General features: G+C 44.0%; 8 protein-coding genes and 3 non-coding genes across 13 annotated transcripts; 4 read left to right on the top strand and 7 right to left on the bottom strand.

Annotated features, from left to right (window-relative positions):
- Positions 1–46,562: 46,562 nt before the first annotated feature.
- Positions 46,563–50,414, bottom strand: LOC129833462 (60S ribosomal protein L3). The gene is made up of 8 exons (XM_055898088.1): positions 50,309–50,414; positions 49,450–49,642; positions 48,997–49,165; positions 48,434–48,569; positions 47,973–48,159; positions 47,421–47,779; positions 47,037–47,156; positions 46,563–46,686 (listed from the first exon to the last, which is right to left on the bottom strand). The coding sequence occupies exons 1-8, from the start codon at positions 50,309–50,311 to the stop codon at positions 46,642–46,644; spliced, it is 1,212 nt and encodes a 403-aa protein (XP_055754063.1). The 5' UTR covers positions 50,312–50,414; the 3' UTR covers positions 46,563–46,641.
- Positions 46,772–46,902, bottom strand: LOC129834066 (small nucleolar RNA SNORA54). Its single transcript, XR_008756194.1, has one exon. It is a non-coding gene; the product is annotated as a small nucleolar RNA SNORA54 (small nucleolar RNA).
- LOC129834068 (small nucleolar RNA U83B) lies at positions 47,864–47,953 on the bottom strand. The gene has a single exon (XR_008756196.1). It is a non-coding gene; the product is annotated as a small nucleolar RNA U83B (small nucleolar RNA).
- On the bottom strand, positions 48,275–48,368 carry LOC129834067 (small nucleolar RNA U83B). Its single transcript, XR_008756195.1, has one exon. It is a non-coding gene; the product is annotated as a small nucleolar RNA U83B (small nucleolar RNA).
- Positions 50,415–50,498: 84 nt separating the features above from the next.
- LOC129833464 (probable mitochondrial glutathione transporter SLC25A39) lies at positions 50,499–79,887 on the bottom strand. Of its 2 annotated transcripts, XM_055898089.1 has the most exons (12): positions 79,366–79,886; positions 61,756–61,861; positions 55,968–56,027; positions 55,360–55,410; positions 54,137–54,246; positions 53,892–53,959; positions 53,571–53,695; positions 53,199–53,372; positions 52,910–53,019; positions 52,153–52,234; positions 51,951–52,031; positions 50,499–51,836 (listed from the first exon to the last, which is right to left on the bottom strand). In XM_055898089.1, exons 2-12 carry the CDS (start codon positions 61,850–61,852, stop codon positions 51,718–51,720), a joined length of 1,077 nt encoding a protein of 358 aa, XP_055754064.1. In that variant the 5' UTR covers positions 61,853–61,861; positions 79,366–79,886; the 3' UTR covers positions 50,499–51,717. The 2 variants fall into 2 exon arrangements, with proteins under 2 accessions (XP_055754064.1, XP_055754065.1); XM_055898090.1 differs by lacking the exon at positions 55,360–55,410 and having other exon boundaries at positions 79,366–79,887.
- A 151-nt stretch (positions 79,888–80,038) lies between these two features.
- LOC129833461 (progranulin-like) lies at positions 80,039–88,586 on the top strand. The gene is made up of 17 exons (XM_055898086.1): positions 80,039–80,145; positions 80,443–80,583; positions 80,853–80,990; positions 81,453–81,581; positions 81,751–81,835; positions 81,940–82,046; positions 82,265–82,415; positions 82,521–82,625; positions 82,728–82,819; positions 82,959–83,201; positions 83,626–83,836; positions 83,957–84,048; positions 84,188–84,430; positions 84,840–85,169; positions 86,407–86,649; positions 86,925–87,170; positions 87,384–88,586. The coding sequence occupies exons 2-17, from the start codon at positions 80,443–80,445 to the stop codon at positions 87,525–87,527; spliced, it is 2,700 nt and encodes an 899-aa protein (XP_055754061.1). The 5' UTR covers positions 80,039–80,145; the 3' UTR covers positions 87,528–88,586.
- Positions 88,587–90,442: 1,856 nt separating this feature from the next.
- LOC129833458 (RUN domain-containing protein 1-like) lies at positions 90,443–95,524 on the top strand. 2 transcript variants are annotated; one of them, XM_055898083.1, is made up of 6 exons: positions 90,443–90,502; positions 90,626–91,008; positions 92,008–92,166; positions 92,284–92,482; positions 92,616–92,711; positions 92,800–95,524. In XM_055898083.1, exons 2-6 carry the CDS (start codon positions 90,781–90,783, stop codon positions 93,660–93,662), a joined length of 1,545 nt encoding a protein of 514 aa, XP_055754058.1. In that variant the 5' UTR covers positions 90,443–90,502; positions 90,626–90,780; the 3' UTR covers positions 93,663–95,524. The 2 variants fall into 2 exon arrangements, with proteins under 2 accessions (XP_055754058.1, XP_055754057.1); XM_055898082.1 differs by having other exon boundaries at positions 90,448–91,008.
- A 526-nt stretch (positions 95,525–96,050) lies between these two features.
- LOC129833460 (60S ribosomal protein L27) lies at positions 96,051–98,199 on the top strand. The gene is made up of 5 exons (XM_055898085.1): positions 96,051–96,140; positions 96,874–96,956; positions 97,103–97,272; positions 97,833–97,943; positions 98,110–98,199. The coding sequence occupies exons 2-5, from the start codon at positions 96,876–96,878 to the stop codon at positions 98,156–98,158; spliced, it is 411 nt and encodes a 136-aa protein (XP_055754060.1). The 5' UTR covers positions 96,051–96,140; positions 96,874–96,875; the 3' UTR covers positions 98,159–98,199.
- A 3,378-nt stretch (positions 98,200–101,577) lies between these two features.
- On the top strand, positions 101,578–107,517 carry LOC129833459 (interferon-induced 35 kDa protein homolog). Its single transcript, XM_055898084.1, has 10 exons — positions 101,578–101,649; positions 101,992–102,028; positions 102,110–102,196; positions 104,771–104,929; positions 105,110–105,226; positions 105,342–105,489; positions 105,563–105,672; positions 105,896–106,082; positions 106,253–106,362; positions 106,738–107,517. Exons 2-10 carry the CDS (start codon positions 102,017–102,019, stop codon positions 106,945–106,947), a joined length of 1,140 nt encoding a protein of 379 aa, XP_055754059.1. The 5' UTR covers positions 101,578–101,649; positions 101,992–102,016; the 3' UTR covers positions 106,948–107,517.
- A 139-nt stretch (positions 107,518–107,656) lies between these two features.
- LOC129833457 (branched-chain-amino-acid aminotransferase, cytosolic-like) lies at positions 107,657–117,473 on the bottom strand. The gene is made up of 12 exons (XM_055898081.1): positions 117,333–117,473; positions 117,075–117,177; positions 114,417–114,488; positions 113,729–113,929; positions 113,374–113,484; positions 113,149–113,268; positions 112,612–112,775; positions 111,955–112,097; positions 110,168–110,253; positions 109,848–109,988; positions 109,675–109,749; positions 107,657–109,511 (listed from the first exon to the last, which is right to left on the bottom strand). Exons 2-12 carry the CDS (start codon positions 117,090–117,092, stop codon positions 109,470–109,472), a joined length of 1,173 nt encoding a protein of 390 aa, XP_055754056.1. The 5' UTR covers positions 117,093–117,177; positions 117,333–117,473; the 3' UTR covers positions 107,657–109,469.
- A 12,927-nt stretch (positions 117,474–130,400) lies between these two features.
- LOC129833456 (17-beta-hydroxysteroid dehydrogenase 14-like) lies at positions 130,401–139,788 on the bottom strand. Its single transcript, XM_055898080.1, has 9 exons — positions 139,431–139,788; positions 139,294–139,332; positions 137,055–137,152; positions 133,062–133,128; positions 131,621–131,712; positions 131,357–131,461; positions 131,183–131,250; positions 130,918–131,014; positions 130,401–130,754 (listed from the first exon to the last, which is right to left on the bottom strand). Exons 1-9 carry the CDS (start codon positions 139,519–139,521, stop codon positions 130,611–130,613), a joined length of 801 nt encoding a protein of 266 aa, XP_055754055.1. The 5' UTR covers positions 139,522–139,788; the 3' UTR covers positions 130,401–130,610.
- Between the last annotated feature and the right edge of the window lie 2,615 nt (positions 139,789–142,403).

Genomic DNA, 142,403 nt, shown 5'->3' with positions numbered 1-142,403 from the left:
AGGGAGTAATATAGTGGTCTCTCTTTCCATCATGGCTCAGGAAGAGGGAGTAATATAGTGGTCTCTCTATCCAGCATTGCTCATGAAGAGGGAGTAATATAGTGGTCTCTCTATCCAGCATGGATCATGAAGAGGGAGTAATATGGTGGTCTCTGTCTAGCATGGCTCATGAAGAGGGAGTAATATAGTGGTCTCTGTCCAGCATTGCTCATGAGGAGGGATTGTTATAGTGGTCTCTCTATCCAGCATGGCTCATGAAGAGAGACTAATATAGTGGTCTCTCTATCCAGCACGGCTCATGAAGAGGGAGTAATATAGTGGTCTCTCTATCCAGCATGGCTCATGAAGAAGGAGAAATATAGTGTTCTCTCTATCCAGCATGGCTCATGAAGATGGAGTAATATAGTGATCTCTCTATAAAGCATGGCTCATGAAGAGGGAGTAATATAGTAGTCTCTGTCCAGCATGGCTCATGAAGAGGGAGTAATATAGTGGTCTCTCTATCCAGCATGGCTCATGAAGAGGGAGTAATATAGTGGTCTCTATCCAGCATGGCTCATGAAGAGGGAGTAATATAGTGGTCTCTCTATCCAGCATTGCTCATGAAGAGGGAGTAATATAGTGGTCTCCATCCAGCATTGCTCATGAAGAGGGAGTAATATAGTGGTCTCTCTATCCAGCATGGCTCAAGAAGAGGGAGTAATATGGTGGTCTCTGTCCAGCATGGCTCATGACGAGAGAGTAATATAGTGGTCTCTCTGTCCAGCATGGCTCATGAAGAGGGAGCAATATAGTGGTCTCTCTCTTCAGCATGGCTCATGAAGAGAGAGTAATATAGTGGTCTCTCTGTCCAGCATGGATCATGAAGAGGGAGTAATATAGTGGTCTCTCTATCCAGCATGGCTCATGAAGAGGGAGTAATATGGTGGACTCTCTATCCAGCATGGCTCATGAAGAGAGAGTAATATAGTGGTCTCTCTGTCCAGCATGGTTCATGAAGAAGGAGAAATATAGTGTTCTCTCTATCCAGCATGGCTCATGAAGAGGGAGTAATATAGTGGTCTCTCTATCTGGCATGGCTCATAAAGAGGAAGTATTATAGTGGTCTCTGTCCAGCATGGCTCATGAAGAGGGAGTAATATAGTGGTCTCTATCCAGGATGGCTCATGAAGAGGGAGTAATATAGTGGTCTCTGTCCAGCATGGCTCATGAAGAGGGAGTAATATAGTGGTCTCTATCCAGCATGGCTCATGAAGAGGGAGTAATATAGTTGTCTCTGTCCAGCATGGATCATGAAGAGGGAGTAATAAAGTGGTCTCTCTATCCAGCATGGCTCATGAAGAGGGAGTAATATAGTGGTCTCTATCCAGCATGGATCATGAAGAGGGAGTAATATGGCTGTCTCTGTCTAGCATGGCTCATGACGAGGGAGTAATATAGTGGTCTCTGTCCAGCATTGCTCATGAGGAGGGATTATTATAGTGATCTCTATCCAGCATGGCTCATGAAGAGAGACTAATATAGTGGTCTCTCTATCCAGCATGGCTGATGAAGAGGGAGTAATATAGTGGTCTCTCTATCCAGCATGGCTCATGAAGAAGGAGAAATATAGTGTTCTCTCTATCCAGCATGGCTCATGAAGATGGAGTAATATAGTGGTCTCTCTATCCAGCATGGCTCATGAAGAGGTAGTAATATAGTGGTCTCTGTCCAGCATGGCTCATGAAGAGGGAGTAATATAGTGGTCTCTCTATCCAGCATGGCTCATGAAGAGGGAGTAATATAGTGGTCTCTGTCCAGCATGGCTCATGAAGAGGGAGTAATATAGTGGTCTCTACCCAGCATGGATCATGAAGAGGGAGTAATATAGTGGTCTCTCTATCCAGCATGGCTCATGAAGAGGGAGTAATATAGTGGTCTCTATCCAGCATGGATCATGAAGAGGGAGTAATATGGTGGTCTCTGTCCAGCATGGCTCATGAAGAGGGAGTAATATAGTGGTCTCTGTCCAGCATGGCTCATGAAGAGGGATTAATATAGTGGTCTCTCTATCCAGCATTGCTCATGAAGAGGGAGTAATATAGTGGTCTCTCTATCCAGCATTGCTCATGAAGAGGGAGTAATATAGTGGTCTCTATCCAGCATAGCTCATGAAGAGTGAGAAATATAGTGGTCTCTCTATCCAGCATGGCTCAAGAAGAGGGAGTAATATGGTGGTCTCTGTCCAGCATGGCTCATGAAGAGAGAGTAATATAGTGGTCTCTCTGTCCAGCATGGCTCATGAAGAGGGAGCAATATAGTGGTCTCTCTATTCAGCATGGCTCATGAAGAGAGAGTAATATAGTGGCATCTCTGTCCAGCATGGATCATGAAGAGGGAGTAATATAGTGGTCTCTCTATCCAGCATGGCTCATGAAGAGGGAGTAATATAGTGGTCTCTCTATCCAGCATGGCTCATGAAGAGGGAGTAATATAGTGGTCTCTATCCAGCATGGCACATGAAGAGGGAGTAATATAGTAGTCTCTATCCAGCATGGCTCATGAATAGGGAGTAATATAGTGGTCTCTATCCAGGATGGCTCATGAAGAGGGAGTAATATAGTGGTCTCTGTCCAGCATGGCTCATGAAGAGGGAGTAATATAGTGGTCTCTATCCAGCATGGCTCATGAAGAGGGAGTAATATAGTTGTCTCTGTCCAGCATGGATCATGAAGAGGGAGTAATATAGTGGTCTCTCTATCCAGCATGGCTCATGAAGAGGGAGTAATATAGTGGTCTCTATCCAGCATGGCTCATGAAGAGGGAGTATTATTGTTGTCTCTGTCCAGCATGGCTCATGAAGAGGGAGTAATATAGTGGTCTCTCTATCCAGCATGGCTCATGAAGAGGGAGTAATATAGTGGTCTCTCTGTTCAGCATGGCTCATGAAGAGGGAGTAATAGAGTGGTCTCTCTATCCAGCATGGCTCATGAAGGGGGAGTAATATAGTGGTCTCTCTGTTCAGCCAGGCTCATGAAGAGGGAGTAATATAGTGGTCTCTCTGTCCAGCATGGCTCATGAAGAGGGAGTAATATAGTGGTCACTATCCAGCATGGCTCATGAAGAGGGAGTAATATAGTGGTCTCTCTATCCAGCATGGCTCATGAAGAGGGGAGTAATATGGTGGTCTCTGTCCAGCATGGATCATGAAGAGGGAGTAATATGGTGGTCTCTGTCCAGCATGGCTCATGAAGAGGGAGTAATATAGTGGTCTCTGTCCAGCATGGCTCATGAAGAGGGATTAATATAGTGGTCTCTATATCCAGCATTGCTCATGAAGAGGGAGTAATATAGTGGTCTCTCTATCCAGCATTGCTCATGAAGAGGGAGTAATATAGTGGTCTCCATCCAGCATTGCTCATGAAGAGGGAGTAATATAGTGGTCTCTCTATTCAGCTTGGCTCAAGAAGAGGGAGTAATATGGTGGTCTCTGTCCAGCATGGCTCATGAAGAGAGAGTAATATAGTGGTCTCTCTGTCCAGCATGGCTCATGAAGAGGGAGTAATATAGTGGTCTCTCTCTTCAGCATGGCTCATGAAGAGAGAGTAATATAGTGGTCTCTCTGTCCAGCATGGATCATGAAGAGGGAGTAATATAGTGGCCTCTCTATCCAGCATGGCTCATGAAGAGGGAGTAATATGGTGGACTCTCTATCCAGCATGGTTCATGAAGAAGGAGAAATATAGTGTTCTCTCTATCCAGCATGGCTCATGAAGAGGGAGTAATATAGTGGTCTCTATCCAGCATGGCTCATGAAGAGAGAGTAATATAGTGGTCTCTATCCAGCATGGCTCATGAAGAGGGAGTAATATAGTGGTCTCTATCCAGCATGGCTCATGAATAGGGAGTAATATAGTTGTCTCTATCCAGGATGGCTCATGAAGAGGGAGTAATATAGTGGTCTCTGTCCAGCATGGCTCATGAAGAGGGAGTAATATAGTGGTCTCTATCCAGCATGGCTCATGAAGAGGGAGAAATATAGTTGTCTCTGTCCAGCATGGCTCATGAAGAGGGATTAATATAGTGGTCTCTCTATCCAGCATTGCTCATGAAGAGGGAGTAATATAGTGGTCTCTCTATCCAGCATTGCTCATGAAGAGGGTGTAATATAGTGGTCTCCATCCAGCATTGCTCATGAAGAGGGAGTAATATAGTGGTCTCTCTATCCAGCATGGCTCAAGAAGAGGGAGTAATATGGTGGTCTCTGTCCAGCATGGCTCATGAAGAGAGAGTAATATAGTGGTCTCTCTGTCCAGCATGGCTCATGAAGAGGGAGTAATATAGTGGTCTCTCTCTTCAGCATGGCTCATGAAGAGAGAGTAATATAGTGGTCTCTCTGTCCAGCATGGATCATGAAGAGGGAGTAATATAGTGGTCTCTCTATCCAGCATGGCTCATGAAGAGGGAGTAATATGGTGGACTCTCTATCCAGCATGGTTCATGAAGAAGGAGAAATATAGTGTTCTCTCTATCCAGCATGGCTCATGAAGAGGGAGTAATATAGTGGTCTCTCTATCTGGCATGGCTCATGAAGAGGAAGTATTATAGTGGTCTCTGTCCAGCATGGCTCATGAAGAGGGAGTAATATAGTGGTCTCTATCCAGCATGGCTCATGAAGAGGGATTAATATAGTGGTCTCTATATCCAGCATTGCTCATGAAGAGGGAGTAATATAGTGGTCTCTCTATCCAGCATTGCTCATGAAGAGGGAGTAATATAGTGGTCTCCATCCAGCATTGCTCATGAAGAGGGAGTAATATAGTGGTCTCTCTATTCAGCTTGGCTCAAGAAGAGGGAGTAATATGGTGGTCTCTGTCCAGCATGGCTCATGAAGAGAGAGTAATATAGTGGTCTCTCTGTCCAGCATGGCTCATGAAGAGGGAGTAATATAGTGGTCTCTCTCTTCAGCATGGCTCATGAAGAGAGAGTAATATAGTGGTCTCTCTGTCCAGCATGGATCATGAAGAGGGAGTAATATAGTGGCCTCTCTATCCAGCATGGCTCATGAAGAGGGAGTAATATGGTGGACTCTCTATCCAGCATGGTTCATGAAGAAGGAGAAATATAGTGTTCTCTCTATCCAGCATGGCTCATGAAGAGGGAGTAATATAGTGGTCTCTATCCAGCATGGCTCATGAAGAGAGAGTAATATAGTGGTCTCTATCCAGCATGGCTCATGAAGAGGGAGTAATATAGTGGTCTCTATCCAGCATGGCTCATGAATAGGGAGTAATATAGTGGTCTCTATCCAGGATGGCTCATGAAGAGGGAGTAATATAGTGGTCTCTGTCCAGCATGGCTCATGAAGAGGGAGTAATATAGTGGTCTCTATCCAGCATGGCTCATGAAGAGGGAGAAATATAGTTGTCTCTGTCCAGCATGGCTCATGAAGAGGGATTAATATAGTGGTCTCTCTATCCAGCATGGCTCATGAATAGGGAGTAATATAGTGGTCTCTATCCAGGATGGCTCATGAAGAGGGAGTAATAAAGTGGTCTCTGTCCAGCATGGCTCATGAAGAGGGAGTAATATAGTGGTCTCTATCCAGCATGGCTCATGAAGAGGGAGAAATATAGTTGTCTCTGTCCAGCATGGCTCATGAAGAGGGATTAATATAGTGGTCTCTCTATCCAGCATTGCTCATGAAGAGGGAGTAATATAGTGTTCTCTCTGTCCAGCATGGCTCATGAAGAGAGAGTAATATAGTGGTCTCTCTGTCCAGCATGGCTCATGAAGAGGGAGTAATATAGTGGTCTCTCTCTTCAGCATGGCTCATGAAGAGAGAGTAATATAGTGGTCTCTCTGTCCAGCATGGCTCATGAAGAGGGAGTAATATAGTGGTCTCTATCCAGCATGGCTCATGAAGAGGGAGTAATATAGTGGTCTCTATCCAGCATGGATCATGAAGAGGGAGTAATATAGTGGTCTCTCTATTCAGCATTGCTCATGAAGAGGGAGTAATATAGTGGTCTCTATCCAGCATGGATCATGAAGAGGGAGTAATATTGTGGTCTCTGTCCAGCATGGCTCATGAAGAGGGAGTAATATAGTGGTCTCTGTCCAGCATGGCTCATGAAGAGGGATTAATATAGTGGTCTCTATATCCAGCATTGCTCATGAAGAGGGAGTAATATAGTGGTCTCTCTATCCAGCATTGCTCATGAAGAGGGAGTAATATAGTGGTCTCCATCCAGCATTGCTCATGAAGAGGGAGTAATATAGTGGTCTCTCTATTCAGCTTGGCTCAAGAAGAGGGAGTAATATGGTGGTCTCTGTCCAGCATGGCTCATGAAGAGAGAGTAATATAGTTGTCTCTCTGTCCAGCATGGCTCATGAAGAGGGAGTAATATAGTGGTCTCTCTCTTCAGCATGGCTCATGAAGAGAGAGTAATATAGTGGTCTCTCTGTCCAGCATGGATCATGAAGAGGGAGTAATATAGTGGTCTCTCTATCCAGCATGGCTCATGAAGAGGGAGTAATATGGTGGACTCTCTATCCAGCATGGTTCATGAAGAAGGAGAAATATAGTGTTCTCTCTATCCAGCATGGCTCATGAAGAGGGAGTAATATAGTGGTCTCTCTATCCAGCATGGCTCATGAAGAGGAAGTATTATAGTGGTCTCTGTCCAGCATGGCTCATGAAGAGGGAGTAATATAGTGGTCTCTATCCAGCATGGCTCATGAAGAGAGAGTAATATAGTGGTCTCTATCCAGGATGGCTCATGAAGAGGGAGTAATATAGTGGTCTCTGTCCAGCATGGCTCATGAAGAGGGAGTAATATAGTGGTCTCTCTTTCCATCATGGCTCAGGAAGAGGGAGTAATATAGTGGTCTCTCTATCCAGCATTGCTCATGAAGAGGGAGTAATATAGTGGTCTCTCTATCCAGCATGGATCATGAAGAGGGAGTAATATGGTGGTCTCTGTCTAGCATGGCTCATGAAGAGGGAGTAATATAGTGGTCTCTGTCCAGCATTGCTCATGAGGAGGGATTGTTATAGTGGTCTCTCTATCCAGCATGGCTCATGAAGAGAGACTAATATAGTGGTCTCTCTATCCAGCACGGCTCATGAAGAGGGAGTAATATAGTGGTCTCTCTATCCAGCATGGCTCATGAAGAAGGAGAAATATAGTGTTCTCTCTATCCAGCATGGCTCATGAAGATGGAGTAATATAGTTATCTCTCTATAAAGCATGGCTCATGAAGAGGGAGTAATATAGTAGTCTCTGTCCAGCATGGCTCATGAAGAGGGAGTAATATAGTGGTCTCTCTATCCAGCATGGCTCATGAAGAGGGAGTAATATAGTGGTCTCTATCCAGCATGGCTCATGAAGAGGGAGTAATATAGTGGTCTCTCTATCCAGCATTGCTCATGAAGAGGGAGTAATATAGTGGTCTCCATCCAGCATTGCTCATGAAGAGGGAGTAATATAGTGGTCTCTCTATCCAGCATGGCTCAAGAAGAGGGAGTAATATGGTGGTCTCTGTCCAGCATGGCTCATGACGAGAGAGTAATATAGTGGTCTCTCTGTCCAGCATGGCTCATGAAGAGGGAGCAATATAGTGGTCTCTCTCTTCAGCATGGCTCATGAAGAGAGAGTAATATAGTGGTCTCTCTGTCCAGCATGGATCATGAAGAGGGAGTAATATAGTGGTCTCTCTATCCAGCATGGCTCATGAAGAGGGAGTAATATGGTGGACTCTCTATCCAGCATGGCTCATGAAGAGAGAGTAATATAGTGGTCTCTCTGTCCAGCATGGTTCATGAAGAAGGAGAAATATAGTGTTCTCTCTATCCAGCATGGCTCATGAAGAGGGAGTAATATAGTGGTCTCTCTATCTGGCATGGCTCATAAAGAGGAAGTATTATAGTGGTCTCTGTCCAGCATGGCTCATGAAGAGGGAGTAATATAGTGGTCTCTATCCAGGATGGCTCATGAAGAGGGAGTAATATAGTGGTCTCTGTCCAGCATGGCTCATGAAGAGGGAGTAATATAGTGGTCTCTATCCAGCATGGCTCATGAAGAGGGAGTAATATAGTTGTCTCTGTCCAGCATGGATCATGAAGAGGGAGTAATATAGTGGTCTCTCTATCCAGCATGGCTCATGAAGAGGGAGTAATATAGTGGTCTCTATCCAGCATGGATCATGAAGAGGGAGTAATATGGCTGTCTCTGTCTAGCATGGCTCATGACGAGGGAGTAATATAGTGGTCTCTGTCCAGCATTGCTCATGAGGAGGGATTATTATAGTGATCTCTATCCAGCATGGCTCATGAAGAGAGACTAATATAGTGGTCTCTCTATCCAGCATGGCTGATGAAGAGGGAGTAATATAGTGGTCTCTCTATCCAGCATGGCTCATGAAGAAGGAGAAATATAGTGTTCTCTCTATCCAGCATGGCTCATGAAGATGGAGTAATATAGTGGTCTCTCTATCCAGCATGGCTCATGAAGAGGTAGTAATATAGTGGTCTCTGTCCAGCATGGCTCATGAAGAGGGAGTAATATAGTGGTCTCTCTATCCAGCATGGCTCATGAAGAGGGAGTAATATAGTGGTCTCTGTCCAGCATGGCTCATGAAGAGGGAGTAATATAGTGGTCTCTACCCAGCATGGATCATGAAGAGGGAGTAATATAGTGGTCTCTCTATCCAGCATGGCTCATGAAGAGGGAGTAATATAGTGGTCTCTATCCAGCATGGATCATGAAGAGGGAGTAATATGGTGGTCTCTGTCCAGCATGGCTCATGAAGAGGGAGTAATATAGTGGTCTCTGTCCAGCATGGCTCATGAAGAGGGATTAATATAGTGGTCTCTCTATCCAGCATTGCTCATGAAGAGGGAGTAATATAGTGGTCTCTCTATCCAGCATTGCTCATGAAGAGGGAGTAATATAGTGGTCTCTATCCAGCATAGCTCATGAAGAGTGAGAAATATAGTGGTCTCTCTATCCAGCATGGCTCAAGAAGAGGGAGTAATATGGTGGTCTCTGTCCAGCATGGCTCATGAAGAGAGAGTAATATAGTGGTCTCTCTGTCCAGCATGGCTCATGAAGAGGGAGCAATATAGTGGTCTCTCTATTCAGCATGGCTCATGAAGAGAGAGTAATATAGTGGCATCTCTGTCCAGCATGGATCATGAAGAGGGAGTAATATAGTGGTCTCTCTATCCAGCATGGCTCATGAAGAGGGAGTAATATAGTGGTCTCTCTATCCAGCATGGCTCATGAAGAGGGAGTAATATAGTGGTCTCTATCCAGCATGGCACATGAAGAGGGAGTAATATAGTAGTCTCTATCCAGCATGGCTCATGAATAGGGAGTAATATAGTGGTCTCTATCCAGGATGGCTCATGAAGAGGGAGTAATATAGTGGTCTCTGTCCAGCATGGCTCATGAAGAGGGAGTAATATAGTGGTCTCTATCCAGCATGGCTCATGAAGAGGGAGTAATATAGTTGTCTCTGTCCAGCATGGATCATGAAGAGGGAGTAATATAGTGGTCTCTCTATCCAGCATGGCTCATGAAGAGGGAGTAATATAGTGGTCTCTATCCAGCATGGCTCATGAAGAGGGAGTATTATTGTTGTCTCTGTCCAGCATGGCTCATGAAGAGGGAGTAATATAGTGGTCTCTCTATCCAGCATGGCTCATGAAGAGGGAGTAATATAGTGGTCTCTCTGTTCAGCATGGCTCATGAAGAGGGAGTAATAGAGTGGTCTCTCTATCCAGCATGGCTCATGAAGGGGGAGTAATATAGTGGTCTCTCTGTTCAGCCAGGCTCATGAAGAGGGAGTAATATAGTGGTCTCTCTGTCCAGCATGGCTCATGAAGAGGGAGTAATATAGTGGTCTCTATCCAGCATGGCTCATGAAGAGGGAGTAATATAGTGGTCTCTCTATCCAGCATGGCTCATGAAGAGGGGAGTAATATGGTGGTCTCTGTCCAGCATGGATCATGAAGAGGGAGTAATATGGTGGTCTCTGTCCAGCATGGCTCATGAAGAGGGAGTAATATAGTGGTCTCTGTCCAGCATGGCTCATGAAGAGGGATTAATATAGTGGTCTCTATATCCAGCATTGCTCATGAAGAGGGAGTAATATAGTGGTCTCTCTATCCAGCATTGCTCATGAAGAGGGAGTAATATAGTGGTCTCCATCCAGCATTGCTCATGAAGAGGGAGTAATATAGTGGTCTCTCTATTCAGCTTGGCTCAAGAAGAGGGAGTAATATGGTGGTCTCTGTCCAGCATGGCTCATGAAGAGAGAGTAATATAGTGGTCTCTCTGTCCAGCATGGCTCATGAAGAGGGAGTAATATAGTGGTCTCTCTCTTCAGCATGGCTCATGAAGAGAGAGTAATATAGTGGTCTCTCTGTCCAGCATGGATCATGAAGAGGGAGTAATATAGTGGCCTCTCTATCCAGCATGGCTCATGAAGAGGGAGTAATATGGTGGACTCTCTATCCAGCATGGTTCATGAAGAAGGAGAAATATAGTGTTCTCTCTATCCAGCATGGCTCATGAAGAGGGAGTAATATAGTGGTCTCTATCCAGCATGGCTCATGAAGAGAGAGTAATATAGTGGTCTCTATCCAGCATGGCTCATGAAGAGGGAGTAATATAGTGGTCTCTATCCAGCATGGCTCATGAATAGGGAGTAATATAGTTGTCTCTATCCAGGATGGCTCATGAAGAGGGAGTAATATAGTGGTCTCTGTCCAGCATGGCTCATGAAGAGGGAGTAATATAGTGGTCTCTATCCAGCATGGCTCATGAAGAGGGAGAAATATAGTTGTCTCTGTCCAGCATGGCTCATGAAGAGGGATTAATATAGTGGTCTCTCTATCCAGCATTGCTCATGAAGAGGGAGTAATATAGTGGTCTCTCTATCCAGCATTGCTCATGAAGAGGGTGTAATATAGTGGTCTCCATCCAGCATTGCTCATGAAGAGGGAGTAATATAGTGGTCTCTCTATCCAGCATGGCTCAAGAAGAGGGAGTAATATGGTGGTCTCTGTCCAGCATGGCTCATGAAGAGAGAGTAATATAGTGGTCTCTCTGTCCAGCATGGCTCATGAAGAGGGAGTAATATAGTGGTCTCTCTCTTCAGCATGGCTCATGAAGAGAGAGTAATATAGTGGTCTCTCTGTCCAGCATGGATCATGAAGAGGGAGTAATATAGTGGTCTCTCTATCCAGCATGGCTCATGAAGAGGGAGTAATATGGTGGACTCTCTATCCAGCATGGTTCATGAAGAAGGAGAAATATAGTGTTCTCTCTATCCAGCATGGCTCATGAAGAGGGAGTAATATAGTGGTCTCTCTATCTGGCATGGCTCATGAAGAGGAAGTATTATAGTGGTCTCTGTCCAGCATGGCTCATGAAGAGGGAGTAATATAGTGGTCTCTATCCAGCATGGCTCATGAAGAGGGATTAATATAGTGGTCTCTATATCCAGCATTGCTCATGAAGAGGGAGTAATATAGTGGTCTCTCTATCCAGCATTGCTCATGAAGAGGGAGTAATATAGTGGTCTCCATCCAGCATTGCTCATGAAGAGGGAGTAATATAGTGGTCTCTCTATTCAGCTTGGCTCAAGAAGAGGGAGTAATATGGTGGTCTCTGTCCAGCATGGCTCATGAAGAGAGAGTAATATAGTGGTCTCTCTGTCCAGCATGGCTCATGAAGAGGGAGTAATATAGTGGTCTCTCTCTTCAGCATGGCTCATGAAGAGAGAGTAATATAGTGGTCTCTCTGTCCAGCATGGATCATGAAGAGGGAGTAATATAGTGGCCTCTCTATCCAGCATGGCTCATGAAGAGGGAGTAATATGGTGGACTCTCTATCCAGCATGGTTCATGAAGAAGGAGAAATATAGTGTTCTCTCTATCCAGCATGGCTCATGAAGAGGGAGTAATATAGTGGTCTCTATCCAGCATGGCTCATGAAGAGAGAGTAATATAGTGGTCTCTATCCAGCATGGCTCATGAAGAGGGAGTAATATAGTGGTCTCTATCCAGCATGGCTCATGAATAGGGAGTAATATAGTGGTCTCTATCCAGGATGGCTCATGAAGAGGGAGTAATAAAGTGGTCTCTGTCCAGCATGGCTCATGAAGAGGGAGTAATATAGTGGTCTCTATCCAGCATGGCTCATGAAGAGGGAGAAATATAGTTGTCTCTGTCCAGCATGGCTCATGAAGAGGGATTAATATAGTGGTCTCTCTATCCAGCATTGCTCATGAAGAGGGAGTAATATAGTGTTCTCTCTGTCCAGCATGGCTCATGAAGAGAGAGTAATATAGTGGTCTCTCTGTCCAGCATGGCTCATGAAGAGGGAGTAATATAGTGGTCTCTCTCTTCAGCATGGCTCATGAAGAGAGAGTAATATAGTGGTCTCTCTGTCCAGCATGGATCATGAAGAGGGAGTAATATAGTGGTCTCTCTATCCAGCATGGCTCATGAAGAGGGAGTAATATGGTGGACTCTCTATCCAGAATGGTTCATGAAGAAGGAGAAATATAGTGTTCTCTCTATCCAGCATGGCTCATGAAGAGGAAGTATTATAGTGGTCTCTGTCCAGCATGGCTCATGAAGAGGGAGTAATATAGTGGTCTCTATCCAGCATGTGTCAGGATCGTGTGGTGGATTGACGGACCAAGGCGCAGCTGGATATGAATACATCTTCTCTTGTTTTATTTAAAAGACGAAGATGAACACGACACGAAACACTTTAACAAAACTATACAAAACAACAAAACGACCGTGAAGCTACAAACGTTGTGCACATACAAACAGGCTACAAACGTTCTTACATAGACAATTACCCACAACCAATGAGAGTCTATGGCTACCCTAAATAAGGCTCCCAATCAGAGACAACCGAAATCAGCTGTCTCTAATTGGGAACTCATTCAGGTAACCATAGACTCTCCTAGAATACTAACCACCATAGACAATGCTAAACATCTACACTCAACACAAAACCATACACTACACCCATTAACCCCTTTACCAAATAAACACCCAAAACAACAAAACATAAACATTCCCCATGTCACACCCTGACCTAACTAAAATAATAAAGAAAACAAAGAATAATAAGGCCAGGGCGTGACATAACCCCCCCCTTGAGGCGCGAACTCCGGGCGCACCATACACAGTCTAGGGGAGGGTCTGGGTGGGCTCCCCTCCACGGTGGCGGCTCCGGCTCTGGTCGTAGTCCCCTCGTCACCACAGTACCTAACCACCTCCTAGGCTTTCTCCAAACGACCCCCCTCCACATTAACCCCATTGCATTCAGGGGCAGTTCCGGACTAAGGGGCAGTACCAGGGTAAGAGGCAGTACCAGGGTCAGGGGCAGTACTAGGGTCAGGGACAGTACCAGGGTCAGGGGCAGTACCAGGGTAAGGGGCAGCACCAGGGTAAGGGGCAGCTCCGGACTGAGTAATGGCAGCTCCGGACTGAGTAATGGCAGCTCCGGACTGAGGGACTGCAGCTCCGGACTGAGGGACTGCAGCTCCGGACTGAGGGACTGCAGCTCCGGACTGAGGGACGGCCCATGGCTGGCTGACAGATCTGGCTGCTCATGGCTGGCTAACGGATCTGGCTGCTCATGGCTGGCTAACTGATCTGGCTGCTCATGGCTGGCTGACGGATCTGGCTGCTCATGGCTGGCTGACGGATCTGGCTGCTCATGGCTGGCTGACGGATCTGGCTGCTCATGGCTGGCTGACGGATCTGGCTGCTCATGGCTAGCTGACGGATCTGGCTGCTCATGGCTAGCTGACGGATCTGGCTGCTCATGGCTAGCTGACGGATCTGGCTGCTCATGGCTAGCTGACGGATCTGGCTGCTCATGGCTAGCTGACGGATCTGGCTGCTCATGGCTAGCTGACGGATCTGGCTGCTCATGGCTAGCTGACGGATCTGGCTGCTCATGGCTGGCTGACGGATCTGGCTGCTCATGGCTGGCTGACGGATCTGGCTGCTCATGGCTAGCTGACGGATCTGGCTGCTCATGGCTGGCTGACGGATCTGGCTGCTCATGGCTGGCTGACTGATCTGGCTGCTCCTGTCTGGTTGGCGGCTCTGGCAGATCCTGTCTGGTTGGCGGCTCTGGCAGATCCTGTCTGGTTGGCGGCTCTGGCAGATCCTGTCTGACGGACGGCTCTAGCGGCTCCTGTCTGGCTGGCGGCTCTAGCGGCTCCTGTCTGGCGGACGGCTCAGTGGGCTCATGGCAGACGGGCGGCTTTGCAGGCTCATGGCAGACGGGCGGCTTTGCAGGCTCATTGCAGACGGATGGCTCAGATGGCGCTGGGGAGACGGATGGCTCAGATGGCGCTGGGGAGACGGATGGCTCAGATGGCGCTTGGCAAACAGGCAGTTCAGTCATTGCAGTGCAGACGGCAGACTCCTGCCGGCTGAGGCGCACTGTAGGCCTGGTGCGTGGTGCCGGGACTGGTGGCACCGGGCTGGGGACACGCATCTCAGGGCTAGTGCGGGGAGCAGCAACAGGACGCACAGGACTCTGGGGACACACAGGAGGCTTGGTGCGTGGTTTAGACACTGGTGGTAAAGGGCTGGAGACACGCACCATATAGCTAGTGCGTGGAGGAGGCACTGGTGGTACTGGGTTGGGGCGGGGAGGTGGCGCCGGAAATACCGGACCGTGCAGGCGTACTGGCTCCCTTGAACGCCGAGCCTGCCCAACCTTACCTGGTTCTATGCTCCCCGTCGCCTGACCAGTACGGGGAGGTGGAATAACCCGCACCGGCCTATGTAGGCGAACCGGGGACACCATGCGTAAGGCTGGTGCCATGTACGCCGGCCCGAGGAGACGCACTGGTGACCAGATGCGTTGGGCCGGCTTCATGACATATGGCTCAACGCTCAGTCTAGCCCGGCCGATACGTGGAGCTGCAATGTACCGAACCGGGCTATGCACGCGTACAGGAGACACCGTGCGCTCTACTGCGTAACACGGTGTCTGCCCGTACTCTCGCTCTCCACGGTAAGTACAGGGAGTAGGCGCAGGTTTCCTACCTGACTTCGCCACACTCCCTTTAAGGCCCCCCCCAAGAAATTTTTGGGTTGTACTCACGGGCTTCCAGCCTTGTCTCCGTGCTGCCTCCTCATATCGCCTCCTCTCGGCTTTCGCTGCCTCCAGCTCTTCACGAGGGAGGCGATATTCTCCAGGTTGATCCCACGGCCCCTTACCATCCAGTATCTCCTCCCATGTCCAGAAATCCTTTATGGGTAGGTCCTGTTGCCTTGTTTTCCGCTGCTTGGTCCGATGGTGGGTAATTCTGTCAGGATCGTGTGGTGGATTGACGGACCAAGGCGCAGCTGGATATGAATACATCTTCTCTTGTTTTATTTAAAAGACGAAGATGAACACGACACGAAACACTTTAACAAAACTATACAAAACAACAAAACGACCGTGAAGCTACAAACGTTGTGCACATACAAACAGGCTACAAACGTTCTTACATAGACAATTACCCACAACCAATGAGAGTCTATGGCTACCCTAAATAAGGCTCCCAATCAGAGACAACCGAAATCAGCTGTCTCTAATTGGGAACTCATTCAGGTAACCATAGACTCTCCTAGAATACTAACCACCATAGACAATGCTAAACATCTACACTCAACACAAAACCATACACTACACCCATTAACCCCTTTACCAAATAAACACCCAAAACAACAAAACATAAACATTCCCCATGTCACACCCTGACCTAACTAAAATAATAAAGAAAACAAAGAATAATAAGGCCAGGGCGTGACAGCATGGCTCATGAAGAGAGAGTAATATAGTGGTCTCTATCCAGCATGGCTCATGAAGAGGGAGTAATATAGTGGTCTCTATCCAGCATGGCTCATGAATAGGGAGTAATATAGTGGTCTCTATCCAGGATGGCTCATGAAGAGGGAGTAATATAGTGGTCTCTGTCCAGCATGGCTCATGAAGAGGGAGTAATATAGTGGTTTCTATCCAGCATGGCTCATGAAGAGGGAGAAATATAGTTGTCTCTGTCCAGCATGGATCATGAAGAGGGAGTAATATAGTGGTCTCTCTATCCAGCATGGCTCATGAAGAGGGAGTAATATAGTGGTCTCTCTATCCAGCATGGCTCATTAAGAGGGAGTAATAAAGTGGTCTCTCTATCCAGCATGGCTCATGAAGAGGGGAGTAATATGGTGGTCTCTGTCCAGCATGGCTCATGAAGATGAAGTAATATAGTGGTCTCTCTATCCATCATGGCTCATGAAGAGGGAGTAATATAGTGGTCTCTATCCAGCATGGCTCATGAAGACGGAGTAATGTGGTGGTCTCTATCCAGCATGGCTCATGAAGAAGGAGTAAATAGTGGTCTCTCTACCCAGCATGGCTCATGAAGAGCGGAGTAATATGGTGGTCTCTGTCCAGCATGGCTCATGAAGAGGGAGTAATATAGTGGTCTCTCTATCCATCATGGCTCAGGAAGAGGGAGTAATATAGTGGTCTCTCTATCCAGCATTGCTCATGAAGAGGGAGTAATATAGTGGTCTCTCTATCCAGCATGGATCATGAAGAGGGAGTAATATGGTGGTCTCTGTCTAGCATGGCTCATGAAGAGGGAGTAATATGGTGGACTCTCTATCCAGCATGGTTCATGAAGAAGGAGAAATATAGTGGTCTCTCTGTCTAGCATGGCTCATGAAGAGGGAGTAATATAGTGGTCTCTGTCCAGCATTGCTCATGAGTCGGGATTATTATATTGGTCTCTCTGTCCAGCATGGCTCATGAAGAGGGAGTAATATAGTGGTCTCTCTATCCAGCATGGCTCATGAAGAAGGAGAAATATAGTGTTCTCTTTATCCAGCATGGCTCATGAAGATGGAGTAATATAGTGATCTCTCTATCCAGCATGGCTCATGAAGAGGGAGTAATATAGTGGTCTCTCTATCCATCATGGCTCATGAAGAGGGAGTAATATAGTAGTCTCTGTCCAGCATGGCTCATGAAGAGGGAGTAATATAGTAGTCTCTCTATCCAGCATGGCTCACGAAGAGGGAGTAATATAGTGGTCTCTATCCAGCATGGCTCATGAAGAGGGAGTAATATAGTGGTCTCTATCCAGCATCGATCATGAAGAGGGAGTAATATAGTGGTCTCTCTATCCAGCATTGCTCATGAAGAGGGAGTAATATGGTGGACTCTCTATCCAGCATGGTTCATGAAGAAGGAGAAATATAGTGTTCTCTCTATCCAGCATGGCTCATGAAGAGGGAGTAATATAGTGGTCTCTCTATCTGGCATGGCTCATGAAGAGGAAGTATTATAGTGGTCTCTCTGTCCAGCATGGCTCATGAAGAGGGAGTAATATAGTGGTCTCTCTGTCCAGCATGGATCATGAAGAGGGAGTAATATAGTGGTCTCTCTATCCAGCATGGATCATGAAGAGAGAGTAATATAGTGGTCTCTCTATCCATCATGGCTCATGAAGAGGGAGTAATATAGTGGTCTCTCTATCCAGCATGGCTCATGAAGAGGAAGTATTATAGTGGTCTCTGTCCAGCATGGCTCATGAAGAGGGAGTAATATAGTGGTCTCTATCCAGCATGGCTCATGAAGAGAGAGTAATATAGTGGTCTCTATCCAGCATGGCTCATGAAGAGGGAGTAATATAGTGGTCTCTATCCAGCATGGCTCATGAATAGGGAGTAATATAGTGGTCTCTATCCAGGATGGCTCATGAAGAGGGAGTAATATAGTGGTCTCTGTCCAGCATGGCTCATGAAGAGGGAGTAATATAGTGGTCTCTATCCAGCATGGCTCATGAAGAGGGAGAAATATAGTTGTCTCTGTCCAGCATGGATCATGAAGAGGGAGTAATATAGTGGTCTCTCTATCCATCATGGCTCATGAAGAGGGAGTAATATAGTGGTCTCTATCCAGCATGGCTCATGAAGACGGAGTAATGTGGTGGTCTCTATCCAGCATGGCTCATGAAGAGGGAGTAAATAGTGGTCTCTCTATCCAGCATGGCTCATGAAGAGCGGAGTAATATGGTGGTCTCTGTCCAGCATGGCTCATGAAGAGGGAGTAATATAGTGGTCTCTCTATCCATCATGGCTCAGGAAGAGGGAGTAATATAGTGGTCTCTCTATCCAGCATGGATCATGAAGAGGGAGTAATATGGTGGTCTCTGTCTAGCATGGCTCATGAAGAGGGAGTAATATAGTGGTCTCTGTCCAGCATTGCTCATGAGGAGGGATTATTATAGTGGTCTCTCTATCCAGCATGGCTCATGAAGAGAGACTAATATAGTGGTCTCTCTATCCAGCATGGCTCATGAAGAGGGAGTAATATAGTGTTCTCTCTGTCCAGCATGGCTCATGAAGAGGGAGTAATATAGTGGTCTCTCTATCCAGCATGGCTCATGAAGAGGGAGTAATATAGTGGTCTCTATCCAGCATGGATCATGAAGAGGGAGTAATATGGTGGTCTCTGTCCAGCATGGCTCATGAAGAGGGAGTAATATAGTGGTCTCTGTCCAGCATGGCTCATGAAGAGGGATTAATATAGTGGTCTCTCTATCCAGCATTGCTCATGAAGAGGGAGTAATATAGTGGTCTCTATCCAGCATTGCTCATGAAGAGGGAGTAATATAGTGGTCTCCATCCAGCATTGCTCATGAAGAGGGAGTAATATAGTGGTCTCTCTATCCAGCATGGCTCAAGAAGAGGGAGTAATATGGTGGTCTCTGTCCAGCATGGCTCATGAAGAGAGAGTAATATAGTGGTCTCTCTGTCCAGCATGGCTCATGAAGAGGGAGTAATATAGTGGTCTCTCTCTTCAGCATGGCTCATGAAGAGAGAGTAATATAGTGGTCTCTCTGTCCAGCATGGATCATGAAGAGGGAGTAATATAGTGGTCTCTCTATCCAGCATGGCTCATGAAGAGGGAGTAATATGGTGGACTCTCTATCCAGCATGGTTCATGAAGAAGGAGAAATATAGTGTTCTCTCTATCCAGCATGGCTCATGAAGAGGGAGTAATATAGTGGTCTCTCTATCTGGCATGGCTCATGAAGAGGAAGTATTATAGTGGTCTCTGTCCAGCATGGCTCATGAAGAGGGAGTAATATAGTGGTCTCTATCCAGCATGGCTCATGAATAGGGAGTAATATAGTGGTCTCTATCCAGGATGGCTCATGAAGAGGGAGTAATATAGTGGTCTCTGTCCAGCATGGCTCATGAAGAGGGAGTAATATAGTGGTCTCTATCCAGCATGGATCATGAAGAGGGAGTAATATGGTGGTCTCTGTCCAGCATGGCTCATGAAGAGGGAGTAATATAGTGGTCTCTGTCCAGCATGGCTCATGAAGAGGGATTTATATAGTGGTCTCTCTATCCAGCATTGCTCATGAAGAGGGAGTAATATAGTGGTCTCTATCCAGCATTGCTCATGAAGAGGGAGTAATATAGTGGTCTCCATCCAGCATTGCTCATGAAGAGGGAGTAATATAGTGGTCTCTCTATCCAGCATGGCTCAAGAAGAGGGAGTAATATGGTGGTCTCTGTCCAGCATGGCTCATGAAGAGAGAGTAATATAGTGGTCTCTCTGTCCAGCATGGCTCATGAAGAGGGAGTAATATAGTGGTCTCTCTCTTCAGCATGGCTCATGAAGAGAGAGTAATATAGTGGTCTCTCTGTCCAGCATGGATCATGAAGAGGGAGTAATATAGTGGTCTCTCTATCCAGCATGGCTCATGAAGAGGGAGTAATATGGTGGACTCTCTATCCAGCATGGTTCATGAAGAAGGAGAAATATAGTGTTCTCTCTATCCAGCATGGCTCATGAAGAGGGAGTAATATAGTGGTCTCTCTATCTGGCATGGCTCATGAAGAGGAAGTATTATAGTGGTCTCTGTCCAGCATGGCTCATGAAGAGGGAGTAATATAGTGGTCTCTGTCCAGCATGGCTCATGAATAGGGAGTAATATAGTGGTCTCTATCCAGGATGGCTCATGAAGAGGGAGTAATATAGTGGTCTCTGTCCAGCATGGCTCATGAAGAGGGAGTAATATAGTGGTCTCTATCCAGCATGGCTCATGAAGAGGGAGAAATATAGTTGTCTCTGTCCAGCATGGATCATGAAGAGGGAGTAATATAGTGGTCTCTCTATCCAGCATGGCTCATGAAGAGGGAGTAATATAGTGGTCTCTCTATCCAGCATGGCTCATTAAGAGGGAGTAATAAAGTGGTCTCTCTATCCAGCATGGCTCATGAAGAGGGAGTAATATAGTGGTCTCTCTATTCAGCATGGCTCATGAAGAGAGAGTAATATAGTGGTCTCTATATCCAGCATGGATCATGAAGAGGGAGTAATATAGTGGTCTCTCTGTCCAGCATGGCTCATGAAGAGGAAGTAATATAGTGGTCTCTATCCAGCATGGCTCATGAAGAGGGAGTAATATGGTGGTCTCTCTATCCAGCATGGCTCATGAAGAGGGAGTAATATAGTGGTCTCTCTATCCAGCATGGCTCATGAAGAGGGAGTAATATAGTGTTCTCTCTATCCAGCATGGCTCATGAAGAGGGAGTAATATGGTGGTCTCTCTATCCAGCATGGTTCATGAAGAAGGAGTAATATAGTGGTCTCTCTATCCAGCATTGCTCACGAAGAGGTAGTAATATAGTGGTCTCTCTATCCAGCATGGCTCACGAAGAGGGAGTAATATAGTGGTCTCTATCCAGCATGGCTCATGAAGAGGGAGTAATATAGTGGTCTCTATCCAGCATGGATCATGAAGAGGGAGTAATATAGTGGTCTCTCTATCCAGCATTGCTCATGAAGAGGGAGTAATATAGTGTTCTCTCTATCCAGCATTGCTCATGAAGAGGGAGTAATATAGTGGTCTCTCTATTCAGCTTGGCTCAAGAAGAGGGAGTAATATGGTGGTCTCTGTCCAGCATGGCTCATGAAGAGAGAGTAATATAGTGGTCTCTCTGTCCAGCATGGCTCATGAAGAGGGAGTAATATAGTGGTCTCTCTCTTCAGCATGGCTCATGAAGAGAGAGTAATATAGTGGTCTCTCTGTCCAGCATGGATCATGAAGAGGGAGTAATATAGTGGCCTCTCTATCCAGCATGGCTCATGAAGAGGGAGTAATATGGTGGACTCTCTATCCAGCATGGTTCATGAAGAAGGAGAAATATAGTGTTCTCTCTATCCAGCATGGCTCATGAAGAGGGAGTAATATAGTGGTCTCTATCCAGCATGGCTCATGAAGAGAGAGTAATATAGTGGTCTCTATCCAGCATGGCTCATGAAGAGGGAGTAATATAGTGGTCTCTATCCAGCATGGCTCATGAATAGGGAGTAATATAGTGGTCTCTATCCAGGATGGCTCATGAAGAGGGAGTAATATAGTGGTCTCTCTATCCAGCATTGCTCATGAAGAGGGAGTAATATAGTGGTCTCCATCCAGCATTGCTCATGAAGAGGGAGTAATATAGTGGTCTCTCTATTCAGCTTGGCTCAAGAAGAGGGAGTAATATGGTGGTCTCTGTCCAGCATGGCTCATGAAGAGAGAGTAATATAGTGGTCTCTCTGTCCAGCATGGCTCATGAAGAGGGAGTAATATAGTGGTCTCTCTCTTCAGCATGGCTCATGAAGAGAGAGTAATATAGTGGTCTCTCTGTCCAGCATGGATCATGAAGAGGGAGTAATATAGTGGCCTCTCTATCCAGCATGGCTCATGAAGAGGGAGTAATATGGTGGACTCTCTATCCAGCATGGTTCATGAAGAAGGAGAAATATAGTGTTCTCTCTATCCAGCATGGCTCATGAAGAGGGAGTAATATAGTGGTCTCTATCCAGCATGGCTCATGAAGAGAGAGTAATATAGTGGTCTCTATCCAGCATGGCTCATGAAGAGGGAGTAATATAGTGGTCTCTATCCAGCATGGCTCATGAATAGGGAGTAATATAGTGGTCTCTATCCAGGATGGCTCATGAAGAGGGAGTAATATAGTGGTCTCTGTCCAGCATGGCTCATGAAGAGGGAGTAATATAGTGGTCTCTATCCAGCATGGCTCATGAAGAGGGAGAAATATAGTTGTCTCTGTCCAGCATGGCTCATGAAGAGGGATTAATATAGTGGTCTCTCTATCCAGCATGGCTCATGAATAGGGAGTAATATAGTGGTCTCTATCCAGGATGGCTCATGAAGAGGGAGTAATAAAGTGGTCTCTGTCCAGCATGGCTCATGAAGAGGGAGTAATATAGTGGTCTCTATCCAGCATGGCTCATGAAGAGGGAGAAATATAGTTGTCTCTGTCCAGCATGGCTCATGAAGAGGGATTAATATAGTGGTCTCTCTATCCAGCATTGCTCATGAAGAGGGAGTAATATAGTGTTCTCTCTGTCCAGCATGGCTCATGAAGAGAGAGTAATATAGTGGTCTCTCTGTCCAGCATGGCTCATGAAGAGGGAGTAATATAGTGGTCTCTCTCTTCAGCATGGCTCATGAAGAGAGAGTAATATAGTGGTCTCTCTGTCCAGCATGGCTCATGAAGAGGGAGTAATATAGTGGTCTCTATCCAGCATGGCTCATGAAGAGGGAGTAATATAGTGGTCTCTATCCAGCATGGATCATGAAGAGGGAGTAATATAGTGGTCTCTCTATTCAGCATTGCTCATGAAGAGGGAGTAATATAGTGGTCTCTATCCAGCATGGATCATGAAGAGGGAGTAATATTGTGGTCTCTGTCCAGCATGGCTCATGAAGAGGGAGTAATATAGTGGTCTCTGTCCAGCATGGCTCATGAAGAGGGATTAATATAGTGGTCTCTATATCCAGCATTGCTCATGAAGAGGGAGTAATATAGTGGTCTCTCTATCCAGCATTGCTCATGAAGAGGGAGTAATATAGTGGTCTCCATCCAGCATTGCTCATGAAGAGGGAGTAATATAGTGGTCTCTCTATTCAGCTTGGCTCAAGAAGAGGGAGTAATATGGTGGTCTCTGTCCAGCATGGCTCATGAAGAGAGAGTAATATAGTTGTCTCTCTGTCCAGCATGGCTCATGAAGAGGGAGTAATATAGTGGTCTCTCTCTTCAGCATGGCTCATGAAGAGAGAGTAATATAGTGGTCTCTCTGTCCAGCATGGATCATGAAGAGGGAGTAATATAGTGGTCTCTCTATCCAGCATGGCTCATGAAGAGGGAGTAATATGGTGGACTCTCTATCCAGCATGGTTCATGAAGAAGGAGAAATATAGTGTTCTCTCTATCCAGCATGGCTCATGAAGAGGGAGTAATATAGTGGTCTCTCTATCCAGCATGGCTCATGAAGAGGAAGTATTATAGTGGTCTCTGTCCAGCATGGCTCATGAAGAGGGAGTAATATAGTGGTCTCTATCCAGCATGGCTCATGAAGAGAGAGTAATATAGTGGTCTCTATCCAGGATGGCTCATGAAGAGGGAGTAATATAGTGGTCTCTGTCCAGCATGGCTCATGAAGAGGGAGTAATATAGTGGTCTCTCTTTCCATCATGGCTCAGGAAGAGGGAGTAATATAGTGGTCTCTCTATCCAGCATTGCTCATGAAGAGGGAGTAATATAGTGGTCTCTCTATCCAGCATGGATCATGAAGAGGGAGTAATATGGTGGTCTCTGTCTAGCATGGCTCATGAAGAGGGAGTAATATAGTGGTCTCTGTCCAGCATTGCTCATGAGGAGGGATTGTTATAGTGGTCTCTCTATCCAGCATGGCTCATGAAGAGAGACTAATATAGTGGTCTCTCTATCCAGCACGGCTCATGAAGAGGGAGTAATATAGTGGTCTCTCTATCCAGCATGGCTCATGAAGAAGGAGAAATATAGTGTTCTCTCTATCCAGCATGGCTCATGAAGATGGAGTAATATAGTGATCTCTCTATAAAGCATGGCTCATGAAGAGGGAGTAATATAGTAGTCTCTGTCCAGCATGGCTCATGAAGAGGGAGTAATATAGTGGTCTCTCTATCCAGCATGGCTCATGAAGAGGGAGTAATATAGTGGTCTCTATCCAGCATGGCTCATGAAGAGGGAGTAATATAGTGGTCTCTCTATCCAGCATTGCTCATGAAGAGGGAGTAATATAGTGGTCTCCATCCAGCATTGCTCATGAAGAGGGAGTAATATAGTGGTCTCTCTATCCAGCATGGCTCAAGAAGAGGGAGTAATATGGTGGTCTCTGTCCAGCATGGCTCATGACGAGAGAGTAATATAGTGGTCTCTCTGTCCAGCATGGCTCATGAAGAGGGAGCAATATAGTGGTCTCTCTCTTCAGCATGGCTCATGAAGAGAGAGTAATATAGTGGTCTCTCTGTCCAGCATGGATCATGAAGAGGGAGTAATATAGTGGTCTCTCTATCCAGCATGGCTCATGAAGAGGGAGTAATATGGTGGACTCTCTATCCAGCATGGCTCATGAAGAGAGAGTAATATAGTGGTCTCTCTGTCCAGCATGGTTCATGAAGAAGGAGAAATATAGTGTTCTCTCTATCCAGCATGGCTCATGAAGAGGGAGTAATATAGTGGTCTCTCTATCTGGCATGGCTCATAAAGAGGAAGTATTATAGTGGTCTCTGTCCAGCATGGCTCATGAAGAGGGAGTAATATAGTGGTCTCTATCCAGGATGGCTCATGAAGAGGGAGTAATATAGTGGTCTCTGTCCAGCATGGCTCATGAAGAGGGAGTAATATAGTGGTCTCTATCCAGCATGGCTCATGAAGAGGGAGTAATATAGTTGTCTCTGTCCAGCATGGATCATGAAGAGGGAGTAATATAGTGGTCTCTCTATCCAGCATGGCTCATGAAGAGGGAGTAATATAGTGGTCTCTATCCAGCATGGATCATGAAGAGGGAGTAATATGGCTGTCTCTGTCTAGCATGGCTCATGACGAGGGAGTAATATAGTGGTCTCTGTCCAGCATTGCTCATGAGGAGGGATTATTATAGTGATCTCTATCCAGCATGGCTCATGAAGAGAGACTAATATAGTGGTCTCTCTATCCAGCATGGCTGATGAAGAGGGAGTAATATAGTGGTCTCTCTATCCAGCATGGCTCATGAAGAAGGAGAAATATAGTGTTCTCTCTATCCAGCATGGCTCATGAAGATGGAGTAATATAGTGGTCTCTCTATCCAGCATGGCTCATGAAGAGGTAGTAATATAGTGGTCTCTGTCCAGCATGGCTCATGAAGAGGGAGTAATATAGTGGTCTCTCTATCCAGCATGGCTCATGAAGAGGGAGTAATATAGTGGTCTCTGTCCAGCATGGCTCATGAAGAGGGAGTAATATAGTGGTCTCTACCCAGCATGGATCATGAAGAGGGAGTAATATAGTGGTCTCTCTATCCAGCATGGCTCATGAAGAGGGAGTAATATAGTGGTCTCTATCCAGCATGGATCATGAAGAGGGAGTAATATGGTGGTCTCTGTCCAGCATGGCTCATGAAGAGGGAGTAATATAGTGGTCTCTGTCCAGCATGGCTCATGAAGAGGGATTAATATAGTGGTCTCTCTATCCAGCATTGCTCATGAAGAGGGAGTAATATAGTGGTCTCTCTATCCAGCATTGCTCATGAAGAGGGAGTAATATAGTGGTCTCTATCCAGCATAGCTCATGAAGAGTGAGAAATATAGTGGTCTCTCTATCCAGCATGGCTCAAGAAGAGGGAGTAATATGGTGGTCTCTGTCCAGCATGGCTCATGAAGAGAGAGTAATATAGTGGTCTCTCTGTCCAGCATGGCTCATGAAGAGGGAGCAATATAGTGGTCTCTCTATTCAGCATGGCTCATGAAGAGAGAGTAATATAGTGGCATCTCTGTCCAGCATGGATCATGAAGAGGGAGTAATATAGTGGTCTCTCTATCCAGCATGGCTCATGAAGAGGGAGTAATATAGTGGTCTCTCTATCCAGCATGGCTCATGAAGAGGGAGTAATATAGTGGTCTCTATCCAGCATGGCACATGAAGAGGGAGTAATATAGTAGTCTCTATCCAGCATGGCTCATGAATAGGGAGTAATATAGTGGTCTCTATCCAGGATGGCTCATGAAGAGGGAGTAATATAGTGGTCTCTGTCCAGCATGGCTCATGAAGAGGGAGTAATATAGTGGTCTCTATCCAGCATGGCTCATGAAGAGGGAGTAATATAGTTGTCTCTGTCCAGCATGGATCATGAAGAGGGAGTAATATAGTGGTCTCTCTATCCAGCATGGCTCATGAAGAGGGAGTAATATAGTGGTCTCTATCCAGCATGGCTCATGAAGAGGGAGTATTATTGTTGTCTCTGTCCAGCATGGCTCATGAAGAGGGAGTAATATAGTGGTCTCTCTATCCAGCATGGCTCATGAAGAGGGAGTAATATAGTGGTCTCTCTGTTCAGCATGGCTCATGAAGAGGGAGTAATAGAGTGGTCTCTCTATCCAGCATGGCTCATGAAGGGGGAGTAATATAGTGGTCTCTCTGTTCAGCCAGGCTCATGAAGAGGGAGTAATATAGTGGTCTCTCTGTCCAGCATGGCTCATGAAGAGGGAGTAATATAGTGGTCTCTATCCAGCATGGCTCATGAAGAGGGAGTAATATAGTGGTCTCTCTATCCAGCATGGCTCATGAAGAGGGGAGTAATATGGTGGTCTCTGTCCAGCATGGATCATGAAGAGGGAGTAATATGGTGGTCTCTGTCCAGCATGGCTCATGAAGAGGGAGTAATATAGTGGTCTCTGTCCAGCATGGCTCATGAAGAGGGATTAATATAGTGGTCTCTATATCCAGCATTGCTCATGAAGAGGGAGTAATATAGTGGTCTCTCTATCCAGCATTGCTCATGAAGAGGGAGTAATATAGTGGTCTCCATCCAGCATTGCTCATGAAGAGGGAGTAATATAGTGGTCTCTCTATTCAGCTTGGCTCAAGAAGAGGGAGTAATATGGTGGTCTCTGTCCAGCATGGCTCATGAAGAGAGAGTAATATAGTGGTCTCTCTGTCCAGCATGGCTCATGAAGAGGGAGTAATATAGTGGTCTCTCTCTTCAGCATGGCTCATGAAGAGAGAGTAATATAGTGGTCTCTCTGTCCAGCATGGATCATGAAGAGGGAGTAATATAGTGGCCTCTCTATCCAGCATGGCTCATGAAGAGGGAGTAATATGGTGGACTCTCTATCCAGCATGGTTCATGAAGAAGGAGAAATATAGTGTTCTCTCTATCCAGCATGGCTCATGAAGAGGGAGTAATATAGTGGTCTCTATCCAGCATGGCTCATGAAGAGAGAGTAATATAGTGGTCTCTATCCAGCATGGCTCATGAAGAGGGAGTAATATAGTGGTCTCTATCCAGCATGGCTCATGAATAGGGAGTAATATAGTTGTCTCTATCCAGGATGGCTCATGAAGAGGGAGTAATATAGTGGTCTCTGTCCAGCATGGCTCATGAAGAGGGAGTAATATAGTGGTCTCTATCCAGCATGGCTCATGAAGAGGGAGAAATATAGTTGTCTCTGTCCAGCATGGCTCATGAAGAGGGATTAATATAGTGGTCTCTCTATCCAGCATTGCTCATGAAGAGGGAGTAATATAGTGGTCTCTCTATCCAGCATTGCTCATGAAGAGGGTGTAATATAGTGGTCTCCATCCAGCATTGCTCATGAAGAGGGAGTAATATAGTGGTCTCTCTATCCAGCATGGCTCAAGAAGAGGGAGTAATATGGTGGTCTCTGTCCAGCATGGCTCATGAAGAGAGAGTAATATAGTGGTCTCTCTGTCCAGCATGGCTCATGAAGAGGGAGTAATATAGTGGTCTCTCTCTTCAGCATGGCTCATGAAGAGAGAGTAATATAGTGGTCTCTCTGTCCAGCATGGATCATGAAGAGGGAGTAATATAGTGGTCTCTCTATCCAGCATGGCTCATGAAGAGGGAGTAATATGGTGGACTCTCTATCCAGCATGGTTCATGAAGAAGGAGAAATATAGTGTTCTCTCTATCCAGCATGGCTCATGAAGAGGGAGTAATATAGTGGTCTCTCTATCTGGCATGGCTCATGAAGAGGAAGTATTATAGTGGTCTCTGTCCAGCATGGCTCATGAAGAGGGAGTAATATAGTGGTCTCTATATCCAGCATTGCTCATGAAGAGGGAGTAATATAGTGGTCTCTCTATCCAGCATTGCTCATGAAGAGGGAGTAATATAGTGGTCTCCATCCAGCATTGCTCATGAAGAGGGAGTAATATAGTGGTCTCTCTATTCAGCTTGGCTCAAGAAGAGGGAGTAATATGGTGGTCTCTGTCCAGCATGGCTCATGAAGAGAGAGTAATATAGTGGTCTCTCTGTCCAGCATGGCTCATGAAGAGGGAGTAATATAGTGGTCTCTCTCTTCAGCATGGCTCATGAAGAGAGAGTAATATAGTGGTCTCTCTGTCCAGCATGGATCATGAAGAGGGAGTAATATAGTGGCCTCTCTATCCAGCATGGCTCATGAAGAGGGAGTAATATGGTGGACTCTCTATCCAGCATGGTTCATGAAGAAGGAGAAATATAGTGTTCTCTCTATCCAGCATGGCTCATGAAGAGGGAGTAATATAGTGGTCTCTATCCAGCATGGCTCATGAAGAGAGAGTAATATAGTGGTCTCTATCCAGCATGGCTCATGAAGAGGGAGTAATATAGTGGTCTCTATCCAGCATGGCTCATGAATAGGGAGTAATATAGTGGTCTCTATCCAGGATGGCTCATGAAGAGGGAGTAATATAGTGGTCTCTGTCCAGCATGGCTCATGAAGAGGGAGTAATATAGTGGTCTCTATCCAGCATGGCTCATGAAGAGGGAGAAATATAGTTGTCTCTGTCCAGCATGGCTCATGAAGAGGGATTAATATAGTGGTCTCTCTATCCAGCATGGCTCATGAATAGGGAGTAATATAGTGGTCTCTATCCAGGATGGCTCATGAAGAGGGAGTAATAAAGTGGTCTCTGTCCAGCATGGCTCATGAAGAGGGAGTAATATAGTGGTCTCTATCCAGCATGGCTCATGAAGAGGGAGAAATATAGTTGTCTCTGTCCAGCATGGCTCATGAAGAGGGATTAATATAGTGGTCTCTCTATCCAGCATTGCTCATGAAGAGGGAGTAATATAGTGTTCTCTCTGTCCAGCATGGCTCATGAAGAGAGAGTAATATAGTGGTCTCTCTGTCCAGCATGGATCATGAAGAGGGAGTAATATAGTGGTCTCTCTCTTCAGCATGGCTCATGAAGAGAGAGTAATATAGTGGTCTCTCTGTCCAGCATGGATCATGAAGAGGGAGTAATATAGTGGTCTCTCTATCCAGCATGGCTCATGAAGAGGGAGTAATATGGTGGACTCTCTATCCAGAATGGTTCATGAAGAAGGAGAAATATAGTGTTCTCTCTATCCAGCATGGCTCATGAAGAGGAAGTATTATAGTGGTCTCTGTCCAGCATGGCTCATGAAGAGGGAGTAATATAGTGGTCTCTATCCAGCATGGCTCATGAAGAGAGAGTAATATAGTGGTCTCTATCCAGCATGGCTCATGAAGAGGGAGTAATATAGTGGTCTCTATCCAGCATGGCTCATGAATAGGGAGTAATATAGTGGTCTCTATCCAGGATGGCTCATGAAGAGGGAGTAATATAGTGGTCTCTGTCCAGCATGGCTCATGAAGAGGGAGTAATATAGTGGTTTCTATCCAGCATGGCTCATGAAGAGGGAGAAATATAGTTGTCTCTGTCCAGCATGGATCATGAAGAGGGAGTAATATAGTGGTCTCTCTATCCAGCATGGCTCATGAAGAGGGAGTAATATAGTGGTCTCTCTATCCAGCATGGCTCATTAAGAGGGAGTAATAAAGTGGTCTCTCTATCCAGCATGGCTCATGAAGAGGGGAGTAATATGGTGGTCTCTGTCCAGCATGGCTCATGAAGATGAAGTAATATAGTGGTCTCTCTATCCATCATGGCTCATGAAGAGGGAGTAATATAGTGGTCTCTATCCAGCATGGCTCATGAAGACGGAGTAATGTGGTGGTCTCTATCCAGCATGGCTCATGAAGAAGGAGTAAATAGTGGTCTCTCTACCCAGCATGGCTCATGAAGAGCGGAGTAATATGGTGGTATCTGTCCAGCATGGCTCATGAAGAGGGAGTAATATAGTGGTCTCTCTATCCATCATGGCTCAGGAAGAGGGAGTAATATAGTGGTCTCTCTATCCAGCATTGCTCATGAAGAGGGAGTAATATAGTGGTCTCTCTATCCAGCATGGATCATGAAGAGGGAGTAATATGGTGGTCTCTGTCTAGCATGGCTCATGAAGAGGGAGTAATATGGTGGACTCTCTATCCAGCATGGTTCATGAAGAAGGAGAAATATAGTGGTCTCTCTGTCTAGCATGGCTCATGAAGAGGGAGTAATATAGTGGTCTCTGTCCAGCATGGATCATGAGTCGGGATTATTATATTGGTCTCTCTGTCCAGCATGGCTCATGAAGAGGGAGTAATATAGTGGTCTCTCTATCCAGCATGGCTCATGAAGAAGGAGAAATATAGTGTTCTCTTTATCCAGCATGGCTCATGAAGATGGAGTAATATAGTGATCTCTCTATCCAGCATGGCTCATGAAGAGGGAGTAATATAGTGGTCTCTCTATCCATCATGGCTCATGAAGAGGGAGTAATATAGTAGTCTCTGTCCAGCATGGCTCATGAAGAGGGAGTAATATAGTAGTCTCTCTATCCAGCATGGCTCACGAAGAGGGAGTAATATAGTGGTCTCTATCCAGCATGGCTCATGAAGAGGGAGTAATATAGTGGTCTCTATCCAGCATCGATCATGAAGAGGGAGTAATATAGTGGTCTCTCTATCCAGCATTGCTCATGAAGAGGGAGTAATATGGTGGACTCTCTATCCAGCATGGTTCATGAAGAAGGAGAAATATAGTGTTCTCTCTATCCAGCATGGCTCATGAAGAGGGAGTAATATAGTGGTCTCTCTATCTGGCATGGCTCATGAAGAGGAAGTATTATAGTGGTCTCTCTGTCCAGCATGGCTCATGAAGAGGGAGTAATATAGTGGTCTCTCTGTCCAGCATGGATCATGAAGAGGGAGTAATATAGTGGTCTCTCTATCCAGCATGGATCATGAAGAGAGAGTAATATAGTGGTCTCTCTATCCATCATGGCTCATGAAGAGGGAGTAATATAGTGGTCTCTCTATCCAGCATGGCTCATGAAGAGGAAGTATTATAGTGGTCTCTGTCCAGCATGGCTCATGAAGAGGGAGTAATATAGTGGTCTCTATCCAGCATGGCTCATGAAGAGAGAGTAATATAGTGGTCTCTATCCAGCATGGCTCATGAAGAGGGAGTAATATAGTGGTCTCTATCCAGCATGGCTCATGAATAGGGAGTAATATAGTGGTCTCTATCCAGGATGGCTCATGAAGAGGGAGTAATATAGTGGTCTCTGTCCAGCATGGCTCATGAAGAGGGAGTAATATAGTGGTCTCTATCCAGCATGGCTCATGAAGAGGGAGAAATATAGTTGTCTCTGTCCAGCATGGATCATGAAGAGGGAGTAATATAGTGGTCTCTCTATCCAGCATGGCTCATGAAGAGGGAGTAATATAGTGGTCTCTCTATCCAGCATGGCTCATTAAGAGGGAGTAATAAAGTGGTCTCTCTATCCAGCATGGCTCATGAAGAGGGGAGTAATATGGTGGTCTCTGTCCAGCATGGCTCATGAAGATGAAGTAATATAGTGGTCTCTCTATCCATCATGGCTCATGAAGAGGGAGTAATATAGTGGTCTCTATCCAGCATGGCTCATGAAGACGGAGTAATGTGGTGGTCTCTATCCAGCATGGCTCATGAAGAGGGAGTAAATAGTGGTCTCTCTATCCAGCATGGCTCATGAAGAGCGGAGTAATATGGTGGTCTCTGTCCAGCATGGCTCATGAAGAGGGAGTAATATAGTGGTCTCTCTATCCATCATGGCTCAGGAAGAGGGAGTAATATAGTGGTCTCTCTATCCAGCATGGATCATGAAGAGGCAGTAATATGGTGGTCTCTGTCTAGCATGGCTCATGAAGAGGGAGTAATATAGTGGTCTCTGTCCAGCATTGCTCATGAGGAGGGATTATTATAGTGGTCTCTCTATCCAGCATGGCTCATGAAGAGAGACTAATATAGTGGTCTCTCTATCCAGCATGGCTCATGAAGAGGGAGTAATATAGTGTTCTCTCTGTCCAGCATGGCTCATGAAGAGGGAGTAATATAGTGGTCTCTCTATCCAGCATGGCTCATGAAGAGGGAGTAATATAGTGGTCTCTATCCAGCATGGATCATGAAGAGGGAGTAATATGGTGGTCTCTGTCCAGCATGGCTCATGAAGATGGAGTAATATAGTGGTCTCTGTCCAGCATGGCTCATGAAGAGGGATTAATATAGTGGTCTCTCTATCCAGCATTGCTCATGAAGAGGGAGTAATATAGTGGTCTCTATCCAGCATTGCTCATGAAGAGGGAGTAATATAGTGGTCTCCATCCAGCATTGCTCATGAAGAGGGAGTAATATAGTGGTCTCTCTATCCAGCATGGCTCAAGAAGAGGGAGTAATATGGTGGTCTCTGTCCAGCATGGCTCATGAAGAGAGAGTAATATAGTGGTCTCTCTATCCAGCATGGCTCATTAAGAGGGAGTAATAAAGTGGTCTCTCTATCCAGCATGGCTCATGAAGAGGGAGTAATATAGTGGTCTCTCTATTCAGCATGGCTCATGAAGAGAGAGTAATATAGTGGTCTCTATATCCAGCATGGATCATGAAGAGGGAGTAATATAGTGGTCTCTATATCCAGCATGGATCATGAAGAGGGAGTAATATAGTGGTCTCTCTGTCCAGCATGGCTCATGAAGAGGAAGTAATATAGTGGTCTCTATCCAGCATGGCTCATGAAGAGGGAGTAATATGGTGGTCTCTCTATCCAGCATGGCTCATGAAGAGGGAGTAATATAGTGGTCTCTCTATCCAGCATGGCTCATGAAGAGGGAGTAATATAGTGTTCTCTCTATCCAGCATGGCTCATGAAGAGGGAGTAATATGGTGGTCTCTCTATCCAGCATGGTTCATGAAGAAGGAGTAATATAGTGGTCTCTCTATCCAGCATTGCTCACGAAGAGGTAGTAATATAGTGGTCTCTCTATCCAGCATGGCTCACGAAGAGGGAGTAATATAGTGGTCTCTATCCAGCATGGCTCATGAAGAGGGAGTAATATAGTGGTCTCTATCCAGCATGGATCATGAAGAGGGAGTAATATAGTGGTCTCTCTATCCAGCATTGCTCATGAAGAGGGAGTAATATAGTGTTCTCTCTATCCAGCATTGCTCATGAAGAGGGAGTAATATAGTGGTCTCTCTATCCAGCATGGCTCATGAAGAGGGAGTAATATGTTGGTCTCTGTTCAGCATGGCTCATGAAGAGGGAGTAATATAGTGGTCTCTCTATCCAGCATGGATCATGAAGAGGGAGTAATATAGTGGTCTCTGTCCAGCATGGCTCATGAAGAGGGAGTAATATAGTTGTCTCTATCCAGCATGGCTCACAAAGAGGGAGTATATTAGTGGTCTCTGTCCAGCATGGCTCATGAAGAGGGAGTAATATAGTGGTCTCTCTATCCAGCATGGCTCATGAAGAGGGAGTAATATAGTGGTCTCTCTATCCATCATGGCTCATGAAGAGGGAGTAATATAGTGGCCTCTATCCAGCATGGCTCATGAAGAGGGGGTAATATAGTGGTCTCTCTATCCAGCATGGCTCATGAAGAGGGAGTAATATAGTCGCCTCTATCCAGCATGGCTCATGAAGAGGGGGTAATATAGTGGTCTCTCTATCCAGCATGGCTCATGAAGAAGGAGTAATATAGTGGTCTCTGTCCAGCATGGCTCATGAAGAGGGAGTAATATAGTGGTCTCTGTTCAGCATGGCTCATGAAGAGAGAGTAATATAGTGGTCTCTCTATCCAGCATGGCTCATGAAGAAGGAGTAATATAGTGGTCTCTGTCCAGCATGGCTCATGAAGAGGGAGTAATATAGTGGTCTCTGTCCAGCATGGCTCATGAAGAGGGAGTAATATAGTGGTCTCTCTATCCAGCATGGCTCATGAAGAGGGAGTAATATAGTGGTCTCTATCCAGCATGGCTCATGAAGAGGGAGTAATATAGTGGTCTCTATCCAGCATGGCTCATGAAGAGGGAGTAATATAAAGTTCTCTCTATCCAGCATGGCTCATGAAGAGGGAGTAATATAGTGGTCTCTGTCCAGCATGGCTCATGAAGAGGGATTAATATAGAGGTCTCTCTATCCAGCATGGCTCATGAAGAGGGAGAAAAATAGTGGTCTCTCTATCCAGCATGGCTCATGAAGAGGGAGTAATATAGTGGTCTCTCTATCCAGCATGGCTCATGAAGACAGAGTAATATAGTGGTCTCTGTCAAGCATGGCTCATGAAGAGAGAGTAAAATAGTGGTCTCTCTATCCATTATGCTCATGAAGAGGGAGTAATATAGTGGTCTCTCTATCCATTATGCTCATGAAGAGGGAGTAATATAGTGGTCTCTCTATCCAGCATGGCTCATGAAGATGGAGTAATATAGTGGTCTCTCTATCCAGCATGGCTCATGAAGAGGGATTAATATAGTGGTCTCTCTATCCAGCATGGCTCATGAAGAGGGATTAATATAGTGGTCTCGCTATCCAGCATGGCTCATGAAGAGAGAGTAATATAGCCGTCTCTCTATCCAGCATGGCTCATGAAGAGGGAGTAATATAGTTGTCTCTCTATCCAGCTTGGCTCATGAAGAGAGAGTAATATAGTGGTCTCTCTATCCAGCATGGCTCATGAAGAAGGAGTAATATAGTGGTCTCTGTCCAGCATGGCTCATGAAGAGGGAGTAATATAGTGGTCTCTGTCCAGCATGGCTCATGAAGAGGGAGTAATATAGTGGTCTCTCTATCCAGCATGGCTCATGAAGAGGGAGTAATATAGTGGTCTCTATCCAGCATGGCTCATGAAGAGGGAGTAATATAGTGGTCTCTATCCAGCATGGCTCATGAAGAGGGAGTAATATAAAGTTCTCTCTATCCAGCATGGCTCATGAAGAGGGAGTAATATAGTGGTCTCTGTCCAGCATGGCTCATGAAGAGGGATTAATATAGAGGTCTCTCTATCCAGCATGGCTCATGAAGAGGGAGAAAAATAGTGGTCTCTCTATCCAGCATGGCTCATGAAGAGGGAGTAATATAGTGGTCTCTCTATCCAGCATGGCTCATGAAGACAGAGTAATATAGTGGTCTCTGTCAAGCATGGCTCATGAAGAGAGAGTAAAATAGTGGTCTCTCTATCCATTATGCTCATGAAGAGGGAGTAATATAGTGGTCTCTCTATCCATTATGCTCATGAAGAGGGAGTAATATAGTGGTCTCTCTATCCAGCATGGCTCATGAAGATGGAGTAATATAGTGGTCTCTCTATCCAGCATGGCTCATGAAGAGGGATTAATATAGTGGTCTCTCTATCCAGCATGGCTCATGAAGAGGGATTAATATAGTGGTCTCGCTATCCAGCATGGCTCATGAAGAGAGAGTAATATAGCCGTCTCTCTATCCAGCATGGCTCATGAAGAGGGAGTAATATAGTTGTCTCTCTATCCAGCTTGGCTCATGAAGAGGGATTAATATAGTGGTCTCTGTCCAGCATGGCTCATGAAGAGGGAGTAACATAGTGGTCTCTCTATCCAGCATGGCTCATGAAGAGGGAGTAATATAGTGGTCTCTGTCCAGCATGGCTCATGAAGAGGGATTAATATAGTGGTCTCTCTATCCAGCATGGCTCATGAATAGGTTGTAATATAGTGGTCTCTCTATCCAGCATGGCTCATGAAGAGGGAGTAATATAGTGGTCTCTCTGACCAGCATGGCTCATGAAGAGGGAGTAATATGATGGTGGTCTCTGTCCAGCATGGCTCATGAAGAGAGAGTAATATAGTGGTCTCTCTATCCAGCATGGCTCATGAAGAGGGAGTAATATAGTTGTCTCTGTCCAGCACGGCTCATGAAGAGGGAGTAATATAGTGGTCTCTGTCCAGCATGGCTCATGAAGAGGGATTAATATAGTGGTCTCTCTATCCAGCATGGCTCATGAATAGGTTGTAATATAGTGGTCTCTCTATCCAGCATGGCTCATGAAGAGGGAGTAATATAGTGGTCTCTCTGACCAGCATGGCTCATGAAGAGGGAGTAATATGATGGTGGTCTCTGTCCAGCATGGCTCATGAAGAGAGAGTAATATAGTGGTCTCTCTATCCAGCATGGCTCATGAAGAGGGAGTAATATAGTGGTCTCTGTCCAGCACGGCTCATGAAGAGGGAGTAATATAGTGGTCTCTGTCCAGCGTGGCTCATGAAGAGGGAGTAATATAGTGGTCTCTCGATCCAGCATGGCTCATGAAGAGGGAGTAATATAGTTGTCTCTCTATCCAGCATGGCTCATGAAGAGAGAGTAATATAGTTGTCTCTCTATCCAGCATGGCTCATGAAGAGGGAGAAAAATAGTGGTCTCTATCCAGCATGGCTCATGAAGAGGGAGTAATATACTGGTCTCTCTATCCAGCATGGCTCATGAAGAGGGAGTAATATAGTGGTCTCTCTATCCAGCATGGCTCATGAAGAGGGAGTCATTTATTGGTCTCTCTATTCAGCATGGCTCATGAAGAGGGAGTAATATAGTGGTCTCTCTATCCAGCATGGCTCATGAATAGGGAGTAATGTGGTGGTCTATTTCCAGCATGGCTCATGAAGAGGGAGTAATATAGTGGTCTTTCTATCCAGCATTGCTCATGAAATGGGTCTCCAGGAGAGCCAATGAAAGGTATGGGATCAGCTCCTGCACAGGCCAGTCAAAGCCCTTCTCTGTCCCATTACTCCAATGGTAGAACCAGTTTCCCCCTGATGCTAGGACAGCAGAGTCCCTTTTTTATTTTTATTGTATTTTACTACTAGCACTAACTTTGCTGATAACTTCAAGGGATCCTATTATGGTCTCTGTGCAGTGTGGGAGCAATGAGCCATCTGCAATCTATTTGGGCTCCAACTCCATTCAAATTAAACGGCCAGCAGCTTCATGGGGAAAAGAAAAAGACCCCAAACTGTTTCTATTAGACAAAGTGCTGAGATCTTGATTCACTGTATTATCTGAGTTCACTGACAAAAGCTTCTCTCCATAAATTTGTCTAAGAATGTGTCCACGAAGCACTCTGAATGAATAGGGCTTTTTTATGTACAGTATAGGCATTTTTATTCAGAATTCATAAGGAACAGCCATTTTACAAGGCTGGATTACATTAAATCCTAAGTGGAGGAGAGGAGATACTGACATTACCATGAAGCCACATCGAGTCCTACTAGCCGTACACATACACACACGTCAGTTCTTTATGTTTTGGGAATGCACGTTCTCCCTCTCTCTTTCATCTCTGTCCCTGTCCCTCCCTCTCTCACTTCCTCCATCTTGTCTGGCTAACATGCTTGTCCTTAATTTGCCTCTCCTGCACAATCTCTCATTCTCTATCCCTCTGTGACTTACACACTCACATACTATCTCCTCCCTTCTCCCACCCGTCTTCCCCCATTGACTTACGCTTTCTTTTGTTCTTGCTATCACCATGCCTCTTCCCGCTTATATGCCCCCTCTCCTCTACTTTCTCATCTCTTACCTCTTCTCTCTCTGTCTGTCTCTCTACGTTCTCTCCCTCTTCTGTTGTTTTTGCTTGCTCTCATGAATGCATACCATCTCTCTCTATCTCTCCTTCTCTTTTCATCCCTCCTTCTCTATTTATCTCTCTCTCTCTCTGTCTTAGAATGCAGGATTTGTGATGAAAGGAGGGAAGTGCTGTTGACATCACTGAAATCTAATTGACAGTGTGGCTGTGGTGTCCGTCCATACGAGTCCCAGCTCACTGCGGAGGAAGAGGCATTTGTAGGCCACACTCCTAATGAGCTCCTTACCACTGTATTCTCTGTGGCTTCAACAGCCATCCTCTCTTCATCCCTCTATCCCCGTCTCCCCATCCTGACAGTGGAGAGTTCAAGTCTGGAGTGGCTAGACGTGCCCTTGAAGAGTCAAGTCCTTTCTTGGCAGCCTAACAGAGTTGGACATTCCATGGTGACGTCATGGAGGGTTATCTCTCCGCGCCCACCGCAGTGAGAGGAGAGCAAGTCTCCGGCAACACGGCTCGCATCATAGGCTGGGTTTCCCATGCTCTGTCGCTGAAGGTTACATTGTGTCATATCTGAAATGAAGCCAGAGGAGGGAGAGATTTCTCACACTCTAATTGTGTGTGTGATTCTCTCTCTCTACCCTCCCTTTCGCTGTTTCTCCCCTCTCCTACTGTGTGTCAATATCTGCATTTTAGCATGCAAGAAATTAGCCTCTCACTCTGAGTGTCTCCCTCTCTCTGTTCCCTCTCCCTCTATCCCTCCATTCCCTTATCTCTCTCCCGCCCTCTCTCGGGGGGCGGAGGAACATACTGTCCCCTTCTGGCTGGGAATACTAAGAGACCATCCTCTTCTCTGGGCTGTCTTTGTGTCTAAGTACAGCAGTCTCCAAGGTTACATAACCTCGCATCAAATCAACAATGACCTTTATCTGACTTTAGCAGCCAGTGTTCTGGGACAGAGCACCCCATGGGACCGTCAGGCACGTCATCTGAAAACTCGCCTCGTATCCCCAACGAAAAGGCCACCTGTGTGTGTGTGTGTGTGTGTGTGTGTGTGTGTGTGTGTGTGTGTGTGTGTGTGTGTGTGTGTGTGTGTGTGTGTGTGTGTGTGTGTGTGTGTGTGTGTGTGTGAGAGAGAGAGAGATGGCCTCTTGTTTATGCTGACCAGAGAGTTGCTGACTGTGCTCACCTAGGTTATTTTTGGGTCAGGGTGAGGTGAGAGGTTACAGATAGCTAGGCATGGCTCCTCTACAAAACATGTCACAAGGACAAATGAACACTGAGTTCAAAATGACAAATTCAAAAATCACTACATTGTCACAACAACCGCCATACTCAAAACAGAGGGAGGAAACAATAGTTAAGTGCGCAATCTGTACTTTCACAAAAGCATTTGAAACAGTAGTAGAAAAGAAACAGGTTCCTCATGAAGAAACAGTAGCGGAAAAGAAACAGGTTCCTCATGAAGAAACAGTAGTAGAAAAGAAACAGGTTCCTCGTGAAGAAACAGTAGCAGAAAAGAAACAGGTTCCTCATGAAGAAACAGTAGTAGAAAAGAAACAGGTTCCTCGTGAAGAAACAGTAGTAGAAAAGAAACAGGTTCCTCGTGAAGAAACAGTAGTAGAAAAGAAACAGGTTCCTCATGAAGAAACAGTAGAAGAAAAGAAACAGGTTCCTCATAAAGAAACAGTAGTAGAAAAGAAACAGGTTCCTTATAAAGAAACAGTAGTAAAAAGGAAACAGGTTCCTCATGAAGAAACAGTAGTAGAAAAGAAACAGGTTCCTCATAAAGAAACAGTAGAACCACTAGACAGCATGACAGGGATTTTTAAAAAGGCAATGGAGGAAATGGGCCATGATATCCTACCCATCCTGCACTCTGGTGGTGAGAGGCAGTACTTAATGCAGGGAGGAAGGGCACTCCTGCTCCTATAAGCTTGGGGAAGAAAGGAAAGCTGTGTCCATGGGAACAGGCTTGGAATACTGATGCCACAGTGCAGGGGTGCATTGGAGCTGCAGTCTATTCTGGCAAGCTCAGGCTAAGGCCTTAGGTATTCTCATTACAGCTGTCCTCTAAATGTCTGAAGGCTATCATCAAATCTTGCCTTTTTGTCAAAACTATTTGTCACTATTATTCGATTGTGAATATCTTAAAGATAATAATACAACATTGATCAAATAGCAGCAGTGAAAAAGTCTCTCATCATGTCCACATTACGTTTGTCACTAAGCTTGTCCAAGTCCCCAGTCAGTCCTTCTGGTCCCCATAAGGGATTGTATGATTTGTGACCCACTGTCTCTAAATGTTGAAAGTAAAGAGACATTAGACTAAAATGCACCATGAACTCGTTCTTTTCCTCCACTGGTAATGGCCGTGGCCAAACTTGGAGGTGGTGTCGATGAACTTGAGGTCGATCTTCTCCAGGGCAAGATGGCTCGACTGCACCAACAGAGACTGAAAACAGAAGTTAATCAATATGACATTTTGCAACCACACATGCCTATCACATATATAGGTGTATGATTTGTGATCTGCCATCTACTAATGAGCTTCCATGTTTTTATTCTTCAACTGTCTTCAACAGTTCATGTTTCAACATGTTGAAATATAGTACTGTATCGTCCCTCTATTACCTGCTGGATGAGGGACGGGGGAGTCAGGGCCTCCTTCAGACAGACAGACTCCTGACCCCATCTTCTCCATGGGACCTGATCCTGAGTGTGAGGTCCTCCATGATGGTCTGTCTCCCTGGCTGTCAGACTCCCTGCCATAGTGCCGCAGTCAGTTCCCTCATCCTGCAGGACAACACTGACTCTCTGCCAGCCTATCTGCCAGGCCCAGGCCAGGACACCCCTGACACACCTACAGGCATATGTATTCACCCCCTTTGCCTATGTATTAACCCCCTTTGCACATGTATTCACCCCCTTTGCTATGAAGCCCCTAAATAAGATCTGGTGCAACCAATTACCTTCAGAAGTCACATAATTAGTTAAATAAAGTCCACCTGTGTGCAATCTAAGTGTCACATTATCTCAGTATATATACAACTGTTCTGAAAGGCCCCAGAGTCTGCAACACCACTAAGCGAGGGGCACCACCAAGGAAGCGGCACCATGAAGACCAAGGAGCTCTCAAAACAGGTCAGGGACAAAGTTCTGGAGAAGTACAGATCAGGGTTGGGTTATAGAAAAATATCAGAAACTTTGAACATCCCACGGAGCGCCACTAAATCCATTATTAAAAAATGGAAATAATATGGCACCACAATAAACCTGCCAAGGCAAGGAGGGTATTAATCAGAGAGGCAAAAAAGAGACCAAAGATAACCCTGAAGGAGCTGCAAAGCTCCACAGCGGAGAGTGGAGTATCTGTCCATAGGACCACTTTAAGCCGTACACTCCACAGAGTTGGGCTTTACGGAAGAGTGGCCAGAAAAAATCCATTGTTTAAAGAAAAAAATAAGCAAACACGTTTGGTGTTCGCCAAAAGACATGTGGAGACTCCCCAGACATATGGAAGAAGGTACTCTGGTCAGATTAAAATATAGCTTTTTGGCCATCAAGGAAAATGCTATGTCTGGCGCAAACTCAACACCTCTCATTACCCCAAGAATACCATCCCCACAGTGAAGCCTGGTGACAGCAGCATCATGCTGTGGGGATGTTTTTCATCGACAGGGGCTGGGAAACTGGTCCGAATTTAAGGAATGATGGATGGTGCTAAATACAGGGACATTCTTGGCATTCTGGTTTCAGTCTTCCAGAGAATTGAGATTGAGACGGAGGTCCACCTTCCAGCAGGACAATGACCCTAAGCATACTGCTAATGCAACACTTGAGTGGTTTAAGGGGAAACATGTAAATGCCTAGGAATGGCCTAGTCAAAGCCCAGACCTCAATCCAATTGAGACTTAAAGATTGCAGTACACCAGCAGAACCCATCCAACTTGAAGGAGCTGGAGCAGTTTTGCCTTGAAGAATGGGCAAAAATCCCAGTGGCTAGATGTGCCAAGCTGGTATAGACATACCCCAAGAGACTTGCAGCTGTAATTGCTGCAAAAGTTGGCTCTACAGAGTATTGACTTTGGGGGGGGGGGGGGGGGGGGTGAATTGTTATGCACGCTCAAGTTTTCTGTTTTTTTTGTCTTATTTCTTGTTTGTTTCACAATAAAAAATATGTTGCATCTTCAAAGTGGTAGGCATGTTGTGTAAATCAAATGATATAACCCCACAAAAAAATATATTTTAATTTCATGTTGTAAGGCAACAAAATAGGAAAAATGCTAAGGGGGTGAATACTTTCTCAAGCCACTTTACCACTTTACTTTTTTGGATACCACGAAATTGGATAGAAAAAGGGGTAAAAAAAATAAGAATAGAGGCAGAGGCAGAAATGTGCTGTTTCATATTTGATAAAGCGCGGAGAAGGTACTTCGGAGCAGATGTAGAGATTCTTCCAGAAAGAGGCCATTACCTGAACAGTTGACCTCACCTCCATTAGAAAGGCAGGAAGTAATGAGTTCTGTATTTTACAGTGTTACTGGCTGATTTGGAGAAAGAAGTGATATTATGTATATGAGCGCTGTAGGTGTTGGGACTGGACGTATCTGTGCTTGCACTGCAGTGAGGGTCAGTGCCTCTGGAGGTTATTATTACATAACACAGGCCGTCTCCATGACTCCTCCAGATACAATGACATACTGCTCTGCCTCTCTGTCTTTCTCACTAACAGTCATCCCAGACACTGTATCACTTCTTTCAGTGGATGCATAATGTTCATTTCACATTCTTTGGGATTTGTTTCCCCTCCTTGGACCTCAATGACGAGAAATGCTTCCGTTGGGGAAAGTTTTGAAAAACTGAAATGTGCTATTATGTGAACAATGCTCCAAAGACTTAAAGTAGCACTCCAGTCTCATCTCACCTCATTGAACACCTGATTTATTTAACAAAAGGCACATCTCAATAGGTGGTCCAGGTATGTCTGACATGGCACAAGGGGGGTGTTCTCTATTGCTCTTCTATTGTTCCTCGAGCAAGGGGAAGGCCAATGGACTTCCCATCAAACCAACTCCTTGAATGCCCTCCTCCATGTAGTTTGCAGTTGTGTCTAAAAAACACTATTTTAATCAAAACATATTTGTTTACCCTTTAGTGTGCGTACTTTACTGTCTTTATACTTGGGATATCACTTTAACAGGAAAAGTTTTAAAAAATCACTGGAGGACATCTTTAAGTTAATAGGAAATAAGGACCTTGAAAATCCTTCTGAAAATCCTATTTTTTGCAAAGGGTGCAGAATATTATGCAGAGATGTGTCTAGCGGGAGATGATAGCGACGTCTAAATGGAGTGCGAGGCCCTCGGGGTCCTCCTCATTACCTGCTGAAGTGGAGGTGAAAGCACCTTTGAGATGAGTCAGAGTGGAAGGCTTAATTGCTGTACAGAGCTAGGTGAGCCCTGACTGAAGCCAAATATGGGTAGAACACATGGACATACACAGAGTGTACAAAATATTAGGAACACCTGCTCTTACCATGACAGACTAACCAGGTGAAAGCTATGCTCCCTTATTGATGTAACTTGTGAAATCCACTTCAATCAGTGTAGATGAAGGGGAGGAGACGGGTTAAATAATTATTTTTTAAGCCTTGAGACAATTCACACATGGATTGTGTATGTGTGCCACTCGGATAGTGAACGGGCACGACAAAATATTTAAGTGCCTTTGAACAGGGTATGGTAGTATGTGCCAGGCACACCAATTTGTGTCAAAAACTGCAATGCTGCTGGGTTTTTACATGTTCAACAGTTTCCTGTGTGTATCAGGAACGGTCCACCACCCAATGGACTTCCAGCCAACTGTTGGATAAACCTGTCAATAATCAACTGACTGGCTTTCTTGATGTTTATAGTATTCTCTCTGGTATGCAATCTGGTTTCCGCTCAGGTTATGGATGTGTCACTGCAACCTTAAAGGTCCTAAATAATGTCACCATTGCCCTTGATTCTAAGCAACGTTGTGCTGCTATTTTTATTGACTTGGCCAAAGCTTTTGATACGGTAGACCATTCCATTCTTGTGGGCCGGCTAAGGACTATTGGTGTCTCTGAGGGGTCTGTGGCCTGGTTTGCTAACTACCTCTCTCAAACAGTGCAGTGTATAAAGTCAGAACATCTACTCTCTCAGCCACTGCCTGTCACCAAGGGAGTACCCCAAGGCTTGATCCTAGGCCCCACTCTCTTCTAAATTTACATCAACAACATAGCTCAGCCAATAGGAAGCTCTCTCATCCATTTATATACAGATGATACAGTGGCCCCTCTCCAGATGTTGTGTTAAACGCTGTACAACAAAGCTTTCTTAGTGTCCAACAAGTTTCTCTGCCCTTTACTTTGTTCTGAACATCTCCAAAACAAAGGTCATCTAGTTTGGTAAGAATGCCCCTCTCCTCACCTGTGTGATTACTACCTCTGAGGGTTTAGAGCTTGAAGTAGTCACCTCATACAAGTACTTGGGAGTATGGCTAGACGGTGCCTCTATTCCTCTATCGTAATCGCTCCTCTTTCACCTCAGCTGCCAAACGAACCCTGATTCAGATGACCATCCTACCCATGCTAGATTACGGAGACGTAATTTATAGATCGGCAGGTAAGGGTGCTCTCGAGCGGCTAGATGTTCTTTACCATTCGGCCATCAGAATTGCCACCAATGCTCCTTATAGGACACTCTATTCTCTGTAAACGGGTCATCTCTGTACACCCGTCGCAAGACCCACTGGTTGATGCTTATTTACAAAACCCTCTTAGGCCTCACGGCCCCCTATCCGAGGTATCTACTGCAGCCCTCATCCTCCACATACAACACCCATTCCGCCAGTGACATTGTGCTACAGTTGCCACAAGCAGAAACATTCCTGGGTTGGTTGTCTTTTCAGTTGGCTGCAGCTAGCAACTGGAACGAGCTGCAACACTCAAACTGGACCGTTTAATCTCCATCTCTTCATTCAAAGACTCAATCATGGACACTATTTCTGACAGTTGTGGCTGCTTCGCGTGATGTATTGTTATCTCTACCTTCTTGCCCTTTGTGCTGTTGTCTGTGCCCAATAATATTTGTACTATGTTGTGTTGCTGCCATGTTGTCTTGGGTCTTTCTTGATGTAGTGTCTCTCTTGTCGTGATGTGTTCTGTCCTATATTTCTCTTTTATATTTTTAATCCCAGCCCGTCCACACAGGCCTTTTGGTATGCCGCCATTGTAAATAAGAATTGGCTATTAACGGACTTTCCTAGTTAAATAAAAAAAAATTGACATGTGTGGGAAGCACAGGAGTCAACATGGACCATGACCCAACAAATTGAGGCTGTTGAGGGCAACTCATTAGAAAGGTGTTCTTAATGTTTTGTACACTTAGTGTATAGCCACTGTTGGCTGAATGGAAAATGACTTGATGACTTGCATTTAAAAAGACATGCGGCTGTATACTTTCACATTCATGTAAATCAATAATGGTCTAAAAGTGACACGTACTTTATCATCTACAGACATACCATCATCCTGATCAGTGCTCTGGACTGCTGTGTTCTTTCCCTTGAAGATCTGGGCAGCCTGCAGCTGTGGGCCATATCACATCAGCCCTGGCACTTTCTCAGTGTTGATGGAATAAGCGCCAGGATCTGTTACCCTGACCAAATCCCCATTATACACTCAAAGCACAAAAATGGTTTTAGCAGAGCATTTATACAATACGTACATCTTGCCGTGTAACTATGCAGGTAGTCATGAGATTCACAACCCATCTATTAGCCTTGAATTGCACTAATTACCCACATCTGCTGTTTTCATTATTCACTGAGCTGTCATCTGCAGCTTTCCAATATGCTGACAGGCAGCGGTACAAGGGCACCAGTACTGCACAATGCATCAGCCTTCAGCTACCCCAAGGTAGGCAACCGCTACACTGAACTACAGGCAAGCAGTGCATTTGAAGTCTGCTTATTTCATGAGCCATGTTGACCGTTACAAGTTTACTGCCAACAGGTGCAACCGCATATAGAGCCCATGAATAGCTTGTGCATTAAAGCACAGATTACCCCCTCTGTGACAAGGTACTAACTCCAGGGGACAAACACTGAAAAGGTCTTCAAATTGGTGGCAAGATGTGGAACCATTCTTGCCCATTAGGGCTGGTCATCAACAGGCAGTATGCACAGCCAAAATTGGCTGTATAAAAATCATGAACATTTGACTTCATTTTAAACTGCATTATTTAACTTCTTGGGCAACGTGACCAAATTCACACAAAAGCAAGTCTAACTCACATTTGAGTGCCTCTAAGGGGTAGCTCTGTTCTGTGCCCCATTTCTATGCATCCATTCAGTTTGAGTCTTTGTACACCAGTGTCAGACAATATCACAGCGATTTAGGTGGTACAAACAGTATCTACACAACGTTGTCACAAAATAATAAGCAGGTCGAATTTCCGCCCGAAAGCTGCTGGGTGGTCAACTGTCCTACTTATCAGGTCACTCAACTTAATTTGATCAAGCCACATGCAGCAAATAAGCATTCCATTTTTTGGTTGAACAAATTCACGCATTGACCGATACAAAAACTCAATTTGCTGGGCCCTTTTAGGCCTTGCATCGCCTCAGATTAAAGTTTGAGATGCATATCATAAGAAACGAGAAAGGAGTTTTCGCTTGTTTTATTATTAAACAACTCCGCAGTGCAGTACTCATACCACCAGACAGAGCTAGAGGACATGGCATTTAGGCGGTCTCTTCCTTGGCAATGCGGTCCTTCTTGAGTGGTCCCTGTAGACAGAAAGGACAAGTGGTCAGTGACAATGCATATAGAGAGTTTAATAAGCAACCTCTACGCCATCTGTGGCTCCAGGGGTGATGTTCCCAGAGAGTGAACAGGGAACAGCAAAAAAATGATGCCGCTCCCCTGCCTCACTGAAGTTTGATCTAGCACCTGAATGGAACCCAAATTCATACCAAGAGTGAACCAGGTTACGATAAGTGCACTATGGGCATAGGGGACTGTGCTGCAATGCCAGTTGTATGTGAACTAGGGTGGGTCCACTACATTGATCCAGGGGACTTGTGAAACAGTGAAAACAAGGGAAGAGACAAGTAAATGTCATGGAAACTGAACACACCATGAACGCCTTCTTTTCCTCCAATGTCTGGAAGCGGCCGTGGCCAAACTTGGAGGTGGTGTCGATGAACTTGAGGTCGATCTTCTCCGTGGCACGACGGCTCGACTGCACCAACAGAGACTGAAAACAGAAGAATATATATATTTTTGAAAATCCGTGATGCATTCCTTTAACTGGCCATACAGGACAACAATATTTAGCGCATTGTCCATCTGGTATGAAACTAATGCCCTAGCGTCAGTACACGTCAGAACTCTACATGCAACAGGGACAGCACACCGCCATTCGTTCAGCCCAGGGAGGGAACTACCCATATTTAATATGTACCTAAATGCCAATGCATTGGAATAAGCATGTATAAGATGGAATTGCCCCTTTCCTCACCTTACGCAGGGTTAGCACCCTCTTCTTGACTCCAATAGTGCAGCCCTTCAGCATGACAAAGTCATTGGTCACCTCTCCGTAGTGGACGAAGCCACCCAAAGGGGTGATGCTCTTGTTGGACAGATCGTACTCAGTGGCAGCGTTGTTCTTCACCAGCTTGCCGTCCTTGGTGTGGTAGCCCTGGCCGATCTTGTAGATCTTTTTGTTGATCTCTGTGCGGTGGTGGTAACCCTTCTGACCAGCGCGGGCCACAGAGAAGGCCACACGGGAGGGATGCCAGGCACCGATACAGGCCACCTTACGCAGACCACGATGGGTCTTACGGGGGAGCTTCTTTGTGTGCCAACGGCTGGTGACACCTAAAGGGGACATTTCAATGTTTAGTACCTGAGGACTTGGCATGAATAACTGAAGCTTGGTTAACTACATGGTCATTAGTGGGTTGTGGTCTCAGAAGGAAGGCAGCATGGAATATATCCTCATGCGTGTCGGACGCAATGCCTGACGCAGTGTTCTGTGGTCTCACAGACACAAAGCCCTTAAGACACATACCCTTGTATCCGTGACCCTTTGTGACACCGATGACGTCGATCATCTCATCCTGGGTGAAGACGTTGGTGATGGGGATAGACTGCTCCAGCTTCTCACGGGCCCAGTCCACCTTGTCAGAGATGGAGCCTCCATTGAGCTGCACCTCCATCAAGTGGGACTTCTTCTGCTTCAGGGGCAGCAGCCTCATCTGGAGGGGGAGGAGAGAGGCAGGTGAGCCTGCTAGTCCTGGGACAAGGACCAGTATAGCTAGTACAAACACTATGTATTCATCCCAAAATTGGGTTAAAATGTGATACAAGGGACATTGTCTCAGAAGGAAGGCAGCATGGAATGTTTCCTCATGCGTGTCGGACGTCATGCCTGACGCAGTGTTCCGTGGTCTCATCACAGACAAAGGGAGATCTGATTCATTAAAACTATGGGGCATTGCAGGGAGCGTATTCCATCCTGCTCAGACTCACCTGAGTGTGGGCGATGATGCGGACGACCTGGCAGTACTTCTTCATGGAGGCGAAGTCCTTCTCCAGCTGCTTCTTGCCCTCGTCATCCTGCCACTTCTTGCAGTACTTTGTGAAGGCCTTCTTCTTGGACTTGTACCTGAGATCATGCAGCGTGACCGGAGGGTAGGGAAGAAGAGGCAAACGGGTTGGCACAGGTCCTTCATAACCCCAGGGGGCCAGCGGAAGAACACTGCACTCAGCTGCTCACCCAGCCTTCACAGGGGCGAAGGGGGCAGTTACAGCTTCAGAAGGGGTTTCGGCTCATGGCGCGGTTTCTAAGAAGCACTTTCCACCGGCCAGAGGAGCCTGGAGCTCATCAGGCCACGAGGCACCCGAGCGGAGCTGCCACCGGGGGGGGGGGGGGCACCGGATGTTTAGACTCACTCACAAAAACACGACATGTTTTATACGTCGAGCAACATGCCTCAAAGCTCATATTTAAACGTAATTATACACTATATTCAACCAATAGTCAAAATGTTTGTGTAAATGTCTATTACTTTTTCATGTGTATATTGACTCACCAGTTCCTGTAGAAACGACGCTTGCACTCATCACTGATGTGCTCAGCGAAGATAGTCTTGAAGGAACGCAGGCCACGGGGGGTCTCGACATATCCCACAACACCCACCACAACCATGGGAGGCGTCTCCACAATAGTCACAGCCTCAACCACTTCCTTCTTGTTCACCTCTGTAGGAAAATAGTAGTCAGGTATAAACGTTGGGAATACAGGAGTTCCACAGTAGACTTAAATTGCAAAATGTCAATGCTCATTGGCTGCGCTCAGTGCTCGACATTCATCAAGGGTTTGACCCAATATGTCCGCCCGTCGAGGGGATCATCATAGGCAGAAAAAATGACAAACAGTAATGCAAGACGAAAACTAATATGGTTCGTTTATGTATTCACAAATCCCTGAGCAATATTCACAAGGTCAATTAAACTAACAAAACAGAATGAAGCCAAATACTCACTTGAGCCAGGTCTGTCGACTTCACGCACGATGTGAGTCATGCCAGCCTTGTAGCCAAGGAAGGCAGTCAAGTGGACTGGCTTGCTGGGGTCATCCTTGGGGAAACTCTTCACCTTACCACGGTGACGTCTGCTCCTCTTACGGGGCAGGAAGCCCAGGGATCCGTGGCGTGGAGCCGAAAATTTACGGTGGGACTGTGAAGACAACGCAATTCAGCACATTGTCCATGAGGTATACAAAACGATATGAACGCACGCGAGTCAGTTCGTCAGAACTCGACATTGAACAGGAACAGCACGAGGCCAACCATTCTGTCAGCCCGTCGAGGGAATCGTCACCCATATTCAATGATTTGTACCTATAAGTAGGTTAATCAATAACCGGAGTAGCAACCTCAATAAATCCCAACTGACGATGTAAACATCGTCTTGGAATAAACATGTGTAACGTTAGTCGTTAGAGGTTCGGAGGAACTCGACTAACTACTGTTGGGCGGGCTAATGGGTGTCAGGCCTCATAAGGTAAAGCCCGTTAACCGTAGAAACTTAACTAGTACGTTGTCAGTTTTAAACACGTTTGATTGTGAACTAACGTTACAAAATGTTTATTTAAATTGTATTTGAGTAACGAAGCATGCTAGGCCTCAGTGTATCAGCCATTTTAAACTACCAGTATGCCAACGATTACTGCATACATTCGTTCTGTAATAATCTAAGACCATGTTAAGGTCTAACATCATACAACTGTATTAATTACATATAGACACATCTTACCTATTGACTTAGAGGGGTAAACATAAGGATTGCGAAGATGCAAAACGGATTGAAACCGCAAGTCTCAAATAAGAAAGACGAACTCACCATTTTGTCTCAGAGCCGATTGAAAAAGAGGCCTTTGTAAGGGGGATGTTTGGTATTTATACAAGGCCGTGACTCGTCACGTGATTAACGTCGCCAACCAGCTTCGTCTTCCGGCTGTATAAACGCTTACTCAAAATCTAGAATTCTAGTGTAACAGAAATGCATCAGGTAATAGATAAGGCAAAAGCTATTGTGATTGGTGCAACACCTTTTTTATTTTACAACTGTCCATCTCAATGTTTTACAACTGTCCATCTCAACTTGTTCTCAACTAGTCTACCTGGTTAAATAAAGTTGATTATTATTATTTAATTTTTTTAAATGTCTTTGAATCCAATTAGGCATTCTGTTAGATGATCTGTATCCCTCTGACTGAATAAAAAAAACTTGTAAAACCAGTCACAGCATATAAAACATTCTATACATCCATGTAAGGTACACAAGAAATAATAAACACACAAATTTAAGATCAAGGCAACAACTCAGTTCAGTAGCCTAGTTAGAACTCCAGATCTTTCTGAAATGCTGAAAAAAATTCAAATGAACCTTCTTCAAAAAACTATATTGACTTCTGAAATGGATCAACAGAACACCTGCATACATTCAATCATGTAAAAAAAAAAAAAATATGTCAACCCCTTTTAGATAGCATAAACAATTTGTCAGCTGTTTTGTCTGAATTATTTAATTTGATTGAATAACATGTACCAAATTAACTCATAAAACCCAGTTCTCATCCTAGGGGAATGAGCCATGGTAACTCACATAAGTATTGTATTTATTCCCATCACAAAAATGGACATTGAATAGTAGGCTACCATTGGTCAGATGACAAATCAATATGAGAATGCTACATTAAGAATATCCACTCATCCCAGCTCAGCCATGCATTTGGTCTGGGCTAGTAGTTGAAGGGAAGGTCTTGATTGAATGGATTACTTTGCATGCAGTTTTTTTTATGGTTGTTGTTAGAAGTGTTCTCCCAGGTATGAACAGCAGGGGGCTGTACTAGCAAAGATGAACACCTTTTAGCGTGCAAGGAAAGCATGCTAAAGTCTGAATAAGCCTTAGGTCACAGGGCCATTCCCCCACAGTTCTGAATTTAACTAATGGACACATTCATGGATACACGTATGACAGTGTTCACAGTTGTAGAAGTAGCCTCCCTGTGGGCCAATAGAAAGGGATAGAAAACAGACAAAAAAAGCCCATTCCTCATGTCTTTGCTTTTGTCTGAATTGAGAGAGAGAGACTCCTCCAGGGTGATTTGAAGCTCAGGTTTCTAGGTGCAAAGTCTTAACCAGGAGCAGTCTTGCACAGCTTGCAGTGCATTGGCAGCTGCTAATAGTCTCTTCCCATTCTGCCCCAGAAGAAGGCAGCCAACCCTGCTTCTCCACACACACAGCCCCTCAGCAGGCCTGTTGCTCCCGGTCAAGGTTCATCTTCTGGAAGAAGATCTTCCCAAACTCATAGGTGCTGATCATGACAGCACAGGCTGGGGCCACTTTGATCACCCTGGGTAGGAAACCTGAGGGGGATAAAGAGACAATTTACCTGATTTAGTCCTCCATTCAGGCTGCTTACTATACCAGCGCTGCAGGCATTGCAAATATATAATTTTTATATATCGTTTTGGACTTACCTGCAAAGAGCCCCCTGTATCCCGATTCAGCCCAAATTCCCCTCATAATATGCCATGTGGATGTGGGATTCTTCATAGTGACTAGGAGGAAGGGGAGAAAGACAGAGATTTAGTGGGCAATCCTACGTTCTATCAGAGAGGATAAAATACAATTTCAGACGTGAATGGCCATATGGGTACATAAGACCCTGTAAATACACACCTCCCAGTGTCTCCATCTCTCCCAGTTGGATCTGTCTTCGCGTCTTCACCACGTCAAAAGGTAGGGTCATGATGGCAGCCACCTGGGACAGAAGACAAGACACACTCTCTAAGCAATACCCAGTGAAATCAACATAATTTACCCCCTGATCTATTGATCAGCAGTACGTTATGTAACTAGACAGGTGAAACACTAAAAACAGGTTATCAATTATCAATTATCAACAGTCTAATGGTTGTCACAATGACACAGCAATTCTCTATTTTTTTTCTGGTGTCAACTCAACCCTTATAATAACTCATGAGAGGACTGTAGAACTGTCAAGATTTGACAGGGAACTTCCTGTTTTACTACAGATCTAGGCTAAGTAAGTGTGTCCACTTCTCTCACATACGAGAGAATCTCTCCAAAAAAAACATAGGCCTGTTTTCAGCAGGGAGAGGCCTTTGGTTTTATTTATCATGGCCTCTTTCTGTCATAAATACAAATAACATCTGTGTTACAACTGGCTTTCCTTTCCTGGTGAGAGATAGCACACTGAAATCTTATCCATATTTGTCAATGATCTACCTATAATAAAACACACCTCTGCCTCACAGTAAACTGAAAAGAATAGGAGCGGAAAAAAAGAGTTTGACTATTTAACTGTATACACCTTGCAATGTACAAACCATCCATCATCTTCTTCATGAAATCTAATAGAAGACATCTGCTTTACATTGTAAATTCCCAGTAGATGTATTAATGAGATACTCACAGCTCCAGAGAAGGCCCCTGCTGTGAAGCTGATGGAGAAGGTGGCCTGAGACACATCGTATTGATCACACAGTTGGGCCTTCACCAGCTCATAGTTGAACCAGTACAGGGCTGCACACACAGAAAAACAGTCAGGTTGAAAAGTCACTGAGAAACATTAATCACACCGAAGATAGTATTTATTATTCACCCACACAGGCGGTCTTCATTATGTAACCCCCAACTTCTATCAACCAGTCCAACTAAGCCCTAGCAGTGACAGATAGATGATTAGTGACATAACGTCTCACCTGAGAAGGGGACGTCTCGTAGGACGGTGGGTCCCCAACCCCTCCACAGGGACAGCCAGCCATCCTGGGCAACACTAGAGCGGATACACACCCTCAGCTCGCTGTAGGTCAGCTTCTGGGACTGCATCTTGGTACGCACCAGCTCTAATGGGCTGATCACACTCACTGCTCCCACTGGAGAACACAGACACGGGGGAGTCAACGGAAGAGGGGCAGCAACAAACACAATATGTTACAGAAGGGAACAATGTAATAATGGCATTATTATACATCTACATTCTTAGTGTGGTGTGTGACAACTGAACTGTATCATAATCAAGACTTAATCAACTTCAAGACATTGTGAACCACCGTCCCATTTAGTCCACTTACGTCTAGCGAGACCCCCTGCCACCAGGGGGATGTAGTTGCCTTGGAACCCCATGCCATAGCGCAATAAGTCTCTGAGCTGGTCATAGCAGGTGAAGTAGATGACCGTGGCAGGCACCGCCATCACCCTGTACACAAACAGCAAGAGACTGTCAATCTCAAAGCTCTGCAAGCTGTTACATGATTAGGTGCAAAACAACACACTGAAATTGAAACCATGAAGTCACAGTTCTGAGTTTTCGATTTTATACAATCAAGGACTGATCGCTCTTGTTACCGTTCTTTATTACAAATACATGTACTTGAAATACTCCAGTGACTCACAGTGTGGGAGGCAGCCCGCTCCACAGAGACCTGACCCCCTCGTTGCGCGTGATCTTCACAAAAGCGTCCTGAGAAAAAAAACACCACACCGTGTTTGTCCTTGGGAACTGTGGAGTTCCAAAAAAATACAAACATTTGGGACTTCAAAAGACAAGCCGTTCCCCATCCAGTGCTTTAACTATGTCAAGCCAGGTGATGTTGTGCTGTGTTGGTGGGAGCGAATAAGAGGGTTCTGAGTCTCTTACCAGGGTGCCACTGAAGTGGGTTGGTGTTTTGTACCAGCTGGTGCAGCTGGCCCCATACTGACACACATAGATGTGATCCATCAGGCCATTACAATACAGGAAGCACTTCCCTGAGACAAAACACAAGAACAGGGTCACCAAAACATAACCATACTGGTTAATACGTTACTGTATGAGACATGAAGCTCTACTTCTACCTAGACTATAAAATAGGTAAATGTGAACATACTGGGAGTAATGCCAAACGTTGGCATCTCTGTAGGGCACACATTCATGTGTAATTACAGTATGTCCATTTGATCTATAGCTTCTAGTTCTATGTCAAATGAATGGATATTCAATAGTTCTATAAAATAATGACATTGGTAAAAAAAAAAATACTTTAACAGTTTGTTTTTCAGTCAATAGTTTAACTTATATTGATGTGAGGGTGTCCATGACAGAGGTTAGATAAGCTATTAATAACAGAGGTAATGGCAATGACCGGTCAGACACACTGGGGAAGATAACACCAAGGCTGCTCTAGCTAAGGCCTGCTCTGGACTACTAGTGTTTGCCTTATTTTAGGTATTGGCAAATGGTCAAGCCAAGGCAAAGGATTTGAGGAGAAATCTATAAACAAACAAACGAGCTCCTCTAGTAATAGAAAATGCCCTAGTAAAATGGGTGTTATACAGTATAACCTATGAACTACTTGTTTGTTTCTTTGAGATTCATAAACACAAGTACCGCAAGGCACAATTTGCTACCCGGTAGCTATGAATCATGTTGAATTCTTTCACGTACCAGAAAGCACTCATTGTTACTACATAATTTCGTTGTGAAGTTTAATATGCTAATACTAACTAGCTGGTTACACTATCTGGGCAAATTTTCCTTAGTTTTCTTTATAAAATGTTCAGAGTGAGTCATGGTGTATCTGAGTGGAGAGATAGAGAGAGAGCGCCAAGGCTGTAGCCATATAATCATTCAGCTGAGAGTATGAGGGTGCACTGAGGAAGAGTATGAGGGCGCACTGAGGAAGAGTATGAAGTTACATATAATTGCCAAAGATTTCAAAATCAATTTGCTCAGACTATGATTAAAGTGCATTCGTTTTGTTTTCCCAGGAAACCCAGTTTGTTAGGTCATATTGGCAGAGCAGTGCCAGATAGGCACATGTAGTCAGTCAGACTGGGCAAAGTCTGGGCATGCAGCGAGCGGCGCCGGCGGGCTATACTCACATTTGGAGGGGCGGATTACACCACTCCATGAAGCAGAGTCAGCAGCTAAAGCTATGAACCAAGCAAAGAGAGAGAGAGAGACAATGAAAGAGGACAAGACACACAAAATAAGCATTTGAGCAGAGAAAAGCTAAAGCATGATTCCACTAAATGTAGCCTGTAGGACTTCTAAACCCCCTTAACCTCAACCCCTATTCTATTATTTAGGCTTAGGGAGCAGATGGGCAAGAGGCTGAATGTAGTCTCTCACAGGGAAAGTGATGACAGTGCAGTTGAGGGTTTTTTAAAATAAAATTTATATATATTTTTATTTAACTAGGCAAGTCAGTTAAGAATAAATTCTTATTTACAATGACAGCCTAGGAACAGTGGGTTAACTGCCTTGTTCAGGGGCAGAACAACAGATTTGTACCACGTCAGCTCGGTGATTCGATCTAGCAACCTTTCGGTTACTGGCCCAATGCGCTAACCACTAGGCTACCTGCCTCCCCAGTTCAGGGGTGGGGAGTGGGGACATAAACATCTAATACTTACGCTATCCCGCAATGGTAAGAAGCAATAAGCAGGCTCATCGTATAAGCAGTGAATGTTATCTGTTTGTGTTCTACCTTGATAGAATGGTGTTTGCTGGGCCTGCAGCCTTATCTTCACCACGTCCAGTGGTGTGACTGTGAAAGAGAGACAGATTCAATTATACTGATCTATTTACACCCATCATGGGTCTCGTCAATGAGGAACATGTGCATACACGAGTGTGAGCGTGTGTTTATCTGGGAAAATGGAATAGTGTTCTACAAAAACGGTGTCTTCTCTGAAAAAAATCTGTGGTGGGGGGGGTTCCTACACACAAGGCTTGGACACTTGTTCCGCAGGCTTTAGAGTCTGGTCAGACTAGCCAGACCTCAACAACCAGACTGGAGCTCAGATGGACACAGACTGACACACAAACTGAACCAGTGACAGCCTCTGATGCAGTTGTGGCAGACTCCTGTGTTGTCGTGGAGGCCTTGGTCACCCATGATGGAACATTTCATCCTAGTTCTACAGTTGCCATGGCACCTAGTGGCAGGCTAGGCAGAGATCTCATGTAAATTCTGTACATATTTAATAACATTTAATCATTTTTATACAAATACTTTTTACAAACGTTTTATTTTTCAACAGCTAAAAGAGTGCAGATCAAGTCTTGATATCATGAATTGTAATCCTGCCCGTAACCTGATGAAAATCAGTGTGGTCAACAAGCTAGCTAATTCGGTAGAGACAGTATCTAATATTGCTTTGTTACAATTGACAGTTACAGCTGATTTCAGTACTGTATATCGATTCACTCTCCCTAAATATTTGTCATCTGATTTATTTGTTTCAGTCTCTGAATTGTTTAATCTCACTTTTCGCCACCAGCTCCTGATATCAGGGCATAAAATCTATAATCTGTCTCCTGAATTTGCCTGGTGCACATGCACACTAGGTCCAAGCTTATTTTCCCTGGCTAAACTAGCTGGCTACTGAACTATGCTAGTTTTTGTCCTCATTGCCAAACTTCAGAAATACTGCACCCTCAACTTCAAAACTCCTTTGCTACAATAGTTATAATTTGCTGGAAAGAAACATACATTTTTTGTTGTTGAACAGTCATGACTGGTTTGTGAAATCTGTCGTAAGACTGTGGAAAAGGATATCATTGCTACTTAAAACGGACCCAACATCAATTTTCAGATTCACCGGCGTCATTGGCGTAGGGTTAGCTGGACGTTTCTGACTGGCCTTGGAACTGTGACAACAGGCAGCCTCTCCTCGCTAGGTGCGATATGTAGTGATTTTGCCAACACAGCCAGATATGTACACAGTCTTGTAACCTTTACCCTTTTTTTACACTGACTATCGTTGATTAAATCAGACTTCTCTGGTATTATTTAGTGTTGTTTACACTGTTCAAAATTGTCCGATTATTTTTATTTATAATAATAACCCTCCTATTTCTGGATCCCCTTATTGTTATCATTACTATTATTATGATCATCATTATAATAATTAGTAATGACATAATTAGTAGGCTTAGAATAGCAGCCTTGTATAACCACCATCGAGCTGTAGGCCTAAGACCACATCCTGTGTACTGTAACTTTCTTAGGCCTATATTTCAATAGTTATATAGGCTACTGCATCAATCAATCATTAATTTGTTCGTGCCATCACACAGCATACGAGACATTCATGAAGGCCAGCATTCTGGAGTCGCCTCATCACTGTTGACATTGAGACGGGTGTTTTACAGGCACTATTTAATGAAGCTGCCAGTTGAGGACTTGTGAGGCTTCTGTTCCTCAAACTAGACACTAATGTACTTGTCCTCTTGCTCAGTTGTGCATCGGGGCCTCCTACTCATCTTTCTGTTCTGGTTAGAGACAGTTTGTTCTGTTCTGTGAACGGAGCAGAACACAGCATTGTATGAGAACTTCAGTTTCTTGGCAATTTCTCGCATGGAATAGTCTATTCTTGTTCTGAGAAATGAAGGCTGACGAGTTTTAGAAGAATGGTCTTTGTTTCTGGACATTCTAGCCTGTAATCGAACCCACAAATGCTGCTGCTCCAGATACTAAACTAGTCGAAAGGCCAGTTTTATTGCTTCTTTAAATCAGAACAACAGTTATCATAATTGCAAAAGGGTTTTCTAATGATCAATTAGCCTTTTAAAATGAAAAACTTGGATTAGCTAACAGAACGTGCCATAGGAACACAGAAGTGATGGTTGCTGACAATGGGCCTCTGTGTTCCTATGGAGATATTCTATAAATAAATCTGCCGTTTCCAGCTACAATAGTCATTGACAACATTAATGTCTACACTGTATTTCTGATCAATTTGATGTTATTTTAAATGGACAAAAAAATGTGCTTTTCTTTCAAAAACAAGAACATTTCTAAGTGACCCCAAACTTTTGAACGGTAGTGTGTGTGTATGTGTATATATAAACTCAGCAAAAAAAGAACCGTCCTCTCACTGTCAACTGCGTTTATTTTCAGCAAACTTAACATATGTAAATATGTGTATGAACAAAAGATTCAACAACTGAGACAAACTGAACAAGTTCCACAGACATGTAACTAACAGAAATGAAATAATGTGTCCCTGGACAAAGGGGGGTCAAAATCAAAAATAAGTCATTATCTGGTGTGGCCACCAGCTGCATTAAGAACTGCAGTGTATCTCCTCCTCGTGGACTGTACCAGATTTGCCACTTCTTGCTGTGAGATGCTACCCCACTCTTCCTCCAAGGCACCTGCAAGTTCCCGGACATTTCTAGGGGGGGGAATGGCCCTAGCCCTCACCCTCCAATCCAACAGGTCCCAGACGTGCTCAATGGGATTGAGATCTGGGCTCTTCGCAGAACACTGACATTCCTGTCTTGCAGGAAATCACACACAGAACGAGCAGTATGGCTGGTGGCATTGTCATGCTGGAGGGTCATGTCAGGATGAGCCTGCAGGAAGGGTACCACATGAGGGAGGATGTCTTCCCTGTAATGCACAGCGTTGAGATTGCCTGCGATGACAACAAGCTCAGTCCGATGATGCTGTGACACACCGCCCCAGACCATGACGGACCCTCCAACTCCAAAATCGATCCCGCTCCAGAGTACAGGCCTCGGTGTAACGCTCATTCCTTCGGCAACAAACACGAATCCGACCATCACCCCTGGTGAGACAAAACCACTTTTTGCCAGTTCTGTCTGGTCCAGCGACGGTGAGTTTGTGCCCATAGGCGACGTTGTTGCCAGTGATGTCTGGTGAGGACCTGCCTTACAACAGGCCTACAAGCCCTCAGTCCAGCCTCTCTCAGCCTATTGCAGACAGTCTGAGCACTGATGGAGGGATTGTGGGTTCCTGGTGTAACTCAGGCAGTTGTTGTTGCCATCCTGTACCAGTCCCACAGGTGTGATGTTCGGATGTACTGATCCTGTGCAGGTGTTGTTATACGTGGTCTGCCACTGCGAGGACAATCAGCTGTCCCTCCTGTCTCCCTGTAGCACTGTCTTACGCGTCTCACAGTACAGACATTGCAATTTATTGCCCTGGCCACATCTGCAGCCCTCATGCCTCCTTGCAGCATTTTATTTTATTTTATTTATTTTACCGTTATTTTACCAGGTAAGTTGACTGAGAACACGTTCTCATTTGCAGCAACGACCTGGGGAATAGTTACAGGGGAGAGGAGGGGGATGAATGAGCCAATTGTAAACTGGGGATTATTAGGTGACCATGATGGTTTGAGGGCCAGATTGGGAATTTAGCCAGGACACCGGGGTTAACACCCCTACTCTTACGATAAGTGCCATGGGATCTTTAATGACCTCAGAGAGTCAGGACACCCGTTTAACGTCCCATCCGAAAGACGGCAACCTACACAGGGCAGTGCCTCCTACTGGCCCTCCAACACCACTTCCAGCAGCATCTGGTCTCCCATCCAGGGCCTGACCAGGACCAACCCTGCTTAGCTTCAGAAGCAAGCCAGTAGTGGTATGCAGGGTGGTATGCTGCTGGCAAGCATGCCTAAAGCACGTTCACGCAGATGAGCAGGGACCCTGGGCATCGTTCTTTTGGTGTTTTTCAGAGTCAGTAGAAAGGCCTCTTTAGTGTCTTAAGTTTACATAACTGTGACCTTAATTTCCTTCCGTCTGTAAGCTGTTAGTATCTTAACGACCGTTCCACAGGTGCATGTTCATTAATTGTTTATGGTTCATTAAACAAGCATGGAAAACAGTGTTTAAACCTTTTAGAATGAAGATCAGTGAAGTTATTTGGATTTTTAAGAATGATCTTTGAAAGACAGGGTCCTGAAAAAGGGACGTTTATTTTTTTGCTGAGATACATATATATTTAAACTCAGTTCCACAATTGCTGACATTTAATCCTAGTAAAAATTCCGTCTTAGGATCACCACTTTATTTTAAGAATGTGAAATGTCAGAATAATAGTAGAGAGAATGATATATTTCAGCTTTTATTTCTTTCATCACATTCCCAGTGGGTCAGAAGTTTACATACACTCAATTAGTATTTGGTAGCATTGCCTTTAAATTGTTTAACTTGGGTCAAATGTTTCAGGTAGCCTTCCCACAATACGTTGGGTGAATTTTGGCCAATTCCTCCTGACAGAGCTGGTGTAACTGAGTCAGGTTTGTAGGCATCCTTGCTCACAGACACTTTTTCAGTTCTGCCCACAAATTTTCTATGGGATTGAGTTCACTCTCTAAATTTTATCCCCTTTTCTCCCCAATTTTCGTGGTATCCAATCGCTAGTAATTACTATCTTGTCTCATCGCTACAACTCCCGTACGGGCTCGGGAGAGACGAAGGTCGAAAGTCATGCGTCCTCCGAAGCACAACCCAACCAAGCCGCACTGCTTCTTTAACACAGCGCGCCTCCAACCCGGAAGCCAGCCGCACCAATGTGTCGGAGGAAACACCGTGCACCTGGCCCCCTTGGTTAGCACGCACTGCGCCCAGCCCGCCACAGGAGTCGCTGGAGCGCGATGAGACAAGGAAATCCCTACCGGCCAAACCCTCCCTTACCCGGACGACGCTAGCCCAATTGTGCGTCGCCCCACGGACCTCCCGGTCGCGGCCGGCTGCGACAGAGCCTGGGGGCGAACCCAGAGACTCTGGTGGCGCAGTTAGCACTGCGATGCAGTGCTCTAGACCACTGCGCCACCCGGGAGGCCGACATTTCACATTCTTAAAATAAAGTGGTGATCCTAACTGACCTAAAACAGGGAATTTTTACAAGGATTAAATGTCAAGAATTGTGAAACTGAGTTTAAATGCATTTGGCTAAAGGGTCTGTAAACTTCTGACTTCAACTGTATATATATAAGTTTGATAATTCTATAGACCTGATCACCTGTTGAAGAATTTGACCAACACTGACTAGTTCAAGTATACAGTTTGTCATTTATTGATTTTAACAGATCGGTTTTGTGCTTTACCATTCCCGGTGGTAAAAATATTAAATCGTCTATGTCTGTAGAAGAGTCACGTTTTAGTTTTGAAATAGGTTCCCCCGTCTTACTCTCTGCCATGTTTGGGTGTTGCTTGTTTTCATCACATTTGTTGATACATTTCTCTAGTCTTATGATTTGTTTTGTGTTGTTATCCAGATTGAAGGTTATTACCCACCAGATTGTGTAGGGCTAATATGTAGCCTAATTTACCGATTTTGAATGTTACGTTTTTATCTTGATGTGGTCTACATAGCTGTGTTCAGTCCACCATCTTGGTGTTTGCAATCTGTGCTTTTACTGGTTCCCCTAAATTCCCCTAGGTAGGTTTATTTATTTATTGGCAGAGAGAGGACATGTTTGTTGTTGTGCCCCTCTATTGGACATTGATCTTACCGAACACTGATGTGAGCAGCGCCCCAGTGCCAGAGGCCAGCATCTGCTGTACTGGAGTGATCCCAGCTGAGGGGGTAACAACAGGCCGCTCCCCCATCCTGACCACCTGAGACAGACAGGGAGACAGAAAACATCAACCACACTACTCAAATGTTCTTGTCACAGTGTTACTTTAATTTTCTCTTCTAATGAGAGGCTAGTTAGTGCTTGACAGATTCCATTATATGTGAAATAAACAAGGCTGTTGGGGAGTGCCTCTGCTTTGAGCTAGGCTATACTCTGTCAAACTGTGCTTGATTACTGAGACAAAATACAGAATGTCCTCAGGGCAAGACGGCCAGCCTGGTCACTGCCTGGACAACAGCATGGCTATTGTAAAGCTTGAGCTTAGCCTAACCCTAGGCTCCTGCATATTATCCAAACATGTGTCTTAGGGGTCCTTGAATAGCCAACAGCCACTACTAGTCCAAATGACAAACAGCTTGTTATTCAGGAGTCTATTTCTAAGTGATAGTGACTAGACGTACAGTAGCCTCGTTCATGTGGGATAGGAGGGGTTATAATAGAGAGCTTGACACACTAAGATAAGGTATCTGTTATGTGCATGTCTCCCCTCTCCTAGCTACTACACCCAGTTTTCAAACCCCACAACACCTCACTGATACAATAGCACGTCTGGTGACATAAAAACTACTATCCACAGAAGATTGACTAAGCGCACATTCAATACAGACAGCGAGGGGGATTAGAACCTGGTGAACTGAAAATTGGTGATAACAAATGGCAAATTGAAATGGGTGATATCAAATGTGTTTACTAAGATAAATTAATAATTGACAGATTATGAATGAAAGAGTCTAGAAAGCAACAAGAGAGAACATCTACCTCTCTCTTTACAGAGCTATGTTAGTGGTACTGTAAAGGGCTAATCGTTTCTAGAGTAGTATAAACATTTCTAGCCCAGTTTTTGATCAGAGGGAGCCATCTAAAGCATATGATCGAATGTGTTGCTGAATGTGTTTGTGCACTGCAGAGGAACTGAGCACTTATCAAGCCATGCCGAATGTCTCGTACTGCAGGCTTGCTGGCAGACGATCACGTTCCAATTTCCCTGACTATCACCTCCCCCTACTGCAGCTGACTGTGGCAGGATTACCCTAAAACAAATCCCACCATATCCCGACCCTCAGCAAAAATATGAACACAGGCCAGGAACTGGTTCCTACATTTACAACATTGTCTAGGCTCATTTCACAGAATTAAGACAGCATTGGTTATAGCAAGTTGTTAAGAGTAAAAATGATAACAACTTCCTCTATGGCTCATGCATCTGATTATTATGCATAATATTTCTAATCCATGTGCTTCATCAATCTTGCCCCGTGTTGTGTGATAAATGGCAGGGTCATTTCTACAATGGTGCCTTTTCTGAAATATAGCTTCTTATTTTGTGTAAAAGGTGGATTCCAAAAGGCTTTAAATATAAGGTCAGCTGTCCTTTTACCTTAAACTCAAAAATATGGATCTTGAAAGGGAATTTTATGCATTTTGAACACTTTTCAGTGGATGTAGGCATTTTTACCATGTCCCTGGGTGTTACTCATCAACTTCCACGAGAAGTATGCCATAAAATAGATAAATAAAATATTTCATTATTTTATAGTCCTAGTTAATATCTCATCAATAATGTTTTCTTCATGATTATTGTATTTATTATTCTATTTAAGATTATGTGTGTCCCTGATATCACTTTCCACCCTGTTAGAATGCTGCACTACTTGGGAGCAACTGAGGCAGTTAGCTTAGTGGTTAGAGTGTTGGGCCAGTAACCGAAAGGTTGCTAGATCGAATCCCCGAGCTGACAAGGTAAAAATCTGTCATTCTGCCACTGACCAAGGCAGTAAACCCACTGTTCCTAGTCCATCATTGTAAATAAGAATTTGTTCTTAACTGACTTGTTTAGTTAAATAAAGGTTAAATAAACATAAATAAATAGTTTGTTGTAATTCTCCATTTAAGAAAACAACCCCTTCGTACAATGACACCATTCAGGAAGTGTAATTTCTTTGGTGGGAAAACAATGGCGCAAAGCTCAATAAATATAAAGTTTTATATATTTTTTGTCTGTATGTCCCACTCGTACATCTCCACTGTTAGGCAAAATTTTGAAAATTCACCAAAAGTTAACATTTTAAAATGTTTTGATAGAATAATTAAAATCCTAAAAGGTATTCCCAAACTGGGATAGGAGCAAACTGGGGTAGGAGTAATGATATCAAATCAAAATTTGATTCACACTAGAGGGCCATTCCGATTAATCGGTCGACGATTAATTAGGGCCGATTTCAAGTTTTCATAACAATCGGAAATCTGTATTTAAAAAAAGAAAAATTACACCTTTATTTATCCTTTATTTAACTAGGCAAGTCAGTTAAGAACACATTCTTATTTTCAATGACGGCCTAGGAACGGTGGGTTAACTGCCTTGTTCAGGGGCAGAATGACAGATTTTTACCTTGTCAGCTCTGGGATTCAAACTTGCAACCTTACAGTTAACTAGTCCAATGCTCTAACCACCTGATTACATTGCACTCCACGAGGAGACTGCCTGTTCGCGAATGCAGTAAGAAGCCAAGGTAAGTTGCTAGCTAGCATTAAACTTATCTTACAAAAAACAATCAATCAATCATAATCACTAGTTAACTACACATGGTTGATGACATTACTAGTTTATCTAGCGTGTCCTGCGTTGCATATAATCGATGCGGTGCGTATTCGCGAAAAAGGACTGTCGCTGCTCCAATGTGTACCTAACCATAAACATCAATGCCTTTCTTAAAATCAATACACAAGTATATATTTTTAAACCTGCATATTTAGTTAATATTGCCTGGTAACATGACTCGTTGCGAACTGTGAAGACTATTTATTCCTAACAAAGACAGCCAACTTCGCCAAATAGGGGATGATTTAACAAAAGCGCATTTGCGAAAAAAGCACAATCGTTGCACGACTGTACCTAACCATAAACATCAATGCATTTCTTAAAATCAATACGCAGAAGTATATATTTTTAAACATGCATATTTAGCTAAAATAAATCCAGGTTAGCAGGCAATATTAACCAGGTGAAATTGTGTCACTTCGCTTGCGTTCATTGCACGCAGAGTCAGTGTATATTAAACAGTTTGGGCCGCCTAATTTGCCAGAATTTTACGTAATTATGACATAACATTGAAGGTTGTGCAATGTAACAAAGATATTTAGACTTAGGGATGCCACCCGTTAGATGAAATACACAACGGTTCCGTATTTAACTGAAAGAATAAACGTCTTGTTTTCGAGATGATCGTTTCCGGATTCGACCATATTAATGACCTAAGGCTCGTATTTCTGTGTGTTATTATGTTATAATTAAGTCTATGATTTGATAGAGCAGTCTGACTGAGTGGTGGTAGGCACCAGCACGCTCGTAAGCATTCATTCAAACAGCACTTTCTTGCGTTTTGCCAGCAGCTCTTCGCTGTGCTTCAAGCATTGAGCTGTTTATGACTTCAAGCCTATCAACTCGAGATTAGGCTGGTGTAACCGATGTGAAATGGCTAGCTAGTTAGCGGGGTGCGCGCTAATAGCGTTTCAAACGTCACTCGCTCTGAGACTTGGAGTGGTTGTTCCCCTTGCTCTGCATGGGTAACGCTGCTTCGAGGGTGGCTGTTGTCGATGTGTTCCTGGTTCGAGCCCAGGTAGGGGCGAGGAGAGGGACGGAAGCTATACTGTTACACTGGCAATACTAAAGTGCCTATCAGAACATCCAATAGTCAAATGTATATGAAATACAAATAGTATAGAGAGAAATAGTCCTATAATTCCTATAATCCAATCCAAATCAAATCAAATTTTATTTGTGCTTCTAGTTCCGACAATGCAGTAATAACCGACAAATAATCTAACCTAACAATTCCACAACTACTACCTTATACACACAAGTGTAAAGGGATAAAGAATATGTACATAAAGATATATGAATGAGTGATGGTACAGAACAGCATAGGCAAGATGCAGTAGATGGTATAGTGTACAGTTTATACATATGAGATGAGTAATGTAGGGTATGTAAACATAAAGTGGCATAGTTTAAAGTGGCTAGTGATACATGTATTACATAAAGATAGCAAGATGCTGTGGATGATATACAGTACAGTATACACATATACATATGAGATGAGTAATGTAGGGTATGTAAACATTATATTAAGTGGCATTGTTTGAAGTGGCTAGTGATACATTTTTACATAAATTTCCATCAATTCATTATTAAAGTGGCTGGAGTTGAGTCAGTATGTTGACGGCAGCCACTAAATGTTAGTGGTGGCTGTTTAACAGTCTGATGGCCTTGAGATAGAGACTGAAAAACAGCTTCTCGGTCCCTGCTTTGATGCACCTGTACTGACCTCGCCTTCTGGATGATAGCGGGGTGAACAGGCAGTGGCTCGGGTGGTTGTTGTCCTTGATGATCTTTATGGCCTTCCTGTGACATCGGGTGGTGTAGGTGTCCTGGAGGGCAGGTAGTTTGCCACCGGTGATGCGTTGTGCAAACCTCACTACCCTCTGGAGAGCCTTACGGTTGTGGGCGGAGCAGTTGCCGTACCAGGCGGCGATACAGCCCGACAGGATGCTCTCGATTGTGCATCTGTAGAAGTTTGTGAGTGCTTTTGGTGACAAGCCGAATTTCTTCAGCCTCCTGAGGTTGAAGAGAAGCTGCTGCGCCTTCTTCACAACGCTGCCTGTGTGGGTGGACCTATTCAGTTTGTCCGTGATGTGTACGCCGAGGAACTTAAAACTTTCCACCTTCTCCACTACTGCCCCGTCGATGTGGATAGGGGGGTGCTCCCTCTGCTGTTTCCTGAAGTCTACAATCATCTCCTTTGTTTTGTTGACGTTGAGTGTGAGGTTATTTTCCTGACACCACACTCTGAGGGCCCTCACCTCCTCCCTGTAGGCCGTCTCGTCGTTGTTGGTAATCAAGCCTACCACTCTAGTGTCGTCCACAAACTTGATGATTGAGTTGGAGGCGTGCATGGCCACGCAGTCGTGGGTGAACAGGGAGTACAGGAGAGGGCTCAGAACGCACCCTTGTGGGGCCCCAGTGTTGAGGATCAGCGGGGTGGAGATGTTGTTACCTACCCTCACCACCTGGGGGCGGCCCGTCAGGAAGTCCAGGACCCAGTTGCACAGGGCGGGGGTCGAGACCCAGGGTTTCGAGCTTGATGACGAGTTTGGAGGGTACTATGGTGTTAAATGCTGAGCTGTAGTCGATGAACAGCATTCTCACATAGGTATTCCTCTTGTCCAGATGGGTTAGGGCAGTGTGCAGTGTGGTTGCGATTGCGTCGTCTGTGGACCTATTGGGTCGGTAAGCAAATTGGAGTGGGTCTAGGGTGTCAGGTAGGGTGGAGGTGATATGGTCCTTGACTAGTCTCTCAAAGCACTTCATGATGACGGAAGTGAGTGCTACGGGGCGGTAGTCGTTTAGCTCCGTTACCTTAGCTTTCTTGGGAACAGGAACAATGGTGGCCCTCTTGAAGCATGTGGGAACAGCAGACTGGGATAAGGATTGATTGAATATGTCCGTAAAACACACCAGCCAGCTGGTCTGCGCATGCTCTGAGGACGCGGCTGGGAATGCCGTCTGGGCCTGCAGCCTTACGAGGGTTAACACGTTTAAATGTTTTACTCACCTCGGCTGCAGTGAAGGAGAGCCCGCAGGTTTTGGTAGCGGGCCGTGTCAGTGGCACTGTATTGTCCACAAAGCGAGCAAAAAAGTTATTTAGTCTGTCTGGGAGCAAGACATCCTGGTCCGCGACGGGGCTGGTTTTCTTTTTGTAATCCGTGATTGACTGTAGACCCTGCCACATACCTCTTGTGTCTGAGCTGTTGAATTGCGACTCTACTTTGTCTCTATACTGGGACTTAGCTTGTTTGATTGCCTTGCGGAGGGAATAGCTACACTGTTTGTATTCGGTCATGTTTCCAGTCACCTTGCCCTGGTTAAAAGCAGTGGTTCGCGCTTTCAGTTTCACGCAAATGCTGCCATCAATCCACGGTGTCTGGTTTGGGAATGTTTTAATCGTTGCTGTGGGTACGACATCGTCAATGCACTTTCTAATGAACTCGCTCACCGAATCAGCATATTCGTCAATGTTGTTGTTGGACGCAATGCATAACATATCCCAATCCACGTGATCGAAGCAGTCTTGAAGCGTGGAATCAGATTGGTCGGACCAGCGTTGAACAGACCTGAGCGCGGGAGCTTGCTGTTTTAGTTTCTGTTTGTAGGCTGGAAGCAACAAAATGGAGTCGTGGTCAGCTTTTCCGAAAGGAGGGCGGGGGAGAGCCTTATATGCGTCGCGGAAGTTAGTATAACAATGATCCAAGGTTTTACCAGCCCTGGTAGCACAATCGATATGCTGATAGAATTTAGGGAGTTTTGTTTTCAGATTAGCCTTGTTAAAATCCCCAGCTACGATGAATGCAGCCTCAGGGTGTGTGGTTTCCAGTTTACAAAGAGTCAGATAAAGTTCGTTCAGGGCCATCGATGTGTCTGCTTGGGGGGGAATATATACGGCTGTGATTATAATCGAAGAGAATTCCCTTGGTAGATAATGCGGTCGACATTTGATTGTGAGGAATTCTAAATCTGGTGAACAGAATGACTTGAGTTCCTGTATGTTGTTATGATCACACCACGTCTCGTTGATCATAAGGCATACACCCCCGCCCCTCTTCTTACCAGAAAGATATTTGTTTCTGTCGGCGCGATGCGTGAAGAAACCAGCTGGCTGCACCGACTCCGTTAGCGTCTCTCGAGTGAGCCATGTTTCCGTGAAGCAGAGAACGTTACAATCCCTGATGTCTCTCTGGAATGTTACCCATGCTCGGATTTCATCAACCTTATTGTCAAGAGACTGGACATTGGCGAGTAGTATGCTAGGGAGTGGAGCGCGATGTGCCCGTCTCCGAAGCCTGACCAGGAGACCGCCTCGTTTGCCACTTTTTCGGCGTCGTTGTTTAGGGTCACCGGCTGGGATCAGATCCATTGTATTGGGTGGAAGGCAAAACACCAGATCCGCTTCGGGGGAGTCATATTCCTGGTTGTAACGACGGTGAGTTGACGTTGCTCTTATATTCAGTAGTTCCTCCCGACTGTATGTAATGAAACCTAAGATTACCTGGGGTACCAATGTAAGGAATAACACATAAAACAACAAAATACTGCATAGTTTCCTAGGAACGCGAAGCGAGGCGGCCATCTCGGTCGGCGCCGGAAATCTATAACAGCTACAACCTAAAACTTCTTACTTGGGAATATTGAAGACTCATGTTAAAAGGAACCACCAGCTTTCATATGTTCTCATGTTCTGAGCAAGGAACTTAAACGTTAGCTTTTTTACATGGCACATTTTGCACTTTTACTTTCTTCTCCAACACTTTGTTTTTGCATTATTTGAACCAAATTGAACATGTTTCATTATTTATTTGAGGCTAAATTGATTTTATTGATGTATTATATTAAGTTAAAATAAGTGTTAATTCAGTATTGTTGTAATTGTCATTATTACAAATAAAAATCAAATGTAATTGGCCGATTAATCAATATCGGCTTTTTTTGGGTCCTCCAATAATCGGTATCGGCGTTGAAAAATCATAAATCGGTCGACCTCTAATTAACTTTTTTTTTTTTAAGTTGAAATATATCTAACTTTTTTTCCCTCTTCATATTTTCCACCGGGACTATACATTTGGGTGAGTTTCTCTTGCCTGAGTAGCCTCGTTTCACTGCCCAAAATTAAATTTAACCATCTAGTGTTCAGCAAAATAACAACACAATGTCAAATACAGGAAGCCTATTTAAATAATTAACATTAAACAATACTCTCTCACGGGAATTCCAAAACGTAGCTGCTGCTCATGTTGGTATCTGTACTGATGGCGCAAAAGCCATGACAGGGAGACATAGTGGAGTGGTAACGCACGGCGTGCAAGCAGTTGCTCCCGACGCCACTTGGGTACACTGCAGCATCCACCGAGAGGCTCTTGCTGCCAAGGGAATATTTTACCTTTATTTAACTAGACAAGTCAGTTAAGAACAAATTCTTTTTTCAATGACGGCCTAGGAACAGTGGGTTAACTGCCTTGTCCAGGGACAGAACAACAGATTTTTACCTTGTCAGCTTGGGGATTCAATCTTGCAACCTTTCGGTTACTAGTCCAATGCTCTAACCACTAGGCTATCTGCCACCCCAAGCTGTCAGGAATACCTGACAGCTTGAAAGACATTTTGGACACTACAGTGAAAATGTAGCAAGGCCCCTGAACTCTCATGTATTTTCTGCAATATGCAATGATATGGGCAGAGACCACGTAACGCTTTCACAACATACTGGTTATCAAGGGGCAAAGTATTGACACATTTTTTTTTATTGAGAGATAAGCTTAAAGTTCTTTACTGACCATCATTTACACTTGTCTGACCGCTTGCATGATGATGAGTTTCTCACATGACTGGCCTATCTGGGTGATGTTTTTTCTCACCTGAATGATCTGAATCTAGGATTACAGGGACTCTCTGCAACTATATTCAATGTGCGGGACAAAATTGAAGCTATGATTTAGAAGTTGGAGCTCTTCTCTGTCTGAAACACACAGGTCTTTCCATCATTGTATGATTTTTTGTGTGCAAATTAACTCAAACTTACAGACAATGTCAAATGTGATATAGCTAAGCACCTGAGTGAGTTGGGTGCGCAATTATGCAGGTACTTTCCCAAAACAGATGACACAAACAACTGGATTCGTTATCCCTTTCATGCCCTGCCTCCAGTCTACTTACCAATATCTGAACAAGAGAGCCTCATCAAAATGGAAGATTTCTGGATTGGGCTGTGCTCAGAGTATCCTGCCTTGGCAAATCATGCTGTTAACCTCTCTGGGGTAGGTGGGATGCAATCGTCCCACCTGGCCAATAGCCAGGGAAAATGCACAGCGCCATATTCAAATAAAATGATATAAAAATCTAACTTTCATTAAATCACACATGTAAGATACCAAATTAAAGCTACACTCGTTGTGAATCCAGCCAACATGTCAGATTTCAAAAAAGGCTTTTCGGCGAAAGCATAAGATGCTATTATCTGATGATAGCACAACAGTAAACAAAGAGAGTAGCATATTTCAACACTGCAGGCACGACAAAAAACCTTTGACGAGCGTCTTTTGTTGGCACTCCAATATGTCCCATAAACATCACAAATGGTCCTTTTGTTCGATTCATTCCGTCCATATATATCCAAAATGTCAATTTATTTGGCGCGTTTCATCCAGAACACAGCTTCCAACTTGCGCAACGTCACTACAAAATATATCAAAAGTTACATGTAAACTTTACCAAAACATTTCAAACTACTTTTGTAATACAACGTTAGGTATTTTTAAACGTTAATAATCGATCAAATTGAAGACGGGATGATCTGTGTTCAATACAAAAAGAAAACAAACTGACGCAACTTTTCTGGTAATGTCCCTCTCTCAAACAATTTACTTCAAGTGACCCTCATTTAAGATGGCCGTACTTCTTCATTACACAAAGGAAAAACCTCAACCAATTCCCAAAGACTGGTGACATCCAGTGGAAGCGGTAGGAACTGCAAACAAGTCCCTTAGAAATCTGGTGTCCCAATGAAAACACATTGAAAAGACAGTGACCTCAAAAAAAGAAATATCTGAATGGTTTGTCCTCAGAGTTTTAAGTTCTGTTATACTCACAGGCATGATTCAAACAGTTTTAGAAACTTCAGAGTGTTTTCTATCCAAATCTACTAATAATATGCATATCTTATACTCTGGGGATGAGTAGCAAGCAGTTGAATTTGGGCATGCTATTTATCCAAAAGTGAAAATGCTGCCCCCTACCCCGAAGAAGTTAAGACACTGACACCCTTTGCAACCACGTACCTATGTGAGAGTGGATTCTCGGCCCTCACCGACATGAAAACTAAATACAGGCACAGACTGTGTGTGGAAAATTATTTAAGACAGACTCTCTCCAATACAACCCAACATTGCAGAGTTATATTCCAAGATGGCATAGCAGTCAGACGTCCTTTGTCCTCGTCTTGTCGTGTCCCGTGTATATATATATATATATATATATATATATTTACATATTTTCTTCGCATATCTTTTTATATATATTTTTTTATAAAAACTCAAACTTCAAAACACTCTCCTGCAACCTGCCTCACCAATTTAAAAATAAATATATATTATTCACCTCAAATCTGAAATTCACAACAGAAGCTAGCCAGAAGTTAGCCAGTTCACTGGCTAACGTTAGTATTCAGCTAACCACGGTTGGCGGTCATCAGCTGTCCTTTAGCTCGAAAAACTATCGGCAGTTTTGTACAACGCGACTCAGACCAGAACATACCGGACCTATTTTCTCTCCATATCCCCGGATTTCTACCGCAAGCTCTGGACATTTACACCTGGATCTTGCAGCTAGCTAGCTGCTATCCGAGTAACTATTGGCTAACGTCGGTCCCGGAGCAAACATCAATTATTCCAGAGCTAGCCAGCTGAAGAGTTCCATCAGCCACTCCTGGGCTACAATCACCTATCCGGACCCGTTTTACTGCCGATGCGGAGCCCCACCGGGCCTTCACGACTGGACTACCGACGTTATCTGCCCGAGGGAGTTATCCAACTGGCCCCTCCGTCGCGACGTAACCTGAATGCCCATGTGCGGCCCGCTAATCATTAGCTGTCTTATCGGCTGTTATCTGAATAGGTCTATCGGACAATTTTCTTGGGCCACTATAACTACAACTATTTGCCAATTGGATTGGTCCCCTCTTCCACACGGAACCCCACTAATCTACCGACGGAAACGCACGAGGTGGCTAAAAACAGACCTCCATCCTCTGCCCGCTTGCTACCCATGGCCCAGCTAGCTGTCTGAATCGCCGTGACCCCAACCAACCTCACTACTCACTGGACCCTTATGATCACTCGGCTAAGCATGCCTCTCCTTAATGTCAATATGCCTTGTCCATTGCTGTTCTGGTTAGTGTTTATTGGCTTATTTCACTGTAGAGCCTCTGGCCCTGCTCATTATACCTTAACCAACCTTTCAGTTCCACCACCCACATATGCGATGACATCACCTGGTTTCAATGATGTTCCTAGAGACAATATCTCTCTCATCATCACTCAATGCCTAGGTTTACCTCCACTGTATTCACATCCTACCATACCTTTGTATGTACATTATACCTTGAAGCTATTTTATCGCCCCCAGAAACCTGCTCCTTTTACTCTCTGTTCCGGATGTCCTAGACGACCAATTCTCATAGCTTTTAGCCGTACCCTTATCCTACTCCTCTTCTGTTCCTCTGGTGATGTAGAGGTGAATCCAGGAGCTGCAGTGCCTAGCTCCACTCCTATTCCCCAGGCGCTCTCTTTTGGTGACTTCTGTAACCGTAATAGCCTTGGTTTCATGCATGTTAACATTAGAAGCCTCCTCCCTAAGTTTGTTTTATTCACTGCTTTAGCACACTCTGCCAACCTGGATGTCCTAGCCATGTCTGAATCCTGGCTTAGGAAGACCACCAAAAAGTATGAAATCTCCATCCCTAACTACAACATTTTCAGGCAAGATAGAACAGCCAAAAGGGGGCGGTGTTGCAATCTACTGCAGAGATAGCCTTCTGTCCTACTATCCAGGTCTGTACCCAAACAATTTGAACTTCTACTTTTAAAAATCCACCTCTCTAAAAACAAGTCTCTCACCGTTGCCGCCTGCTATAGACCACCCTCTGCCCCCAGCTGTGCTCTGAACACCATATGTGAACTGATTGCCCCCCATCTATCTTCAGAGCTCATGCTGCTAGGTGACCTAAACTGGGACATGCTTAAACCTGTCTAGGATCAGCGTGGCGCTAGCGGCACACCCCCCCCCCCCCCACTGAAAAACCAGTGCCGCGAAATTCAAAAAAAATATTTTTTTAAAATATTTAACTTTCACACATTAAAGTCCAATACAGCTAATGAAAGACACAGATCTTATGAATCCAGTCAACATTTCCGATTTTTAAAATGTTTTACAGGGAAGACACAATATGTAAAGATGTACATCTATTACCTAAAAACACATTAGCATAATCCACCATCTTTTATTTGTCCACCAACACCAGTAGCCATCACCAATTCGGCTAAACTAAGATATTTATAGCCCCTAACCAACAAAAAAACTCATTAGATGACAGTCTGATAACATATTTATGGTATGGGATAGGTTTTGTTAGAAAAAAGTGCATATTTCAGGTATATGGCATAGTTTACAATTGCACCCACCATCACAAATGGACTAGAATAATTACAATGAGCAACGTGTTTACCTAACTACTAATCATCAAACATTTCGTAAAAATACACAGCATACACGAATCGAAAGACACAGATCCTGTGAATACAGACAATATTTCAGATTTTCTAAGTGTCTTACAGCGAAAACACAATAAATCGTTATATTAGCTTAGCACATAGCAATTAGCAGCCCAGCATTGATTCTAGCCAAAGTGAGCGATAAAAGTCAACATCGCCAAAAGATATTAATTTTTTCACTAACCTTCTCAGAATTCTTCCGATGACACTCCTGTAACATCACATTACAACATGCATATACAGTTTGATCGAAAATGTTTATATTTAGCCACCAAAATCATGGTTAGACAATGTGAAATGTAACTCGGCTGGTCAGAATTTGTCCTTGCGCCACTTAGACAGTGATCTACTCTTATACATAAATACTCATAAACGTGACTAAAAAATATAGGGTGGACAGGGATTGATAGACAATTTAATTCTTAATACAATTGCGTTATTACATTTTTTAATTTATCCTTACTTTTCAATACAGTTTGCGCCAAGCGAAGCTACGTCAAAAAACATGGCGTCCTAAGCCACTAAAATGTTTCGACAAACACGATTTATCATAATAAAAATGTCCTACCTTGAGCTGTTCTTCCATCAGTATCTTGGGCAAAGGATCCTTTCTTGGGAGAAATCGTCTTTTGGTGGAAAGCTGTCCTCTTGCCATGTGGAAATGTCAACTACGTTCGGGATGAACTGAAAAGCGTGCCCAACTTTTCACATCGTTGCAAAAATAAATGTCCCAAAATCGCACTAAACGGATATAAATTGCTATAAAACGCTTTAAATTAACTACTTTGTGATGTTTGTAACTCCTATAACGAGTGAAAAGATGACCGGAGAAATATAACAGGCTAAACTAACGCTTGGAACAGGAGAGGGTCGGTGTCTTCCACGCGCGTTACGCAGCAAGAAAAGACTTGCTAGCTAAAGGTTTTTTTCATTTGTAGGGCCTGTGAACGAGCAATCGAGCCCGTTGGAATCGTCATCACGTAAAGGCATCCAGGGGAAGACGTAAGAAGTGTCCGTATAGTCATAGCAACGACAGTGCCCTTTTAACTGACTTCAGAAAAGTGCCCAACATTTCTCAAATCTGACTCCATGTCAGGGAAATTGCTGTAGAATGGGCTCTGTTCCACTTAGAGACAAAATTTCAACTCCTATAGAAACTATAGACTGTTTTCTATCCAATAATAATAATAATATGCATATTGTACGATCAAGGATTTTGTGGGAAGCCGTTTAAAAAATTAGCCACATTAGCATAAATAGTCTAAACAGCGCCCCCATCCCCAACAGGTTAACACCCCAGCCATCCTACAATCTAAGCTTGATGCCCTCAATCTCACATAAATTATCAATGAACCTACCAGGTACCACCCCAAAGCCGTAAACACGGGCACCCTCATAGATATCATCCTAACCAACTTGTCCTCTAAATACACCTCTGCTGTTTTCAACCAAGATCTCAGCGATCACTGCCTCATTGCCTGCATCCATAATGGGTCAGCGGTCAAACGACCTCCACTCATCACTGTTAAACGCTCCCGAAAACACTTCAGCGAGCAGGCCTTTCTAATCGACCTGGCCCGGGTATACTGGAAGGATATTGACCTCATCCCGTCAGTAGAGGATGCCTGGTTATTTATTTTTAAATGCCTTCCTCACCATCTTAAATAAGCATGCCCCATTCAAGAAATCTAGAACCAGGAACAGATATAGCCCGTGGTTCTCTCCAGACCTGACTGCCCTTAACCAACACAAAAACATCCTATGGCGTTCTGCATTAGCATCGAACAGCCCCCGTGATATGCAACTTTCAGGGAAGTTAGAAACCAATATACACAGGCAGTTAGAAAAGCCAAGCCTAGATTTTCCTAGCAGAAATTTGCTTCCTACAACACAAACTCAAAAAGGTTCTGGGACACTGTAAAGTCCATGGAGAATAAGAACACCTCCTCCCAGCTGCCCACTGCACTGAGGATAGGAAACTCTGTCACCACCGATAAATCCACTATAATTGAGAATTTCAATAAGCATTTTTCTACAGCTGGCCATGCTTTCCACCTGGCTACCCCTACCCCGGTCAACAGCACTACACCCCCCACAGCAACTCGCCCAAGCCTTCCCCATTTCTCCTTCTCCCAAATCCAGTCAGCTGATGTTCTGAAAGAACTGCAAAATCTGGACCCCTACAAATCAGCCGGACTAGACAATCTGGACCCTTTCTTTCTAAGATTATCTGCCGAAATTGTTGCAACCCCATTTACTAGCCTGTTCAACCTCTATTTCGTGTCGCCTGAGATTCCCAAAGATTGGAAAACAGCTGCGGTCATCCCCCTCTTCAAAGGGGGGGACACTGTTGACCCAAACTGCTACAGACCTATATCTATCCTACCCAACCTTTCTAAGGTCTTCGAAAGCCAAGTCAACAAACAGATTACCGACCATTTTGAATCCCACCACACCTTCTCCGCTATGCAATCTGATTTCAGAGCTGGTCATGGGTGCACCTCAGCCATGCTCAAGGTCCTAAACGATATCTTAACCGCCATCGATAAGAAACAATACTGTGCAGCCGTATTCATTGACCTGGCCAAGGCTTTCGATTCTGTCAATCACCACATCCTCATCGGCAGACTCGATAGCCTTGGTTTCTCAAATGATTGCCTCGCCTGGTTCACCAACTACTTCATTGATAGAGTTCAAATTGGAGGGCCTGTTGTCCGGGCCTCTGGCAGTCTCTATGGGGGTGCCACAGGGTTCAATTCTTGGACCGACTCTTTTCTCTGTATACAGCAATGATGTCTCTCTTGCTGTTGGTGATTCTCTGATCCACCTCTACGCAGACGACACCATTCTGTATACTTCTGGCCCTTCTTTGGACACTGCGTTAACTAACCTCCAGATGAGCTTCAATGCCATACAACTCTCCTTCCATGGCCTCCAACTGCTCTTAAATACAAGTAAAACTAAATGCATGCTCTTCAACCGATCGCTGCCTGCACCTGCCCGCATCACTACTCTGGACAGTTCTGACTTAGAATATGTGGACAACTACAAATACCTAGGTGTCTGGTTAGACTGTAAACTCTCCTTCCAGACTCACATCAAACATCTCCAATCCAAAGTTAAATCTAGAATTGGCTTCCTATTTCACAACAAAGCATCCTTCACTCATGCTGCCAAACATACCCTCGTAAAACTGACCATCCTACCGATCCTCGACTTCGCTGATGTCATTTACAAAATAGCCTCCAATACCCTACTCAATAAATTGGATGCAGTCTATCACAGTGCCATCCGTTTTGTCACCAAAGCCCCATATACTACCCACCATCGCGACCTGTACGCTCTTGTTGGCTGGCCCTCGCTTCATACTCGTCGCCAAACCCATTGGCTCCAGGTCATCTACAAGACCCTGCTAGGAAAAGTCCCCCCTTAGCTCGCTGGTCACCATAGCAGCACCCACCTGTAGCACGCGCTCCAGCAGGTATATCTCTCTGGTCACCCCCAAAACCAATTCCTCCTTTGGCCGCCTCTCCTTCCAGTTCTCTGCTGCCAATGACTGGAACGAACTACAAAAATCTCTGAAACTGGAAACACTTATCTCCCTCACTAGCTTTAAGCACCAGCTGTCAGGGCAGCTCACAGATGACTGCACCTGTACATAGCCCATCTATAATTTAGCCCAAACAACTACCTCTTCCCCTACTGTATTTATTTATTTAGCTCCTTTGCGCCCCAATATTTCTACTTTGCACATTCTTCCACTGCAAATCTACCATTCCAGTGTTTTACTTGCTATATTGTATTTACTTCGCCACCATGGCCTTTTTTTGCCTTTACTTCCCTTATCTCACATCTTTTTGCTCACATTGTATATAGACTTATTTTTCTATTGTGTTATTGACTGTATGTTTGTTTTACTCCATGTGTAACTCTGTGTTGTTGTATGTGTCAAACTGCTTTGCTTTATCTTGGCCAGGTCGCAATTGTAAATGAGAACTTGTTCTCAACTTGTCTACCTGGTTAAATAAAGGTGAAATAAAAATGTGCATCCTTTCAAGCACAACCTTCTCATTAACCTGTGACGAGTTAGTCACAATTTTCGATTAACAAATAAGGTTTTATATGTAAGATGGTTAAATAAAGAGATAATTATATTATTATTTGTGCCCTGGTCCTATAGAGCTCTTTTTCACTTCCCACAAGCCAGGTTGTGGCAGAAACTCACACTAATTCTTATGTTTAATAAATGTATAGTGTGTGTGTGTGGCAGGCTTACAATTACGGCAAAAAACAACATTTGAGAGTGCACTGACCCTGGTGCTAGAGGGGGTACAGCTGTAGGTTGAATGTTTGAAGGGGTACGGGACTATAAAACGTTTGGGAACCACTGTGCTAGTTCAATCTCTCACTCACAGAGCTATGGCTAATTTAGATTTAACATTTCCACCCTGTTAGGATTATGCACATAACAGATTGGAAAATGCACCTCAAAAAATGTAAGTGCCTGAGTTTGATCAATATGTTTTTCTTTAAGTCAAACATGTCCTTTTTCTGTTAGAAAAAAAAAAGAGATACTTTATTTCCCCAAAAGTTATTAGGTCCAAAAGGCACCGCTCAGTAGGAATGACCCAGCTAAAGTTATATTATGGTGCACGACAACAAACTGTAGTTAGCTAAGTAACTAATACTCATGTTTGCACTACATGCACATCTACAAAGATACTTTGTGACATCTCCACCCAGTCAGCAAATCTGACCTTGTAGCCTTGTTGGCGTGGTGATGTAATGATGATGAACGACTAACACGGACATGTTGTCTTGCTCAAAAAAAAGTTTTAATTTTTTTAACAGGTTGTCGTGCTCCTTTCTCAATTATAAAACGCTCACAAAACATTTGTTGTGGAACCTACCTAGGTAGCGCTAGACAAGAGCGATCATGCATGTACAGTAGAGTAGCTAATCTAATGGCAAAACAGGAACACATGCCAGCCCTCCCCAATTCAAGATGCTTGATAGCTAAGGCTAGCTAGCTGGCTAACAGACACTAGCTAGCTAGCTGACTAAATATCGCAAAACAGAAGATAAAACATGTCAAAGCTTGATACTCACCTCTAGTTTATAGCGTAGCTATAAAGGGTATCTATCTGCGTTGTGAATTTGATGGGATTTCATGGCATGTTGCCTGTTTCCCTAAGTGTTGAATGGACATGCTGTCGACAGACGTGAGCTGCTGTTAGCTAACCTGACAAAGCTATCGAGATAGGCACTAGTAAACCAACCCCTGATTCGTCTGCCGTGACAAGACACGCCTTCCATTAGTCTGACCACGGTTCTTGCTTGGTTATTCTTATTCTTCCCTTGCAAAAAGAAATTGAACTATATTTTAAGACAATTAAATACTCTGCCAACAAAAAAACTGTTAGAATTATAAATGTGCGTCCTCCCCTCCCCGCCTCTGTACTTGAAATAAATGCCTGCCCTTCGTATCTCTATTCCACTGTTCCTGCCATCTCTGCACCATCACTGTCCATATCAGGTTTGCTGCCTCTGCCTTGCTCATTGAAACGACAACATCAACATCCCCACTTTCTCCTCCATCCTATCTGTTATTATTGGTTTGTCCCAATGACAGTATTTGTTTTTTGTCCTTTGAACTACTGCACCTCCTAGCGGAGAAGCTTTTCTAGTACCTGTCAGTGGCGCGTGTGTGGTAGATTGACACCTATGTAAACCATTCAGAATGTCGAATAGCTAGGAAGACATTTAGGGGCGTGAACATATTTCCTCTGCTCGACATTTTGTTGTTGAGAAACTTCAGCGCGTTCAGAAGTCGGCTACAGTGCCATTGTCACAAGGAGCGCTGACACCTGTAAAGTCACTGAGATAGAGGTATGGTCAACTTTTTTTATTTAGATAGTGGCAAGATCTCAATGACAAATATATTCAATTATAAACTTCTCAAGTGAAATTGCACCAAATGTTCTACTGCAAATTAAATTGTATACTCTAGTTAAGAGGAAAGTGAGAGTTCTGTCTAGATTTAGTTCTGATGACTCCATTGTTGCGATTTTATGCATTTTTGTACAAAAGAGCTTTATATAATTTGTCAGTTATTGATTGTACAATAAATGTATATAATATATAGTTTGTGTTACAAGTTATTTCTGTCTCTCTCTTTCTCTCCAGATGCAGAGGTATCTGGTGCTCTGTATGGTCCTGCTGGCCCAGGTCTCTGCTGATGACTGCCCAGATGGAGAGGCGTGTGAGGAGGGCAACACCTGCTGCAAGGTCCCCTCCGATGGTTATGAATGTTGCCCAATGTATCAGGTATGTATGGGGTGGTGCCTGCAGAGCTTAGCCCTTAGCTTTATTTGCAGCCTGAACCCGAGTTCCCTAACCCTTGTACACTGAATTATATCTATTAGAAGTGTAAAAACCAAATAGGTAGACTATGGTGTCATTGTCTCTTACCCTGAAATAGATACCTCTTTAATTGCACCCTTGTGCTAGCATTCTCTCGTAGTATCTGTTTGGTCTGTAAGATGTGAGATTCTAACACACTTTGTTAATCAAACTACTCTTACCATTTCTCTCAGGCTGAGTGCTGTGAGGATCATATCCACTGCTGCCCTGAGGGAACACTCTGCGTTGTGAATGAGTCCATGTGTGTGAATGGAACTGTCTCCCTACCATGGGTGGAGAGAGTCTCTGCTAAACAGTCCATATATCCTAAAGTAAGAATGTCAGTGAATCCAGGAAGAAAGTTTAGCTGACTATTGACAACGTTGAAATGCACTGTACACAAAGAACTGCTTACCCCTCTCTTAAAGCTTTATACAAACAAGAATTGGTTCTAACCAGTTCTCACAGCCTAAGATAGGCTCTAAAGATCTTTTCACTCCCCTAAATAGACAGAACTAGAATTCAGCCTGGTTATGCCTTTAGTGCCCCAGAGATAAGGAGGCAAAAACAAATCAATCCTTTGTGCGGTGTGTGAAGAGGGTACTGAAAATTAACAGTGAAAAGTACATACAGTACTATTCAACTCAAGCATTTACATAGCATTAGACTGTAACAAATCCATTTTTCTCCAACAACATAATTAATCTAGATGAACGTAAGGAAATCAAAAATACTATGATCAGTCATGTTTTTTGTCATTGAAAAAGTCAAATGCATTTTTTTCTACCCTCTAGTCTTTCAGAATGATCAGTGCATATGCCGGGGATGAGGATGATAACATCTGCCCTGACAAGTCCCACTGCCCCGAAGAGTTCTCCTGTCTGAAGGCCACTACAGGCTATGGTTGCTGTCCTGTTGCTCATGTAATAACCTAACCACTGCTGCAATCTAGCCTTTTGCGCCAGATTCATATTGTTATACTGTTCACATAAACATGCATTGGTGTCAATGGAAAAACTGGAGTTATGTGCACAGATATCAAGTTAGGATGCAGGCCTGAGTGAATTGTAAATTGATCTATTGTACACACAGGCTGTGCCTTGCTCTGATGGGAAACATTGCTGTCCTGAAGGCCACCAGTGCAGCACAGACTGCAGCTCCTGCATCACACAGACAGGTTAGACTCTTGTGGAGTCACATGTTGCCATCTTATGCGTCTGTTGCAACATCATCACTAACCCCTCTGCCTACTAACCCCTCTGCATTCTTCCACCCCGGCAGAGCCTGTTGTTACAGTGATGTGCAGTGACAAGGAGTCTGAGTGCCCAGAGGGAACCACATGCTGTGAGACTCCAGATGGGAGTTGGGGGTGCTGCCCCATGCCCAAGGTACAGGGGAGGAGGGGGCTAGGGGGTTACCATCATGGATTTGCCAGTCAGGAATAATATTGGTCCTTTGAATGTGTGACATGTACACTCTCCAGTGTCTGTAATCACTCCATGGAGAGATGTCTAATCAAGGATTTGCATGGCCTATGTGCTAACCCTTTGTTTATATATGGTCTTCTCATGTGGTGATTCTCTATGTGTCTGTGTGTACTGACCAGGCTGTGTGCTGTGAAGATAAGATTCACTGTTGTCCTGAGGGCAGCACCTGTGACATCAAGCAATCCAAGTGTATATCCACTACCAACAAGGAAATGCCCATGTGGGCTAAGTTCCCTGCCCGCAAGAGGGCAGAGTGGGAAAACCAGAATGGTAGGTTTCCCCCCCAAAAAAGGCATATTTTCCTGGTCTATTTTTGTACCAATCACTGTCTGGATGTTAATGTGTATATGATTATTTTGCTGTACGTGCTTTCAGAAGTTGCCCAAGTGACAACACCTATTCCCGACACTACCACCTCAGCCAATAGTAGTCCTGCTTTTCTTTGGGAGGGTACTTCTCCACCCTTCATTAAGACAGGAGGTATGACATTACACTTCTTCTTAGAACAATACAATAGTGCTGTGGAATATGTTGTTAGCTCGTCCAGTTGTGTTGATCGCTAACACCCTGCTGTCTCTCCAGACGTTCCCTGTGATGAGTCAACGGCCTGTTCGGATGGAACCACATGTTGTAAAACACAGGAAGGAGGATGGGCATGCTGTCCTCTGCCACAGGTATACTATGTCTCATACTGTAGAGGCCCATTCACTCTCTTAGCTAACCCATTTCTTCAAGATAGATCAACCTGATTGCATGTCTTTTGCTTGTCCTGTGACAGCTTCCCCTTTTTGTTTGGGCTCTTCTCTCTTCCAGGCAGTTTGCTGCAGTGACTTGGTCCACTGCTGCCCACATGGTAAGAAGTGCAACCAGGCTGCCCAGACGTGTGACGACCCCTCAGGCTCCCCCTCTGAGCCCTGGCTGAAGAAGTTTCCTGCCGTGCCTCGGGAGGGTAAATTGCCAGGAGATGTTACCTGTGACCCCACCCATGTGTGTCCCGACAACACCACCTGCTGCAAGACAGCGTCAGGAGACTGGGCCTGCTGCCCCTTGCCTGAGGTAGGGACAGAGAGATGTGGCTACTACTGCTGTGGATAGGCAAATTAATGAATGGCCTCTTAACTTGACTGCTCTGCGATGCGGTGAGAGATTCTGTATGGCTAACAAAGAGGCACTTAGTTTTGGTCTTTACGACATCCCAGTATCACATCCTCATTCTTCACTCCTGTCAGCTTGCTGCTGCTTGTGATCTTAACCTTTCTTCTTCCTTGTTAAGGGGATTTTGAGCTTGAACCACATGTTGTTTTTATAGCATTGAAAAGTAGAACTGGGAAACTGGGTAATCTAGGGAGTCTCAACTTTTCTCTAACTTGCATAATCTCTTCTGCTACCAGCAATACCTCTACATAATTCCTAGAAAGGCTTGTGACAGTCTTAAATGACAGAAAATGTTTGTTGTGTGTCTATCCCTTCCTCCCTCCAGGCTGTTTGCTGTGAGTACCACGAGCACTGCTGCCCCCATGGCACCACCTGTGACCTGGCTGGCCTCACCTGTGATGGTCCCTCAGGGTCGGAGCCCATGGTGGGGAAGGTGCCAGCTCTCACAACCCTGGCATCTGATCATGAAGAGGCAGCCACAGACCAGCAAGGGGTGCAGATGGATGACATGGAGCTGCCTACAGAAGATGACAAAGGTGATGAAGATGAGGAGGGGCCCAGGACACAGTATGACGCCCACACCACCTGCTGCTTTATTAAATATGTTGTTAGCTCGTCCAGTTGTGTTGATCGCTAACACCCTGCTGTCTCTCCAGACGTTCCCTGTGATGAGTCAACGGCCTGTTCGGATGGAACCACATGTTGTAAAACACAGGAAGGAGGATGGGCATGCTGTCCTCTGCCACAGGTATGCTATGTCTCATACTGTAGGGGCCCATTCAATCTCTTAGCTAATCCATTTCTTCAAGATAGATCAACCTGATTGCATGTCTTTTGCTTGTCCCGTGACAGCTTCTCCTTTTTGTTTGTGCTCTTCTCCCTTCCAGGCAGTTTGCTGCAGTGACTTGGTCCACTGCTGCCCTCATGGTAAGAAGTGCAACCTGGCTGCCCAGACGTGTGACGACCCCTCAGGCTCCCCCTCTGAGCCCTGGCTGAAGAAGGTTCCTGCCGTGCCTCGGGAGGGTAAATTGCCAGGAGATGTTACCTGTGACCCCACCCATGTGTGTCCCGACAACACCACCTGCTGCAAGACAGCGTCAGGAGACTGGGAATGCTGCCCCTTGCCTGAGGTAGGGACAAATAGATATGGCTACTGCTGCTGTGGATAGGCAAATTCATGAATGGCCTCTTAACTTGACTGCTGTGCGATGCGGTGAGAGATTCTGTATGGCTAACAAAGAGGCACTTAGTTTTGGTCTTTACAACATCCCAGTATCACTTCCTCAATCTTTACTCCTGTCAGCTTGCTGCTGCTTGTGATCTTCACCTTTCTTCTTCCTTGTAAATGGGTTTTGGAGCTTGAACCACATGTTGTTTTATATCAAGGGGGGCTATGTTTCATTGAAAAGTGGAACTGGGAAAGTGGGTAATATAGGGAGTCACAACTTTTCTCTAACCTTGCATAATCTCTTCTGCTACCAGCAATAGTTCTACATAATTTCTATAAAGGCTTGTTGTGTGTCCTTTCCCTTCCTTAAGGCTGTTTGCTGTGAGGACCACGAGCACTGTTGCCCCCATGGCAGCACCTGTGACCTGGCTACCCTCACCTGTGATGGCCCCTCAGGGCCAGAGCCGATGGTGGGGAAGGTGCCCACCCTCACAACCCAGGCACCTGATCATGAGGAGGCACCCGCAGACCACCAGGGGGTGCAGATGGATGACATGGAGCTGCCTACAGAGGATGATGAAAGTGACGAAGACGAGGAGTTGCACAGGACACAGTGTGACGCCCACACCAGCTGCCCAAAGGACGCCACCTGCTGCTTTATGAAATCCACCCAGAAATGGGGCTGCTGCCCACTGCCACAGGTGAGTGTTACAGTAATGGTTAGTGCTGAGCAATTGGTGCTTTTGAGGTCTGTTCGGTTTCGGTTCATTATTAAAAAAAATACGGATTTCGGTTTCGATTATTTGGGTTGAATGCTGTAACAGCACATAATAAAACAATAAAAGTCCCATGGTGGAAGTGACTGCCCATTACTGCTTATCACATTGCTTTACTTTAATAAAATATTAGCTTTTGTGTGTATTACATTTGTTTTAATTTATAACTTTATTTCATTCCAATTCATCATTTCATCTCTATAGAGCTGCTGCCTATGCCTTCTGACAAAATCACTATTTTGCAGTTCTTCAACATAAATAAGGCATACTTTTATGACTGCTGAATAACAACTAGCAATCACTTTGATCATGTATTTTCAGGTAGAGATACCTCGCGAAGCAACAGCTGCTCCAAAGTCAGTACAGTATGAAGATAGGCAGAAACTGCTTCTCCAATAGAAATTTCCAATCATGCTTGTAGACGATGTCATGGCGACGTTGGCTAGCTAAGCTCATGCGTAGAAACGCCATTGGGTCTAACGGGCATCACGTGCTGAGCTGCGCATGTTCATGCCATCAAATCAAAGGCACTTCTTCAATATAGTAATTTTTGATCAAAATTCAAACGTGTAAGATTGTCACTTTCACGAGGTTGGTGTAATAACTTGTTCAACTACTTAAGACATTGGCTCGAATCTAGGTTGTACCTTTAGATTTGGAGAAAAAAAAAGTAATTAGATTTAAAAATAAAAAATGTAAGGACACTTTTTTTACTTGTCCCATTGACTTCTCAAACCCCAGCCTGGTCTGCTTCTCAAGCGCTCTCTATATCCCTTCTGTAGCAGGCATAAAAGAAACACAGACCAGACAAGTCGATGCGATGCGCAATGGATTATAGTCATTGTAGTTAATTACAATGTTTTATGCGCTAAACTATGTAGAATATTGGCCTGTTGGAAACAACCCCCTACAACATCTCACAGTTCAGGCTGGATCTGATTTATCTCTAAAGAAACTGCAACGTGCGCATTGAGCTCATAAAAAAAAGAAAACTGAACGAAATGGAATTTAAATAATTTAACTGACATCGGTCAATTAGTTGCTTGATAACCAAAATGTTGGTCAATCACTCAGCACTATTAATGGTGTTCCCAACTAGTGAGGAAGGATTTTAGGGAATGAAAGCCCTTTCCCTCACTACTCGCTGTTCCCTCTTCCCCAGGCAGTGTGCTGTGCTGATGGAGAGCACTGCTGTCCCAAAGACTACATATGTGATATGCGCAAGACTTCCTGCTCTAAGGGTGGGGTGGTGATCCCATGGTACAACAAGCTGGCAGCTGAGCCAGATGACAGTGCCCTCACTGCCCCCCTCTCTGTGAAGTGTGACACCCAGAACAGATGCCCTGAAGGCTCCAGCTGCTGCCAACTTTCCACAGGACAGTGGGGCTGCTGCCCCCTGCGCAAGGTGTGTGTTTGTGTGAGCGAGGGTGTGTGTTGGTATGCACATGCATATACAGAACCCTAGAAACAATTTTGCTCTGCTATCTCACATGGGAAACCTTTCATGTCTGTACCACATCTGGCTGTGATTGGGAGTCCCATAGGACAGCGTACAATTGGCCCAGCATTTGTCCAGTTTTGGCCAGGGTTGGCTGTCATTGTAAATAAGAATTTGTTCTTAACTGACTTGCCTAGTTAAATAAAATAAAAATAATTTCTCTGTCTTGTCTCCCTGTATAGGCTGTGTGCTGTGCAGATGAGGAGCACTGCTGTCCACAGGGCTACAGCTGTAACATGGGCTCAGGGACTTGCCAGAAACTAATGTTTCTTCAGTTCCAGACGGTACCCCTAACTCGGGTGTCTGCGCCTGAGCCCCCGACCCCACAAGATAAGGAAATCCACTGTGGGGGGCCGTTTGTCTGCAATAATGAGGAGACATGCTGCAAGGTCTCCGCCACTACATGGGCCTGCTGTCCCGTTCCAAATGTATGATATACTCCTCTGCCCTCTCACCAGACACCACAAACATTTCTAGAAATTAAAATGTCATACTAATGTTAGTGAAGTTCAAGACTAAGGCATCTACTCTCCTTCTATTGAATAGTCAAATTCCTATATGGTTTCTCTCATTGCTTCCTCTCTCTTTTTTTTTACTCTCCCTTCCACCTTATCCCTGTCTTCCTCCACCTGTCCTCCTAGGCGGTGTGCTGCAGTGACATGAAGCACTGCTGTACTACAGGCTACACCTGTGGTGAGGGAGGGTCCTGCACCCAGTCCACTGGCTTCAAATGGGACCACTGGCAGGTGTTCTTCTCCAACAAGAAGAGAGCCCTGCGTGTGTGACAACATTGGGCTAGACCTATCACTCCAACCGTTGGAGTGATAGGCCAACACTCCACCACCAGACGCATTGCACTAATGAAGGGACGCAGGAACTTAATATCACTGTTACAGTATATCAAATTGTGTTTTTTACAGAGGAAAAATAGTGTGTGTATTTATAGGAAAGGGGAGTGAAAATAAGTAACATTTTGCGCCATTGGTAGGTGCTTGGAATGTTACTACATTTACTTCAAGAGATACCCATGCTTGCTCATGAACAGAAACTATCAAGGATTTGAAATCACTCCAAAAATGAGATACCAATGTTGAACAATCTTTTAGGGATGTGGCTCAGGGAAGGATTGGAATGTGATATAAAACTAGTTGTAAGCTACTATCAAGATTGACACAGAGGAGCATATAAATGACAAGAACTTAGTACTGTTTTACAATGTTTGATGTTACCTTTTAAACAGGAAGAGTGTTTTGTTTTTTAGTTGACCATATGAAGTGCACTGTGCCTCATAGTTTCAGGTATACCTTTGAAATGCCTTTTACATTAGTCTGTCATTGTAAATAAGAATTTGTTCTTAACTCACTTGCCTAGCTAAATAAAGGTTAAATAAAATAAATATTACACCCTGTGGCTGAACTGATACTGTCTACTTGGGAAAACTTGAAATATATATTTTTTTACCTTTAAAAACAAATTCTTATTTTCAATGACAACCCTACGGCCTTATACAGGGAAAGAACGAGAGGTTTTTACCTTGTCAACTCGGGGATTCGAGCTTGCAACCTTTCGGTTACTAGTCCAACGCTCTAACCACTAGGCTACCTGTCGCCCCATATGCCCTCCGTCTAGTCCAACGCTCTAACCACTAGGCTACCTGCTGCCCCATATGCCCTCCGTCTTGTTGCTACCACGTTTTAAGTAAGAGATGGATTATCTCACTTCCTTGTGTTTTAGAAATTATGCCATTTTAAATAGTCCGTAATGATTCAGGTTGTTGCTACCAAAGGGAATTAATTTGCTGTAAAATGTGAATAAAAAAATAAGTCATTGCCAAATCAATTGTACACTATGCATGTGTTGGTTTGTGATCAGTGTTCACTCAAATCTGTGCCCAGTATGTAACTATAGTAGGCCTTGCAAGTAAAAAGGTAAAAACTCAAGAGGTGATAAAGGTGAGTACCGAGTGGACTACATTTGGAGAAAAACCATATTCAACGTCTGATACTAATTACCAATTACTGGAAAGTTTTCTGTGGGTTTTATGGCGGACTACACCCAAAAAGGTGTATTGGCGCCACCAACTGGACGGTTGGAAACCAATAAAATATAATGAATAAATCCATACGTAATAATGATACTAACTTAATCCACCCTAATAAAAAAAATGGTATATAGACAAAACAAACTCCCACTTCTATTTTAGATCCCCATATCTCCCTTCTCAGGCTCTAGGGCCTGAGAGGGTGGTACGGCTTGGGGCAATATTCCATAACTCCTTTGCTGTGAAATCTTTCTGCCCCAGGAACCGCTCCACCGCAATCACTATGATTTCTATCTTCCTGAACCTTCTCCCCACCTTGGCAGTGTCAATAATTACCATAGCTATAAATGCCACAAAGTCCACCTTCTTAACCTTTAAAACGTCAGGGTCCTGCTGGTGAAAGGCAATCCCTGCAGGCTAGGCCTATCCACTACCTTGGACTCTTCTGGAGCACCATTCAAACCTTTTCATAGCTGCTGCATATGAAATACTCTGTGCAACCCTGACTAAGCCACCTCATTCTCTTTCACCCTTGTGGGGCATTCGGAAGACGTGGCTTCATTGTTCCCACCGCAATTGCAACATGTCACATATTCATCACTTTTATAAACATATGGTCCCTTCCACTTGGCTTCTCCCTTCTGCAAACACTTGCTACATGACCAAAAGCTTCACAATGATTACACTGTATTGATCTTGGTATAAATGCTCTGACTCTGTAGTTAATATACCCTAACTGCACTTGAGTAAGGAGACTCCTCATCAAAAAAACAAAAGAACAAATAGACTTCATTTTTTCACCATTCATCACATGATTCATCCAACGCGCTTCAATTACTCCAGGAGTATTTTCCATCTCTTCAAAATCAACTTCCCACGAGACGCCTGCGGCGGCCTGATATAACCCCCTCGAGGGGTGCCCTGTTCCGAAGAGACACACATGACACTTTAAACTTTTTTATTTTATTTAACCTTTATTTAACCAGGTAGGCTAGTTGAGAACAAGTTCTCATTTACAACTGCGACCCGGCCAAGAATAAAGCAAAGCAGTTCGACACATACAAGTTAGAGTTACACATGGAATAAACAAACATACAGTCAATAATACAGTAGAAAAAGAATATATTCAGTGTGTGCAATTGAGGTAAAATAAGTGAGGTAAGGCAATAAATAGGCCATGGTGGCGAAGTAATTACAATATACCAATTAAACACTGGAGTGACTGATGTGCAGAAAATGAATGTGCAAGTAGATATACTGGAGTGCAAAGGAGCAAGATCAATAAATAAATACAGTATGGTGATGAGGTAGTTGGATGGGCTAGCAATTTAGAAAATCGATTAATTAAGGTAAGTTCCTTCTGATCCACAGAATCAAAACAAGCCCGCCTCTCGTGATCCTCACAACCTTCACTTTACCCAGTGCTCTCTCCACCAGTTTGGATAACTCAAATGGTTTCTTCAAGATTGGTACTCTGCTCAACGACCGGATTAAACACCAAAAAAACCTTACTCCTACTATTCTCGTCACTGTGCCCCACTGGGAAGTAATGCTATGGATAGGTTAAAATGGCATATTGCTGTTTCTTGCAGGGAGTTCATATGCACACCAGATCAGTGCTTTTACGATGACGTGGCACTGTTCATGACGTGTTGGAAGCCCGCCTCTCCATTTGACCTAAGAATCTATCAAGATGGCGATGCACCTGCTTCATCGGTGGTAATTATTTTAATTTCTAAAACGGTGTACATAAACGATAAAACAAAGCGTTGTTTCCAGTTGACAATAACTTTAATATCGGAGGACAACGTTGTCTTTATTACCTTTCAAACATGTCGACAGAGGAACTGTCAACCTCGGACAGCGACGCTGCCTTTGCTGGGGCTGGCGAGCGATGGGCGCCCGTCGGCGCTGTAGCCAGTCCGGAGGATGAGAGCGGGAAGGGAAACGCGGTCGAGCAGAGAAGGAAAGGCTCAGCTGTGTCTGGTGAGACGGAGATGACCGCAAGATTGAGGAAACTGGAGGACGAACAGGGCCTGCTGAATTCCTCGCTCCTCGCTTTGACATCTCATTTTGCACAAGTGCAGTTCCGCTTGAAGCAGATAGTTCACGCTCCGAATGATGAGAAGGAGAGGATGCTGGTAGAACTCGAGGAGTTTGCTTTCAAAGGCTGTCCTCACGTTGTGGGATGCAGGCCACAAGATACCCAACAACTCGAAAACGCGGTAAGTCGTCCATCTAGCCCACGGCTGGTCAGACTTGATAGCTCTAAGAATGTAAACAATGGTTCCTCTTCAGTAAGTAGAAAAATGATGTCAACACAAACACTCAATTGCTTGAGGTTGTGTGATTATGTAAGCTATAAGCTATCCATTATGTGTAGAAAAATAGGTTATGTTAGTCCCCCACAAAACAGACCACAGACAGACACCAATTTAGGCCTACGCCAATGTCAGTACAGTGTTCCACCAGTAATACCTGGTGAGGGATGGGGGTGAGTGGTGGTCACATTAGTTGCTGCCCTTACGTAGGCTGGTCATCATTCAGTGTCAGTCGGACAGCTGTAAGGATGACCACTGGACACATATAGACTCAGACACACCCTGGGATGCAACACTCGGAAACCTGCGCGTATGCACACACACACAGGCAGTAGCAGCCACCGTCTTGTCAAACATCTCACAGGAATTGAAAATATCCGGGCGACTAACTGGCTTTTGATTAAGGCTTTGGTTTGCATCAAAACACCAAGGCTGTGCTCTCTGTACTGTTCCCTGAGATCTGTTATCTCCAGAGGAAGATTGAAAATGGTGGTATCTCATCAGCACAATAAGTGACTCACAGGCTCAGTTAACATCTTCCAGAAGATCATTATCTCTATAAATAATAGCTTCTGTATGCACAACTAAACCAAACCCCATTGTTTACTCCATGCAGCTCTCCATTTACCTTCGAGATAATGCCCGCTTATGTAATACTGTCTTTGATTAAAGGTTTTCTTTTTCTGATTTCCTCTGTGTCTACATGCTTTACTTGTAGGAGGACCTGGTGAGTATGGCTACAGCTCTCTGTTCCTCTCCAGCATCTGTTTCGTCTGTCTGTCTTTAGTAAACATGCATGATGAATAAGGGCTGTGCATAGACCCTCCCCATCACTCCCTGTCCCCTTTGTACACCCCAGTCCTCCACTGACAGTGTATTCTGTGTTCTCTCTTCTCCACACAGAGTGAGAGGGAGAAGAGAGAGCGTCTGGAGGTCCAGAGGGAGAAGCAGAAGGAGCTCATCGTCCAGCTGAAGACCCAGTTGGATGACCTGGAGCGCTATGCCTACCAGGAGGGCAGCTACGACTCCCTGCCCCAGTCTGTGGTCATGGAGAGACAGAAGGTAGGGCTCCGTTCATGTACCAGAAGTCTCCTAAAAGTCTATTCGATACAATGTTGTTTCCTTCCCATGTGTAATGTCCTGGTAATACTCATGACGGTTCCACTCTTCCACTGCCAGGTAATCATTGACGAGTTGATCAAGAAGCTGGATGTGAACTTCAACGAGGACATAGGGAACCTGACGCCTGAGGAGCTAAGACAGAGAGTGGACGCTGCCATCGCTCAAATAGTCAACCCAGCCAGGGTCAAGGAGCAGCTGGTGGACCAGCTCAAGACCCAGATCAGGGACCTAGAGATGTTCATCAACTTCATCCAGGGTAGGTGGCAGTGGGCCTAGGATGCCATGTTGGCTGTGGTTAGGTGTCTTGGAAGCTCACTAATACACACTTTGTTACAGAAATATTCCACCAATATTCTGACTTACTACTGTATTTTCCCTTTACCCAACAGATGAGGTAGGGAACCCTCTTCTGTCTGACGGTGAACCCAGCCAGCAGCCGAGGACAGCAGGGCCCAACACCAGAGCCCCTGGAGGGAGGAAGAAAAGTCAGTTATCACCCAGCATTATTATCATAAGCTCTACAACATCACTCACAATACATCTGTTCTAATGATTCTCTTCTCCTGCCCATAGTGGACCCAGAGCAGGCCCAGAAGATGAGGCAGACAGGCTTGCAGCTGATCCAGCGGGCCCTGGCTGTGCTGCAGATCTTTGCAGTGAGCCAGTTTGGCTGTGCTGCTGGCCACGTTCCCCAGAGCATGTGGTCGCAGGGGGAAGGGGGCCAGGACTACGGCCCTCTGCTGCAGCGTCTGGAGGGGGCTGTAGACCGGGTTCGAGTGCAGGCCTCGTGCAGACAGCCCTCAGTAGATCACGTGGTCAGCTACAACAGCAGCTTGGCCCTGGGGTCCCGTGATGAGCTCACTGCCTCAGTGAGGAAGGAGCTGGCCATGGCTCTGAGAGACCTGCTAGCCCACGGTCTCTACTCCCCTTCCCAGGGCATGAGCCTGGTGCTGGCCCCTATCTCCTGCCTGCTGCCCTACAGACCTGGCCCAACAACCATCCACCCCTGGGAGCTCTTTGTCAAGTACTACCACTCCAAAAATGGCAAGGCCTTCGTGGAGTCGCCAGCCCGCCAACTCTCGCAGTCCTTCAGCCTACCTGTTGCGGGCAATCCGGTCACTGTCACACCCAAGCAGTCTCTGCTCTGGGCCATTCACTCAGTGTTGCTGGAGCACGATCGCTACAAGCGAGGAGCAGACTCAGAGTTCAAGGCTCTGGTATGCATGGCTCTTAACGAGCAGAGGCTAGTGTCATGGCTTAACCTGCTGTGCAAGTCAGGGGCCTTGGTGCACCCACACTACCAGCACTGGAGCTACATGGCCCAGACAGGCTTCGAGGGAGCCCTGCGCATCCTGGGACGTATCAGCCACCTCAAGTTTAACCTGCCGGTGGACCTGGCTGTGAGGCAGCTCAAGAACATCAAGGATGCCTTCTGAGAACTGTCGAGAGACACCAAAACCATGCTTTCAGCTCACATGGTTACCAGGCCTGATTTTAAGGGTAAAAAATAATACAATCAACTGGCCTTTGCGGACCGGAATGCATGGTTTGGGTCTCCCTCAAGTGCTGAAATTATAATTGGCATAAAATATTTGTGCTAATGTTGCTTTATCTGTTTTACTTTAAATGTATCTTGGGTCATTGGGTCAAAACATTTTTGTAAGCATCCTGTCTAAAAACATGGCATGAATTCCGTGCAAAGCTTTTCAACAAAAATCAAGTGTGCAATGTTGAGATGCATTATATAGCAAATCGGATTTTTATATAGAAAATCTGTAACTAAATTTAATTTATCAATGCCCCCCCCATAACCACTCAAAGGGAGCATATCAAGATCTTAATTACTTGTTACATTGCATTATATGGAGCTTGTTGCCTCCACATAAAGGAAGCGTTTCCTAAGGGATGTTGTTTGACTTGTCCCTATGGAGATGAGATACAGTAGCTCAGACCTATGCAGATAATATCATGAGGTTGGCTTTTTACAGTAATTCACTACTGTATAATGATTACCTATATAATGGGTGATCATCAATGTGACCAAATGTATAGTCATTCCCTCCCCATACTCTGTAATATGGGCAAAAACAGACTAGTATCCTGCACTGTCACTAAACTGTACATTTTGTGTTCTCTATGGAAGAGAATAATATGGGTTACTACAGTTCACATTCACTGAGCATTGCTCTCTGTCTGTGGTTACTCATCACTCCCCTGTTGTGTTCACAGAAGACGCGCACTATTCAATGCACTCAGGTCAAATGAACATGGCAACAGTGTATGCTCTCACCAATGAATGTACAAGAGAGGTCAAAATTCTAAAGATGTCACAAGTGTCCTGAAAATCAAAATGATCACTCATGCAGCATGTAGTGTCTCTCTGTTGAGAAATAAGCAGAACCTGCCTAACGTGTCTTAAAGAAGGTGGATAACGTAGAGACCCTGTATTAACTGCTGCTTCTTTACTGGTCCAAATGGAAGTGATTCCAAAAAAATTATAAATGAACATATATGATTTAACTATTTAGCTTATATGTAATTATATATTTCATCGTCCAATATTTAAGATGGTTGTGGGATGTGATCGTTTTCTCTGTTTCTATTCGTTTTTTGAATGGTGAATGAAAACCACTTGAAGTGAAATCTTCCTATTACATGTGAATCACATGGGGTGTATCCTGAAAAGCTGAATGTACAAACCATAGATACTGTTCATTTCCACATGAGTGAAAACTGTTATCATCCCTGGTATGGCTTTTCCAACCCTCCTCATATTAAGGTATAACCTACTTTGTTACTTGTTAAGTGCTACTCCCAGACTTTCTGTTCTATTCTCTTATGGTCTATGGTATTGTATTGAGATCTATTTCTATTTTGTTGTATAGTAAATTGCAAATGCCTCAGCCGGACCACTACCAGACTATGCTTGGATCTGGTCTGTGCTTTACTGGTGTGCATCTCCATGTAGTGTATGGGAGGACAGGTTGTCCTACATCGAAAGGGATACTTTGGTTTGCATACTTCTGAGGTGTTAATGTGAATATCAATACCCCCTTCATTTAGCCTGCATTGTTACTTTTCAAATGCACTGTGCTCTTGTCAAAACTACTGTTAACACACACATCACGATACTATTACTAAGGAATGTACATTTCTGTATGAAAAATGAGACTTAGTTACTGTCTCTTTGTTTTTTTGTGCATACCCTACTGGTCAGATTGAGAAAAAGTTATACAGCTGTTTATTGTTTTTGTTCAATAACTATGAATGTGAGCAAATAAACTATTTCGAAAACTTATTTCAGCTCATGCACAATTTCTATCCATTCATTGCTTTCAACACACTTGTTGTCAATGCACATTAATAAGTCATATAAAATACAGGGGTAATAATGATGCCTGACTCTTTAGTCAAGTTGCAGGCCATCACTTTGCATAGCAGCATAAGAGAACACTGGCAACTGTGCCAACAACTGAATAGGACACCTTGATTGCAACATGTCACAGAGAAACTCAATATAGGGCTGACTCTAGGTTCCCTTTTATAAGCTTGACATAAATAGCTCCTGAGTGGCGAAGTGGTCTAAGGCCCTAAATCTCAGTGCTAGAGGCATCACTGTAGACCCTGGTTCGATCCTGGGCTATATCACAGCTGGCTGTGATTGGGAGTCCCACAATTGGCCCAGGGTCGTCCGGGTTAGGATAGGCCGTCATTGTAAATAAGAATTTGTCCTTAACTGAATTGCCTTTTTTTATTTTTTTTATTATGATGTTCCAAAATAAAGGAACTGTTCCAGGACCAGTTCTGAGCAGTGTTCCGCTCGGCGGAAATGACGCATCGTTGATTTGATGTGAAAGGTCACGAAAATCTTCTCAACTTCCTTTCCTGCTAGCGGTGGCCACAGAATAGCACCAGTGAGTGAATTTCTCAACGCAATAATCTTCAACCATCTTGATAAATCCTGACGTTTACATACTTCTTAATTGTTTTTTACCCTAAAGTATACGTTTAAGATCCGGGTTTGGGGATAATTTCCCTTAATTTGACATTTATATTGGAAAAAGGTGTACTTTTATATAGTGTCCGCTATCCATATAGCTAGCATTTCAACATGGCAGTTTTCTTGATGTGGTTCATGTCGATTCAAAACCAACCACTTCGGTTATGTAATTTATATAATCGGATAGCCACAATGTGCTCAGTTAATGGCGTCCGATTGCCTATTTAAATGTAATTGCATGAATGTATACAACATCTCACCTGAATGGTAACCTGAATAGGTAAATAACAGTGATGGCTGTCTAGATGGGCTGGACAATAGAACGAGTCAAAATGTACTCACGGCTGAAAAACAGCAAAAGAACGTTGGTTAAGACATGTAATTTAACTTTTCATAAAATACCGTTTTTCGTTGCACGACTTTGCTAATTTACGTCCTTGTTGCTCCTGCAATCGCGTTCAGTCATTGGTCATCTGACGTCCAAGCTGACGTAGCTAGTTTAGCTAATAGCATACCGGTATTCCGTAGATAACACAGATACGACTGATATCTAGAAGCAGTGAATATTGTCCCACATTGACCATTCCATGGCGTCTTGTCTTAGTAATAATGCTTTTCTTTTGTAACTCACTTCTCTTGTCACCCAGAGATGGGCAAGTTCATGAAACCTGGGAAGGTGGTGATGGTCCTTGCTGGGCGCTACGCTGGTCGTAAAGCTGTTATAGTCAAGGTAAGTTTGATCCTGAGCTATTGCTAAATGTGCATATTTCACTCCCAGTTTGATTAGTTACTGTTTGCTTGGATAATCCTCTTGCAATGTGGTTCATAAACACTGGTAACTGAACAGCTAACTATATATTGATTCTCTTCCTCCAGAACATTGATGATGGCACCTCAGACCGCCCTTATAGCCACGCACTGGTCTCGGGCATTGACCGCTACCCCCGCAAAGTGACCACAACCATGGGCAAGAAGAAGGTTGCCAAGAGGTCCAAGATCAAGGCCTTCGTAAAGGTGTACAACTACAATCACCTCATGCCCACCAGGTCAGTGCCAGGTGGACATGGGAGTAATGGTTGTTTAGGTGGCTACCTGCTGACATGTGAGACTAAACTGTAGGTGACTAGCAGTATTGCATCCATGCAATATGTCTACATTTTTTATGGAATTCTAGCAGTGGCCAAACTGACAGGGATCTATTAAGTAGGGTGCAATGTCAAGGAATGTATAGATGGTGTACAGAGTGGACCCTATTCTGTTGGATGTGGTGAACTACCCTTTCACACTCCTAAGCCATGTTGTACTGAGCTGGCCTGGTTATGTATCCATATCCACCATAGTTGCAGTAGCTGTGCTGGAAAGAGCAATCTGAGCCAGCAAAGTACAGTTTGAGTCAGCACGCTAGTGAAGTCTGGCTTCTCAACACATTTCATCTATGCATGCATTAGTAAACTTAATAGATGGCTTGGTTTGATTTTCATTCTTTATTCTTGGAATGTTCAGAGTAGTTGATGGAGAAGTTTTATCCACTTATGTTTGTGTCCTTTATAGGAATTTGACGTAGGTGTCTTACTAAACCTCTTGCTGTGTTTTTCCCTGTGCTCAGATACTCCGTGGACATTCCTCTGGACAAAACTGTCGTCAATAAGGATGTCTTCAGAGACCCTGCCCTGAAACGCAAAGCCAGACGCGAGGCCAAGATTAAGTTTGAGGAGAGGTGAGTCTTTTCCCACACCAGGAACCAGGACTTGTGAGAAATGCACAGGTTCTTTGTCCTGATAATATCTGATACAAGTAGCGTAACTACTATAGGATAATAAAATAGCAGGCTTTTTCATCTCCATTGTAAACCTTTTCTAAAATGTTTTTTTTTCTATCCACAGGTACAAGACAGGCAAGAACAAATGGTTCTTCCAGAAGCTTCGATTCTAGGCGTTAATTGGTTTCACTAATAAATGTATTAAAAAAATTGACTTGTGTTTTCATTTGTGGTTTTATTGACAAGTGTAAGATGTGTTGGAGATTAAGCAATACAGCTGATTTATTGCTTCATAAAAAGCAGTAGAAAGGTGTTTACAAAAGCTGCTTGTTAATGATAATGTCATAAATTAACTTATTGGCCCAACCAGACTTGTGTTAACATGGCATTGACAAGTGGAAATTTGTTAGAAATGCGGTGAAGTACACTTGTCCTTTTACATTTTGCTCATATCCATTCCCACACTATCATATTGGTCTAATGGTATCAGTATGGCACTGGTCACCAAGCTACTGAATGCATGTTTTCCAGCCACTAGCACACCTGAGAAATCTATTCAAGGTAATTTTATATAGCACTCAGCAACAACAAAAAAATCCCTTTTTCAGGACCCTGTCTTTCAAAGATCATTTGTAAAAATCCAAATAACTCCCTGACGAAGGCCATGCAGCCGAAACGCGTCGGTTTTTAAACAACTTTGTTTCTATTGAACATGCCATACTAATCAAGGCATTTTAATTAATTATATGAAGAGTGCCTTGGTCCTCCTTTCTTTTTGAACTTCACAGATCATTGTAAAGGGTTTAAACACTTTCCCATGCTTGTTCAATGAACCATAAACAATGAACATGCACCTGTGGAACGTCTTTAGGACACTAAGATCACAGTTATGAAAACGTAACGCTGTAAAGAAGCCTTTCTACTGACTGAAAAACACAAAGAAAGATGCCCAGGGTCCCTGTTCATCTGTGTGGCTGTGCCTTAGGCATGCTGCAGATGTGGCCAGGGAAATAAATTGCACTGTCCGTATTATGAGATGCCTAAGACAGCGCTACAGGGAGACGGGACGGACAGCTGATCGTCCTCGCAGTGACAGACCGAGTAACAACACCTGCACAGGATCGGTACATCCGAACATCACACCTGCGGGACAGGTACAGGATGTCAACAACTGCCCGAGTTACACCAGGAACGCACAATCTCTCCATCAGTGCTCAGACTGTCCGCAATAAGCTGTGAGAGGCTGGACTGAGGCCTTGTAGGCCTGTTGTAAGGCAGGTCCTGTAAGATTTTCTACTTAATGTGCTTATAACATGCACCAAGCTAATAAACGTTATTACCATGCATTGCAGCTATTACACATGTCTTCCACTAACCAACTAGTTATGTCTCAATACAGCTTACACAAGCATACTGATGTCTCCACTCACAGCACATAACAGGAACTGGCCCAACCACAAGCCTGCGAGGGCCCCATCTCGTGATAACAGCAACAGTGTCTGGTACGCCCGACCCTGTGAAAACAGGAACACGCACACACACACACACACACAAGCCATAGCTTATCTGAGGCACACGCACCCAGACTTAGAAGCTTTGACAGAAACTCAACATCACCAGAACATTGTGCAAGATCTCAGGATGACGCATGAACAGATGGAGCCAATTGACTGTGACAACACCCAGACCCGAGCCAACCAGAGGATCGGGACTTCAAGACTCAACCTACTTTCTGTGTTGTATAAAACATGTAAACAAACTGTTTTAGGGGCTCTCCCTCTGCTAGTTCACTCTGAGCTAAAGGAAAGAGACCGTGCACGCTGTACCAAATATCTTTACTCTGAATAAACTGTTAACTGTCATACACTTTAACACTTCGTCCGAATCGATCCTTGACCGACTCTCTTTTCTCCTAAATCGATCACCAACAGTCCTCACCAGACATCACCGGCAACAACGTCGCCTATGGGCGCAAACCCACCGTCGCTGGACCAGACAGGACTGGCAAAAAGTGCTCTACACTGATGAGTCACGGTTTTGTGTGATGGTCGGATTCACGTTTATCGTGGAAGGAATGAGCGTTACACCGGGCCTGTACTCTGGAGTTGGATCGAGGTGGAGGGTCCGTCATGGTGTGGGGTTTTTATAAGGTTTTTTGACATGCTTAACTAACTATAAGCTAGTAGGGCTTCTTATGCATTAAAGTTTGAATTACTGACTCTTGTGAACCTGCATTTTCCATTGTTCTCACTTTTACCAGTGCTCAGGGCCTAACCATGAATATCAGCCTGAAATGTGTGTGTGTTAAAGAGAGTGCTGTACTGTGTGAAATATGTGTGTGTATGCCACAAATGTATCAGTCTGAAATGTGTGTGTGTGTGCTGGAAGTAACAGTTCGCTCAGATAAGAAGCTGGGAAGCTGTAGTTAGCCTTGAGCGAGAACAGTGGACAATGTATACAGGTGCAGATATCTCAGACAATGTTATGAAACTGTCTGACCCCAGTCTCTGGGGTGAGGGAGCGTAATCTACACAGCAACAATGAAGGGACACCAGAAAGCGCAAAGAAGCTGGGACCAGCTTATGTGCCAACACCAACGATAGGCTGGGTGAGTCTAAACCACGCCCAGTCTCTACTCTGACAGGCCGGCTCGGAAGCGGGAACTATCTCTGTCACGAGTATAATATACTATCTTTGTCAGGAACAAGTGTCTTCTCTGTTCCACACTGCGGGGTGGTGCAGTGAACCCGTATATACGAAAAATGTATTTGCCATTTATTAACTTTTGAATTAAACAATTATTTTAACCAAGTTCAGGTGTACTATTGTTCCTATCTCAGTTGAACTTTCGCAACCCTAACAATGGTCTGGGGCGGTGTGTCACAGCATCATCGGACTGAGCTTGTCATTGCAGGCAATCTCAACGCTGTGCGTTACAGGGAAGACATCCTCCTCCCTCATGTGGTACCCTTCCTGCAGGCTCATTCTGACATGAACCTCCAGCATGACAATGCCACCAGCCATAATGCTCGTTCTCTGAGTGATTTCCTGCAGAACAGGAATGTCAATGTTCTGCCATGGCCAGCAAAGAGCCCAGATCTCAATCCCATTGAGCACGTCTGGGACCTGTTGGATCGGGGGGTGAGGGCCAGGGCCATTCCTCCCAGAAATGTCCTGGAACTTGCAGGTGCCTTGGTGGAAGAGTGGGGTAACATCTCACAGCAAGAACTGGCAAATCTGGTGCAGTCCATGAGGAGGAGATGCACTGCAGTACTTAATGCAGCTGGTGGCCACACCAGATACTGACTGTTGCTTTGATTTGACCCCCCCTTGTTCAGGGACACATTATTCCATGTATGTTAGTCACATGTGTGGAACTTGTTCAGTTAATGTCTCAGTTGTTGAATCTTGTTATATTCATACACATATTTACACATGTTAGGTTTGCTGAAAATAAACGCAGTTGACAGTGAGAGGACGTTTCTTTTTTTATATTCAGTAAAAGCTGGTGTGTTGAGTGCTGTGCTGGAGCAGAATCAAGAATTTAATGAGTGCGTGTCAGGGCTACACAAGCGCCTCCCTCTTGTCGACATCTGCCGTGTCAGATTGAAGAAACTGAAACTGAAAGAAAGAAAGACGTACCATTTCACAACAGCTAACTACGGTAAGTGGTTTACTCAGCTTTGTCTTCTATAAAATCGTAACTTTAAACTCATTTTAATTTAAAATAGATTGGATATGTGTTAAGAGTCATACTTTTTCAAATTAAAGATTTAAAATGAACGGTCAATGGTACTTTGACGCGTTGATAGTTGGGCCGACTCGAAAAGGAATGTGTAGCCTATATGAATACCGAAAGCTTTAAACTAGATCGTTTCAAATTACTTATCATTTTATAAAGTGTAGCCTACACTAGTCAGTATCAGCTCAATTCTGATATTTTTCCCACTAATTGATCTTTTGATCTATCACAGCTCTTTTTCATTATATTTTATACCCTTTACAGATTAGCGTCAATTTCTCCGACAGTCATGTGTGATATGGTAAGGGTTACCCCATCTTCAGTGAGTCCTATCATTTTTATAAACCGGCGGCTGACCTAATGGAATGGAATTGTTTTTCAGGATGTCTCCTTAATGATATTAATGACAGACACCGAGGGATCACAAAACACCTTGGATGGAATCCTACATGCTATCAGCAAATGCAAGGTATATTTGACTAAAGAAAGGATATTGATTGGGAAAGCCCCAAAAAATTGTCTGACTCCAGTCACCCAAGTCATAGACTGTTCTTTCTGCTACCGGTACCCGAGTGCCAAGTCTAGGACCAAAAGGCTCCTTAACTGCTTCTACCCCCAAGCCAGAAGACAATGAAATGGCCACCAGGACTATTTACATTTGTTTTTATGTAACAGATGTGAAATGGCTAGCTAGTTAGCAGTGGTGCGCGCTAATAGCGTTTCAATCGGTTACTTCACTCGCTTTGAGACCTTGAAGTAGTGGTTCCCCTTGCTCTGCAAGGGCAGCGGACTTTGTGGAGCGATGGGTAACGATGCTTCGTCGGTGACTGTTGTTGATATGTGCAGAGGGAGGGGACGGACTAAAGTTACTAAACTGTTACATTTACACTGCTGCTACTCACTGTTTATCTATGCATAGTCACTTTACCCCTACCTACATGTACACATTTCCTTGACTAACCTGCACATTGACCCGGTACCCCCTGTATAATGCCTCTTTATTGTTACTTTTTATAATTGGTAAATCTTTTCTTAACTTTTTCTCATTGTTTGTTAAGTAAGCATTTCACGGTAAGGTCTACCTACATCTGTTGTATTCGGCGCATGTGACAAAGTTTGATTTGAATTGCAGAATAATTTTTTTTTAAACAAATATATATATATAAAGTGCCTTGCAAAAGTATTCATCCCCCTTGGCATTTTTCATATTTTGTTGCAATACAACCTGTAATTTAAATGTTGTTTTTTTTTGGATGACATGTAATGGACATACACAAAATAGTCCAAATTGGTGAAGTGAAATGAAGAAAATAACTTGTTAAAAAATAAATAAATGGAAAGGTGGTGCATGCATATGTATTCACCCCCTTTGCTAAGAAGCCCCTAAATAAGATCTTAGGCCCCAGAGTCTGCAACACTGCTAAGCAAGTGGCACCATGAAGACCAAGGAGCTCTCCAAACAGTTCAGGGACAAAGTTGTGGAGAAGCACAGATCAGGGTTGGGTTATAAAAAAATATCAGACATTTTGAACATCCCATGGAGTACCATTAAATCCATTATTAAAAAATGTAAAGAATATGGCACCACAACAAACCTACCAAGAGAGGGCCGCCCACCAAAACAGACCTGGCAAGAAGGGCATTAATCAGAGAGGCAACAAAGAGACCAAAGATAACCCTGAAGGAGCTTCAAAGCTCCACAGCGGAGATTGGAATATCTGTCCATAGGACCACTTTAAGCCGTACACTCAACAGAGCTGGGTTTTACGGAAGAGTGGCAAGAAAAAAATCCATTGCTTAAAGAAAAAAAATAAGCAAACACTTTTGGTGTTTGCCGAACAGCATGTGGGAGACTCCCCAAACATATGGAAGAAGGTACTCTGGTCAGATGAGACTAAAATTGAGCTTTTTGGCCATAAAGGAAAACGCTATGTCTGGTGCAAACCCAACACCTCTCATCACCCCGAGTACACCACCCCCACAGTGAAGCATGGTGGTGGCAGCATCATGCTGTGGGGATGTTTTTCATCGGCAGGGGCTGGGAAACTGGTCAGAATGAAGTAATGATGGATGGCGCTAAAAACAGGGAGATTCTTGAGGGAAACCTGTTTCAGTCTTCCAGAGATTTGAGACCGAGATAAAGGTTCACCTTCCAGCAGGACAATGACCCTAAGCATACTGCTAAAGCAACACTTGAGCGGTTTAAGGGAAACATTTAAATGTCTTGGAACGGCCTAGTCAAAGCCCAGACCTTAATCCAACTGAGAATCTGTGGTATGACTTAAAGATTGCTGTACACCAGCGGAACCCATCCAACTTGGAGCAGTTTTGCTGGAGCTTGAGCAGTTTTGCCTTAAAGAATGGGCAAAAATCCTAGTGGCTAAATGTGCAACAGTATAACTTTAAACCGTCCCCTCGCCTTGACACGGGTGCGAACCAGGGACCCTCTGCACACATCAACAACGGTCGCCCACGAAGCATCGTTACCCATCGCTCCACAAAGGCCATGGCCCTTGCAGAGCAAGGTGCAACACTACTTCTAGGTTTCAGAGCAAGTGACGTAACTGATTGAAACGCTAGTAGCGCGTACCCGCTAACTAGCTAGCCATTTCACATCCGTTACACAAGCTTATAGAGACATACCCCAAGAGACTTGCAGCTGTAATTGCTGCAAAAGGTGGCTTTACAAAGTATTGACTTTGGGGGGGTGAATAGTTATGCACGCTCAAGTTTTCAAAAAAAAAAATATGTATTGTTTGTTTTCAAAGTGGTAGGCATGTTGTGTAAATCAAATGATACAACCCCCCCCCAAAATAAATTTTAATTCCAGGTTGTAAGGCAACAAAATAGGAAAAATGCCAAGGGGGTGAATACTTTCGCAAGCCACTGTGTGTGTGTGTGTGTGTATGTATGTATATATATATATATGAGAGTTAGAGAAAGAGAGGCTTTGTCTACTGTATAATAATTCATGCATATTTAATCTCCTTGGTTTGTGAGTGTAGCCTATGGCTCAAGGGCCTCATAGAATCTGTGTTCTCAGGTTCAACACAATCAGTTGCTGAAGGAGCAGCAGGACCTGTCCAGAGCCAGGGATGACCAGGAGGACCTTGCTAAACAGTTCAGACAGCGCGTAGTCAAATTGAGGATATCTCTGGAAGAGGATGACAACAACCAAGCCAGAGATGTAGACTCTGAAAGGGTATGACAACCTCTCGCAAACCACTAAACCGAAGATCAACACTAGAATTAACATTTGTCTTAGGATATCGCTATATTTTTCTTTTCCTATACTTAGTGGCTTTTTGCGGGGTTGAGAGATGTCTTGATAGAGGTTTTGGATTCTGCCCGAATGACTGATAGGAGTAATGTTTCTCTGCAGAAGAAGATAGCCGCCCTGCATGATGAGGAGAGCAGACTGAAGAGGGAGATCCAGAGAGTAGAGGAAGAACTGCAGCTTGAGGAGGAGAGCACCCACCACCTCAAGCAGCAGACTGATGTAGGGCCACACCCCAAAACTAAGGAGCTGTATTATTATTCTTGGTGTGGCTGTGTACTGTAGTAGGTGTGTTGAGATTTAGTTGACTATTGAAGATTTTCTCTCTTGGTTTTAGGTGTCTACTGCTGCAGTGCCTGAAAAGAAGGTTGTGTTCACTGGAGAAACGGGTGATGGCGCAAACACACTCAATTTTGATGTGAAGCCACATATAGTGTATCCAATGGAGGAGGGCACTGCACTGATCACTTTTGAGGATGAGGAAGGTAAGACCGAAACCTTCACTCTGTCTAGCACCTATTTTATTTAGGTGGTTATTATACCGCCTCTCCTCCACAGTGGCCCAGAAGATCCTGAGCCTGAGGGAGCATAAGGTGGATCTGGGCGGGGATTGTGCCATCACTCTGGAGGCCAAGCTCGTACGGCTGCTGGTGCCCTGTCAAGTAGAGGTACAACCACAGAGACCCATCTCCATTCACTAGTGTTTAGGTGTCAGGAAGATGATGTAATGAGTGCAATACAAGGGCCTGAACAACTGTGGCTCTGTTATGAACAGAGTCATGTGCAGAATAACTTGGATTACATCCAGTTAGTTTATTTCATTTGTATGTATGTCATTGCATTCCTTTGTGTGAACCAGTGTCTGTGTGTGCACCTGTCTCTCTACCTCAGATGGACACCGAGGTATGTTCCCGCCGTATCCTGGTTTCCAACCTGCCCAAGAAGGCCGGGGAGGACCGCTTACTTGACAAACTGGAGATCCACTTTGCCAAGAGCAAGAATGGAGGGGGGGAGGTGGAAGAGTCTGACATGCTGCATGATTCTGGCAATGTGGTCATCACTTTTATAGAAAACACTAGTACGCAAGTCAAGTTCCTATCAGAAAATGTAGTTTTCTTCATAAAGGGAAAAAGCTCAGGCTAATGAATTTTCATCATACTGTTATTTCTGTCCATTCTTTCTGACTTTATATAATGAGAAATGTACAACTTTTGATTAACTGAGCATACTGTGCATTGTTTACCACAGTTGCCAAAGGCCTGACTGACAAGCAGTACCACGATGTGGAGTTTGAGAAAGGGAGGAAGCACAGTGTGAAGGTGACTCCATTTCTGAACGGAGAGATCACAAGTTTCCAGGTAAGCAGATTTCATGTTCATGGCCGTGAGTTTATCCCTTTAACTCCATGATAACCAGACTATAAAATAAGCACTTTATCATAGGCCAACTACACAATCAGCAGAAATACCTTTATGCCTAGTGAAATCATCAATTCGGAGAGTAATTTTATAAACCGTACACAGTATCAGTCTGTGGTTGTGCGCCCATTCAAATTTGGTTACAAGTTACAACTACAATGGGATTGTTATAGAATTAGGAAACCCAAGGCCCTATACACTAGATAATAGGTGCTCAACTCATTGTTTGGAACTTACAGACAAGCTAGTCCAACCATTAGTGTCTAGAAGCTGTCTGCAGTAAGGCAATATCCTCCAATCTGACCCCTCTACCAGACACGGCTGTCAGCGTGTGGGCGTACTGTGCTGTTGACTGGCATCCCTGCCGTCATGGAGCAGGAGAACCTGCAGGACCTGCTGGAGATCCACTTCCAGAAGACCAGTAACGGTGGGGGAGAGGTGGACGCCTTCCTCTACAACCCCCTGGGGCAGCACACCCTGGCCCTGTTCGAGGAGGACTGTCCCACTGAAGACCAGAGCCAGTGAGAGGGCCAGGCACTGATAGCACTCCCCCTAGTGAGCTCAACAGACACCTTTCTATTACCACTCATCTATCCCATCTCAGTACAGGATCAGTTAAATCCAGCCTGGGGATCTAATTCTGGCCTGCTATCAGCATGTTCTGATAGAGGTATGATCTCAATTACAATCTTTCAACCAAATGCTAATCTTAGGGGTTGGCACTGTGCCAAAGCTTTTGTCTGAGATTTTCTTTTCCTGTTTCAAAACAATTTGGTTGAACCATCTATTTATATCGAATTTCTGATTTATGTATGCAGATCATTTTGGGTGAAATGTTTTTGGTGAAGAAAAAATATTCAGAACAAAAGTTGCCAAAGAAATGTAACTTGTGCTTGACAAGACTAATTTAGATATCTTTAAGTTAACGTTTAGAAGGAATGTGTATTCTACAGCTCTCTAAAGGTGTCACTATTTAGTGTTCTATAATCGTGGTGTTCTATTGTTTTCTGTCATTCTTAGTATTGAATGAGCAATCCTGTACGGTAGAATCAGTGACTGTAATAAAGTCTGTCCAATGGACCAAGTCAGACATTACGATGGTGTGTGTGGTTCGTTCATTAATACTGAGAAGGGACTACACTGACAATGTGAGATTTAAGTTTTAATCGAGTAAAGTGCATGAGCATCAAAGCAGTACAAATAGTTTAGCAAAACCACACCCAGTCAGACAATGGAACACAGATGGAGTTTATTGTAAAAATCTAGTAACTGTCCCACAACAAAAACACAAAGATCCAGCAGGATAGCCTAGTGCAACTACTAAAAACAAGTTAGATCCACAGGACAACGACAGGCCACACACCCGGTCAGGCACTTAGGGAGGAATGGAGAAAACCAAGCAATTTGAAAGAGTCAAATACATTAATAGAAAGGAAAGCAGCAGGGTGAGGACATAAAGTTAATAATTGGTAAGACAGTTGTTCCAATTGACAAGAAAAACCCACAGACAAAATAACTACTCATTGTTACCTTAAGTTTACATAATGATTACACACAACCTAGTGCAGAAGTAAGACAGTCTACAGCATCTATTGAACATGGTCTCTCTCGTACTCTGAAGTCTACATTATAAACTGGTTGGCTGACAGCTGTGGTTTATCAGACCGTATACCACGGGTATGACAAAACATGTATTTTTACTGCTCTAATTAAGTTGGTAACCAGTTTATAATAGCAATACGGCACCTCGGGTTTGTGGTATATGGCCAATATAACACGGCTAAGGGTTGAGTCCAGGTACTCCGCGATGCGTCGTGCCTAAGAACAGCCCTTAGCCGTGGTATATTGGCCATATACCACACTCACTCGTGCCTTATTGCTTAATAAGACAAAGGGGTTTCTGGTATATGGCCAATATATCACGACTAAGGGCTGAATCCAGGCACTGCGTTGCGCATATGAACAGCCCTTAGCCATGGTATATTGGCCATATACCTCGCCAACTCGGGCCATATTGCTTAAGTATATCATGTAGCTATAGCAAACCTCTTTGTGCATGCTTGAGTTCACTTGTACCTCTCCATTTTAATCTCAATCTTTTCAAAATCACTTTCTTAGTGGCACCTTTCCAATCCAGAAAGACACACAATCACTTAACTGACTTTCTTCTGCTGAGTCACACACATTAACACTTAACTTAAATCAAACTAAGGTCAGTGTAAACTCATTTCTAGGAGATTGTTGAAAAGCACCTCTGGTGTCAATATGGTATGTATAACCATTTGTATTCCTGGCCTGATATACATGGGTTCTACAGCAACAAAACGTATTTTAAATCATATTGTACTTCCTCAGGTTATATAGTGACATTTAGAAAGTAACAAATCCTGTGACATGGTTTTGATCTGATCTGTTCCTACAGTCACTTAACAATAACAGTACAGTCAACACATTCCTGATGTCAGCCAGTGAAAATGTCTAACAGACTCAATTGTTCCTATTAAGTACCTGTAAAACGTTATTCCCATATTGCAAGTGACCAATAACTTAACAGTAATCCCCTACAATAGTTGTGCGTATTGCATATTTAAACTATTACAACAATACATCAGTTTGTGTCTAATAGCATGGACAACCCTATAGACCATCTCATGTAGTGTTTATTAAAAAGCTTGGGGGACGATTTCTTCTGTAACCTGTGCTACAGTATGATAAAGGACTGCATAGGAAAAAGACTGACTTTGTTCCTAATACAGAAATACAGACTAGGTTGGTTGAACCGAAGCTGCGGCCGTTTCACAGCATTACTTATACAGTATTGTGTAACTGTCGGTATTCCATGCAAGTTGCAACATTTGAATGACAGACTAACCCTATCCCTTTACAAGTCCCCGCAGGAACACCAAGAATTCCAGACGTGACCTGTTCATCTCTGCCGGTCAGCCAGCCTATCAGAAGGAGTGCATTATGGGTTGTGCTGAAGCTGCTGGTCTTGAAGATGGAGCGGGGTACTGGTCGCGATATGATTGGCATGTGCAAACTACCAATTAAACGACCAGTGGTGCCCAGTCACTCTGTTTCCGGCCATACTGAGGAGTGGATGGCGCCAGGAGAAGTGAAGAGTGGAAACAAAAAAAAGAGCATCTTTATTTTGTTGCTTAGAGCAGACAAAATGTATTTAGTTCAAATGAATATCGGAGGGAAGTACTCTGTTTAAAGGGTCAAAGCAAGCATTAGGGCAGACCTGCTTACCTGCATGTCTGTCAGCTCTTTGTGGAATCGCTTGGCCAGGTCTGGACCATTCTGCATTGTAGGAATTTGGTAGGTCTGAGGGAGGGGAGAGAGAACATAATCTGGAGCATTTTGTTTGAGGGCAAAACAAAAGGGTTTCAGAAAAATGGAAATAAACCAAGACTTGTGGTTACCTTCCCTTTGTAGAGCAGGCTGCCGACGGGACAGACGACACAGGCTGTCCCGGCACCAAACACCTCCGTAATCTTGCCTGAGTCCAGAGCACCGAGCAGCTCCTTCATGCCCATGGTGCGCTCGGTCACTTTGAACTCTCCCTGAAGGAAACAAAACAAGTCCGTATGACTCTGCATCACTATAATTCCAATACAATTATTCTGCTAACCATCTTCTGTCTTCTATGTCAATGGATTACACTGGTCTTGAATCCTCTCTATCCGTTCTCAAATAACTTCGATCTTTTCCCATTATAACCTCCTCTTCCTCCCCTACTTACCCATTCTCTGGCCAGGTCTAGCAGAGACTGTCTGGTGACTCCTGGGAGAATGATGCCATCCAGAGGAGGAGTCAGCAACTCTCTCTCTGCATACAAACAGGTACTCTTAGTCACATACATAAGTTGTACACCATTGTTTGGAGTTGAACAGAATTCACCATTTCAAGTTGAACAGAAACCTTAACAACCAACAGGGGGAAGCACTGACACAGCCTATTTTGACAGTCCAGGCAGACACTAAGCAAACAAGCACAGACATACAGACTAGAGACAGTCAAACAGACATATGGTACCTTCAGAAAGTATTCATACCCCTTGACATAGTCTGCATTTTTGTGTGTTACAGCTTGAATTCAAAATTGATTAAATATTTTTGAAAAATCTCTCAATCTACACACAATACCCCACAATGACAAAGTGAAAACCACATTTTTGCAAATTTGCTGAAAATGAAATACAGAAATCTCATTTACGTGTACATACCCAAGTCAATACTTTGTTGAAGCACCTTTGGCAGTTATTACAGCTGTGAATGAGTCTTTCTGGGTCAGTTTCTATGAGCTTTCCCCACCTAGATTGTGCAACATTTGCCTATTATTCTTTTCAAAATTCTTCAAGCTCTGTCAAATTGGTTATTGATCATTGCTAGACCACCACTTTCAGGTCCTGCCATAGATTTTCAAGTAGATGTAAGTCAAAACTGTAACTCGGCTACTCAGAAACATTGACAGTCTTATTTTGAGGTAGAGTTGGCCTTGTGTTGTAGGTTATTGTCCCGCTGAAAGGTGAATTCATCTCCCAGTGTCTGGTGGAAAGCAGACAACCAGGTTTTCCTCTAAGATTTTACCTGTGCTTAGCTCCATTTATTTTTTATCCTGAAAACCTCTCCAGTCCTTAACAATTACAAGCATACCCATAACATGATGCAGCCATCACTATGCTTGAAAATATGGAGTGGTACTCAGTAATGTGTTGTATTGGATTTGCCCTAAACACAACACTTTGTATTCAGGATAAAAAGTTAACTGCTTTGCCACATATTTTGCTGTATTACTTAAGTACCTTGTTGCAAACAGGATGAATGTTTTAGAATATTTTTATTCGTACAGGCTTTCTTTTCCCCCATTCTGTCATTTAGGTTAATATTGTGGAGTAACTACATAGTTGTCGATTCATCCTCAGGGGTCTCCTAATTAAACTCTGTAACTGTTTTAAAGTCACCATTGGCCTTGTGTTGAAATCCCGGAGCGGTTTCCTTCCTCTCCGGCAACTGAGTTAGGAGGGACGCCTGCATCTTTGTTTGACTGGGTGTATTGATACACCATCCAAAGTGTAATTACTAACTTTACCATGCGCAAGGGATATTCAGTGTCTGCCTTTTTTTATTTTTACACATCTACCAATAGGTGCCCTTCTTTGCAAGGCATTGGAAAACCTCCCTGGTCTTTGTGGTTGAATCTGTGTTTGAAATTCAACTGAAGGACCTTACAGATAATTGTGTGGTGTACAGAGATGAGGTAATCATTAATAAATCATGTTGATTACTATTATTGCACACAGAGTGAGTCCATGCAACTTATGTGACTTGAACTTATTTAGGCTTGCCAGGGATTGAATACTCAAGACATTTCGGATTTTAATTTGACATTATCACTGGCCTATTGTGTGTAGTCCAGTGATAAAATCTCAATTTAATCCATTTTAAATTCAGGTTGTAACATTTAGAAAACATTTGGTTGTGAATATTTTCTGAAGGCGCTGTACAGACTATAGACAGTGAAACAGACCTCCTCCCTCATTCGTCCAGTAGATGAAGAGGTTCATAGTGCCGACCTCTGTGATCTCCTCCTTCTCTCCATACAGCCACAGGACCTGCTGACAGCCCTGCTTTATAGCCTCATTCTGCACTGCTATAGTAGGCCCATAGTTACTGACAGAGAGGGAGAGAGACGGAAAGTATGAGAGTGAAAGGGCGGAATAGACATGGGATAGAGGAGGGGTGGTGGAATATTTAATTTCAGCAGGCAGCTCCCTTGGAAACACACAACCCTCATAAACAGCTCCTCCTGCTGGAGGGGCTGACCTTGTGAGAGAGGTCAAAGCAACATGGCTACCAGAGGACAGACAGGACATTAAGTTCATGTTCAGCTAACAAGCAGCCAACATGTTGTAATCTAGAGGAATGTGCATGGTTAAAATAGCTAAACAATTACATTATAAGCCTCAAGCTTTCTCTATTCAGAAGTAAACTTGGGGCCCCAGAATCAAACCATATCTTCATAATTCCATGACGTTATACAAGAGTTGTTATATAGCTAATAAGCTATTAAGAAACCACTGTCTCGTTTTTCGGAAATTCCAACGCAACAAAGCAACCCATTGTTGCTTTCGCAAATTGTTGAGTCACTTCTACTTGGAAGTGTGTGTGTTAGTGTGATACTCACCCCCCCATCTTGTAGGCTCCGACCCCCCCTCTCCAGGCCCTGACATAGCTTGGGTCTGCCAGCAGAGAGACTGGGCTGAAGCCCCCTGTGGTAAAGTAGGGCCCTACAGGACCCACGATGCAAAATAGTAGGGCTTGGCTGGCCCTCGACACACCCAGGGAAGGCTAAGGCCAGGAGGGAGAGAGGGGAGGAAGGAGAGGGGTGTTACTGGAGGAAACAGTGGCAGCGCTATGTCACTAGCTATGGCTAAAAAATAGATATGATCATTATTTTTATATTTAACTAGGCAAGTCAGTTAAGAACCAGTTCTTAATTACAATGACAGCCTAGGAACAGTGGGTTAACTGCCTTTTTCAGGGGCAGAACGATAGATTTTTACCTTGTCAGGTCTGGGATTCGATCTGGCAACCTTTCAGGTACTGGCCCAACGCTCTAACCACTAGGCTACCTGCCCCCCCCCCCCCCCCCACCACAAATGTGAAATGTGAAACCATGGAGACTGTCTCCTGTGTCTGTGAAAGGGGGAGCAGTGCTCACCTCAATCCCAATGAAGGTGGGTCTGATGTAGAGGCTGGCATCTAGGGAGTAGGGGACCCACTCCTGGTCCACCTCCACCAGCTTCCTGATGCACTCCAACAGCTCCACCTTATCAAACAACTACACAGACACGGGAGGGACAGAGGACCTGTAACTACTTGGCTCAGTTGAGTGGAAAACCAGCGCTTACATGGGGTTCTTCAGGACCAGGTCTGAGAGACTCACAGGGAGACAGCTGCGGTCTGCAGTGCGGTGCATCCTCTCCATGTTCAGGTTGGGTCTGAACAGACGGATGTGGTTGTCCACCCCTCTGAACGCCTTCATGCCCTCAAACAGCTGAGAGACACACACACTGTTCATACATCTGGCAGAATGAACCATCTCTGAAAGAATAAGCTAGGTGACTTGTATCAAGGGCCGACGTCTTAGTAAGACAGCGCTAGCCTCGTCAGGAAAATTGACCGCTGCGCTCACATTTCCTTTATGAAACAGAATGTGAACTATTGCGACGTCTGTCTGGTTTTATGAGGCTAACATAGCCAAATGTCTCCTATGTCTGCACTATGGCTCCTTCTCTCACCTCTATGGAGTAGTGCAGGGCAGAGGTGGCAGGGTGCAGCGACAGGTTCTGAAAGGGCTTGATCTGGGGAACCTTCCAGCCCTCTTTCTCTGACCAATAGATGGTCAGCATGTGGTCTGAAAACTGCTTGCCAAACACCAGGGAGGCGGGGTCTGGCTTGGGCTTCCCGGCAGTGTTGCGCTCGATAGTGAGGTCTGCGGCCTGAGAGAGGAAGCGGGGCGGAGCAGAAGAGACAGACGGACAGACAGGCGAGGAGGGGAAAGGAACAGAGCGAGGGCCGAACACAATGATTTTCTTTATTGTAATGAAAGGGCATGTTTGGAGCGGAAATTAATGGTGGTCTTGGGAGCCAATTAAGCACTTCAATTAAACTGAATTAAATAATCAAAGCACAAGGAAGTGAGAGAAGGGAAGAAAGGGTACAGAGTCACGTGGTGGACTAAGAAAAAGTTTGATCAAAAGACCCCTGGGCTGACTGGTAGGCTACTGAACTGGTGCCAAATGACACTTCTGCCCGTAGACAAGCTTCAGCCGGCCTCTGTTAATAAACAGCCGTGCCTTAGAGTCATGCCAAGCTCCTAAAACCCTCCTGTGTTGGGGGTTGTGATGACTCAGACAATAGAGAGTAATACAATGACTCAGGAAACTGTCTCAGGTGTCTGGTCATTACTTCTCCTTTATATATTACCTTGAATGAGCTGGCAAACCGCAACGACCCCAAAGAGTAGGGGACGGCTTGAATGAACCGTCCATGAAGTGCCTAATAAACAAGAGAAAACATTACATTTAATAATCCCGGTAAAGTTAAAAGAATATAGGCTACCAGAATTCACATTATGACAAATAACCTACTAAGAGCCTTGTAATACAATCTACTCCCACATTGGAAACTTGCCTTCTCAACCAAGGTGACAATGTTGTCCCTCTTCTAGATACATGTAAACCAGTAAAGCACCACACGTATCTGGCGTGACGAAATATGTTATAGGAATAATGGTCTGGGGCTGTTTTTCATGGTTCGGGCTAGGCCCCTTAGTTCCAGTGAAGGGAAATCTTAATGCTACAGCCTACAATGACATTGTAGACAATAATGTGCTTCCAACTTTGTGGCAACAGTTTGGGGAAGGCCCTTTCCTGTTTCAGCATGACAAAGTGTGGTCCATACAGAACTGGTTTGTTGATATTGGTGTGGAAGAACTTGACTGGCCTGCACAGAGCCCTGACCTCAACCCCATCGAACAACTTTGGGATGAATTGGAAGCCCTTACACAACCTGGAGGTTTGTTTTGGGTTATTGTCCTGTTGAAAAACAAATGATAGTGGGACTAAGCCCAAATCAGATGGGATATCGCTGCATAATGCTGTAGTAGCCATGCTGGTTAAGTATGCCTTGAATTCTAAATAAATCCCCGACAGTGTCACCAGCAAAGCACACCATCACATCTCCTACATGCTTTACGGTGGGAACCACACATGCAGAGATCATCCGTTCACACACTCTGCGTCTCACAAAGACACGGCAGTTAGAACCAAAAATCTCAAATTTGGTCTCATCAAGTCTCTTCTTATTATTGATGTCCTTTAGTAGTTGGTTCATTGCAGCAATTCCACCATGAAGGCCTGATTCACGCAGTCTCCTCTGAACAGTTGATGTTGAGATGTCTGTTTCTTGAACTCTGTGAAGCATTTATTTGGGCTGCAATCGGAGGTGCAGTTCACTCTAATGAACTTATCCTCTGCAGCAGAGGTAACACTGGCGGTCCTCATGAGAACCAGTTTCATCATAGCGCTTGATGGTTTTTGCGACTGCACTTGTAGAAACTTTCAAAGTTCTTGAAATTTTCCAGATTGACTGACCTTCATGACCTAAAGTAATGATGGACTGTTGTTTCTCTTTGCTTATTTGAGCTATTCTTGCCATAATATGGACTTGGTCTTTTACCAAATAGGGCAATCTTCTGTATACCACTTCTACCTTGTCACAACAACGGATTGGCTCAAACACATTATGGAAAGAAAATTCCACAAATTAACTTTTAACAAGGCACACCTGTTAATTGAAATGCATTCCAGGTGACTACCTCATGAAGCTGGTTGAGAGAATGCCAAGAATGTGCAAAGCTGTCATCATGGCAAAGGGAGGCTACTTTGAAGAATCTCAAAGATATTTTGATCTGTTTAACACTTTTTAGGTTACTACATAATTCCATAATGTGTGTTATTTCATAGTTGATGTCTTCACTATTAAAATCTATAATGTAGAAAATCTACAATAGTAAAAATAAATTAAAACCTTTGAATGAGTAGGTGTCCAAACTTTTGAATGGTACTGTATGTTTTGGCCTGTCTGGTGAAGGTACGCGGAGAGCGCGCGAGAGAGAGAGCGTGTGTGTGTTGGAGACATAGCCAACACCTCATAGCAGGCATGCCATTTCTAGGGAAAACCACCTCTTTACAATGAAACGTAATTTGACACTGTATTTCCATGCATTGAGATTTCGCTTTTATCGTAAAAAACACCCTTCACATTTTAAAGCTTACATCTGTAGTTTCTGACTGGCTAAAGATTCGGAATAATGTAATCCACCCTAAATATTCATTACTGCATTGTTATTTTGCATAACAATGAAAATCTGTTAAAGATCGTATTTTTACGCCACACATTTATTTATCACCCCCGCTCCGAATACTGGCGCAAAGACAACCCTAGGCCTATTCATCTGTGACTGCACGCTTTAAAAAAATATTAATATATATTTTTATTAACAACAAATCAATACAAAAAGTACATGAGGGAACACAAGTATATATAGATTATATATAATGGACAATCGAACTCGGGGATACAATATCACATTACAATTACACAAGGACCTTAATGGACATACTTACACTTACAATTCTAACAGCTTTTCTGTTAGTAGAGTATTTAACTGTCTTAAAATACAGTTCAATTAATTTTTTTAGGGTAAGAAAATGTGTTTTTTTGTTAGTAAATTTACATTTGTGTATATGAAATTTGGCCAACAGAATAATGAAATTACATTAAAATGTTTCAGCTTATTTCTATCGTATAGAGAAGAATCCAAGCAGTACATCTCTCCACAATAGTGTAAAATCACATAAACATGACTCCACGCTTTATGTCGACACTGCCAACATGAATAACGTCACCAAAAGCAGTAGCTGCGCCTGTGTAGCTGATAGACTGAAGGTAAAGTAGCACATCAGTTAAACAAGTAAATAGTGGAGGTCCATTATCTCTTACTTGTTCAACACATTAGCCCCGCATTGTTAACTATTTACAGAGACGATCGAGATATAAGAGAGTGATCTTTGGACTCACCGTCCTCAGAGATGCCATCGCCGCTACGTAGCTAATGAATGGTAGATGTGTCCGTGTGGGAGCAAATTCTATAAGCAGTGGTCATTTGCGTTCCGTATTGGACCTTGGCATAATGACAACAATGTTCTTGAGATTAAAATAATAAAACACCAACCATGTCCATATTCGTATCTGATATATATTTCTTATATATTTCATTTGTAAATTGTGCAAGAATAGGTTTGCAAATTCCATTGAATTTCAAGTAGGCTATTTTACCTCTACACGAAATAATAAAGACATCATCTGAAGACATGCTGGTATGAAGACTGAATTCAATGTTAATAAAATATACAGAAAATTATATGGAAGATGATAATAGTCAGCACAGCAGTGTGTTGTTGAAGATGACATAGGCGTGACGAATCTCTGCCATCTGGTTGGACAAAACAGACAGGGTTAGATGGGTTCGAATAAACGAGGTTAATCAAATTCAAACGACCAAGAGTGGAGATGGCCACGATTGGTCTACGAACGGGGAGTTGTAGCAATCTTGTTATTTGATTGGACGTTGTGCTTTCGGTGGGATGGGCATTTAAATACTACAACGTAACCATCGTTTGGATGTGTATTTGTTATATAATGCATAATTTCTCCTGTAATATTGTCTAAATCTTTGTAATAATAATATGTTGAACCCTGTCGTTTTCTTTACATGCCAATGTTGTCCATCAGCATTCAGCACACGTGCATTGTCCAATACCGTGTCCACAAAGATTGTCTATTATATTGACAAGATAGTCAAGTGGCAGCTCTAACAATAGAAATGCATGTCCTCAAAGATGGAAGATAGGCGAGATCAGGTGGAACAATTCTAGCCAATGAGGAAAAGTTGGGTCAAACAGGCCCCCATTAATATCGACAGGACTGAAGTGGAGCAGGTCAAGAGTTTCAAGTTCCTTGGTGTCCACATCACTAACAAACTATCAGAGTTCAAACACACCAAAACAGTTGTGATGAGGGCACGACAACACCTTTTCCCCCTCAGGAGAATGAAAAGATTTGGCATGGGTCCCCAGATCCTCAAAAAGTTCTACAGCTGCACCATCGAGAGCATCCCGACCAGTTGCATCCCCGCCTGGTATGGCAACTGCTCAGCATCTGATCGTAAAGCGCTACAGAGGGTAGTGCGTATGGCCCAGTACATCACTGGAGCCAAGCTTCCTTCCATCCATGACCTATATACTCAGTGCTCCTGAGTGGCGCAGAGGTCTAAGACACTGCATCCCTGTGCAAGAGGCATCACTGCAGTACCAAATCCAGGCTGCATCACATCACTGTGATTGGGAGTCTGATAGGGTGGTGCACAATTGGCCTGGGGTAGGCCATCATTGTAAATAAGAAGTTGTTCTAGTTAAATAAAAATACTAACTAGATGTTGTCAGAGGAAGGCCCACCCCCCACTGCTGTTGATTATCTATGCATAGTCACATTACACATTATTCCAACTAACCTGTACCCCCCCCCCCCCCCCCCCCCCCCACATTGACTTGGTACCAGTACCCCCTTTTTATAGCCTCATTATTGTTATGTACATTTCTTGTGTACCTTTTGATAGATTCATTATTAGTAGTATTTTTTGACTTTAGTTTATTTTGTCAATCGTTTATTAACTCTATTTCTAGAACTGCATTGCATTGTTAATTAAGGGCTTGTAAGTAAGCATTTCACGGTAAGGTCTACACCTGTTGTATTCGGCACATGTGATAAATACAATTTGATTTAAAAGGGCAGATATGCATGTGAACAACAGGCCATAGAGATAGATAGAGGACTCATCTTTGTATCTGGGCCATTATAGCGTCTGTGACAGCATGGGCAGCACAATTGAGGCTATCTCAATTTCAAAGTAGTCAATTTTCTTCTTCTTTATTGGCGGATTGCTCCCAACCCAAAGGAATCCCCACTCCTCAATGGCAATGCCCATGTCAAAACGAGTTAGATCCATGATGAGTCCTCTATCCATCTCTTTGACAACAGGCATACCTCAGATATAGAGTAAAAAAAATTTAACGTTGCCGAAATTTCACCTCCATCCAATTATATCAGTGCATTCATAACAACCTAACCATTACGAAATTTCTAATCTATAAAAAAAGCCTCTTGCAGCAAATTATCAATTACCTTTTTTATTGACCAAATTCTACACTATCTCATTGACCTCCATACAAAAACTCCTAACTTCGTGGGTTTATTTTCGTTGACAGATTTTGGGCTGAGTAAAACATCTTGCTTCACATTTTCCTCTCTGGTGTGCATATAGAAAGCTGATGCAACTCTCAGGAAGCATTTCCCCGTTGCACACTTTTTATGATCTTTGGGTTTCACAACTTCCTCTAGTGCACCACTGAGATATACAGTATATTAAATACTAGGCACCCCCGTCTATCACACTCACAGAACCTATGTAGCTACGCCTACTGACTGAAAATAATGAATTTACCTTACATGCAAGTGGATGCTATCCTACGGGAGGGTTAAAAAATATTTTGTCTAATATATGTCTAATTGTTACTAATCAAATGTATTTTACTGTATTCAAAATGTGGGTATTGTAAATAAAAAATATTGGCAAAATTGAGGTTGTATAATCTATTCCAAGTAATCTTAGTTTAATCAATGTGGGCATCTGTGTTTTGTGGAGCCTGAATCACCTATCGTCTAGTTTAATTTAATGTTGAATTAGGCCTACTCTGGGGATTTCTCCTGGGGATTTGTTCTACCCTGTAGCAAAACAAATGACAAATCCATGTCACTGAGATTTGTGCTCTGGAGTTTGGAGCATTGTGAAGAACATTAAAATCATTCAAAATACTTCACCAGAAAGCATGACTTAGCAACAGAGGATCATTAGCTTATTTTTTGATTTTTTTGCTGTGGATTGTTTAAAATCACAAGCATGTAGGCCTATATGCCTAGTTGGGAAGCATTTCAATTTGGGCAGCGCATGTAGCAATATACCTAGCTAATTATTGAGATGCGGCTGTCAGTGAAAAGCAATGCATCTAAAATATGTGTGAAGATAATGTGTCTTGACTATCATTTGAAATGTTGAGACAAGAAGAAGGGGAGGGGTATGTGGCGATATTGGTGCATCTCTCTCCAGAATGCGCTCAGCTCTCCAGAATGTGATTAGCTGTCTCCCGCCAATTCTTGCGCATTCCTTGTTTGTATTAATTGTTTGACTGCTGAGTGTTCTTTTTTATAAATTCACCTTTACATATGTCAACAGTAGTACATTTACTGTTAATCTGCATCTGAAAGCGCGAAACACTGCTTTTAACCAGGGCAAGGTGACCGGAAACATAACCGAATACAAACAGTGTAGCTATTCCCTCAGCAAGGCAATCAAACAAGCTAAGTGCCAGTATAGAGACAAAGTAGAGTCGCAAATCAACAGCTCAGACACAAGAGGTATGTGGCAGGGTCTACAGTCAATCACGGATTACAAAAAGAAAACCAGCCCCGTCGCGGACCAGGATATCTTGCTCCCAGACAGACTAAATAACTTTTTTGCTCGCTTTGAGGACAATACAGTGCCACTGACACGGCCCGCTACCAAAACCTGCGGGCTCTCCTTCACTGCAGCCGAGGTGAGTAAAACATTTAAATGTGGCTGCAGGCCCAAACGGCATTCCCAGCCACGTCCTCAGAGCATGCGCAGACCAGCTGGCTGGTGTGTTTACGGACATATTCTATCAATCCTTATCCCAGTCTGCTGTTCCCACATGCTTCAAGAGGGCCACCATTGTTCCTGTTCCCAAGAAAGCTAAGGTAACTGGGCTAAACAACTACCGCTCCGTAGCACTCACTTCCGTCATCATGAAGTGCTTTGAGAAACTAGTCAAGGACCATATCACCTCCACCCTACCTGACACCCTAGACCCACTCCAATTTGCTTACCGACCCAATAGGTCCACAGACGACGCAATCGCAACCACACTGCACACTGCCCTAACCCATCTGGACAAGAGGAATACCTATGTGAGAATGCTGTTCATCGACTACAGCTCAGCATTTAACACCATAGTACCCTCCAAACTCATCATCAAGCTCGAGACCCTGGGTCTCGACCCCGCCCTGTGCAACTGGATACTGGACTTCCTGATGGGCCGAACCCAGGTGGTGAGGGTAGGTAACAACATCTCCACCCCGCTGATCCTCAACACTGGGGCCCCACAAGGGTGCGTTCTGAGCCCTCTCCTGTACTCCCTGTTCACCCACGACTGCGTGGCCATGCACGCCTCCAACTCAATCATCAAGTTTGCGGACGGCACTACAGTGGTAGGCTTGATTACCAACAACGACGAGGCGGCCTACAGGGAGGAGGTGAGGGCCCTCGGAGTGTGGTGTCAGGAAAATAACCTCACACTCAACGTCAACAAAACAAAGGAGATGATTGTGGACTTCGGGAAACAGCAGAGGGAGCACCCCCCTATCCACATCGACGGGACAGTAGTGGAGAGGGTAGTAAGTTTTAAGTTCCTCAGCGTACACGTCACGGACAAACTGAATTGGTCCACCCACACAGACAGTGTTGTGAAGAAGGCGCAGCAGCGCCTCTTCAACCTCAGGAGGCTGAAGAAATTCGGCTTGTCACCAAAAGCACTCACAAACTTCTACAGATGCACAATCGAGAGCATCCTGTCGGGCTGTATCACCGCCTGGTACGGCAACTGCTCTGCCCACAACCGTAAGGCTCTCCAGAGGGTAGTGAGGTCTGCACAACGCATCACCGGGGGCAAACTACCTGCCTTCCAGGACACCTACACCACCCGATGTCACAGGAAGGCCATAAAGATCATCAAGGACAACAACCACCCGAGCCACTGCCTGTTCACCCCGCTATCATCTAGAAGGCGAGGTCAGTACAGGTGCATCAAAGTAGGGACCGAGAGACTGAAAAACAGCTTCTATCTCAAGGCCATCAGACTGTTAAACAGCCACCACTAACATTTAGTGGCTGCTGCCAACATACTGACTCAACTCCAGCCACTTTAATAATGGGAATTGATGGAAATTTATGTAAAAATGTATCACTAGCCACTTTAAACAATGCCACTTAATATAATGTTTACATACCCTACATTACTTATCTCATATGTATATGTATATACTGTACTCTATATCATCTACTGCATCTTGCCATCTTTATGTAATACATGTATCACTAGCCACTTTAATCTATGCCACTTTATGTTTATATACCCCACAATACTCATCTCATATGTATATACTGTACTCTATACCATCTACTGCATCTTGCCTATGCCGTTCTGTACCATCACTCATTCATATATCTTTATGTACATATTCTTTATCCCTTTACACTTGTGTGTGTATAAGGTAGTAGTTGTGGAATTGTTAGGTTAGATTACTCGTTGGTTATTACTGCATTGTCGGAACTAGAAGCACAAGCATTTCGCTACACTCGCATTAACATCTGCTAACCATGTGTATGTGACAAATTTGATTTGATTTGTTTAATTAGTCCATTGATTACATAATCCCAAAATGTTTTGCTTGTCAGCACTCAAGTTTTCAAGACATGTCATTTTACAGCAAAATGCATCATGTGGGGATGATTTCTGTATTTTGAAAGTAACATATCTTGAAAACTTGAGTGCTGACATGCAAAACATTTTTAAAATGTATTTTTTATTTCACCTTTATTTAACCGGGTAGGCCAGTTGAGAACAAGTTCTCATTTACAACTGCGACATGGCCAAGATAAAGCAAATCAGTGCGACACAAACAACACAGAGTTACACATGGGATAAACAAACGTACAGTCAATAACACAATAGAAAAATCTATATACAGTGTGTGAAAATGTAGTAAGATTAGGAAGGTATGGCAATAAATAGTCCATAGTGGCGAAATAACTACAATTTAGCAATTAACACTGGAATGGTAGATGTGCAAAAGATGAATGTACAAATAGAGATACTGGGGTGCAAAGGAGCAAAAAAACAAAAAAACAATATGGGGATGAGGTAGTTGGTTGGGCTATTTACCAGAGGTGGGACCAAGTCATTGTTTTGCAAGTCACAAGTAAGTCTCAAGTCTTAGCACTCAAGTCCCAAGTCAAGACCGCCAAGTCAAGACCGCCAAGTATCTAAACTTTGAGTTTCGAGTCCTAAACAAGTCATAATGTGCTCTTCACCAACTGTAATACCATTTCATATTTTTAACAAGAGTAATAGTATATTACATTTACGCAATCATGAATGCTTTTAAAAATATCTATATATTTATTACTTTCCAAATAAATGTTATATTTCCATGGAAATACATGAGTAGCCATGAGAAAGACACACCCCTCCAATAGTGATCGACTATCGAGGATCGCTATGGGGCGCAATCGGGCTATGTAGGCTTGTACACAATCGCCCAACCTTAACACACACACACACACTCTGTGTGGTTACTGTAGGCTAACGTATGTCAATGGTTTTAGGAACAGCAGTAACATCAGGAAGGATTTAGGCTACCAACTGCCTAGCCAGTTGTATCTCAATCTTGGGTGCGATGATCACGTTCCCGCACTGACTGACTGTGTGGAGGCTCTTTGATTTAACGTTACGTTAGCCTACATGATACACCAGTAAAGTAATAAAATATATAGCTGTCGGCTATATTAGCCACGACTTAGCATTCTTTGTGCAGCTTCAAATGTCGAACAAAGTTGGACATTTTTGCACCTTCGTTTGTAATATTCTTCCCGCATGTTTTGCAAATTGCAATCCGTTTTTTTGTTGATACAGCGTTGTCTTTATATCTGAAAATAATAATTTGGGGTATCATCTTTCCAAGCGCTCCATCTGAATTCACTTCAAGTCCAAGTCAAGTCACGAGTCATTGGTGTTAAAGTCAAAGTCGAGTTGCAAGTCACATATTTGTGACTCGAGTCTAACTCGAGTCCAAGTCATGTGACTCGAGTCCAAGTCATGTGACTCGAGTCCACACCTCTGCTATTTACAGATGGGCTGTGTACAGGTGCAATGATCGGTAAGCTGCTCTGACAGCTGATGCTTAAAGTTAGTGAGGGAGAAATAAGACTCCAGCTTCAGTGATTTTTGCAATTCGTTCCAGTCATTGGCAGCAGAGAACTGGAAGGAAAGGCGGCCAAAGGGGGAGTTGGCTTTGGGGATGACCAGTGAAATATACTTGCTGGAGCACGTGCTACAGGTGGGTGCTGCTATGGTGACCAGTGAGCTGAGATAAGGAGGGGCTTTACCTAGCAAAGACTTTTAGATGACCTGGAGCCAGTGGGTTTGGCGACAAATATGAAGCGAGGGCCAGCCAACAAGAGCATACAGGTCGCAGTGGTGGGTAGTATATGTGGCTTTGGTGACAAAACGGATGGCACTGTGATAGGCTACATCCAATTTGCTGAGTAGAGTGTTGGAGGCTATTTTGTAAATTACATCGCTGAAGTCAAGGAACGGTAGGATAGTCAGTTTTACGAGGGTATGTTTGGCAGCATGAGTGAAGGATGCCTTGTTGCGAAATAGGAAGCCAATTCTAGATTTAATTTTGGATTGGAGATGCTTAATGTGAGTCTGGAAGGAGAGTTTACAGTCTAACCAGACACCTAGGTATTTGTAGTTGTCCACATATTCTAAGTCAGAACCATCCAGAGTAGTGATGCTAGACGGGCGGGCATCGATCAGTTGAAGAGCATGCATTTAGTTTTACTTGCATTTAAGAGCAGTTGGAGGCCACGGAAGGAGAGTTGTATGGCATTGAAGCTCGTCTGGAGGTTAGTTAACGCAGTGTCCAAAGAAGGGCCAGAAGTATACAGAATGGTGTCGTCTGCGTAGAGGTAGATCGAGAATCACCATCAGCAAGAGAGACATCATTGATGTATACAGAGAAAAGAGTCGGCCCGAGAATTGAACCCTGTGGCACCCCTATACAGACTGCCAGAGGTCCGGACAACAGGCCCTCCAATTTGACACACTGAACTCTATCTGAGAAGCGGTTGGTGAACCAGGCAAGCCAGTCATTTGAGAAACAAGGCTGTTGGGTCTGCTGATAAGAATGCGGTGATTGATAGAGTCGACAGCTTTGGCCAGGTCGATGATGGCTGCATAGTATTGTCTTTTATCGATGGCAGTTATATCATTTAGGACCTTGAGCGTGGCTGAGGTGCAACCATGACCAGCTCGGAAACCAGATTGCATAGCGGAGAAGGTACGGTGGGATTCAAAATGTTCGGTGATCTGTTTGTTAACTTGGCTTTAAAAGACCTTAGAAAGGTAGGGTAGGATAGATATGTCTGTAACAGTTTGGGTCTAGAGTGTCTCCCCCTTTGAAGAGGGGGATGACAGCAGCAGCCTTCCAATCTTTAGGGATCTCAGACGATACAAAAGAGAGGTTGAAGAGGCTAGTAATAGGGGTTGCAACAATTGCGGCGGATAATTTTAGAAAGAGAGGGTCCAGATTGTCTAGCCCAGCTGATTTGTAGGGGTCCAGATTTTGCAGCTCTTTCAAAGCATCAGCTATCTGGATTTGGGTGAAGGAGAAATGGGGGAGGCTTGGGCAAGTTGCTGTGGGGGGTGCAGAGCTGTTGACCGGAGTGGGGTAGCCAGGTGGAAAGCATGGCCAGCCGTAGAAAAATGCTCATTGAAATTCGATTATCGTAGATTTATCGGTGGTGACAGTGTTTCCTAGCCTCAGTGCAGTGGGCAGCTGGGAGGAGGTGCTCTTATTCTCCATGCACTTCAGTGTCCCAGAACTTTTGGGAGTTTGTGCTACAGGATGCAAATTTCTGTTTGAAATAGCTAGCCTTCACTTTCCTAACTGCCTGTGCTTATTGGTTCCTAACTTCCCTGAAAAGTTGAATATTGCGGGGGCTATTCGATGCTAACGCAGTACGCCACAGGATGTTTTTGTGTTGGTCAAGGGCAGTCAAGTCTGGAGTGAACCAAGGGCTATATCTGTTCTTAATTCTACATTTTTTTGTATGGGGCATGCTTATTTAAGATAGTGAGGAAAGCACTTAAAGAATAACCAGGCATCCTCTACTGATGGAATGAGGTAAATATCCTTCCAGGATACCCGGGCCAGGTCGATTACAAAGGCCTGCTTGCTGAAGTGTTTTAGGGAGCGTTTGACAGTGATGAGGGCTAGTCTTTTGACCACGGACCCATTACGGACACAGGCAATGATCCCCGAGTTCCTGGTTGAAGACAGCAGAGGTGTATTTAGAGGGCAGGCTGGTCAGGATGATATCTATGAGGTGCCCGTGTTTATGGATTTAGGGTTGTACCTGGTAGGTTCCTTGATAATTTGTGTGAGATTGAGGGCATCTAGCTTAGATTGTAGGACAGCTGGGATGTTAAGCATACCCTAGTTTAGGTCACCTAACAGTACAAACTCTGAAGATAAATGTGGGGCAATTAATTCACATATGGTGTCCAGCGCACAGCTGGGGGCTGAGGGGGGGGGGGGGGGGGTCTATAACAACCAGCAACAGTGAGAGACTTATTTCTGGAAAGGTGGGTTTGTAAAGTAGAAGCTCAAACTGTTTGGGCACAGAACTGGATAGCATGACAGAACTCCGCAGACTATCTCTGCAGTAGATTAACGCCATCCCCTTTGGCAGTTCTAGCTTGGCGGGAAATATTGTAGTTGGGGATGGAAATGTCAGAATTTTTGGTGGCCTTCCTAAGCCTGGAATCAGACACGGCTATGACATCAGGGTTGGCGAAGTGTGCTAAAGCAGTGAATAAAACAAACTTAGGGAGGAGGCTTCTGATGTTAACATTCATGAAACCAAAGCTTTTACGGTTACAGAAGTCAACAAATAATAGCGGCTGGGGAATAGGAGTTGAACTTGGGGCTACAGGGCCTGGGTTAGCCTCTACATCACCAGAGGGACAGAGGAGTAGGATAAGGGTACGGCTAAAGGCTATAAGAACTGGTCGTCTAGTGCGTTGGGGAAGAGCAGATTTCTAGGCGTGGTAGAATAGAGTCAGGGCATAATGTTGTCACGAACCGGCTCAAAGTTCGTAACAAAAGGGAGACAACATGGAGACAAGGAATAACAAAAAATATTTATTCAATAAAGTAAACTAAGTACAATTAACAATGGTGTGTGTAATCAGTAGTGCAAGTGAGTGTTTTGCATGCATTAATGTGATAATGCGGGGTGTTGAAAGGTGCCAAAGCAAACAACCAAAAGGCCACAAAAATACCACAACAAAATCTATAAAGAAGTCTGCATGGAGAGTCTCCTCCATGAATGGGGAAGTGGTGTATTTATCCTGGGACACACCTGAGTCCAGGTGTGTGCCATTTCTCTGACGACCCTCCCGGCTCAGCCCACCCACATCCTATTAAGGAAAACAAGAGCAAAGAGAAAGAATTCGGCAGATAGAGTGGGAGGGTCGTCAAAATGTACAGACAATGGTATGGTAGGATGTGAGTATAGTGGAGGTAAACCTAGGCATTGAGTGACGATGAGATAGGTTTTGTCTCTGGAGGCTCCAGGGGGGGGGACAAAAAGAGCTATATAAGGCATGTTGAGCGGGACTGAGGGCTCTACAGTGAAATAAAACAATAAGAACTAGCCAAGACAGCAGTAGATAAGGCATATTGACATTAGAGAGAGGCATAAAGCAGTCACAGATGTTGATCAGGAGAGCTAAGACAACAACGGGTAAATGCCGATGAATGGGCAGAGCTGGTCAGTTAGGTACATACAGGACCTGAGTTCGAGGCTGGGGAAAACAGGTAAACAAAATGAGGTACCGTGTTATTGAAACAGTCCAGGGGGCATCAGCTGTGTAGCCGAGTGATCATGGGGTCAAAAGAGCAGCAATAAGTGAGTCACGGTGCCGTTTGGTAGTTACTACTACACTAGGCGAGCAGGGGACATAGCGTTCAGAAAAGCTAGCAGGCCTGGGCTAGTAGATGGTTCTTCGGGGACATTGTAACAGAATAGCCTGTTGAGACCACATCAGGCGATCACGTCTGCAGTCCAGTTGTGATGGAACATCGGGGCTCTGTGTCGACAATAATGGGTCCAGGCCAATTGGCAAAGAAGGTATTGTAGCCCTAGAATTAGCTGGTATATGGGCCTACCTCGAGGCTAGCTCAAGGCTAGTTGGTGCTTTCTTCGGGACAGAGGCGTTAGCTAACAGTAGCCACTCGTTTGCAGCTAGCTGCGATGGTCCGGTGTAATGATCCAGAGCGGCAGGAATCCGGGTGATGTGGTAGAGAGAAGCAGTCCGATATGCTCTGGGTTGATATCGTGCTGTGCAGACTGGCAGGTATTGTCTGAGCTAAGGCTGGCTGGTGACCGAGAAAAAGGTGAAAATCGCTAGCCGTGGCTAACAAAGACTAGTAGCTAGTTAGCTGGCTAGCTCCTGATGGAAGTTCCAGTTATAAGGAATAAAAATAGCAGATCTGTACCACAATGGGTGAGGCGGGTTGCAGGAAAGTATATTTAGAAAGTGAGATTAATATATATACGAAAAATACTGGCTATTTACACTAGATAAGACACTGGATAAGACAAAGACAAACACACACGTCCTACTGCTACGCCATCTTGGTCAGACACTTTGGGACTATGTCATCAATGGACTAATGTGTCTGGTTGCCTATTTTTGGATGTCTGTTTTTTCTGATTGTCTTAACTCACCACCACTAATAAGCTGAGTTTCTCAGCTATTTTTTTTTTCAGCAAGTCAATTAAGTATATATATATATATATATTGTTTTACATACATTGTGAATGATAATACCTCACAGTATTTAAAAAAAACTTTCCAACACTCTCCTCCTAGATAATCACCAGGCCTTGGTGTGAAAGAGCAAAATGTCATGCTCTGAGCATCCCATATACACAGTGGAAACGCCATAAAATACCCGAAGACCTTTCCCTTTGCCAAAAACAACTATGTCTGTCCCGAGCTCACTGGAGCAGAAACTGTGATGGCCCAGAAAAGGATAGTTGATTCACTGTAGCCAGTGACAGCTTTGGGCTAGACCTTCATTGGGCCAGACCTAGTTGATTATTTGATGCAATGTTGGCTTCACTAGTGATATCTTAAATCAAGACAGATAGAAAGGGAGGCAGACAGGCGGTGGGAAGATAGATGAAATTGAAAGAACCTTGCATTTTAATCAGGACATTTTCAGTTTTTATTTGTCAGCTTTATGTATTTTACTTAGTTGACAGTGTAAAATATAGTCCTACTGCTACATTGGCCTATAGGCTATCCCATAGTTCCATGTGCTAATTTATTTAGCCGCCAGTGTGAATCAGTGTGTTCATATGGCAGAGGCTGGTGCTCTCCCATTAGTGGAATTTTAACTTTTGGGGGTTTTATCATTTTAATCCCGATTTGTATTATTAGCCACGTGACAATGATTTTGAGAAACGGAAACTTTACTATTGAAATGAAACTGTTCCACGAAAATGTGCATATTATAATCATAACTGGTATGAAGATCGGTATAAATGGTAGGATAAATTGTAAGCTTCTCCAAACTTGAATTTCACAAACTTGAAGATGTACAAAGGTTAAATAAAACACCCAAAATGTAATGAAAATCATCTAAATGTATTTTGTGTGTTCAGACGCCCTGTGTGGACAAATTCATGGAACCTTAGGACAATCGGATTAAATGAAATACATGTTCAGAGAGAAAACTTGTAAATCGGTCCAATTCGACCGGAACACAGGAGGGTTAAGAGAAATATAACTAGAGGGCCGTTGTAAGATTGTGCCAATTAAAACTGAGCACAAATGAACAGCTATGCGATCCAACGCGGAGAAAATTGCTCACCACGATCCAGCACCAGCGGGTGGAAAGCGTCATTTGCACTGTGTTGCTTGCTAGACTAGTTGACTAGTACGGCCACGTGTTTGACATTGGCAGCAGCAGGCCTGCGAGCCAAGTGCGAGAGAACGCAATTTGATTTTGTTCCCATTCCCTTTACGCCAAGTTTAGAATTGTAATCTAATAGAAAATGTAAGTGGAAAACGATTGCGAAAACTGCTCCAGATCACTTGATTTCCACCACAAAGGGGAAAGAATAGAATATGGAGAATGGAAGGGTCAGACCCGAATGAACTTAAATGCAGCAGAGCGTGTCCAACTCCAAACCAACCACACTGAATAGATAGGAGCATATCATGAGCGCACAGCTTACAACACAGAGCTGAGCTGAGAGCTCTCCGTGCCCATATATACATATTCCATGTTTTTTTTCTCTCCCCCCTACCCCAATCTCATTATCATTTATATCAACAATGCAACGGAAAAAATTGTTTAATCGTTTTTATTGCAACACAAATTATTGCAGCTTTACCATCTCACCACCAGGGGGTGCTGTACCATCTCCAGCACCTCTACATCCCATGGCAATGGATAAAACAGGGTGATTGGTTCAATAATCTCAAGCAGGATGGCAATAGAACATAACAGGTCCTGTTATTGGTCAGGTAGGCACAAGGCCCGGAGTGACAGGCCTGCTCATGGGACCTGGCTCTTGTAGCCGTAGTTGAGTTCTGCCCCTCCACTAAGCAGCAGGTCTATCCCAGTGCAGAACGTAGCATCAGCAGCCAGGTACAGAGCAGCCAACCCACTCTCAGCTTCTGTCCCCATTCGACCAAGCAGCTGTTGGAGATTAGGAAGAATGTTAAAGATAAGGCATCAGGTTCATCAAGACGAGAGATGCAAGTGAAATTAGGAAGTCTCTACCAACCCTCCCTTTTCAATGCATTCTGAAATATGTAATTGTAACAGATCTTATATTGGCTCCTGTCCAGTGAGCACTTGCCTGAGCGTTCTCTCCCTCTTTAATGGTAGCTAAGGTATCTGCAGTCTGTCCAGCCAGCTCCTCCCACAGAGGTGTCATCACATTACCAGGGGAGATGCTACAAGATAATACACATTTAGACTGCAGCAAACAGAGCTAGAGATAAGAGAAAAAGTGGAAAAATACAAAAGTATTTTTAAAACAGGACAGACAAAGGGGCAAGAGAAAAAAATAAGTAGAAAATCAAAAAAGTTTGTAAATGGATACAGATGCCAGTTCGACTCACCAGTTGACTCTCACTTGGTACCGACTCTCATCCACAGCCATGGCTTTTGTCATGGCAATGATCGCCCCCTTGTGGAGGAAAAAAGACCCATCATCCCTGTTAGGCCTACTTCTCCAAGCCTCAAACAGTGGAATAAAGTACTGATGCATACTGTTATCTAGATTTTTAGTTCACCTTAGTGGCTACATATGGTGCTGCATTTTTCTGACCAATGGAGCCCACCAGACTGGACAAGTTAATGATGTTCCCCTGGTGCTGTCGCAGGTGGGGCAGGGCATACTGAGGAGGGGAGAGAGGTGGGGAGATCCCGTGATGAATAAAACATATTATAAGCTATATAATAACCCATTATTAAGGCTCATACATGCTTTTAACAAGTAATAAAGCATTATACCTGAAGGCTTTCAGTCAAGTAAATATAATGAGTGAATTATTTACTTTGGAGGCCAGGAAGTAACTGATGAGGTTAAGATTCAAAAGATCTCTGAACTCATCTGCAGTAGTGTCATCTGTGGGTTTATGAGGTGGGTCTGAAAGGGGATGAAAGTGAGGGAACTCAATGAATACAGCATAAACACTAATAAAAATGTTTATGGAGTATGTGAATTGTAGAATAGGGGGAAAAACATGCATTTCATATCCACCAAAAAAGTGTTAAGTGGTACAAAAACGTATGCAGATCTTAAACGATGAAAACCAGTATAGCATTAAAAATACATCCGCGTTGCGACTTGCACCTTTGTCAGGGTGTGACGATCAGGAGGTGATCGGTTCGATGGTGCAAGCTGCAAAGGGTATACAGTAGGTACAAAACATTAGGAACACCTGCTCTTTCCACATCAGACAGACTGGGTGAATACAGGTGAAAGCTATGATCCCTTATTGATGTCACTTCAAATCAGTGTAGATGAAGTGGAGAAGACAGGTTCAATAAGTATTTTTAAGCATTGAGACAATTGAAATATGGATTGTGTATGTGTGCCATTCAGAGGGTGAATGGGCAAGACAACATATTTAACTGCCTTTAAACAGGTTACGGTAGTAGGTGTCAGGCGCACCGGTTTGTGTCAAGAACTGCAACGCTGCTGTGTTTTTCACCATAAATAGTTTCCTGTGTGTATAAAGTATGGTCCACCACCCAAATGACATCCAGACAACTTTGGGAAGCATTAGTCAACATGGGCCAGCATCTCTGTGGAAAGCTTTCGACACCTTGTAGAGTCCAGGCTGTTCTGGGGGCAAAAGGAGGGGTGCAACTCAATATTAGGAAGGTGTTCTTAATGTTTTGTACACTCAGTGTATGTGTTTTTAATGCTTGAATATGCCTGTTTAAATAATGGCTTGCCAGGGCCTCTGAAGTAGCACAGCGGTCTAACGCACTGCATCGCAGTGTTAGCTGTGTTACTACAGATCCTGGTTATATACCGGGCTGAGTCGCAGCCGGTCGCGCCTGGGAGACCCATGAGGCGACGCACAATTGGCCCAGTGTCGTCCGGGTTAGGGGAGGGTTTGGCCGGCCGGGATGGCCTTGTCACATCGCGCTCTAGCGACTCCTGTGGCGGGGCGGGTGCATGCACACTGACAATTGTTCGGTGTTTCCTCCGACACATTGGTGCAGCTGGCTTCTGGGTTAAGCGTGCATTGTGTCAAGAAGCAGTATGGCTTGGCGGGGTTGTTTTTCGGGACAATGGGACAAGACTATAACTACCAAATTGGATATGACAAAATTGGAGAGAAAAAAGGGGGTAAAAAAAGTATATATATAATAATAAAAATAAATGCCTGGAGGTGGCTTGGTATACCAACTATCAGCTGATTTGTGGATATATAATTTCCTTAACAACATCAATTCTCATACAAAATGGTAACAGATACTCACGCCACCCAGCATTGTTGACCAGACAGTCTATTTGACCATAATGCTCCACTGTCACTGAAATCAACCTCTGCAGAGAGAATATCATACGTTGAGTTGACTGCACTCTGTCATTGACCACAACACTGTGTAAGACGTTTAGAATTTCTATCTCCAGGTATGTGGACCTATGATCCCATTAACTATGTACCTACCTAACTTGCTACATGGAGCCTAATAACACACAAAACAGGTTATAGCAATGTCACTATTGTTCACAAGCACCAGGGTCTGGACACTGATTGATGATTGGATGGGTCTGGACACTGATTGATGATTGGATGGGTCTGGACACTGATTGATGATTGGATGGGTCTGGACACTGATTGATGATTGGATGGGTCTGGACACTGATTGATGATTGGATGGGTCTGGACACTGATTGATGATTGGATGGGTCTGGACACTGATTGATGATTGGATGGGTCTGGACACTGATTGATGATTGGATGGGTCTGGACACTGATTGATGATTGGATGGGTCTGGACACTGATTGATGATTGGATGGGTCTGGACACTGATTGATGATTGGATGGGTCTGGACACTGATTGATGATTGGATGGGTCTGGACACTGATTGATGATTGGATGGGTCTGGACACTGATTGATGATTGGATGGGTCTGGACACTGATTGATGATTGGATGGGTCTGGACACTGATTGATGATTGGATGGGTCTGGACACTGATTGATGATTGGATGGGTCTGGACACTGATTGATGATTGGATGGGTCTGGACACTGATTGATGATTGGATGGGTCTGGACACTGATTGATGATTGGATGGGTCTGGACACTGATTGATGATTGGATGGGTCTGGACACTGATTGATGATTGGATGGGTCTGGACACTGATTGATGATTGGATGGGTCTGGACACTGATTGATGATTGGATGGGTCTGGACACTGATTGATGATTGGATGGGTCTGGACACTGATTGATGATTGGATGGGTCTGGACACTGATTGATGATTGGATGGGTCTGGACACTGATTGATGATTGGATGGGTCTGGACACTGATTGATGATTGGATGGGTCTGGACACTGATTGATGATTGGATGGGTCTGGACACTGATTGATGATTGGATGGGTCTGGACACTGATTGATGATTGGATGGGTCTGGACACTGATTGATGATTGGATGGGTCTGGACACTGATTGATGATTGGATGGGTCTGGACACTGATTGATGATTGGATGGGTCTGGACACTGATTGATGATTGGATGGGTCTGGACACTGATTGATGATTGGATGGGTCTGGACACTGATTGATGATTGGATGGGTCTGGACACTGATTGATGATTGGATGGGTCTGGACACTGATTGATGATTGGATGGGTCTGGACACTGATTGATGATTGGATGGGTCTGGACACTGATTGATGATTGGATGGGTCTGGACACTGATTGATGATTGGATGGGTCTAGACACTGATTGATGATTGGATGGGTCTGGACACTGATTGATGATTGGATGGGTCTGGACACTGATTGATGATTGGATGGGTCTGGACACTGATTGATGATTGGATGGGTCTGGACACTGATTGATGATTGGATGGGTCTGGACACTGATTGATGATTGGATGGGTCTGGACACTGATTGATGATTGGATGGGTCTGGACACTGATTGATGATTGGATGGGTCTGGACACTGATTGATGATTGGATGGGTCTGGACACTGATTGATGATTGGATGGGTCTGGACACTGATTGATGATTGGATGGGTCTGGACACTGATTGATGATTGGATGGGTCTGGACACTGATTGATGATTGGATGGGTCTGGACACTGATTGATGATTGGATGGGTCTGGACACTGATTGATGATTGGATGTGTAGAAAAAAAAGCCGTCTCTCTGGATAAGAACATCTGCTAAATGACCTAAATGTAAAACATTATGGAAAGCTTCCGTCTTACAGTGTTAGTCTGATCACTAATACATTTTAATTGTCTGATGAGGCTTCATCTATCTGTCCACTCCAATATATATATATATACAGTTGAAGTCGGAAGTTTACATACACTTAGGTTGGAGTCATTAAAACTTGTTTTTCAACCACTCCACAAATTTCTTGTTAACAAACTATAGTTTTGGCAAGTGGGTTAGGACATCTACTTTGTGCATGACACAAGTAATTTTTCCAACAATTGTTAACAGACAGATTATTTCACTTATTATTCACTGTATCACAATTCCAAAGAGTCAGAAGTTTATATACACTAACTTGACTGTACCTTTAAACAGCTTGGAAAATTCCAGGAAATTATGTCATGGCTTTAGAAGCTTCTGATTGACTCAAATTATGTCAATTAGCCTATTGGAGGTCTACCTGTGGATGTATTTCAAGGCCTACTTTCAAATTCAGTGCCTCTTTGCTTGACATCATGGAAAAATCAAAAGAAATCAGCCAAGACCTCTGAAAATAAATTGTAGACGTCCACAAGTCTGGTTCATCCTTGGGAGCATTTTCCAAATGCCTGAAGGTACCACGTTCATCTGTACAAACAACAGTACACAAGTATAAACACCGTGGGACCACGCAGCCGTCATACCGCTCAGGAAGGAGACACGTTCTGTCTCCTAGAGATGAACGTACTTTGGTGTGAAAAGTACAAATCAATCCCAGAACAGCAAAGGACCTTGTGAAGATGCTGGAGGAAACAGGTACAAAAGTATTTATATCCACAGTAAAACGAGTCCTATATCGACATACCCTAAAAGACCGCTCAGCAAGGAAGAAGCCACTGCTCCAAAACCGCCATAAAAAAGACAGACTACGGTTTGCAACTGCACATGGGGACAAGGATTGGAATTTTGGATAAATGTCCTCTGGTCTGATGAAACAAAAATAGAACTGTTTGGCCATAATGACCATCGTTATGTTTGGAGGAAAAAGGGGGAGCCTTGCAAGCCGAAGAACACCATCCCAATCGGGAAGCACAGGGGTGGCATCGTGTTGTGGGGGTGCTTGCTGCAGGAGGGACTGGTGCACTTCACAAAATAGATGGCATCATGAGGATGGAAAATTATGTGGATATATTGAAGCAACATCTCAAGACATCAGTCAGGAAGTTAAAGCTTGGTCGCAAATGGGTCTTCCAAATGGACAATGACCCCATGCATACTTTCAAAGTTGTGGCAAAAAGGCTTAAGGACAACAAAGTCAAGGTATTGGAGTGGCCATCACAAAGCCCTGACCTCAATCCTATAGAACATTTTGGGCAGAACTGAAAAAGCATGTGCAAGTAAGGAGGCCTACAAACCTGACTCAGTTACACCAGCTCTGTCAAGAGGAATGGGCTAAAATTCACCCAACTTACTGTGGGAAGCTTGTGGAAGGCTACCCAAAATATTTGACCCAAGTTAAACAATTTAAAGGCCATTTTTAATCTGATTTAAATGTCAGGAATTGTGGAAAAACTGAGTTTAAATGTATTTGGCTAAGGTGTATGTAAACTTCCGACTTCAACTGTGTATATATATATATATATATATATTTTTTTTTTAACTAATTAATAAATGTCAGCACAGACCTCAATGCCTGAGCGAACTCTCAGTCTGGGAGGCAAGCACAAAAAAACAGGGGAAGAAAATAGGAAACACAGAGAGCTTCAAATAATGACCGACTGGGCCTTTAATAGTGATTTCTAAGCAGTTTATAAGTAGACCTTCAAATGAGGAGCAAGGGGCTTGCTAGAGCTGTGAGTAAACTCAGTGGAGAAGAGTCCTTTCACAGACAGGGAAATCCAACAAAGACTAAAGATAGGTGGAGTGTAGATTACAATACAAAATGTTATAGTAAGCATTCTGATAAACCACAGGTCATGTGATCCATTGAGGAATGAGGATATAAACTCTGTTGAAATGTTGTGCATATGAGTGATCATTTGACTCATTTCACTGCCCTATAAGATAAGTCCTTGCCCAGAAGCCCTACCTTGATGTCCTCCTCTTTGGAGATGTCACAAGGTACAAATTTGCATGACCCTGGCCCTGCCCTGTTCAGCTCGGCCTCTAGAGCCTGTCCTGCTGCCACTGTAAAAAAAACAACAAACATATACACATATATACTGCTCAAAAAAATAAAAGGGAACACTTAAACAACACAATGTAACTCAAAGTCAATCACACTTCTGTGAAATCAAACTGTCCACTTAGGAAGCAACACTGATTGACAATAAATTTCACATGCTGTTGTGCAAATGGAATAGACAAAAGGTGGAAATTATAGGCAATTAGCAAGACACCCCCCAAAAATGAGTGATTCTGCAGGTGGTGACCACAGACCACTTCTCAGTTCCTATGCTTCCTGGCTGATGTTTTGGTCACTTTTGAATGCTGGCGGTGCTCTCACTCTAGTGGTAGCATGAGACGGAGTCTACAACCCACACAAGTGGCTCAGGTAGTGCAGTTCATCCTGGATGGCACATCAATGCGAGCTGTGGCAAAAAGGTTTGTTGTGTCTGTCAGCGTAGTGTCCAGAGCATGGAGGCGCTACCAGGAGACAGGCCAGTACATCAGGAGACGTGGAGGAGGCCGTAGGAGGGCAACAACCCAGCAGCAGGACCGCTACCTCCGCCTTTGTGCAAGGAGGTGCACTGCCAGAGCCCTGCAAAATGAACTCCAGCAGGCCACAAATGTGCATGTGTCAGCATATGGTCTCACAAGGGGTCTGAGGATCTCATCTCGGTACCTAATGGCAGTCAGGCTACCTCTGGCGAGCACATGGAGGGCTGTGCGGCCCCACAAAGAAATGCCACCCCACACCATGACTGACCCATCGCCAAACCGGTCATGTTGGAGGATGTTGCAGGCAGCAGAACGTTCTCCACGGCGTCTCCAGACTCTGTCACGTCTGTCACATGTGCTCAGTGTGAACCTGCTTTCATCTGTGAAGAGCACAGGGCGCCAGTGGCGAATTTGCCAATCTTGGTGTTCTCTGGCAAATGCCAAACGTCTTGCACGGTGTTGGGCTGTAAGCACAACCCCCACCTGTGGACGTCGGGCCCTCATACCACCCTCATGGAGTCTGTTTCTGACTGTTTGAGCAGACACATGCACATTTGTGGCCTGCTGGAGGTCATTTTGCAGGGCTCTGGCACTGCACCTCCTTGCACAAAGGCGAAGGTAGCGGTCCTGCTGCTGGGTTGTTGCCCTCCTACGGCCTCCTCCACGTCTCCTGATGTACTGGCCTGTCTCCTAGTAGCGCCTCCATGCTCTGGACACTACGCTGACAGACACAACAAACCTTTTTGCCACAGCGCGCATTGATGTGCCATCCTGGATGAGTTGCACTACCTGAGCCACTTGTGTGGGTTGTAGACTCCGTCTCATGCTACCACTAGAGTGAGAGCACCACCAGCATTCAAAAGTGACCAAAACATCAGCCGAGAAGCATAGGAACTGAGAAGTGGTGTGTGTGGTCACCACCAGCAGAATCACTCCTTTTTTGGGGGTGTCTTACTAATTGCCTATAATTTCCACCTTTTGTCTATTCCATTTGCACAACAGCATGTGAAATTTATTGTCAATCAGTGTTGCTTCCTAAGTGGACAGTTTGATTTCACAGAAGTGTGATTGACTTGGAGTTACATTGTCTTGTTTAAGTGTTCCCTTTATTATTTTGAGCAGTGTATATATATATAATAAGAATACAGTAAACCTATGAATATGCAATGTAAAGATGATGTAGAGAGGGATTTTTTTATGATTCATAGTCTTCAATAATGGATTACTGATGAATTAAGATTCTCAGACACATTATTAATACCTGTGTGGTGATTCTGATGGTTTCTTGTAACTGATGGCTTCTACGGTTGTGGCTAGATGAGTAGGAGAACTAATGCAGCAGGTTAGGAGAATTAATGTAGCAGGTTTGGAGAATTAAAGTAGTAGGTTAGGAGAAATAATGCAGCAGGTTAGGAGAATTAATGTAGAAGATTAGGAGAATTAAAGTAGCAGGTTAGGAGAATTAACGTAGCAAGTTAGGAGAAAAAGTTTAAGGTTAGACTTAGCTACAATCCTACAGTTGTCACCGACGCAACTCGAACATGCAACTTTTGGTACGTAGCTATACTCCATCTAGCCACAACCGTAGAAGCCACCAGTTCCACCACACCTGCAATGGTATACTTTAATCTGAGCAAAAAAATCTAATAAAACATGCAGCCACTCACCCCCTCTTGCACAGAAGACAACTTTGGCTCCATTCTCCACTGGGAAAAAAACAGAATAGCACATTATTGTTTCCCCAGTACCTCACTCTGCTCAAATCTCAACAAACTAACTTCAAATCAGCAACTTTGATTCTTACCGAATACTTTAACAATCCCTCTACCAATCCCTTTGGACCCGCCGGTCACAATGACAACTTTGTCTCCGTAACGCAATGTACTGCCTGACATGTTCACAAGAGCCAACCCGTCACGAGTGATGATACGTTCGCAAAGAACCGCCACTACCTGGTTGACTGTGTTGGTCGAATGCCGCAAACAAAGTTACTTGCCCTCTTTCCAAGCTACACTTTTTATTCTATTTTTTTTTACACGCAGCAAAATATATAATTGCATCCCTCCCGTTGTACTTTTTGTCTTTTACTTTTCTACATTAACTTTCTCTTCCTTCCTCCAAGTTCCTCAAAAATCATGGGATTTGTTGTCGCCTGTGAAGACAGGTGAGTGGCTTTGTGGGACTTGTAGTTTAAGCTCTATGCAAGTTCTAACGCACATCCTGGTGCTGCAACCTGCTGTGTCAACATGCATACCGGTATCTCAGTCTATGTATGAGGCATATTCTGAAATGGAAAAAATAAGCCATTACATTCATCAATTAATCAAGAAGCCAATGGGATGGTTTTTGCAATTGTTTAATGCATAATAACAAAAAATACTTTAAATACCTTAATGCTCACTTTCCTGTAAAATCCACCTCATATCAGTGTTATACCTGTTATACATTTTACTTGTCCCCCCTCCCCCCCTTCCAACTGGCACACGTCTCTAAATAGTTAACTCAACCATCAATTCTTATTTTACATTTACATTTGAGTCATTTAGCTTACAATCTTATCCAGAGCGATTTACCGGAGCAATTAGGGTTAAGTGCCTTGCTCAAGGGCACACCGACATATTTTTTTACCTAGTCGGCTCGGGATTCAAACCAGCAAACTTTCGGTTACTGGCTCAACGTTCTTAACTGCTAGGCTACGTGCCGCCCCATGTAACCTTTTTCTAGCCCAGAAATAATGCTGTTGACATCTTACAGTGGTCACTATGTGTCACTTACATTTTTGTTGACACAACACCTGTGAGTCATTACCTGTCTGACACGTGTGCACCATACCCTATACTATACCATACACTAAGCCAACTGAATAAAGGCTTATGAAAGGATAATCAGAAAAGGAGTGTCATGGCTTTTTGTTGTAGACTTTCAGTTTTACTGTTTGGTCTCATAACATGTGTTAACATGTTTGTAAATGTGACTTGGGCCCTACATTTTTCCTGACCACACCTCACCAGGAAATGCATTGGCTCTGCTACATAACTCGTTTAGGGCCCTGAGTGTTTCCTGGTAAGGTGACATGGTCAGAAAAACACAGGGCCCTAGTCAGGAGCAATATAAATACTGAAGCCAGAATGGAACTCCAAAATACATTCTCACTGGGATTTTATGGGTGTTCATTTGGGTACATGTGTTGAGGATGGTGTGTGTGTGTGTGTTTTTGTGTGTTTGTTTATGACAGGGAGAGAGGGAAAATTAAAGACTTTAAGAGAGAGGCAGGGGGCTGGGTGGGGGTATGAAGAGGACACCATGCTGAGGTTGTAGAGAGAAGGCAGTGGATTGAATTTCGACCTGACAGCATTCTCCAGAGAAATAGTAGGCATGAGAGAGAGCAAAGGGGAGAGACTGAAGGCTGTGACCTACAAACAAGCTTAACTATCTTCACTTCACCCAGGATGGGGTATCAGCAGACAGATTAACACTACCCCTGAAGGAGCCATGGTGCCCCCCCCCGCCCCCCGACCTGACACAGCTAGGGAGGTGGGAGATAGAGACTTACGGAGAGATCAAACAGGGGATAGACAGACAGAGAGACGGCCAGAGAGAGGGCCGGACGGACAGACAGACAGACGGCCAGAGGGAGGGCCAGACAGACAGACAGACAGACAGACAGACAGACAGACAGACAGACAGACAGACAGACAGACAGACAGACAGACAGACAGATACCCTGTGGTGGAGGTACAGTAGTGGAGGCACCGTGATTCTCTTGAGTAATTAGTCTCTATCAACAGTAGCTGACTGACAGAGGGGTGAGTGGACAGTGCAGGCTGCTTCTTACATTTACATTTACATTTAAGTCATTTAGCAGACGCTCTTATCCAGAGCGACTTCTTGTAAATAACACCAATAATATGGTTCTTACTTCACAGCAGCATGCTTGGGCTTGTAACTAGGATGTTTATGAGTAGGACTCTATGTTATTCTAATAATGGCTGTGTTGTTGTAAAGACTAACCTTCTGATTAAAGAAATAGTAATTCTGACCGAACATAAAGGTTAAAGGTTCTGATTGAAATAAACACCTGTCTAGTTCATGCTTTTATTTGTTATTCTGTACTGTAGTTGTAAAATGTGTCTTGCATACTACCGGTCAAGAATTTTAGAACAGCTACTCATTCAAGGGTTTTTCTTTATTTAAACTATTGTAGAATAATAGTGAAGACATCAACATTATGAAATAACACATATGGATTCATGTAGTAACCAAAAAAGTGTTAAACAAATCAAAATATATTTTGTATTTGAGATTCTTCAAATAGCCACCCTTTGCCTTGATGACAGCTTTGCACACTATTGTCATTCTCTCACCAGCTTCACAAGGTAGTCACCTGGAATGCATTTCAATTAACAAGTGTGCCTTCTAAAATGCTCATTTGTGGAATTTCTGTCTTTCTTAATGTGTTTAAGCCAATCAGTTGTGTTGTGACAAGGTAGGCGGGGTATACAGAAGATAGCCCTATTTGGTAAAAGACCAAGTCCATATTATGGCAAGATCAGCTCAAATAAGCAAAGGAAAATAACAGTCCATCATTACTTTAAGACATGAAGGCCACTCAATACAGAATATTTCAAGAATTTTTTAAGTTTCTTCAAGTGCAGTCGCAAAAACCATCAAGCGCTATGATGAAACTGGCTCTCATGAGGACCGCCACAGGAAAGGAAGACCCAGAGTTACCTCTGCTGCAGAGGATAAGTTCATTAAAGTTACCAGCCTCAGAAAT

This window comes from Salvelinus fontinalis, chromosome 34 (genome assembly GCF_029448725.1).
Source record: "Salvelinus fontinalis isolate EN_2023a chromosome 34, ASM2944872v1, whole genome shotgun sequence".
Taxonomy (NCBI): Eukaryota; Metazoa; Chordata; class Actinopteri; order Salmoniformes; family Salmonidae; genus Salvelinus; species Salvelinus fontinalis.
Note: the sequence above shows the minus strand (reverse complement) of the source record. Positions and strands in the feature narration are given on the sequence as shown.

Bases quoted from the DNA above. Each gene is read 5' to 3' on its own strand.
- LOC129833456 (XM_055898080.1), bottom strand. From the start codon at position 139,521: ATGTCAGGCAGTACATTGCGTTACGGAGACAAAGTTGTCATTGTGACC. The intron at 131,462-131,620 runs GTAAATAATTCA...TCCCCTCCTCAG, and splicing joins GTTACTTCCTGGCCTCCAAA to TATGCCCTGCCCCACCTGCG. The intron at 131,251-131,356 runs GTGAACTAAAAA...TTCCTCCACAAG, and splicing joins CACCATATGTAGCCACTAAG to GGGGCGATCATTGCCATGAC.
- LOC129833457 (XM_055898081.1), bottom strand. The intron at 109,989-110,167 runs GTAAGTAGGGGA...TGTTTCCTTCAG, and splicing joins TAGACCTGGCCAGAGAATGG to GGAGAGTTCAAAGTGACCGA. The intron at 109,512-109,674 runs GTAAGCAGGTCT...TCCACTCCTCAG, and splicing joins AAGAGCTGACAGACATGCAG to TATGGCCGGAAACAGAGTGA.
- LOC129833461 (XM_055898086.1), top strand. From the start codon at position 80,443: ATGCAGAGGTATCTGGTGCTCTGTATGGTCCTGCTGGCCCAGGTCTCT. The intron at 81,836-81,939 runs GTTAGACTCTTG...CCACCCCGGCAG, and splicing joins CTCCTGCATCACACAGACAG to AGCCTGTTGTTACAGTGATG. The intron at 82,626-82,727 runs GTATGACATTAC...CTGTCTCTCCAG, and splicing joins ACCCTTCATTAAGACAGGAG to ACGTTCCCTGTGATGAGTCA.
- LOC129833460 (XM_055898085.1), top strand. From the start codon at position 96,876: ATGGGCAAGTTCATGAAACCTGGGAAGGTGGTGATGGTCCTTGCTGGG. The intron at 97,273-97,832 runs GTCAGTGCCAGG...CCCTGTGCTCAG, and splicing joins AATCACCTCATGCCCACCAG to ATACTCCGTGGACATTCCTC. The intron at 97,944-98,109 runs GTGAGTCTTTTC...TTCTATCCACAG, and splicing joins AAGATTAAGTTTGAGGAGAG to GTACAAGACAGGCAAGAACA.
- LOC129833464 (XM_055898089.1), bottom strand. From the start codon at position 61,852: ATGGGGGAGCGGCCTGTTGTTACCCCCTCAGCTGGGATCACTCCAGTA. The intron at 53,696-53,891 runs GTGAGTCACTGG...GTTTGTGTACAG, and splicing joins AGCGGGCTGCCTCCCACACT to GGTGATGGCGGTGCCTGCCA. The intron at 52,235-52,909 runs GTGAGTATCTCA...CTTCTGTCCCAG, and splicing joins CAGGGGCCTTCTCTGGAGCT to GTGGCTGCCATCATGACCCT.
- LOC129833459 (XM_055898084.1), top strand. The intron at 102,197-104,770 runs GTATATTTGACT...CTGTGTTCTCAG, and splicing joins ATGCTATCAGCAAATGCAAG to GTTCAACACAATCAGTTGCT. The intron at 105,490-105,562 runs GTAAGACCGAAA...TCTCCTCCACAG, and splicing joins CACTTTTGAGGATGAGGAAG to TGGCCCAGAAGATCCTGAGC.
- LOC129833462 (XM_055898088.1), bottom strand. The intron at 49,166-49,449 runs GTGAGTATTTGG...ATTTTCCTACAG, and splicing joins AGTCGACAGACCTGGCTCAA to AGGTGAACAAGAAGGAAGTG. The intron at 48,570-48,996 runs GTGAGTCAATAT...GCATGATCTCAG, and splicing joins CGTCGTTTCTACAGGAACTG to GTACAAGTCCAAGAAGAAGG.
- LOC129833458 (XM_055898082.1), top strand. From the start codon at position 90,616: ATGTCGACAGAGGAACTGTCAACCTCGGACAGCGACGCTGCCTTTGCT. The intron at 92,483-92,615 runs GTAGGTGGCAGT...TTTACCCAACAG, and splicing joins GTTCATCAACTTCATCCAGG to ATGAGGTAGGGAACCCTCTT. The intron at 92,712-92,799 runs GTCAGTTATCAC...TCCTGCCCATAG, and splicing joins CCCTGGAGGGAGGAAGAAAA to TGGACCCAGAGCAGGCCCAG.